The 141,558-nt window shown below is 41.5% G+C and overlaps 3 protein-coding genes and 1 non-coding gene across 9 annotated transcripts in view; 1 reads left to right on the top strand and 3 right to left on the bottom strand.

Annotated features, from left to right (window-relative positions):
• ENTPD4 (ectonucleoside triphosphate diphosphohydrolase 4) overlaps positions 1 to 17,640 on the bottom strand; it is a 21,449-nt gene extending 3,809 nt beyond the window's left edge. The window contains exons 1-12 of one of the 6 annotated variants that reach the window (XM_007426010.4): positions 17,540 to 17,640; positions 15,324 to 15,432; positions 14,562 to 14,683; positions 12,453 to 12,632; positions 11,836 to 12,041; positions 10,759 to 10,909; positions 10,564 to 10,667; positions 8,771 to 8,830; positions 6,765 to 6,919; positions 4,463 to 4,629; positions 3,167 to 3,491; positions 1,429 to 1,514 (exon numbers count right to left, since the gene is read on the bottom strand). In XM_007426010.4, the coding sequence (XP_007426072.2) occupies positions 1,429 to 1,514; positions 3,167 to 3,491; positions 4,463 to 4,629; positions 6,765 to 6,919; positions 8,771 to 8,830; positions 10,564 to 10,667; positions 10,759 to 10,909; positions 11,836 to 12,041; positions 12,453 to 12,632; positions 14,562 to 14,569 (1,442 nt within the window). In that variant the 5' untranslated portion in view covers positions 14,570 to 14,683; positions 15,324 to 15,432; positions 17,540 to 17,640. Of the gene's footprint in view, positions 1 to 1,428; positions 1,515 to 3,066; positions 3,492 to 4,462; positions 4,630 to 6,764; positions 6,920 to 8,770; positions 8,831 to 10,563; positions 10,668 to 10,758; positions 10,910 to 11,835; positions 12,042 to 12,452; positions 12,633 to 14,561; positions 14,684 to 15,194; positions 15,288 to 15,323; positions 15,433 to 17,539 lie in introns of all 6 variants that reach the window. The other 5 variants (XM_007426012.4, XM_088151929.1, XM_088151931.1 and 2 more) reach the window with 5 other exon arrangements.
• Positions 17,641 to 19,087: 1,447 nt separating this feature from the next.
• Positions 19,088 to 19,159, bottom strand: TRNAC-GCA (transfer RNA cysteine (anticodon GCA)). The gene has a single exon. It is a non-coding gene; the product is annotated as a tRNA-Cys (tRNA).
• A 30,367-nt stretch (positions 19,160 to 49,526) lies between these two features.
• On the top strand, positions 49,527 to 91,715 carry SLC25A37 (solute carrier family 25 member 37). Its single transcript, XM_007426016.4, has 4 exons — positions 49,527 to 49,971; positions 79,821 to 80,049; positions 85,957 to 86,013; positions 86,625 to 91,715. The coding sequence occupies exons 1-4, from the start codon at positions 49,705 to 49,707 to the stop codon at positions 87,143 to 87,145; spliced, it is 1,074 nt and encodes a 357-aa protein (XP_007426078.3). The 5' UTR covers positions 49,527 to 49,704; the 3' UTR covers positions 87,146 to 91,715.
• Positions 91,716 to 116,648: 24,933 nt separating this feature from the next.
• On the bottom strand, positions 116,649 to 122,663 carry NKX3-1 (NK3 homeobox 1). Its single transcript, XM_088152021.1, has 2 exons — positions 122,267 to 122,663; positions 116,649 to 118,611 (listed from the first exon to the last, which is right to left on the bottom strand). Exons 1-2 carry the CDS (start codon positions 122,568 to 122,570, stop codon positions 118,202 to 118,204), a joined length of 714 nt encoding a protein of 237 aa, XP_088008147.1. The 5' UTR covers positions 122,571 to 122,663; the 3' UTR covers positions 116,649 to 118,201.
• Between the last annotated feature and the right edge of the window lie 18,895 nt (positions 122,664 to 141,558).

Raw genomic sequence — 141,558 nt, 5'->3', positions numbered from 1 at the left:
AAGCCCTTCTCCACAGGACTTGTACGTTAATGAAAAGGAATGAAAGATGTGGGGTGAAAGCTTAGAAGTCCTGCTCGTGTCAACTTGCTGCAAACAACTGACAAGTGGAGATGGTTTTCAGGAAGGGAAGCATTTCAGCAGGGTTAGCACAGGCAGTTTTTCTGATTATTTCAGTAACCATTCCCTTGGTTATCATTTGTGATAACTATAATAGCCAATTTAGTCTGTGGATAGACAGGATATGTGCATGTATTATCAAAACACCACTGTCTTCCTGAGATGCAAGATATTCATTTCCTATACATTCATCACTTATTTTCTATATTAGTGTTTCTCAACCTCGGCAGCTTGAAGTCCACACATCTTCAAGTTGCTACGGTTGGGAAACACTGTTCTATATAGTGGGAAAGGAAGCCATCTGGTGATATAAAAGAGATGCAGTTTGTACCAAAAGGAAAATAAATACATGTAAGGTCTGTCTGTCTGCCTCTGTCTGTCTGTCTCTGTCATAAGCTTCCCTCACTTTCTTTTAGGATTATATTGCCTGAAAACCTTGCATAAAGTAAGATACTGAACCAGCAGGAAAAAAGAGGGTTTGGGGGTATGGTGCCCAATTTTGTAATCCAACTGCTTTAACAAATGTGTTCATAAATTGTTGAAGCCTTCTTTTTATGCACTGCATTACTCAAAGACATTTTCCTCCTTGTTTCGTTTTCTATGAACAGGGGAGTCATTATCTCCATCTTTTCGATGGGCAGGGATTCTGTCTGATGCCAGACAAAGAGGTAGAAAAATCACAGTACTACAAGTGTTATTTGCATTCTTTGCTATATTGCACCCAGTAGATGGAAGCTCATCGTAGACCTGAGGATCCTGCACCAGCTTCAGCGCAACATAATACGTCCAAGTTTGCTTCTAGTGTTAGAGAGGCCCTTTTCCTTTTAATTTTGGGTAAGAGGGTTGGACAAACGTTGATGCTTCTTTTGACCCCACAGTAACAGGAGTAGCTAATGCAGGTATGGAAGTAAGTGGGAAACAGGATGCACAACTATTACAACAGCACAACGCAATGGCAAATGCGTGAATGAGGGCAGAAAGAAGTCTTGGCATGTTTCTAGACTTGGGTGCAAATTATGCTGAGACAAATGATTAATCACATAATAGTGAATTCGTGTAAATCAAATTCACATAGTGAGGGAAGCCGGTCTCTATCAACTCCCAAATGCAACCCACACATGCACCCTACCCCCAGACATGCAGCACCTTTACATTCTCCTTAAGAAGGCTCCAGAGGTTCAAAGATGTATTTTTTTAAAAAAATCAAATATTTCTTGGGCTTCCTTGAGCAAGTTACTTAAGGAGTTTGGTTTGGGGTCTCTGGCAAGGTTACTTGAGCGTGTTCAGCCACAGAAGAATATGAACGCTTACTTCAGTCGATGGAGGTCTGCGTGCGATGCATAAAGGCCACGATCAAATCTTTCCCGTAGAACAGACCACTTTGTTGCACAATATTCCTGAGAAAAAACATTATGGAAATAAATATACATGCATATTATTTATATAAATGCACATACAGGATGTCCCAGAAGTAATAGGGCAGTCACCCAAAACTGATCAGTTGCCACAATAGTTATTCTTGTTGCTGTTTTTATTATCATTATTATCTCCTACATATACATAGTTGTTATCTTTAATAAAAAAAAAATTGATTTACTGCCAAATTTTAGTGTTACTTCTGGTATACCCTATATAATAAAGAGTATTTTGAAATCCATATTACAATATGAGGGATTTACCAACTAAAATTCTGATATTACAGAATGTGTTAATTTGGGGATTCTATTGTGTGATGTGCTTATACATGATTTCCAACTCGAACTGTGGAAAATCAGGCTAGATTTCCTTATAGCATTGAATTAATTCTTCATTTCTCAGCCAAACCTAAAAACTAAGATTGTTGCACAGGTACAGTGGAGAGGTGGGAAATATACTATATGGATGGGGAAATGAAAACTGGTGTTAACTATCATTTCTATAACAATTTAACATGAACTTCATAAACTTCACTGCCTGTGTAATTTTTGCAGCTACTTTCAAATCCAGCAGGATGTGTTAAGTAAGGACAGTAACAGAAGAAAGCTGAAAAAAATGTGCCTACAGAAGGAATGGATAGAGAGGCAGTATTGCAAAATGGGGGGAAAAAAATACAACAACCAGGGTTTTTTCATGTGCTTTCACATCCCAATTTTACAGACAGATAACCAAGGCCAGGAACCCTCAGCTAAGTTCAAAAAGCTAGAATTTTTAAGCTGTGCTTTGTTGAACAAACTAAATTGAACAATTTCACACACAAACTTAAGTCAAAATGGGTAAATTTGCACATCATGCTAAGCTAGGGATAACCATCACAACTGGTGACACACCTGGTGGGTTTAAAGAAGGGAAGGGTAACTATTTGCCTCCCAGAAGCCACTGACTTTCATCTCTTATCTTTAAAACCCTCCAAAAAAGGGGTTGAAACATTTCAACTATCCAACAGAAAAGAATCTATGTAGCTCAGGGTTGAACTGTGGAGTCCATTTCACCCTTACCGACACCAGCATCGCAAGCGGCTATATATAAACAGGGAGCAAACCCCACATTCACTTGCCCTGATGACGTTACCTAGTTGGGTAATGAAACGTCTGCAAGCAAACACCAAGCTCTGAGAGCACCAAGGATTCCACTATTGCAGATTTATCAACAGATGGTCTCCGCTGGCCTCCAGGTCAGAAGACTGGGTTGTCCACCCTCTTCTCTGCCAAACACAAACCAACCATGTTATGGCTTGGTGTTATACATGATGCAGACTTTGGAAACCTAGGATTAAACCAGACTTTGTATACAGGCCACCTAAATCCAAGGCCAAAATACTTCTCCATCAACCACACATTTCTGGATATGTCTCCAAGGCAACTTTGCTAGACCATAACACTTATTATTTTGATATTTCAACTCTGACCCGCTTCGGGATGGTAAAGCTGAAATTGTACGCAGCGTGCTGTGTCAGTGTTAATTCCCTCTCACCTTTGTGAGGAAGGTGAAACAGAGAGAAAAATGGCTGGCTCAAGTTCATAAGACAAGCCTTGTGGATTGCGGAGATGAAGTGGGAGGGGTGCGCTCTTACTTTTGCAGCTTTGAGGAATTGAGCGGCGTTGTAGTCTCCCCCCATCCTTAAGACGTCCTCAGTACAGTAATAGAACTCCGAGAACCCATAGAATTCACTGTTCTCAAAATGGATGGGCGGCTGATAAACGCCGTTCAAGGATGTTTGCGTTTCGTTGGTCTTGTTCATGAAAGACTGAATGACATCTCGGCACACGTGGAAATCTCCCGTCCCTCGAAGATACAGAGTCTGCCCGTTCTGTTGGATTTCATCCTCGGCGTCTAAAGGTAGGCAAGGGTCTAAGTAGGGAATCTCAGGGGTCACACCAGTCTGTTTACCAAGAAGCCTGCAAGCAAGTTTGATCAGAGGACACCAAAGGACAATCACTGGAACAGCCAAAGGGAACGGTATCGCCATCAGAAATATGGAGCCTGATTCTTCTGTCCTGAGAAAAATATTCTTTTTTGGGAGTGGGGATGAGGGATCATAATCATCTAGCCCAAATCACTGCAGTTCAGCTGTAGTTATATTTGGGAAAGCACCACGCCATGGATTATTTCAACCCTCTTGTTTGAACAAGCCATGCTGGTTTGACTCAGTCATAACTCTAAGCCACAAAGAATCATCTGTAAATGGGCTGGTAGCTACACTACAGCTACACTACTCCAAACCAAGCAACCCGCATTATGGCAGGAGACCCAAAGGTGAGGCTCTGATCCCACCCACTATCCAATTTCCAGCTGTTTTTTTTTTCCCAACTGAACTATAGCCTTTCATTTAAAAAACCTTCCAGCCCCCAATTTAGTTCTTTCTTTTTGGTATCCAGCAAAGAGTTTTATTTTATTTTTCCTGGTCATTTACTTAATTAGAATGAAGATGACCATGTTAGGTTTGATGCAATTTTTTACTCTATTTTACACCTTACTGTTACAATGTCATTGTCATTGTATGACAGTTTTAATTCTGAAATGGGAAGGATCTAGCTGGTAGAAATGTGGCACAGAAAAAGAAACATGTCTGGATCTTTCCTGTAAACACTGCATTATTTTCATAGATGTGATCTGCAATTCCAGAAAACCAGCTGTGTTAAATCAGTTGTGTCAACAGACTTTCCCCTGCTACAGTCTGGCGTGACAACCAACCATCTTAACTCACATAGCCTCAAATCAGTATTAGTCCACTCTTGCTTATACTGCAGTTTAAAACTGGAAATATAATCTCCATGTTTTGACATGTGCCTGTTTCAGAGTGTGAGATTTTATGCTAAGTATATAAGGAAGGCTATAATTTGGAAGCAAATTCATCACCCTACAGCACCTGTTTCTGAATACTGTGCTGGTGAATATGTTGTCTGCGTATCTCTGTCGGGCAGCATTACCGCCAAAGCCCAAAAAAGTTGCCACGTAGACTCGGTACACATGTTCATTCTGGTGAGCGTCACATCCCAAGTTAAACTCTGCCAGTAGGTTCTTGGCCACCTCCTCCTGTGAGACACCAAACAGAGATTAAGAGACAGAGTTCTGCTCTGTGTTTTCATTCCCCAGTTTTTGATTACTCAAGAATACTTTCAGCTCTGTGCTTTTCAAAACCTTTGCACGAGACTGTTCTCTACAACAGTTCTTTACAGTAAACACCTGAGCAGTAATCCAAGGATGGGACAAGGATGACCATCCGGATGTGGTCAGGTACAACTTCCAACAGCTCCAGCCATCACAGCTAATACAAAGGGATGCAAAGCAGCATCTGGAAAGACATTGGTTCCCTGGCCCTGCACAATGGAAGCAACACCAATGGCCAAGTATTTGCCAACTACAGGGACAGCTATGCATATGCCTATATACTGGCCAATCTTACTTCTTTCTTTCCTCTCCAATCATTATTATTAATAATTCATATCCTGCTTTTTAGAATACAGTTGCCCTTCTAAGGCAGGGTTTTCCAATTTTTTTTGGTGCCTTCAAGTCCGTTTTGACTCCTAGTGACTGGCTGTACTAGTCCTACAGTTTTCTTGGCAAGATTTTTCAGAAGTGGTTTGCCATTGCCTGCTTCCTAGGGCTGAAAAAGAGTGACTGGCCCAAGGACACCCACCTGGCGTCATGACTAAGGTGGACTAGAACTCACAGTCTCCCAGTTTCTAGCCTGATGTCTTAACCACTAGACCAAACTGGCTCTCTGCACCAAATAGCACGATGCTAATAAAACATAAGGTTATAGAACTATCCAATTAAAAACCAAAAGCACTTTAAACACATGTCCTTTCACAAGTTGACTTAAATGAGCTGCCTAATTTGTGGCAAGAATATGAAACTAGTATTTAAAGAAACGTTACAGAAATCAATTGAATTATTCTTGGTGCACTTATCCTGGTACCAAGACAAACTTTATTTTTGATCCCAAAGATAGAAACTGAAAAAGCAGATGCTTCACAGATTCAAGCCATAGATTCTGATAAAATCTTAAAAGCTAACAGTATTTAATATTCAAAATCTGTGTATTTCTCCTGCCCTCTCCCCCCAGATCAGGTATGTTCTACAGATATGTAACCCTAAAGCCCTATGATACTTAACCATGATTTTGTTTCTGAACACTGGTTAGATGTGTTTGAATACATAAACCATAGTTAAGGACTGACTCCAATGTTTATAGTGGTTAAATGTTTGACAGATCATGTACAGAACATGTCTTCTGAGAGCAGGACTTTTCTGAGTACTTGTATACAGGTTCTCCTCTATATCTGAGATTTTAGCCAGAGTTAAAGAAACACACCATGCTTACTGCTATTTACAATAAAGCATCATGTCTTCACTCAATTTCAAAACCCCCACAGTGGTGCAGAAGACACAAGTAATATAGAAGAGGAAACCTGGAAAAATAACAGGTTAGAAACATCTGCTGTACTGAAAATGAAAATTCTGGAACTTTTTTTTCTTTTTGAAAAGGCTACTCAGAACAGCAAAAAATAAATATATGTGATCTCCCACACTGTACTGAACTTTGGGCTATTTGACCATGATTCATTCAGTAAGCTATGATGGTTGGAGTCACACATCCAACTAAGCCTACACCACACAAATCATGTTATTGCTAAGCATGATGAGTGAATCCAACCTTTCTTTTTCATCTCAAAAGGATGATTTGGTTCATCGCTGTAGGTCAAAACAGGAGGATTTTCCTTGTATTTGGTGCTATACAGGCAGAGCAAATAAATTTCTATTAGTATATTCCTAACTAGGTTTACATTTAGAACAATAATTTTAAGAAGTCATTCCATGATATGTCAACCATTAAAAAAATGCATCAAATAGTAACCACAAGCTATGTTAACAGTGCATAATTTTAAATCTATTACGAACAGCATAAAAATGTATAATTTAAACAATGAAATGCAGCCACGTAAGTTCTGCATCATAAACATTTCTATTAAACTGACTGGTGAAATGAAAAGTACGTGTATGGATCGCTTAGCTGACGGGACACAGAAGTTCAACTTCTTCTCTTCATGTGGGATGAACTGGTCATGCAATGATGCACAGGACTCATACAGAGCAAAAGAAAATGAACCAATGGATATGGGTTAAAATGCAGGAAAATAAAAAAGGAAAGTTGTACAGATAATAACCTGCTGTGAAGAGGCAAAGCTTACAGTTTTAGGGACTTCATATGCTATCTGAGTTGAAACACCACCCATGTCAAGTATACCCACGGTCCTCTTTCGAATGACTTCTTCTTTGCTTTCGCTGTCAGGAACATGCACTTCTACTATTGCATCATCCTCTGAAAGACAAGAAGGGGAGATGTACTGTTGAAAAAGGGGTATGATTTTAATTTTCGTATCATTGCAACTGTGTTGATTTTATTTTTAATTTTGTTCGCTGCCTAGAGTCACTTGTTGAGATGTGTGGCCATACAAATTGAACAAACAAACTCTTCTCAGTATCTAAACTCTTGTGAGGCATAGCATCTTACAAGGAAGCAATAGGATCCCTGCAATGTCAGGCTAATATTCAGAGGCTAGAATGAATATAACTTGCCCAAGGCGAGCCTTTTCTGGTATAGCAAGCCTTAAAGGTTTGTGATGGGGGGGACATTGCAAGTAGACTTTCTCTCTGAGCAAGGCATGATAAAGTGCTGTCAAAATAAAAGGAAAGCTAAATTTTAGTGAGAGAAATTAAGATCAGAGATTTGTTTATGTTAATTGCATTAACATTTTAAATAATTATTAATCATATTCTTAATCACATTAAGAAAAACCCTTTCCGAGTGTTACATTGGCATTATAAAGAAATGCCAATTTAGATAACCTCAAAAGAATAACAGTGCTAGAAAAGTTACAGAAAAAGCAACTAAATTGAATAAAAAGCAATCAGAGCAATCCAAAATCCCTAAGAGGTCATACCTCTTTTGGGAACAAACAAAATGATATAAAAGAGAATGCAAAATTTTGAGTTCCCAGAACTCTTCTTCTGACATTATGGCTGTTTCAGACTGATTTGGAATTGATTTGAGAGACAGTCACTAAGAGAATGAAACATTTTCCCTACAGGACAGCATATTCTTGATCTGGTATAAGTGGGGTGGTGGTGATGGTGGTTAAAAAGGTAACTAAGGAAATACTGTGTAATTCATAAAACATGAACTGTACAAAGGTAATGCTAAGTTTGCACAAAATATTAAAGTTTGATGCTAAGTCCAGGTACAGAAAGGAACTTCCCCTCCTCTATTATCAAGAGGAAAAATAAGCCAGAATTCAATTTCTTTTTAGTAGATTCCTGGCTTGTATACTAGGAATAGTTTAAAATAAATTATACCATGTAAACAAGCTAGCCAAAGAAACCATGGATTATTGTTGCTCTGTCTAGCAGTTGATTGGAATTTCCTTTAAAATGCTGTTCCTGAATTGGATATATCAGGACAATAAGCTGCTAAAGCAAAATTGAATTCTGACTTAGTTTTATGGCTAGTTGTACAGCAGGAAATGAAAGGACCATGAACAAATATTTGTTCACCTTAATGTTACATGATTTAAGCCATGATTTTAAAAAAATACACCAAAATGAACAATATTTAATTTCTTATACTTGAAAGAACAGAAAAGGATCATCTAGTGAATATAATTGATAAGGTTCATGACAAAGCAAAGTCCTTTTTTGCCCAATTAACTTCATTTCTACACAATCCTAGTAAAGACATTAGATTTCCCTAAAGGGGATACATGAATATCAAGATCTAGAATTGAGGTTGGACTTCTGGTCCAATCCAGAAAAGCAATTTTGTAATATTTCATATTAAGAAAAAAATAGCCCTTAAGCGCCTTCTTACAACCTCTGTACTGAAGATATAAAACACTGTTTTTCAAAATCCATTTTGTGCAGCATAGCATGTTGTGCAAATCCAGCCTCCATGTCCTTACTGAATTCTTGATTTCTGTTCTCTAATGGAGGCCTAAATACAGATTTGAAGAGCCTTTATGGACACAATTTACCAAGTAGTGCTGCTGAACAATTTCCATTTATATGAATAAAGCCAATGCAGGATGGAAATTGTGCATTAACAACATCAGGTGGATTTCTGGTAGTTCTATATACTTTAGCAATTCTTGGAATTAATTAGTGTTAAGGTCCTTACCTTCATCCAAATGTTCAAATCTTCCAAGGACAAAGTTGATGCCAATCCATGCATATACTCCTAAATAAAATTTAGGAGTACCTTTGTAAATATTTTAATATCACTAGGCGATATTTTAAAAAATAACACCTTAACAAAACCAAAACAGTAGCAGAACAGAGATATATCAAATATATTCAAAAAATTCAAACTATGCTTTCTTGAGAACTCAAACATCTATGCATGTGAAGATGCCCTAGCATCCTATAAATGCTGAAGAAGGCAATGCTTCTTCGCTCATCCCTTATGTCTCAAAACCTAATCAAACTGGTTCCTGGTGGTCACACACATAGTGCAAATATGTACAGGGACGATCAAAGTCTTTGCATGTTGAACTTTATCAGTGAATGTTACCATAATCCTGCATAAGCGGGGTTCCAGATCATGTGAAAACCTTTGCACATAATAGTTACATGTGTGAAGGCTCCTTCCCTGCAGATGTTTGTCGTGTATCCCATGTGCCCTTAAATGTCAGGGCAGTTAATAGTGTCTGCTTCTCTTGTACATTTTGATAAAATATACACACAGGTTCAGGCTGGTGCATAAGGCTGAATATAGGCTGTAACAGGCTGCACGGGGCATCTTAATGTAGACATGTTGGCACCATATTCTTGGTTGGACTGGGCAGTTTCACTCTGGCCACAAAAATGAATCAGTGATCAGAAAATACCTGCCTCTCCTAAATTATTCCTGATCTTGCAAAAACTAAAAAGAAGAGCCAGCACTTCCAGGCGCTGCCACCAGGATAAAGCCTTTTGGTTAGGAGCTGTTCATAACCAATAAGAGCAGCTAGAGGGAGTTAGATGAAAGGGTGAAGGTGAAAGTGCAAAGGGGGGGATGAAACACAAGAACCATTAGAAGACCCAGAGAAACAGAGAGATAAAAAAAGATAAAAGAATCAAGAAACAAATGACTGGCTGGGTGCACATGTTTAAGAATGGTCAGATAAGCAGGGGAGGAAATCATGGGGGAAACAAAATTAAGGGGGTTAGAAATAAAAAGAATATAGAAAAGTTGCAGTAAGCAAGTATATACCATGTAATATATTATTTTTAAGAACAGTTTTCGGTAGCTATGTGAGTGGTTATTCTAAGACTTTTAAAAGTGCACTATTCAAGCTCCTATATGTGCCTTCTTCCACAGAGAAGACGTTTGCATTTTCCTCCCCAACAGAGGTATTCTAATTAACCACTATCCACAGACTCTTTCATCCTAATTCCGATCCACCCACCTCCTTTATGTAAAATTCATTCTGCTTTAAAAAAATCAAAAACGCAAGTAGACAAAATCATTGTAGTATGCCTGGAAATAGCCACTAAACATCTTAAATTCCAGCCACAGAAAATATTGCCAAAGACCTTCGTCTCATGGGGTCCTGCCCTGAATGCAGGACAATACCAATTTCAGGTTTTGCAAGAAACAGCATCTACTTATGTGTGGACTCCCAGAATTCTTAGTAACAGCCATGCTAGCACACAGCGTTTATATGCAACTCCAAACACTTGCATACAGAATATGGTGTATGAATGCAGCCACAGAGATCTCTTGTTCAGGTGTTGGAGCAAACTGGTTGCAGGCAGAGATGCAAAAGGGCAAAGTTAAATTCACAAAGTTTAAATTCACAGGTACTCCCAATAGTGAAGCCTCTTTGCTCCAGTTTTTCTGGACATCGGTTATCACTTTTTCCCTGGACACATTTTCCATCAGTCTCCTGACTAAAGTTCCAAGCTATCTTTCTCAGCATGTATTCTTACCTTCCTGCTTTCCTGAAATAACTTCAGCGTGAGAATCCGAAAACAGAAAATCAAAATGCACTGGGATATCAGTAAGAAGATCTTCTAGTATTGCCTTTTGCTGACTGCAAGATTTCAAAGGGTTTAAATTAAGATCTATTTTTGTGTGCAAATCTTTCTATTAAACATGAACGGAAAATAAGATATTCAAGTTACCTCTCTGGCAGGATCCTCATCCCTGCGGTACAGAGAATATACAGAGGGGTTTCTTTGTGTTTTGCACGGGGTATGTGTTCAGCAGCAAAGCTCAGAAGTGGAAAAATATAGTCACTAACTTTTTCAGGAGAGGTAGCAAATTCTGAAATGCCTGGAGAGTAACAGAGGTAAATATGTTCAGCTATACATCAATATGAGAAAGTAGAACAAACTTTTTTTTATAAAGAGAGTATTTTCTCTCTTAACATCTAAGATGGGAATTCAGTCAAAAGCAAAATACTGAAACTTTTAAAAAGCCATGCCTTTCTAAAATACAGCATAGCCCTACCGATGCAGGATGTTATCTTAAAGTTACATACTGTACAGTAATTTCAGTTACTTTAAATGAGATATTGTGAAAAATTGTCCTGAACAAACCCTGGCCTTTAATGTTAGCATACAAGTATTAACAATAAATAAATAAAACGGAAACTTGTTTGTATCTTGGGGCCGTTTTCAAGCATTGTTAAGAATCTTAAGGAATAAATGAAAACCAGGGAGACAACTTCCAAGGAAATATAAGAAGACGTAAGTTGTGCAAATCCCAAATAAAAAGGCAGAAGTGCACTATTTTACAAGAATCTGCTGCATTTTAAGAAACAAATATTTCCAACCTTCAGTGTGACAGAGTTTCATGATAGGCAGACAAGCAGCTAAGGAATAAGTACAGGAAGTCCTCGACTTATGACCATTTGTTTAACGACCGTTTGAAGTTATGATGGTGCTGAAAAAAATGACTTATGACTGGTCCTGTCGCAGCATACCTGGAGTCATGTGATCAAAATTCGGGCGCTTAGCAAGTGACATGTATTTACAAAGGTTGCAGTGTCCTGGGGTCACATGATCACCATTTGTGACCTTCCCAGGGGGCTTCTAAAGCAAAATCAAAGGGGGAAGCCGGATTCACTTAAAAATCGCAGCAAAAACAGTCGTAAAATTGAGTGTGACTCACTTAATGACCGCATCGCTTAGCAATGGAAGTTCAGGTCCCACTGTGGTTGTAAGTCGAGGACTACCTGTATGACTTTCCCCCAATACCTGGCTTAATTTTCATAACTACTGGTTTTCTGTTGTTGTCCCGCATTTGTTTGATGTCAAGTAAATCATGGGGATTGCCGTTGTGCCTTGGCCACCAATACACAAAGATCCGAGATCCACTGCTACCGCAATCCACCATAATGCCATAATTCAACTTTGGGTTGTTTGTATCTGTGGCTTCGGTGTCTGTTACTCGTGCAAGATATCTGGAAGAGAAAAAGAAGAATTGCTCAGGAGCAAGTCCCACTGAACCCAGTAAAACTACAGAGTAAGCAAGGATAGGACAAAGCCTTAATGTCAATCACACTGAATTTTAGAGCTGCAGAAACACATTTGTAAGAGCAATATTGTCAAATTGCACATGTTTGATTCAGAGATTCAACTCTTCAGCTATGATTTTCACTGAGTGACACTGAACTAGCCACAAAGGCTCAGCCCAGCCTACTTTACAAGCTTGTTATTGTACAGATAAAATGAAGGGAGATTTATGCCAATTTAAGTTTACACAGAAAAGGAGGGATATTACCACAATAAATAAGCTTAATGTAAGGTGACCTGTTTTGCTTTGTTAGGAATATAGCTCTGGACTTGTTTTTAGCCCAGCTGATAAAGATTACCTGTGCAGCTTTTTGTCCCGGGAGCTGTATTTTAAAACAGAATAGTATAATATGAAAAATGCAGCAGCAAGGAGCCCAGTGACAATAATCTGCCGTAATGTGGTGTTCAATATCCGCGGACAGCCAACAGGGGAAATGCTGAAGTGCCACGAAGCAGGAAAAAGGCAAGAGAAGCTGATCCTGGAATGAATAAAAACAAAACACCTTCATCTGAAATTCTGTGTTGACACCCCAAAGATACAACTGTTGGAAGCCAAATGTTCCGATATATCATTGTTCATTTAAAAATGAACACTTTTCAAAAAAAAGTTCACTTGGCAACTATTCAATCCAAGGGTTAGAAATCTTTCTTTACAGACATAGGTATGTTCTTATCTGACAATATTTATAGCTTGGCCTTTCCATAACAGATATGGATAGGTCCAAGTTGATGTATCAAGATAATGCTATAGGCACCAAGAAAATATATGAAAATCAAGGATCAACTATTCATTGATGGCTGAATAAATGAACAAGTGCAAGCTAATTTTGCAGATTCCCCTTTTTAAATATCTACATTCACTAAATTAAGGACACTATACTCTTATAATTAACAATGCAAGAACTTTGGGAAGAGAGGAATGACTGAGAAAGAAGTAGCCAGATGGGGAATTGTTGGGAGAGGCAAAAAGGATAACATGGAACATTCAGAAACATCTCTAATGTGGTCTTAAACATTTCAGCTGTTCCAGTGTGAACATCTGAAATACTGTTATTGGCGTTGCATGTTATCTAAAAGAGAACTATGAACCAAGAAGTGTGTTTTTAAAATATTGGCTGGGAGAACTAAAATGTCTAATAACTTGCACCATCATGTTTTATTGAAATAAAATTTATAAAATTAGCAAAAGTGATCTGGATGACACAACATGCTAAGTTATAAATCGTGGCTTATAAACTAGAATAACTGAGTCCACACATTAGATTAAGCTAAAGTCAAGCCAAGCTACACTAAGATCTATTTTTTCCACTTAACCCAAAAACAAATTCTAGCTGAAACAAACCATGACTTAGTGCAATACAAAGTTTCAACCTTCAGATCTGCAACATGGTGACCACTATACTGACTTAAGGATTAAGGGCTTTTTAAGGATTAACAAACTAATCAGGAAAGAGAGTGTTTGGCCAATCAAATATTTTTTTGTGTCTAAACTGATGTCCCTGATTAATTAGGCAGCAGATTTTGGTTCTTTTTAAAACAAAACTATTAAAACCAAGGATCTCAAAAAGGAAGAAGTATTCCTATATTAACCAGTTGATTAGCTACTTTTCATCTTCCATAACACAGTCAGTTATCTAGAATCCCATCCCTTTCTTAACAGTACTACCTTAGAACTTCACAGAACAAGGAGGCAGCAGAGGAGGTATATTAATTGTTGACCGCAGTATTTGCAGGAGTCGAGGGAGGTTAAGAATGTCTACACCTATCCTGAGACCATCATCCAAGATATGTCCCATCTCACTGCTCCAAGCCAATCAGGGATAGTCCAGAACCCAAGGAACAAAGCCATCAGCATTTCAAGAAAGATGACCAAGACTGGTGTCTATAGGCATATCTGGAAGTATGTCAGAGACTAAGTTCTGTTTTTGACAAAAAAGCATGCTCTGGATCTGGACCAAATGAGAAGCCCAAAAGGAACGGGGCAACAGTCATATTGATAAAAGCTACTGTTGCTGAGGAACAACTTTCTTGTTATGCTCATGCTGGCAGCTCTTCTACTGCCCTGAACTTTTCATCCTCAGCCACTCTCAGTAAAACAGGCTTTGTTGTACAGAAGGGGACTGGCAGAAGCAGGAAAGATATGCTCTGAAACAAGAGCTTAGCATACACAATTCAAGTTCATCATTCTTCCTTTTTTAAAGCTACTTTTGTATAGCTCACCTCCCAGCCATACAAACCATATTATAACAAAGAAATGTTGGTCTACCAAATTGCACAGGTTTCGGGAAAAGCAACTGGGGAAACACTGAATTTCTGGCCACTGAAACTTAAAAATCAAACACATTTTGACCACTATTTGAGCCCACCAAGTTTTGTTGCTTTTACTCATCCAACATTTGGATACTCACCTACCCATTTCTGGGACTATCTGATCAGGACAAGCAGGCCACAGGAAAAGCTAGGTTTTTATAGTCAGCCCAGATTCATAAGGCACAAGATTCATCCCCGGAACCAATGGAACAAGTAGGAACTGAAAATTAGATTAAATTATATTAATTAATTTAATTATATTAAAAAGGCAGCATTCTCACTCAGGATCAATAAATGATATGCTATGAAGCCAAATCAATTTATGTTAGCCAACATGTTTCTATTCCACCTTTCCTTCAGGAAGTTCAAGGTGGTATGCATGAAGTTATCCCTTTTTTTTCTCTCTGCCCCTAAGATGCAAGTTAGACTGAGATAATACCTAACCCAAGGTGTCTCTCATCTAATCTCCAATTACTTTATACACATTTAGCATGCAGCAGTCATTGTGTTTCTTCCTTCTATCTGAATAAGAAAGTGATGATCTGCTTTGGCTAAAGGCCACTGTGTACAGGTATGAAGCTTAATCTTTCTTGTAAAAATTTGTCCTCCGAATCCAGATACATGTGAGAATTTTAGAAACAAGCAAACAAACTAAAAAATCCTGGTACTATTGACACTCTTATATAACACTGGATGAGACAAAAAAGAAATGAGATTATCTGTGGCCATACTGTAATTTCCACTTGGCGACAATCTGGCATGAATTGAGATTTTTAGAATTCCCGGAATGAAACTTCAGTTGGTTTTAGAATGTTCTTTCAAACCTATGACAGAACATAAAAAAAGTTATGCAAGCTTACCTTTGAAACACAGTAACCTTTAGGCAGAATATAGCAACTATTTAATGCAAGCTGCATTCCTTAACAGTTCCATGGAAGAAACATCGGAAGAAGCCATACCATTTGGAAACTAAACAGAGATTATGGAACATAATTAAAATGGGATGTGATAAAAATTTTCTCAATAGAAGCTGCACATATCCCTGAAAAGCTGTTATTACATTAAAATGTTGAATACATTTAGTTATTCAAAATGTTTACATACTACCTTTCATGCCATGTATCTTTAGGTACTGTACAATACATACATACCTTTAAAAAAAATCTTTATGTCATTAAAAATTCAATGTACTGCATAAAACATTATGATTGAAATATATAAAAACCTACAAAATGTAAGCCAGTTACTATGAACAGTGCAGCAATACCATTAAGAGATGCCAAATGGCAGGTAATAGTATTTTCAGCATGTATCTGAACTATTGTAAGGTTGGCATCAATCAAAATATATTTACAGTCCAAGACCAAACACAATAAAAGACCAGCATACAATACAATAACTATAAAGGAAAAAAATTTTAAATTGCAAGAAAATCCTAAAGCATTTAGCAGCTAACAGTTAACAGCATGGAGGAGGAACCAGTTTCTAACAGCTATAGTCATTGATACAAATTTTGTAACCTTCTTAGAGGTTTCTGAAGAGTGGTCACCCAGGAGAAGGGTAACAGTTTCCTGGTCACAATTAATAATTAATTAATTAGAATTATTAACAATTGGGAGTATTAAACTTGATCGCAATTGGGTGCACGATGGACATTTTAACAGCTCACGCGTGACAGATCCTACCTCTGAGTCTGAACAGAAACAAATTTGGTTTTCATATGGGACGCATATATATGTACTGGTTGTTGCCCTAATAGGTAGTGCCCAATTTGGGCCAAAGTAAATAGCCTCTTATGTGGAAAAGGTTGGCACATGCTTTAAATGTTTCCCAGAGCGGTTGTCACAACAGAAAAGCTGTACAGCAACTGAATGTCCACAAGATACTCTCCAAATTGTGAAGGAACAATTTGGAGAGCCTTCACAGATAACTGGAGCTGTTAGGTAGGTTTATAAGGCAAACACATTCTCTCAGGTATTCTGTACTCAGTTTTTCAAATCCAGGTGGATTAACCCCTTAAACCTGGACAGCTAATGAAGGGGCCCAGTCCCAATTCTGAGAAGCCTATCAGGAAGACAGTATCCATGAATGCTGCTCTGACAGATGACAGAGCACCATATCTCTATGTGTTGGGTAATAAAAGACCTCTCATATTCTGAAGACCAAAATAACTTCCAGGCTCAGATCAAGCCAAAGCCCACCAAGACCAGGGAGCCTGCGAGATGGCTCTGTTGTGTCTGAGTTTTTAAACACTCTCTCGGGTTATATGCATGTTTCCTGTCTTGATGGTTATTTTAAGAGAGGTTCTGATTGTTCTGTTTTTATTGTACGCCGCCCAGAGTCACATACATGAGATGGGCGGCTATATATACTTGATAAAATAAAAATAAATAAGTCTTAGAAGCTCACACACAGGAGGCGGCCATCTGTGCATGCCAGACTTGTGAGCTGTCCCAGTTGTTGGGAACAAAGGAAAGGAAAGGGAGAAGGGGGAAAGGGGAAGGGGGCTAACTAAGTTAAATCTTTCCCACTGACATCTAGCTTTCTGGGTCGAAGAACATGCTTTGTTCAGTTACACCTATGATTTTCAATCTTGGCCACTATGTGATGGGTGGACTTCAACTCCCAGCATTCCCCAGCCAGCGTTCCCGAGCCAGCCAGGGGGACTCTGGGAGTTGGTCCACCCATCCCAAAGTGGCCAAGGTTGAAGAACACCGAGCTACACCAACTGGGGGACTATGGGAATTGTAGTCTGCGCTCCTCTGGAAGGCAGCGGATGAACCTTTCGTCCCCAGGATGGGTCCAATCCCGGCAACCACAGAGCCCACGGTGCTTGCCTGCGCACGCTCCCCGAGATCTCTTGACAGGCAGGGGCGCGGCTGCGCCTCAGCGACCGGCCCGGTCGCCCAGGCAACGGCCGCAGCAACAGTGGGGACGACCCGCAGGTCCGTGACCGACACCCGGCCCCCTCCTCCTCCTCCTCCTCCTCCTCCTCCACCAGAGCGCCTGGGCCGGCCCCGGAGCCCGAGAGCGAAAGGCAGGCCCAGTCGCAGGCGCCCCTCCGCCCGCTCTTTACCTCCCTCTCCTCCTCGGCGGCTTCGCCGGACCGATCACCGGCCGCCGGGGACATCCCGACACCTCAGCCATCCTCCACTTCCGGCTCTCGGCCGGGCGTGCGCCGGAAATGACGAACAGATGCACCGCCAGCGCGGCGAGGAGAGGCGGGGCCGAGGGAGTCGGCGTCCATAGAGCTGCGAAAAGGGTAGAGAGACGCCCCCACGTAGTTCTTTGGAGTTAGCGAAGGGCCATTGCAAAGGAAGAGTTCGATTCGCACGACAGCCTAACCAGGTTGTAACCTGCATTGCTGCGCCAAAGCAGCCGCGGGCGTAAGGTCAGCTGCCTGGTCAACGGGCCTAATGCCCTGAGACGGGTCCTGATGTATCTTTGGGAAAGAAAGGTTTATTCTGACGGGGTCTGAACGGAAACCCATGGCCGAGGCGTCTTTCCCTGCGTGCTGCACGTGGCTCTCGGTCTTGAGAGACAGGAGAGGCAGGATTATAACGGGGTGTCCTGCAGATCCGAAACCACCAGATGGCAGCAAAGAGACAGGAATCCCTAATTCTAGCTGCCATCTGTTGGCCATTGGGATTTTTGCAGCCCGCGTCTGACAGCTCTAAAGCAGCGTTTCTCAACCTTGGCCACTTCAAAACGTGTGGACTTCAACTCCCAGAATTCCCCAGCCAGCATGCTTTAAAATGCATGGACCTCAACTCCCAGAACTCCCCTGGGCTGCGGAATTCTGGGAATTGGAATCCACACATCCTCAAGCTGTCAAGATTGAGAAACACTGGCTTAGAGACTGGGCTGAAAGTAAGGGTTGAATATGGGAAGAAGCAAACTATGTAATGTAATCTTAACGGGGGTGGAGTGATACTAAGTTTGTCTGTAAAGAGGTTCGGAAATAGCTTCTTTAAGTACCTTTTCTTTTTTTCTTTTTTCTTTTCTGCACTTTTTCTCTATCTTTTCTTTCTTAACCTCATTGCTTGTATTATCTTTTACTCGTGTAAAAATCTCTAATCAAAATAATATTAAAATGAAAAAGGAGAAGGAGAAGAAGAAGAAGAAGAAGTTGGGCTCAAAGTGAAATAAGTCCATTATCTCATGATCCCAGGGAAAGTTTGGGTTGCTAAGGGAATCTGGGGTCCCTATAAATGGCAAATGAGGAAAGGCCCAGCATACACATGGGAGAAAGAGGGAATGTGCTGAGAACTGAAAGGGAGAGAAAATAAGATTGTCCTAAGAAAACATCCAGCAATGCCCCGTGAGCTGAAGAAAGTAACTAAGTAGGAACACCATATATAAACATGCTCATTTATATAGCTTTCTGATTGTGTTCAACAGGCTGAGCTTAAACGAAAGAGGTGAGTATCAGAAAACACTGTTTCCCTGAAGAATGATTCAAAACTCATTGGAAAGAGTCAAAGGACAATGGAAAGAGCTGCTTTGTATTTTATTGGTATGCACTGGCAGCTTTGCCTTTGGGACCAAAATGATTTAGTGGGCACGTTAAGGAAGAGGAAATGTTACTTGCTGTATTTTTGAGGAAGGGGGAGGAAAAAAGGAAAGGGGGCACCCAGATTTGAACTGAGGACCTCTTGATCTGCAGTCAAATGCTCTACCACTGAGCTATACCCCCAGTTGATTATTATCTCCAGCCTAATAAGCTTAGTTGTAGCTGTTTATTCTTTTCTCATTTCCCTTCTGGCTCTTTCCAGGAATGAGCTTATTTCAAGGAGAAGCAACTGTTTTATTTCCCACTAAGGGGATAGAGCTCAGCGGTAAAGCATTTGGCTGCAGATCCTTATTTTAAATCTTTGTTTAGAAAAGGCTGGAGCAGAGAGGTAAAGTTGTGATGCAATAGAGGAGCTGGAGGCAGTCTGCACAGGAAATGCATTTGCCCAATACACTCAGCTTTCCCTTAACTGCGTGTCAGAGAAATAGCTACATAGCAGATGGGCGGCCATACAAGTTGAATGAATTCATACATACATACATAAATATTGCCACAAGAGTATGCCAACCTCTCTTGCCCAACCAGTATCTCAACTACTGTAGTTGTTTAACCGTTCCTGTGGTTTTTTTTAACTCTCTGTGCCAAGATGCCCAGCTAGGTGGCAGTGCCACAATGATCTTGGAAAAAGTAAGCAGGGTTGGATCTAGATAGTAATATGGATGGGAGTCTACTAGGACAGCCTAGGGTGGTGCAGTACGAAGGTACAGGAAGAAGGCAATGGCAAACCATTTTTTCTCTGCTGTCATGTAACTTCATGGATGGGTCACTAGGAGTTCAGCTTGACTTTTACCCCCAAGACATTCAATGACTCCATCAGGATTGGAGCCCTGCTTCTGAGATGGTCAGGGAGCGATCCTTCAGCCAGATGCTCTGTTTTGAATTTGAAAACTCTGCCTGGGTGGAGAGCTGAAAAGCTGTTCCTGCTGCTCACCTCTATGTTGGGAAATCAAAACGTTGAATTAACCATTGGATAGTTCCTCCATCCAGACTCAAATGCAGTGTTTCTCAACCTTGGGAACTTTAAAATGTGTGGACTTCAACTCCCAGAATTCCCCAGCCAGCAAGGGAATTGCTAATGACATGGAGGGGCCATAATTAACATTAGTAAGGTAAGTAAGAAATAAGCAAGTAAGGTGCGGTAATTGATCAAAATGCAAGGTAGAGTTTGCAAATCTCTGGAAGAGCAAATAGCATCGATCTCTCTTTTTACCACCTTTCAGCAATGAAGTTTTTTTTTTTTAAAAAAAGAAAGTCTCCTTTACTAATGCCTGGTGAGGTCAGGGGTATCTCTATACAGTTTTCTTCGTAACAATACAGAAAGTGGTTTGAATTTCTTCCTTTTGAGATGTTTTTTCAACTTCCTAGTCCTGGTGTTTCCTTGAAGTCTCCCATCCAAATACTAACTAGGTCTGTCCTTGATCAGATGTTAAAGATCCATCAGTGTCAGCTAAATGCTCCAATCTACCTGGACAAGGTATCCAGTCCTACCAACAGACATTTTCAAGCACCCTGAGAATGAGGTTGAAAACCAGAAAGCTCTTTCTCTGGGAAGAAATAAAATGTTTGGAAAATTGGAGAAGAGTTTTCAGCACAAGATTTCTAACGGCAAACTTAGGTGGTGTACCTTGGGAAAAATTATACCCAAATGGAGGCACTGAAAGAAAAACAGTAGTATTAAGGATGCTAGAGGAAAGCCCATAATAGTCAAGAAGCTTGCCTTTCCAAAATCCTAAAGGAACAAGAACTTGGTTCAAAAAATAAATAAAATAAAACTCACTAAGAATGGCCAGCAAGCATGGAATATTGACTTTCAGAAAAGAAAAATGAAAAACCGTATTAGGTGAGAAGGAATGTCCTGTGTGAGCTTTTAACCCCTTGAGGTATTCTGTTATTAGGTGAACATCCATCAAAAGGGCTTGTTGGAGGTCTCTCTTAATCCAGAAATGAGGCTGTATGCCTCCACGCATTGGCAGCTGCTCAAAAATAATGTTCTTACATGATGAGCAACAGGAAATGAGTTTTGTTGACAGGAATTGACCTACATCTGAGAGATGTGCCTCCAATGTTGCAGGGCAAGGGAAGAGAACCAAGGTGTCATGTTAAGGGCAGGAAAAACAGAGGGAGGTCACTGTGTCAACCTCTTGTCCCAGGAAGGTGGAGATCCAGCTGAATACACAGATCCCAGGCTGTCATTCCCAAGCAGAAGAGGGAAGCGATTTGAACGGCAGGCTCATTCCTGAGAGAGGAGCCTCCACGTTGGGTCTGAGTGGGAACTGTCTGCAGTGGAGTTTTCCAACACATGTTGCAAAAGATCTTGAGAAGCATCAGTGTGCTTTTCTGGCCCATATTCTTGACAGACTTCCCGCACCTGGCATGGATTAATAACAGTTACACCAACTGAAACACTGTAGGGTACCTCTTAACCTCCAAGTGGAATGTTGTTTGAAGAAGGCTTTTGAGCAATTTCGTTACTTTTATGGATAGGATACAATGTTGCCTTCCTTTTTCTTTAACAAATACATTTATATACACACACATAAACATGTGTATTCCTGCTAATTTGATACAAAGGAATGACTTTAAAAAAATGCTGTTGGGCATCCTAAGACAGGGTTCACCGATTGTGCTAAACCATGGTTGGTTGAGGAAGGCCCGGTTGGCAAGATGAGATAGTTGCTACCCCTTGTCATCGACTCCTGAATACAATAACATAAATGAGACCACCTGTTGCCCATTGTTAATCTATCATAGCAGGTAGCAGCTCCTACCCCAACTTGGCAGATCTCAAAAAGCTAACCAAGTTTGGATCTGGTTAGTAGGTGAATAGGAGACTATCAAGACATCCCAGGGTGGAGGCTACATTGAGAACTTAGAGAAATATTCTGGGAAAAGACAATAGCAATCCACTTCCAGATTGTTGCCAAGAAAAACCCAACAAACATGGATGGGTTCTCCAGGAAGTCAGAAAAAGTTGAGCTCAAATCAAACCACTTCAAGGTCCCTATTCTCCCTTCTTAGAATTTGTTGAGATTTTAGTAGACTTGGACTGGACAGTCCATCAAGAGGAGGATGTTTTCGAATGGAGGATTGGCAGCCCTTCAAATGGAGAACTAGTCTCAATAAAGCAGGTGAGCCTAGCTTCTGATGAAGATGATGATGATGATGATGTTGATGATGAAAGATCTACCATATGCAATAAATGTAAACAAACTTTTGTAACATTCTATGACTTGTATTCAATCATTGCTTGTTTTTGGGGGGGGGTTCTATAAACAGAGGTTCTCTCTCCAACATTTTGCTGGTTGTCTAGAATGTCATGGGTGGTCCTATTCTCAGCAGTCCCACAGGGACTTATCTGTCTGCCAGAAGCTTATATTTCATTCTGGCCCCCAGAGCTCTGATGAATTAACCTGCTAGAGAAACAGAGGCATAGGCTGGCCATCTTTTCTCCCTCTCCCTCTCCCCCTCCCCCCCCCATGAAAAAGGAAAAGGGAAAATGAAAGGAAGAAGCACCAGAAGAGTAAGTTTTCTTATACTAATTAATATTTGTTTTACATTCATGTAAAATTCAAGTCACATTATACAATTATGTTACCAGCAACTCTAGCTTAGTCAATAATAGGAAAAAAACCCATAATAAATTAGGCATATACATTGGTACAAGAAGTCCAGGTTTCTAAATAATCCTTAGTTGGGACTCTTAGCTATAGAACACTTCAAATACAGAAGGAAAGGTAAGTCTTTCAGACTGTTATCTAACTGACAGAGAATAGGTGTCTTTCCAACTTGTAGTATCAGGGCATTTGCAATGACAGAAACCATTGCCATAATTCGAAAGAACACGATCATCCTCAAAACCATCAAGTCTTCAGAATAAATCCACGAAATAATTTGTGACAAGGGAGCCACAACAGCACAGGTTGTTGTCATTTTAGACATTTTCTCTAATGAGTGCTAAGATCTGAAAGCTGTTCTCACTTAAGGCTTGCTTAGGATCACCATCTTTTTTTTCTTTTCTTTATCCTTCCTTGCCCTGCTGTGAATTTCTATGCTAAATGGAGTGGGGTGAACTCAGAGCTCAGAAAGACGTTTACTTTTCCAAGGTCATGCCCAAAGCAGGATGGCTTTGTTTGCAAGGCAAGGCAGTGAAGGATGACTTGAGGGGCCAAGGAATAGATCAGTTTAGATACAGGCTAACACCTCACCAGGAGAATACCCAAGAGTTCCCAGACTTGGTTTTGACTTTACGGCAGCTTTAATACTGAAAGTTCAAATGCCCCTTGGAGGCCAGGGTAGTTACACATTTATATGAATCTAATTCACATCAGTGTTTTTGGGTTGCTAGATAAACAGCAAACTCCAAGAAGTCTTGTGATGAAGTAGTGTGTTGGGGGGGGGGGGGCGGTAGGGAATGGAATGATCCTAATATGATTCAACAGAAATCTCCCATCAGAAGCTTCCATTTGCACTGACAAGAGAAGTTTCAACTGGTGGGAATGGAAGTGGACATTCCACTCAAAGTCAATTCTAAGCAGAGAATGTGGGTAAGTGGAATCAGAGCAAAACGTGGATGTGGTCTCTCTCTCCCTTTCTTTTTAGCCTCTTCTATGTTCTTCTCTGTTTTTGATCCATTCCTTTCCTTCTTCATCAAGATTTGCAGCATATAATCAGAAAAGAATATACCGAATTGTAATTAAATGAGTGACATAGGAATAAACTAAAAATATATCCATAAAGTGTTAATATAGAGGTAGCTCAATCTTTAACATATTATTAAATCCAGCCATATAGGCCATCTGTTGCTTCATCTTCTCAGTTTTAATACAATACATTATTTCAGTACAATGATATTTGTACAATAGATTCTTAATATCCTATTATGTAGGTGCCTTACAGTAATAAATATAGATAAGAGAAAAAAGGTGGATATTCTATCAATATTAATTACAGTTTTGGGCATTAATATTACATGCACTGTGATTATTTGACTTCTTCAAAGCTAAGTATTATGTTGGAAATTAAATGAAAAAATTGCAAGGTGATTTTGACATTTGGTAGACCGACATCTCTGAATCCTCGTTGCTCTAGTTTGGCCTTGTAGGTCACTTGAACTGGAGCATCTCATTGACAGCGTTTTGGTGCAGGGGAGAATGCAACGGTGGGAGAATGACGATAACAAATAACTGATAGCAATTCATGTCTGCCGTCCAAGATACTATTAATGGCACTATTACAGCGGTCACTTGAAAAATTGGCAACCCTGCCAAAAAACCAAGACACCGTTCCTTCACTCTTGGCAAGTGATTGAAGCACTACACAGATCCTATGTCTTTAAATGTTGAATTACATGCGGTGGGGAAATGAAGGCTGATGACAGGCTTTATTTCCTAAAACAGACCTGTAAGAATGCCTGAAGAAAATGCCTTGGACATCCATCTTTTGTCTGGACAGGGTGGCTCGGTATAACAGGATGTTTCTGAAGAATCTGTACAGACCTCAGGCGGTGGCATAGTTTAACTATAATGCTTTGGTGAGACAGTTATAACTGCATAGCTTCCTGGCTGAAACCTGGAGGAGGAGTCCTGAGCAATCCTATAAATAATAGTGGTGGTGATGATGATGATGAAGAAGAAGAAGATGATGCAGCATCAGTATGTCTCTTTAGATTATTCAAAGTGCTTCATATTTAGATAGTTAGAGTTGTTACCACAATCTAATGCAACATGTCAACATTATTGCCTCCCTATTGTGGATTAGGGCACGGAAGTGGGTTCACGTGTCACATTAAGCTATGGCTTGTGTAATAAAGCTTTATAAAGTGACTGGATTCACACAATCGATTGTGGCTATATCAAAGAAACCACATTATGGCTTAGTGGGCTGTGTGAAGTCAACTTGGGAGAGAAAAAATAGTCTCACCCTGCCCCACTGAATTCTTGGGGGAGGCATTTTTGACATACTTCCTGATGCACTAATGCAAACTCTTACACTGACATTCACTGTGTTTCTTAGAGCTTGCTCCCAGTTAAAGTGTGCAGAAGATTGCAGTTACAATGCAGCAGCTACATTAAGCCCGCTCTCAAATAAATAGCTGGGAGGGACTTCTTTCTACCACTATGAGGCAGTACAACTCTTAATTCTAGGAAATACGTTGCAACTAGTGGTGAGTTATACTAATCAAACTGGAAGCGATCAAGTGAGGGAGTGGGCCCCTCAGCCCCTAAACAGAATACACCTCTGTCATAAAATACTATTTACAATCCACAGTTGGTGGGTTCAGTCATCACACTTCAGTCAAAGACGAACAAACTATATTCTGCTGTATTAGAATACTCTTAAAAGATAGTGTTGTAGGAGTCTTTGTTCTGTAGATTAACCTTGCCAAGAGATCCTAGGGATCTGCTTAAAGAAAGATGCTCTCAGTGGCCATTGTGGATCCCTGAGAATTGGGCTATTCCATCCAAAGGAAAAGGCACATTATGCCTTTCTGTTCATGTTCCTCCTTCCACAGACTTCCTGTATATGGCAATGAGAGGTATTTTTACAAGTGTGTAGGATACTGCACACCCTGTAAACTACTAGTATCTCTTTCTGGACAGCTTGTAACTAGAAAAGCCTTTGACTTTGATCTGCCTTTTAAATACACCACACAATGAGTTGGGCAGAATCGATTCTCCTCAAGCCATCTTGGACTGAATTTTCTGTGTTGTTACTGTTTTCTATTGAATCATCATCTATATCAGCCACCCACTCCATCCCCACATGACCAAGAGATTATACTCCAGGTAAGTCTAAGATGGTTGCAGAATCTGTGGCTCTCCAGGTGCTGTGGGCCACCTCTTTCCATTGGCCAGTCAATATGGCCAAGAGTGAGAGATGATCAAAAGTCTTTGGGCTTTAGAAGTAGATACTCTTGGCCTTAAGTGGCTGGATTTATCAGATGATCCTCAACAAGCTAATGTTTCATCTACTTTAGCACCTATAGCAGGATGATTTAAGTGTATTCCATCCATAGGCTGAAAATGAAATGAGGACACTGTTATGGGGACATGATACAAAAAATGTTACAAAGACAATTTTGTGCCAAGTAGTGATCAACCCAAAGTCATCCTGTGTGCCTCCATGGCTGAGGACGGAGTTGAACGTGGGTTTCCCACATCTCACTCAGAGGCTTTAACCTCACTAACCCTAACCCTCACATTCCTCCTTCTCTTTTGGTCTCCCAACCTGGGGTTCTGTAGATATGTTAGATTTCATTTCCCAGAATCTCCTAGCTAGCCAGATAAGTTCTAACCTCTCTGGAGGACATCATCTTGTCCTTAATTAACAAATTAATCAATCAAAACATGCCAGCGAGCTTTGATGAACTCATTGGGACTTATTTCTGAGTAAATGTGTTATATAGGCTGGCTGTTCATTAATCTTTTCTCTTATTTGTTTTTTGAAATACAATTTAATATATAGTTAATATAATATATAATTAAAAATATAATTTTTTGAAATATAATTTAAAAATGGCAAAATTGCAGTGCCATAAAACACTTGCAAATTACTACTGCCTTCAATTCCTGCACCCAAATTACTCTTCAGAGAAAAGGGTTACAAAACATCATTGCCCCGCCCCAAAGCTTTTTGGAAACTTTTTTGAAACTCCATGCTTGAATGGAATATGTTAGGCTTCTTTGAAGTAGGTCCTGCTGCTGTCTAAAAAAAAAAGAAATGTCCATCTTCAATTTTATACTGTGTAAGAATTACACTGTATGGATTACAGCAACTACAGTGATGGCTTTCAGGATGTCATTATTTAGGACTTATTTAGTTACTGCTACCTAAATCAACCATATCATTGTGAGTATAGGATTTAAGAATAGTGGAACGGAAGACTCTGAGCAGTCCCCTGTAAATCAGAGCATGTTTGTAATTGATTAGACTGGATCACTCCATCCTCTGGTTTAGTTAATTTCACTTTAAAGGGAGGGTAGCCAGGGAGAAGGCAAGCCGATTAAATAAGTGACCATTTTTTGAAATACTGGAAATTAGGGCTGTGTACAGTGCTTTGCAAACTCTTTTGTTGTATCTCACAAGTGATTTGGATGCAATCCCTCCAGGACAATCATTTCTCTCTCTCTTTTTTTTTAATCTGCGCTCAGTCATTACCGACTCTGCAGTGACTGCTTGGACGAGTCCTTGCAGTTTTCAAGGCAAGGTGTTTCGGAAGTGGTTTGCCAGAGCCTCCTTCCTAGAGCAGAGCCCAGCTGGCGAGCGCAGGAGGCTGGGTTTCCGTTGCTTTGCGCCCTTTTCGGGCGAGGGTGGTTGCGCTACCCGGCAACTGCTCCCAACTCCTTTTTGCAAGGCGCCGCCAGTATTTTTCCTCCCACTGGAGTGAGAGTACCCATTTATCTACTCACGTGAGTTTTCGACCTGTTGGGTTGACAGGAACTGGGGAGGAAACAGGAGCTCACCCTGTTAACGCGAAGGCTGGACTCGAACCGCTGAAGCGTCGACCATTTCTGGCCGGCAACTTTCAGCGTCATTAAGCCACTGCGCCACCACGCCACCACGTTTCTATTCAGTGCCACTGTAAATGTAAAAAACAAAAACAAAAAAACCCCTGCCTTTTTGGGATGACATCACCAATGTCTATTCTGCAGGTTACGAGACATTTGGACTGAAGTGGTACTGAAAGAAATAGAAAAGAAATAACACCGAATTAAGTTAAAAACTGTGGAAGGGTCCTAACAATACAAGGGGAGCACAACTGCAGGACAAATTCAGGTTAGATGCTTTATAAAAATTAATTCTCGAAGGGCGTGCTCTTCTCCCCCTCCATAGCAAATGCTAAGGAAACGATGACAAAAGGGAGCTGAATTCTATGAGAGTCAAGCTAAACATGCTCAATCCTGCTTTCTTCCAATGCTCTCCACCCCCACCTTCCTTCCTTATTTTATCTTGAATAAGAATTTGTGAACTTGGGTGAGGATTCAAGCCTCTCAGCTACAGTCTCCCTCTGTCTCACTTTTGGAGTGCAGTTCTTCAGGGTGGGGCACAAATCAATTAAGATGTATCCTAAAAAATAACTGTAGTAACACAGAAAACCAAACACTAAGCAAGAGAAAATTAACAGGAAAAGAAAGTAGTAATTGTACATTCAGCATTATAAAACTTGCGAAGAACAGTGTGAAATTCTAAGGAAGCTGCTGATTAGATCTTGCGAGGAAGATCCTAGAGGCCAGGTAGAGAAATAGGGGAAAATATAGTCTTTAAGGAATGCCTTTTACTTCTTATTAATTTATATCCCACCTTTATTTTGTACAATTGAGGGGGGGGGTATATAGTGTTCTTGCCTCCTGCTTTCCAGAGAGCAACATCCTTGTGAGGTGAGCTGGGCTGAGAGAGAGGGACTGGGCCAAGCTCACCCAACTGGCTTCCATGGCTAAGGGAGGACTAGACCTCATGGTCTCCTGGATTCTAGTCCAGCATCTTCACCACTACACACCAGACTGGCTCCTGATTAGACCTTTTTAGTGCTTTATGGTCTGGACTAAGCTTGGGAACAGCCCGGCTGCCAGCGCAGATAGCAAGGTAGTGAAATAATAGAAATGCATGGCCATTCCCAGCTAGGAGGGTACCTGCCCTGTTTGACTGTTGGCTGAGAATCATGAAAATGGGAATTGCATTGCAGCAGATCTGAGGCACAGCTAGTTGCAGAAAGGTGGACTTTAGCTACCAAGGACTTGTTAGCTCTGGACTAACAATTCCCAGCCTTTTGTTCCCTCCCATTTTGTTCTAAAGCAGAACCCTACTTGGCTTCAACTGCAAGTCAAAGGCCACTGAACCTTAGAAAAAAGCTCTTGGAACTAGCTATCCTTGCTTTAAAGTCCAAATTACTGCTTGGCCTGCCTTGGTATGGAGAAATCACAGCCCTAGACTTCTGTGGTGCCTAAAGTACAGCTAGTCAAACTATTTTAATTTATTAGAGCTGCACGATTCTAGTCAATCATCTTTCTGTAACCAACCTCCACTCTTCCACCACATCTTGTTTCTTCTTACTCACCACACACACACACACACACACAAATCAAATTTGGTTCCTGCAGGTGTATACTGGATTTCTCTCTCTCTCATATGTGTATAGTATACCATATCCCTATTTCTCTTTCTCTCTGTCTCACACAAACAAATATATGCACAGCTTGTCTAATTTAAATCCTGTTGGTTTCAACTATTCTTCATGGAAGAAGTTGGGATCATTCATATATATCATTTTACGGCGTGTTTTTCATTCGCCTTCTATTTTTCGTCTGCATATTATTTTGAAAGCCTTCCCTGGAAAAGACGTTGAAAACATAAAGGTATTAAAATTGTTTAATATGTGACATAGCTCTTGAAGGAAAGAATGAGGGGGCAGTTGTGCATATGGACTCTCTTGAAACTTCAAGGTAGTCACCCTCTTGAAGCATTTGATATATCTGGTATTGCTGGTCAATCAATGCTGTGTGTCTTAATAACGATGTTATTTAAAATGTTGCAAGACTTCGTGTGTGTGTGTGTGTTTGCCACAACCAATTAACCCAACCCCTCCTCAGAATGTCCATGATATATTTTTCAAGATAAAATGTTTAATACAATCTCACTAGTGCCAGGGCAAAGGTTTCTACTTGCTGTGTCACTGTGATTTTTTTTTTTTTTTAGCAGAACATCAGTTTTGCAGGTCAGATTAATGATTACTGTCCTTTAATAGCAGAGAAGGAAATTCATTCCTTACTAGCTTAACAAGGGAAAGTCAGATTCCCCAGGGAAGCGTGAACACCGTTCTTGCCTTTTTTCACAGAAATATTTCAAACACCTCCACTCAAATCCATGTCCAACTTCCTTGTGCAAAGAGAAATTCTAGTTAACTTTCAATATGCAGGTTAAAGAATAATCAATTGGCTGACAAGCGTGGAGGTAGGGCAAGGTTAAAGTTGCCAGATAATTGCCCAAAAATGGTGCCAAAATCTTGAAAGCATTTGGAGGCAGAGGCAAGTTTCAGCTAGCTGCTATTAGCTCTTATCTTGCTCCTCCATCAGCAGAGATGGAAGCATATTGAAGCTTATTTCAATTTCCAAAAGTCTTTGGATAACATTCCTCAGCAAACAGAAGCCTTCCTGTGGATCTGAGTCTTTTAGAAGTACAGAAAGCAAGAGTAAGCATTGAAAGTCCTCAGAATGGGAGGATGGATACAGTGGAATATTGAGTTGTGTGTCTTGGTTTTTTTAACAAGGGTGTGCATTCGGGCAGGTCTTTGAAGGAGGGTTTTGATCTGTTGCGTGCTTGAGGGAAAGCACCCTTTGACGTTTCTGTTCAAAGCAATGCAACCCCCTCATTTCTAACACTGAACCAGCTCTGGGATTTGCCTTTGCCTTTCCTCATCCAGCATTTGCAGAAACTGGAAGAGGATAAATGGAATTTTGCAAGCACCCTTTGCCTGGACAAAGAGAGCCCCATCCTCTCCACCAGACAAAGCTCTTCATTCAGTAAATCCAAACCTCCTTACACAGGCCAAGTATTGTATGCATCAAAATCCTCAGTCAAACTGGGCTTCTTCTGTGATTGTCAACTTTGGGTGAGTCCATGTGATATGGCACATGACCCCCTTGGATTCCCAGAAGCCGTGCCTCCCCTGGGCTAAAACCCCATTTTGAGCTTGACGGCTAAGCTGACTGATGTCCCAAACACCCCAATTTGACAAAGTGTGTCCAGGATGTTGAGACCCCCTAGGTCTCTTTCAGTGCTTCTCCTTCTCCTTCTCCTTCTCCTTCTCCTTCTCCTTCTCCTTCTCCTTCTCCTTCTCCTTCTCCTTCTCCTTCTCCTTCTCCTTCTCCTTCTCCTTCTCCTTCTCAGGGAACACTTATTACTGCCTATTACTGTCACCTGCTCCCACTTGGGGAAATGACAAGTTTCCATCCATTGTTGCTTCGGACAAAATCTATAATTATATAAAGCAGTCCTGTTGTGGGATGCTCTTCAGTGTATTGCAGAAGGGCAGACTCTGCAGAATTTAGCATTTCATTTTTTTTAAATTTATTCCACTGAAAACAAAGAGGGAGAAGGAGAAAAGTAATGGACTGGAATGGCTGAGAAATGCAGTTCAGTGTAAGTAAGATGGGTGTTGGATGTTGGGCAAAACATTCCAATTTCAGTGATGGGTTCTGAGATGCCCAAAACAGGAGAGATGTTGAGTTCTAGGGGATGTCCTGATGCCAGCATGGTGGGCATCTAAGAGGCCAAAAATACAAAACTCATCTTGGGGATTAATAGGAAAGGAATGAAGAATAAAACTGCCAATACTAGTACTGTATGCCTTGAACATTCTGAGCAATGTGCCTTGAAACAGATGCTGTAGAACTATTGTATGGAAAAGGTCAACCAAAATGATTGGGGGCTAAAGCAACTTTGGTTTGAAGAAAGTGACAAGAGTTGGGGGCCGTGTTTTGCAGCTTCCTCTCTCATGCTAAAACCTGGAGGTCACCCAAACAACTAAACATTAGGAGAATCAGGACAGATAAAACTACAACTTCATACAGCATGTCAGTGAACTATGGCATTTGTAGCCACAAGATATGTGATTGCCACTAAATTGGGGAATTTCAAAAGGAGATTGCACAAGCAATTTCTCTCATGGGGTATCAATTGCTTTCACTCTTGCTAATCTATGTGGGTATATCTTCATTCATTCAGTCAGTCAGTCAGTCAGTCAGTCAGTCACTCATTCATCACTCACTGAAAACAGTTCTGAGATAAATAGATACTATCAGTGATATAACACTGTGTTCCTTTGCACAGCCCAAATTGCATCATGCACACTTTGCGGGAGGGAAGCCTAAAGTTTGCAGAGGTACAAAAAACCTTCAGGATGAGCACCTTAAAGAGCACCTTCAAGAGGGGGAAAAGAACAGCCTGCTGGCAACTCGGCATAGCTGCCTGGAATTCTCATTTGTGGTTTAGAAAGGTGAGAAAACAAAATGTTTGATTCTGTTTATTTGGTTCCAAGTTATATAGAATTAATTGTTTGTCCTACGGCAGGTGCGTGTTGATTTAACAGTGCTACAAATGCTGTGTTGTCAATTACTGAGAGGGCTCTGCAGGCCTTGTCTTTTGTCACAGGCTGTATGTTTTTGCTCTTGGCGTCTTCCCTGGTACTTGTGCATCTGTCCGCTGAAGATATGTACGCATCCAAGGTTGTGAATCCCAGCACATGAGACTATATGCCACAATAAATGTGCTACTTTCTAAAATGCTAAAACAGAGGTCAGGAGCCCTTTCTGGATATGATTTTTTATTTGCGGTCTCCCAACTTGTTTTCTTTTACTTCTTTTGCATTTTGAGCTAGTCAGTGACAGTAATACAGGAGTACTGCTGAAGCCTTTTCTGGATCCCAGGGGCCAATGAAAATAAAGGGAAAGGTGAAATCTTTTGCCAGATTGTCAGAATGGTATGAGGTCTCAGCACGTTTTGAGGTGTTAGTATTCTGGAATGCAATCTTATGCTGTTTGCCAATCGCCCATGAATCAGCAATTATTTTAATTTGTAACTATCATTTTACTTCACTGGAGGCTAGAGGTGGATTTTGGAGGTAGTAGGATCTGGGGATTATATATAAGCAGGTGACCCAGGTCCTGGTGGAACTGCTGGTCTGCTGGGCATCCAATATGCAGTGGCTATTTCATTTATACTTTCAAAGTAATTCCTAGTTCTCACGTGGTTCTGCCCAAGGCATTTTGGCTAGATCTCTCTTGACTTGGATACATTTCTAAAATATCTTTTCAAAGCAGGGGTGACCAGTACAGACCAGTAGTATGCAGCCTCTGAAGGAACAGCCTAAAACAAGATGGGTAACTTCTGACTTTCCAGATGTGTATATATACATACATATTGTGATGGAATGGAATTATGAAGGCCACGCTCAGGCAGATAAACATTTTCTTAGCTTGCCGGAAGAGCGTGGGAGGAACAAGAGGATGAGACTGGCACCTCCCTGAGGAATTCACACTGTTGTGGCTGGAGGACTTTGGGAACTGGGGTTTTAGTCTGGGAAGATTGATGTCAGCCCTAGCCCAAGGAACTCCAAGAGACAATGCCAATTCAATCCAGCTATGTTTATTAGCTACAACCTCTAGCAAGAATCTTCCCAGACTAAAACCCCAGTTCCCAAAGTCCTCCAGCCACAACAGTGTGAATTCCTCAGGGAGGTGCCAGTCTCATCCTCTTGTTCCTCCCACGCTCTTCCGGCAAGCTAAGAAAATGTTTATCTGCCTGAGCGTGGCCTTCATAATTCCATTCCATCACACATATATACCCATCATACTAGTCCCTTTCAGGATAAAAAGAGTAAGAAATCACCAGATGAACCCATTGATCAGATTGACCTCCACTGCCCATCATGATTTTGGCCCACTGAGCCTTGCACGCGATGCTATTTAGTAAGACAGAGAAGGTAGAAATCAAGTTACCAGGCTTCGTCATACCCATTTTTTGTGCAGCATTCCCTGGTAACCGTAAGGACAATACTGGTCAGTTCTGGCCAGCATGCCATAACTGCAACTAAAACTCCATTTTATCCTGACTATGCTTAGGCTATTCAATGCAGGGTAGAATCTCTAATCTAGAGATTACCTTGCAAGCCAACTCACTGATGTCCACAACCTACCATCTATGTAGTTTATGCGGTGTACTGCACTCAGGATCCCCACATCTGATTGCTACTGGCCAGGTTAAGTAACAAGTGAACAGCTACTAGTTCTTCATCCTTGGTCTAAGAATGGAATTCTATCACCAGCCAAACAGGTGAGAAGACTGCAGATCTACAGAAAATGAGTTCTGGGAATTGGATTCTTTATTATCAATCGGTCTCTACATCCTTCTGCTACATGGAAACAGCCTTCCCCTGCATTATCACCAATCGCCATATGCCAGGAGACATTCATACATATACAATTAATCTGTAATTCCAATGCATATGGCTTTTAACTGTAACATTGTTGGAAAAAAGGCCTATAAAACCAATATATTAGCCCTTCCAACCTGGTGCTTTCCAGATGTGTTAGAATATACATCATTTCCATCCAGCAAGCCTGCAGTATATTAAATAGCAAGTTCATTTACCAAATGCCAAATGATTCTGTAACCATAACAAGGTATGTGACGGTTTGGAAGAATCTTACATTTTGCAACTGAAGTACTAAAACAAACAAATAAATTTAGGGAACATCATTATCATGGGAGAAAACCTACTAAAGCATTCTAATAAGGCTGAGATTGGGTTCATACATCACACTAAGGCATAATGTGATTAGTTTGGTTCAGCTTCAGGTATTGTGTGCATCCACAAATATTGTGGTTTGTAAACTAAGATTTATGGTTTAGTGCAATGTATGATTGGAGCCAATTCTTGCTTGGCGACATTCCATTCCTTAGTGGAATATGAGAATCCAGAAGTATGTATGCTCCGTGGGTGAAGTTGGTCATGGATTACTGGAAGAGGAACAGAGAAATGGAACAGAGAAGTGGAGCATCTTGGAAAACAGTATAGCATTCCACCTTGCAATGGGGCAGTGTGGTTCACATTTGTATAAATAGCCTGTTCTTCTCCTGATGCCTTGGACATTACTCAGTTCGGTGAGTGAGCTTAAAGTCCTAAACATCTACAAGATGCTAGGTTGCCTATCATGGATAGTCTGAATTCCTGGCCTTCACTCAAGTAACCCCTCTTCCTGTTTGGGTTTGAAATTATGAGGCATTTTGAAGAGGTACCTTTCTGCCCACATCGTTCTTCTGAGCCAGGGATCTGCAGACTTCATATAGCCCTCCAGGTCTGAAGGTGTTTCAGTGCCAAAAGGGGTCCCTTAGCCTTCCCTGTGTGGGTATTAACACCTGCTTTTGGACTGCAATATGTCATGTAAGATGTGGTGTGGTTCTTATGTGCCAAGAAACTGATAATCAAGAAAGGGGATGTGGCCTTCAGAACCAGGGAGCTCATATCTGGAGAAAAACATCTGTGGCTACTCCCCTCTTTTGCATGTCAACATGCAAAGGCTACAATTGGCAGATATATAATTCATGAGAACACAGGCAATTATTTCAATATTTCCCTACACTGCCTACATTAACCTTCCCCCATCTGGTGCCCTTCAAAAAATTAGAAGAAACCAATTCCCAGGAACCCTGAACAGCAAGGCCATAGTGGCTAGGCATTCTGGCCATTGAAGTCCATTTACATCTAGCAGGCATTGGTTGGGGAGTCTTATTTTACAAGTTTAAGCTAACTTTCTCTTTTTGGTACCTTTGAGTCAGTCTTGACTCCTGGAGACTGCCTGGACTAGTCCCTGCAGGTTTTTTTGGCAACATTTTCAGAAGTCATTTGCCACTGTCTTCTTTTGAGGACAGAGAGAGAGGTACTGGCTCAAGGTCACCCAGCTAGTTTCTGTGTCTAAGGCTGGACTAGAACTCACAGTCTCCTGGTTTTTAGGCCAGTGCCCTAACCACTATGCCAGTCTAACTCTCGGACTAACATTAGGTCACATTATTATTACCAATATTTCTTTCCCCATGTACTCATCTGTATTTTAATATAGGTCTTACAGGACCTAAACTGCTGTCCTTTAATTATTTAAATGATCTAATTACTAACAATGAAAAATGATGATATTTTAGAACAGCCGAAGGTGCTACTCTGTAAATGGGTAGTATATTTGGAACCAGCAAATTCCCAGTCCCAGGCTTTGGTTGGCTTTATACAAACTCTAAGTCATATATCCTTCCACTGTAATGCGCAAACCATGGTTTACGATGTACAGGTTTAAAGGAACCTAGCTACCCTGAGTCATACATTGAATGGGTGGCTTCATGAATTGACTAAATAAATAGCTTATTTATTTATTTGTTTGTTTGTTTATTTATTTTATTTAAGCAATTTATATGGCCGCCCAACTCACTCACAGTGACTCCAGGCAGCTTACAGGAATAAAAATCCCAAATACAAAACCCACTACACCCCCCGCAACCCCTGGGTGACAACAATACATTTACACTAGCCATTTGATGGGTTCCGGGTCGACCTGTAATTGTTTAATTAATTGCTTAATAAACCATGATAAAACCATGGTTTAGTGAGATGCATCACTAACTGAATTCTACATCAGATATACAGAGTAATTCTGGATATCGAAGCATGCTCCTACAACTTGGTGAACCATTCTTCCAAGGGTGGAATCGAACAGCTTTTCCAGTAAGAAGCATATAATATCCTTGTGGCTGGTTCATTATACTTCGTAGGAATGTATCATTTAGTAAAAAACATAGTTTAGTGTGATGCATCAGCCTAGTGGTGACATCTCATTGCTACTCTCCCCATTATACATGCAATACTCTGAAACAGTAGTGGTTTTTATGCCCCTGTCACTGGGGTCAGGTCATGTGAAGAATCCTTGCCAGAATGGGACAAAACAGTATGGTGGGAGAAGGAGAACACATGCAAGTCCCTGGGACAGCAGCCTCTTCTTTGTGACCTTCTGTAGGTTTCCCACCTACCAGGAGGCTGCAGGACCCTGGCAGTGGTTTTCAAAGCCACAGCTTCATCTATGTTACCCGAGGGCCTGCAACCTGGAAAGACAAGTTGTTGAAGAGAGTGGGTCAACACAGGAACACAAAAGGTGGCATAATCACTCTGCTAAATGCAGCCTCTCCCTGTTCCATGAACAACAGGAAAGAGAAGACTAAAGTGGAATGCCTCCCTAGGGAAATCTGGGGCAAAATCTATAGGAAGTTGTTCAAGGTGGTGTCCACATGTAAAATGACCAATGAATCTTAATGCATAGAGCTTCAGATTAGTTGTCTGGTAGTCTGTTATGGTCCAGCATACCCAAATATATCTTCTTAATCTCAATGAATCCAAATTGTTCACCAACTGACTGACTCTAGTTTAGCTCCAGGAGCACGATGATAATTCCAAATATGACAATGCAAATTATTTTCACCATTGAGATGCTTTTTGCTCACTCCCACTTCTTTGACTGGCAATCTCTCTCTCTCTCTCATCTATCTACTCTCTCATCTATCTACTCTCCCATCCATCCATCCATCCATCCATCCATCCATCCATCCATCCATCCATCCATCCATCTATCTATCTATCTATCTATCTATCTATCTATCTATCTATCTATCTATCTATCTATCTATCTATCTATCTATCTATCATCTACCATCTACCATTAAAAGGCTTGGGCTTTACTAATGGTTTTTCTTTTTCTTCCCATCCTGGCATATAGTTTCCCTTTACTTTCACTCTTTTCTATAGTTGGCAGCAGAATTGTCATCATTATTCCTTCCTTCAGTGGGAAGAGACAAGACATGATGCCTGCTATTATATGTACATGTACGTGGGTCTGTTAGGCATTAGACTTGTACCCAATTGGCCTGCCTTGATTGTAACTGGCTAGTTCTGCTGGAGTTACCATGATAGTACAGTACAATGTGATGGATTGGATTGTGGTAAATGAGATTGTCAGATGTCCTTCATTTATACTGACTTCCAGAGCACCACTGTCCCAATAAATAAAACAGAACATTCCTCCACAATTCTCCTTTGGAATTAAACCATCCATTCCATAGTCAGAATTTACCAGGTCTTCATTAACAGATACGTACAAAAGGCTCCCTTTCATTTGCCAGATGTAGGATCATCATTCCCAAGATTGATACTTTTGCAATAAAAATATATGAACTCTGCTTCTCTAGTTTTCATACATGGTACAAGAAATAGGTGACTTCATTTCTAGTGCATATTGCTTTTAAAAGCAAGTGTCAGAGGATGTCACTTTTGGTGCAAAAAGAGAACATTAATTTCTTCCCTTCAGTTCTTGGGGGCTAATGTATCCTTTTGGTATAATAAACATATTATTTTGACTCTGCTCTCCTGAGTATTTTTGTGACTGGCTAATAAAAACGGGGTCCATGATGGTGAATATTTTAAGGGTGTTGATTGGTTGAGGAGCTTCCTTCATGCTGGTGTCACCTGGGGTGGTCACAAGAACACACCTCAAAAATAAGGAAGGTGGCACGCTGTGAACATGATGCATCATGATATTGTGGTGGTGTAGCAACCTAAGGAAGAAGGTTGATTATATTTATGGCTGAGACTACACATGGGACTAAGCCATCATTGATTTGAATGTTATCTGAACCTCTCTATCAAGTAATGGAGGCTCTTCTCCAAAAATTGTCCTTTGGAAGGGAACACATAGCAATTATAATAAAATTATACGCAGATCTGATGCTAATTATACTGGGCATTCCCTTTCTCTGCCTTGAAACAAACATGATATGTGATTGCATATTCCTTGCATTTGGCTGAATAGTACAATGGTCCATCCTTGATGTGGAACCTTTGGTGGCCACCTGAAGATCTACTATGGCTGATGAACAAGCATGCAAGGAACTCTTTAGAAGATTCTGGAATGTAGAGGAACAATCTTCAGCCCTACTCGGAAGGAGAAACAACTGGTCTACAAATGGTGGTCTGGGCCACAAGCCAGGTGAATTATCTTCCTTTTCTTTCTTTGCTTAAAGAATCATTTCAGTGGTTTCATAAGATAATGTTCGATGCTAGTGTCTCAGCATACATGTATTTTGGCTAGGTTCACACTGTATTAAGCCAAATAATGATTTGTTGATTGGTTGGCTTATTGTGTTTTGTGATACTGTGGTTGGCAAACCATAGTTGATGACTTAGTATAATTTGTGAAGCCAGCCAATGGTGGCTTAATGGACAAACCATGGTTAAGTCAATGATGGCTTAGAGTGATGTGTGAAACAGGCTTTAAACAACAATGTGTATTATTATTTTACTTACCTGAACATGTGGAAAGTCAGCTGTTTTGTTCCTGCTCATTCTGCTGAGTTTAATCCTGGACTTGTGCTCCAAAGATTTCTGCTGATGGGACCATTGACTTCTACTTTTAAAGAAAGATGGAAATATCTTGGTGGGGCTTGATCTAATAAACTTTTCATTCTGCTCTTAACTCTGAATTTGTAACATGACATTTGTGCATACACAGACATGAGAGGCAACAACATGCTAAGCCATAAGAGGGTTGTCTTGGTTTGGCTTAGCAAGTTATGTGAACCCAACCATTGTTGTCTATTTAGCACAACCCGGTATAGCAGGAGAGATTAAATTGCAGATTTTACTGAACTCAGAAGAAGAGTTGCACGATCATGTTCCACTGTGGGGGTAGGGCAGGAGAGATGTCTGCTGGTTGATCAGGAGAGATGAAAATGGACCACACCCATCTCCTCTAGGGAATGTCCCTTGGTGAATCCAACTGGATCTGCAAGATAAAGAGGGCAGGTCTTATTTCTCAGAAAAAGTGTCTTCCCACTGGGCTGCTTCAAACCAGCCGCACCTCCTTTATCAGACCTAGTACACGGCCTGCTTTAAGAACTAGCAACTCACCAGTCTCCTGTCCATTTAGAAAGTAGCTTAAGATAACTTTGGCTTTATTTTTTTAATCAACTGAAAAGAAACTGCCATTGGGGGCTGTGGGGAGCTGCAAACCGGGTTTGCAGCCTGCTTGGGGCCCTGCTTGGGACAGAATGTTGAACAGAGGAGAGAGTTGGTTGGACACATATTATCTAGTAAAAGTGTCTAGAATTACAGCCTTGCTTCTAAGAGACATTTTGGTTGTGTCATTTCCTCTCTATGTACAATGATTACTGTATAAAATTTCATCAACGGGCAGGGGGGACTTTTCCCCTCCACTTATTGAGGAGGTAATCTGTTGGGGCAAAGGCAAGTGACCTCACCCATCCTACCTCTTTCTGCCTTTTCTCTCTCTTTTTCTGACATTCTTTTCTCCCTCCTTGTCTAACACCACCTTTCCCTTTTCAGCCTAGCAGTTGGGAGACAAATTTACTTATACTAGAAGTTTAAACTTGGCAGATCTTTAAAAGCTAAGCAAGCTTGGTGCTGGTTAATATTTGGAGGGAGGACAACCTAGTCATCCCAGGTGTGTATGCTAGACTAGGAAGAACGCAAAACAAAACTTGGAAGAAAGCAACGGCAGATCATGTTGCCAAGAAAACAACATCAACAGCTATCAGGTTCACCTTAAGAGAGTCTTCACTTTATGTCACCTTAGGGGTGCAACTAATTCTCCACCTCTGATTCAAATGTGAAAAGCTGCCTTATATCAGACAGAAAATTGGCTCCTCTCACCTATCTTCTACTCAGACTGGCACTGGCTCTCCAAGATCTCAGTCTGGCAGGGGTATTTCCTAGCTCAGCTATCCCAGAACTTTTATCACCTAGACATACACAGGTTAGCAGACAGTATCTTTAGGAAGCTGCCGGGCACAAACTCTCCAGCAAGGTCCACCATGGCTCTAATGCTTCTTAAGTACTCTGCTTTTGCAGAGAAGGTTGGAATCTCCTTTAAATCACCATGCCCCAAACATAACGTTGCTCCAGGCTATTATGGAAAAAGGAAGATACCTTGTGTCTAAATGCCAGGTAGGAAAACAGCCTCAGACATGCACCTGGTACTAATGGAAGGTACCACAATGAAGTTCCTTACCCAACCAATTTGAATTTGTAGCAGTGGCACCTGACTTATTGGTTTGCTACTGCTGGCTGCAAATAGGTTGTATTGGGTAATGTATTGTTATTGCCAAATAACCACTACATTCATTCTCTTCTGGACATCCATTATGGTGGATAATTAGAGCCACTGGCAAGTTAGGTTAACTTTAAAGAAGTCAGCAAGAACCTTGTTGCTGACCTTATTTGAACCTCTAGTTTCCTAGCATCCTAGAGTTTTTTAAATCAATTAATTAATTAATTTATTTTATTTTATTTTATTTTATTTTATTTGTATGGCCACCCATCTCATCTAAGTGACACTGGGAGGCTCCCAACAGGTAAAAACAATCCAATAAAAACAAGTTAAAAACCAACATACAAAGATATAAAAACCATCCATAATCAATTTGAAACAGAAGATCATGATCCATGGCAGAATTTTTCTTACATCAGCTCAACAGAGCCACCGTGAGAGCATCCCACCATTGCCAGGTCCCCGGGGGCAGAGCCATGTTTTCGGGGCCTTCTTAAAGGCCGGGAGGGTTGGGGCCAATCTAAGGTCTGGGGAGAATGATATTATTGCACAACACAGGTGCTATGGCAGAAAAGGCTCTCTTCCTGGGTCTTGCCAGGTGACATACTTTCGTGGATGGGATCCATAACATGTCTTTCCTGATGGGACGGGTAGATGTAACTAGGAAGAGGCAGTCCCTCGAATAACCTGGTCCCATGCCATATAGGGTTTTATAAGTCATAACCAGCACCTTGAATTGAACCTGGAAGCAGACAGGCAACCAGTGCAGCTCGTAGAGCAGAGGTGTAACATGCACCGTTTGAGGAGTGTGCATAATTGCTTGCACTGCTGCATTTTGTACCAGCTGCAGCTTTTGGATGCTCCTCAAGGGCAGCCCTGTGTCAGTCCAACGGTCCTGCAGGAGGAATTTATCCATCCTCTTCGGCACTGCTGTTTGATTATAACTGAAGACCAAATTCACATGGCTCTGGAGATCTGTGACAGTTCTCCAGAAAAGGGATGGGGATATAGGAATTCCACTGTTTATCTTGTTTTCATAATCTAAACCACTTGGCCCAGATTATTTGAATATCTGAATGTAGAGGTGTGTTAGGGAGGAAAGGAATGCAATTATCCACATCAACTTATAGGAAGAAGGTGGGCAACTTGTTTTAGAGTCAGCTAACATGCTGAGAGCAAGGGATTGTAAGAATTTAGTCACTTTCAGACATCTGGCAAGAATTAGGTCACCTCTCCTGCAACATGGTGTGTTCTGGCTCCACACAGCCACTGGTCTCAAACTTCATACCCTCTTCTGCAATATTGTCCCAAAGTATGAGTCTTCATAAAGCCAGCAAGCATGCCGTCCAGTTGGCTGGGAAGATGCAAAGAATGGATGCCAACTGAAGCACCCTCACTGCCCTCTTTCAACCCCACACTGTGGTTATTAGGGGGAAATAGTTTAAAGACCCCTCCCCATCTTCTCACAGTAGAGGAGAAGCAGCAAAGCCAACCCTTGGACCATTTGGAGAATTGGTAATGGTGCCATGATAGCTGGGCTGTAGGTATCCTTCCAGGAGTCAGAAAGTGGGATGAGGCAGGAATTGGCCAGTGTGAATCCATCGTCCCCACCCTGCATCTCCAAAGGAAGACTCAGAAGCCAGTCCATAGTTAATTGGCTTGACTTCTCAAGGCTCGTGCAAGTCTTACAACTTCATCATGAGACAGAGGAGGTGTATGTGGGACAGATACAGACTGCACAGATCAGTGGGCCTAAGTCCTTTGTTGTCCTACCCCAGTGATATATAAATTCTCTCTCCATTGAAGAGGAAGGAAGTCATGAATATTGACTTACATAAGTATTACATGAACATTTTACCAGGGAAAGGATTCTGCAGGTGATATTAGGCAACTTGTGTGACCACATTCCAGAGAGCAGTAGCAATTGCATGTACTTTGTGAGAAATTAACACATTTCTCTGGCACCAAATATTGGCCTTGCTCCAGCTCTACTTACATTTAAGTGAGGGCACCTGGAAAGACAGTGTAGTATCAAGCTTACATTGTAGGAAGAGAACCGTGTAAATCAACAACAGTAAAAAATCAGAAGTCGGAGAGCACCTTTTTCAACTAACAAATTTAATTGAAGGCCTAAGCTTCGTGGCATCGTGTGCATCTGATGAAGTGAGCTGCAGTTCACAAAAACTTATGCCTTTTAATAAAATTTGCTAGTTGGATAAAATGCTACCAGACTTCTAAGACAGTGCTTACAGTGTTGGACCAAAACTGGAGATACCCAGCTTGAAGTTCAAGTTGACTGCCAGAAATTAATTGGGAGAAATTGGGCCAGTCACCCTCCCTCTCAGCCCAGCCTTAGGGGGTTGTTGTTCTGGAGATAAAATGAAAGGAATTCCTTATCCTAATCCTTGATATTATGGAGAAAAGGTAGAATATAAATCTAACAAAAGAGAAATGGAGAAGGAAATAATCTGAGGGATTTGAGAAACATGTTGCTATATAAATGTATCTGCAGTGTATGCACATCCAGGATGCACATTAATAGAAATGCTTGTGTGATGGAATGGAATTGTGAAGGCCAGGCTCAGGGAGATAAGCATTTTCTTAGCTCGCCGCAGGAGCATGGGAACTACAAGAGGATGAGACTGGCGCCTCCCTGAGGAATTCACACTATTGTGGCTGGCTGGCTTGGGAGCTGGGGTTTCAGTCTGGGAAGATTCTTGCTAGAGGTTGTAGCTAATAAACATAGCTGAACTGATTTTGCATTGTCTCTTGGAGTTCCTTGGGCTAGGCCTGACATCAGTCTTCCCAGACTCAAATGATGTCAGGCCTAGCCCAAGGAACTCCAAGAGACAATGCAAAATCAGTTCAGCTATGTTTATTAGCTACAACCTCTAGCAAGAATCTTCCCAGACTGAAACCCCAGCTCCCAAAGTCCTCCAGCCACAACAGTATGAATTCCTCAGGGAGGCGCCAGTCTCATCCTCTTGTAGTTCCCATGCTCCTGTGGCGAGCTAAGAAAATGCTTATCTCCCTGAGCCTGGCCTTCATAATTCCATTCCATCACAGCTTGTCTTTAAAGGGGGAGGTCATTGTGTGCATAAAATCACATACAGTCATTTAGCAACAGGGTGGTTTGGTAGCACCATATGTGTGGGTTTCAGGGTGTTCCCCAGCCCCCACATGGTGCCTAAAAATTAAGTATAACTGTAGGTTCAAATTAAAATAATTGCTGAATTTCAGATGGCCAAATCTCATAAAACTTTATGCCAAAGTGCAATCTGGTATAAGATTGCTAAAATTTACACCCTGTGGCAGTTCAACAAGAACTTCAATATATACGAAATAACCTTAGCGGTCATTCAATCATTGGCCATAACACATTTGCAGCTTTGTTAAATAAGCAAACCCCTGCCATGTGACCCCACCCCCAAAAAACCAACTTCAAATGCTTCCAACTCAGAATCAAACGAACAACTCAGAATCAAACCCACTGAGTGAAACATGTTTTCTTTCCTGACAGTAAGTCAGGATTCCATGCATCTAAAAATGATTAATTGCCACTTAAATGTTTTCCGCTCTACTTTTGAGAACGTTCTTTCCTGAATATATTTTTTTACGCCTCTGCAATGCTTAGCCTTCCCACAAACACACAAATATACAGATTCTTCTCTCATGTGCATGCATGATGAGTCTACAAGGCACCACCTCCGTTTTAGCAAATAGTACGTTGTTTGTATGTATGCATATGACTGATATACTGTCCTTCATTGTATTTATCCCGGAACTATTTCTAATAAATGACAACTGCTGAACTTAATGAATCAAATGCAGACGAAGAGCCACAGGGCCAGAATCACCACCTGCAAGCCCCAAAGCGTAATCTGTAGCTCCAAATCCAGCTTCTGTCTGCCTCTAGAAGTCTTTTAAGTCTCTCCTCAGTGCTCATGTTGTGACCCTGTGGAATGTGGTCCCACAAGTGCCATAAACATCTACTGGATATTCCCTTCCTGCTGTCATTAACAACACCCCTACTCTCAAGTTCCTGCCCTGGAGATTGTGAAAGTGCTTTATTTTACATGTTTAACTCCTCAGTTGCACAACTGCAGTGCCAAAGAGCATTGGCCTAACCACGTGGAATTATGATAAGGGGTGGCAGCATGATGCTGAAGATTTTGGCCAGCCAATTCCACTTCCCTTCTCCATTTGTTTTCCATTTTCCCTACAAACAGTCAAACAGCATCTGTGAGATGATTAAGCATACTCAGTTCTGATCAGGCTAGGTGAGAAGTTGCCCTAATTACTGTATTATTTTTTTTTCTATTGGGTTATGGGTAGGGGTGGTGGTGGCTCTTTTTCCTTACGTTTTTCCACTTATTTTTTTCGTCTTCCCTCTCTCGAAGGTGCCCCTTCAAATCCAAATTAACGAGGCCATCTTTCTTGTGTGTAAGGGCTTTCTGTATTCAAAGCTAGCTCTTAGGAGCACTGAATTTGCCAGCAAGATAGGTGACTTTTGGAAAAAACAATGAGAAAAAATAACCAGACTTCCCATGTCCTCCTCCACTACACCATTCCACTATTTGACGAATCTTCATTTTGATTTCATTCTTCCAAGTCTGGCGAGGCTGCCTATTACACAAAACAGTTTATTGAAATTGCAGCCTTGGAAAGAGAGGGAGATCCAGGCCCGTAGCACATAGGAGAATAGATTAATTTTCTTCTCTATCCCCCCCACCCCGCTCGCCCCTTGCCTCAATCCTTATGAAAGCTGCCTGCTGCATAGTAAAAGAGGTGTAGTACTTCTACTGAAATTATACTAACCGTTTCTAAATTTACATTTCTAATCTGCATTATTATACGGAATGATGATATGTGTATTTCGGAGGGGGGGTAAAAAGTATGTGGTCATCATACATCATTTTAGTTAGGCCTAGGCCTAAGGCGGAGAAGAGATGGCAATGACAGAATCCTTGCTTGTTTGAACTACATTTGCTGTTTAAAATCCCATCTTCACTACCCTCACCATGAGAGAATGGAGAAGTGATAACCCGAAAACCCTGCTCTGCCATAGCACCGTAATTCACCTGGCATGATGTTTATTCATTGGTGCCAACGAACAACTTTCTAAAACTTTTCTAAGGCACAGATCTAAGGCTGTGCATTTGATCTAACGTTGGACTTATTTTTGTCACATTTTAGTATTCTTGTCTTTAACCTTACCTTTTTTATTGCAAGGTATTGTGAAAGCTTCTTTTTTAATGTGGTGCCGAGAGTGTAGGACTTTGGAATAAAAATCCCCAAACTCTGATACAACATCTTCTACTTTCTGTAGCTGCTCATTGATTAAGCCCTAGTGAAGAATGTCCTCTTGAATGCACTTAACCATGCACAAAGATATCCTGGATACATATTTTTTCTGCCATGTTCTCATGATGTTGCCTTGGCCTCATTCCCAGCCCATAAACAAGATAATCTTCATATGATCCTCAGCTGGACTGGTAGTCCTTAGTAATACATTATCCTGCATGAACATTCACGCATAAGATCCTGAACAGAACTGCAAGTAACAATGCTTTGCTCCATCAACAATTGTCTGGACTGCTATCTTTGTGTCTACCTTAAATAGATACACAGCCACACATCTAAACTCTTGCAGAATTCTAGTGTTACTTCGGGATTGGGTTTCTCCAGTGGGGAGAGAAACAGATTTTGAGCTATCAAGGAGGTCATTATGGATTATGGCCTAGAGTGTCCCATAGTTGTCCACAGTGATCAACAGCAACAAAAGAATTTGTGAGACATAAACCATAATTCCAAACCATTCTAAGGTCATATCAGCCAAAGTTCTTACGAGTAACCAATACTTAAAGGCAGCATAATCTTAACCAGGCAGTTTTTTTTTTAAACAAATCATTCTTTTTTCAAGTCTTTTTCATTGATCATATATTTAAAAAATAATGTCCCCTGCTTTGGGCTTTGTTTTTAATGATGAAAATTATTAGTCCAAACTGTTGCTCAGAGAATGAGAAAGATGGCTTTTCCCAATCTGTGGCCAGAAAATAATACAGATTCACCATCCGGCATTAAATCCATTTTTAGAAAAGACCTAACTGCTGTACTGTTCTTTATTTTTAAAGGGCAGCATATAAATTCACAAAGAAATAAATAGCATAATGGAAAGAAACAGCCTCAGCCAGCCTTCAGATATACGTTGAACTATCTTTCCTATCATTCCTGAGCTGCAAGGTCAAAGAGATTTGTAGTTCGATGCAGCTGAAGGTCATGAACATAAATTGCGTTTGGTGGAAAACTAACGAAATAAATTGTATTTGGTTGAAAACTAACTCAGGATCTGTTAAAAGCACAAACAGATGGAGGTCCTTCTGAAGCCCTGGTGGGGTAGCAGCCATGTAGCTGTGGATTTTCTGTTGGGTCTTGATCATTCAGCAAGTCATGCTGAGTTGCCTCTTGGCTTATCTTGGGCAGAGAATGAGTTGAAGGTGAAGTTTACTTCTCTGGCAGCACACCATGCCGGAGAAGTATGGAAGGGGGTGAGAGAGAACATCTCCTCAATCCATTTTCCTAACCACAATTTACTTGCAAAAGTAAAATTTAGAATCCAGACAATTTGAACTGGATGCTCTTTTCAGGGCTCCTCCCCCCAATCAGTAATAGTGATGCCTTTCAGATGATCTTGACTCCCATTTCCATTAGCCCCAGTTGGCATGACAAGAGAGACAGTGGGACTTCGAAAGGTCTTTTGAAGGGAAGAAGATACTGTTATTATTATTGAATACACAGCAATGTGAGATCACAGCTGCCAGGTTTTTAGCTGGTGTTGGCCTTCATTTCCATCGAGTTCTTCGCAAGAACCTAGGATGTCGTAATGTATCGGTGTAGTGTGCGGATCCAAGCCGTGTGGTCTTTTGTAGTTGACAGATGGGAATTTTATCAATGCGCAGATTTTCTAAGTGCCATCCAAGGTTTTTTGGAATGGCACCTAGTGTGCTGATAACCACTGCCACCACTGCTGGTTTATGTCTTAAATTATTATTTTGCTATAAGAATTGAGATTAGAGTCAACATTATGTCCCGTAAGTTTGTTTACAGTATTAATATAGGAAATTTTGAAGGACCTTTTTTAGGGCTAAAGATGGGTGAACATATGTAAAATAGAATGGAGGTACAAATAAGTGAATTCACACCAACGGAAGTAAGACTGACTTAAGGGCCAGTCTGGGTTCTGGCCGTCGCCGTTAGACAATACGGCAGATAGGAATGTGGTCTCCTGCACTCAGGGATTAGAAGTGTGGGTTGGGTCTCAGTGGCCCCTTCTCACTTGGAAGTCTACACTAAGAAGACTTAGATCTTTCCTACATTTGGGTTCCTTGCAGCATGTGCTGCAGTGATACAATCTCCATCCAATGAATCTGGAAGTCAGACATGATGGACAGGGCCTTTTTCACTGCTGGCACCAAGATGACGGAACTGTCCAACGTGGGAGTTTTCCAATTCTTCTTTTAACACAATCATTTCTCCTTGCAATGATCTTTTGAAGTTCGGCCACCTTCCAAACGTTGTTGGAATCCACATGATTTCCGATCATACTAGCTGAAGACTGGCCAGAGCTGGAGTTCAACATTTAGGAGGGTTACTGGTGGCCCACCCATTTTAAAGCAGCCTTGTGGGCACCATCCAGATATGTTGAACGTTCCCATCACTCTTGGCCAAGGTGGGTGGTGATTAAGCTGACTGGGAAGTTATGGTGCTTCCCAAACGGTCTTAGTTGTGGCTGGTAGCTTTTAATTGGATTCACACATCAGCAACCATAGTTTGTTGGACAAACCACCACTGACCGAGTTCACACAACATGCAAAGTTATAAAACACAAAGAACAATTTTAACATTTTAGTCCCCAACAAGCCACCTTATGGCATGTAAACAATAAATTGCTGTATTCCAAAATGCTTTGGGGGCAGAAGATGGGCCCAGCCTGCTTTTGTCATTTTTATTGTATCTGTTCTGTGTATGTTGCCTTGAGTGGTGAAAAGTGAAAGCAGAATAGGAATGTTGCAACGCATAAATAAATGGTCAGATCCTAAACAACACCGTAGTCGTTTGGTCCCGGCTTGGTCCTTTATGAAAACCCAGCCTCTGTCATTTGCCAGCCATGGTTCCTAGTGCCAGGCGTGATGCAAAAGCTACCCAGGGGTGGTTCGTTCAACAAACCGGGATCCAATTGCCCTGACGCCTGCCTGTGAGCGGGATCTGTGCGCACGATTATTTCAGTGCCTCCGTTCCATCGTTCGCCCTCCAATTCGATTTGGACTGAAACGCCTCTTTATTTTATCTTGCTTGGCCAGGCTAACCCACGGTAGAAAAGCAGAGCGGGACCTAGTGGTTCCCGACGGTGCAGCCGCCAGGGAAATTCCCGGCCCCGTAATCCCAACCGGGCGTTGCAGGCCGGCAGGACGTGTGCATGCCTCGACTCCCCCGCCCGCCGCCTCCCCCCCGCTCATCCGCTGAGACCTCCGTGGCGCTTCCTTTGCGCCAAGCGTGATGCCACCGCGCCCCGACCCGCCGCCGCCCTCGGCCGCCCACTCGCCCGGTCCCTCACTCCCCCCCCGCCCCGCTCGTCCGGCGCTCGCGCGGGGCCGCCTCCCCGGCGGGTGGAAGCGAGGGCAAGGCGCAGGCCCGGACCCCGCCTCGCGGGCGCAAGCACGGCCCTTTGCCTCGCCCGGGATTTGCTGGCAGGACTGTAAGTCACCTCCACCTCCAGCCCAAGCGCCACCCGCGGCTGCCAGGAAGGTGGCGCGCCTGTGCCAATGGCGCGCCGGGCGCTGCGCTCTTGCGCCCCGCCATTGGCCGGCGGCTGGCGAGCGGGGAGGGCGTGCCGGGGGCGGGGGGAGCGTTACTTTCCGAAGTGAACTTTCTCCCCCCGTCTCCTCCTTCCCTCCCTCCCCCTCCCTCTTCCCTCCCTCCCCTCCCGCAGCGGCCGCACTCCTTGTTTGCGCGCGGATGGAACTGAGCTGCGGCGTCGCGGGCAGGAACGGCGGCGGCGGCGGCACCGGCGGCAGCGGCGGCCAGGCGGCGGCGGCGGCGACAGCGACGCCGGGCAGCCCCGCGTCGTCCGCCGCGGCGGGGCTCCTGATGGACGTCGAGGGTCTCGGCGAGGAGGACTACGAGAGCCTGCCCACGAGCGCCTCCCTCTACACGCACATGACGGCCGGGGCGGTGGCCGGCATCTTGGAGCACACGGTCATGTATCCCGTGGACTCCGTCAAGGTGGGTCGGCGGCCGGCGGAGGGGAGGTCGGGCGCGCGGGCCGGCCGGCCGTCCCCGCCTGGCGCAGGGGAGCCTCCCCTGCTTCGGGCTCCCTGCCCCCGGATCCTGCGGGACCACCACTCCCATCGCTCCAGCCGGAGGAGGCCACCTTGCCCGGCGCGGCCAGGAGCCGCTGCGTTTGGCTGGGGAGAGGGACGCGTCCCTGGGCACTCCCCCCTCCGCCCCCCCCCCCAGTTCTTGCACCAGTCCTGTGCTTCCCCTTTTGCATTCCTGCCAGGGTGCAAGAACGAAGTTCAAGAGTGTGGGTTGCTGTAAAATATAACTTTAAAAAACCGGGGTCTGTGCAACGGCTTTCTTCAAACCCTTGCAGCTAGCGGTTGCAAAACCACCACGGCAACTTGTTTTGGGACAAGCCATCTTTGGGTAATTTCCGATCTGCTTCAGGCCGGGTCCGGAGAAGAGACCTTTTGAGCTACTTCCCTGGCGTTTGTTACTGTCAGCAAAGCAGCTTCGCCTTGGGGGTCTGCTCACAGGTGCCTCTGTCCTTGGACAAGGTACCCAGGTTGGCCCTGTACCTTGGAATGGTATGATAGTTACACTTATTGCTCATTATGGGCTTGGGATTTGGGGTATTTCCAGATGTGGCAGGTACTCTGCAGCCCTCCAGGGTTTTGCGTGATGCGTTGCTGGCCTTTCTTGGTCAGAGGGAGGAAGAGTTGGATCATAATCTGGAGGAGCCCTTCGTCTGGATAGAAACACACTTGAGATGCTGGCTGGTCACACAGTAAATCCTTGACCAGCGTGTGGAGGAGGAGCATCAGAATCAGCCTAATTAATTGGGCATCATTAATCCCCTGAATTAAGAATTAACCTCATTAAAAGGCTAGCAAATACTCCCACTTTAACCTGCAGCTGTAGTAGATTTGTAAAGAGCTGGGACAGTACCTAGAACACCTCATATAGATGTCACTGAGTAGTAAGTACATGTTGAACAGAGTCTAAAATCTGGAATAATAGTGTGTGATCATAGATTCCTGACCATCCTCCTCCTCTTAATTGGAGGTGATCTCCTTTCTGGTGGCACAAAGTGTTTACTCATCTTTCCTACCTTGTCAGTTCCAATAAGGATGTGGCCACACACACACATGTCCCCCCCCCCCCGTATTTCTACATACAGGTAGCCCCCAGTTTAAGAACAAGTTCCGTTCCCAAGGTCTGTCCTTAAGCTGAATTTGTATGTAAGCTGGAACAGTATTATAAGTAATAAGTAGTATTGTATAAGTAGTATTGTGTAATTAACTTGAATATTGTGTATTTAACTTGGATTATTGTGTATTTAGCTCACATTTTGCTACAAAAGGCTCCTTTCTTAGCTATGGGTCATCCTTAAACCGGGCATTCTTAACCCAGGGACTAGCTGTAGACCATTTTACTCATCTGGTACCAAGTCTTTTTTCAAAATATTGCTGAAGGTTGTGGGCTGTGTTATTTTATTTCTTGACCCCGTACACTTATGTGTGTGTGTTTTAGGATAATCTTGAGCAGGTTGATTCACTGAGGCTTATTCCCAAGCAAGCGTTTATGGCTCTACACCCCACAAAGGTATTTTCTTTTTGAATAAAACGCAGATGGGCTGAGAATACAACTCCAAGTTGCTGCATGGTGAATTCTGTTAAGTGCAGTCCCAACCCGTCTGTAGAGCATCAGGTTGGGGAAAGGTGATGTGATACAGTCAGATATCTTTCAGGACTCTCAGCCCAAACATGTGAAAAGATACCCCACAGAGTAAGTAAATAACTTTACTGTTTGCAACCAGCCAACTCCAGCTGAGCAAAATTGGGTAGATTTCTGTATTGCTTAACTTAAGCTGAGTTGCTTAGCATCAAAGAAAAGGAAGCTCGTGTTTCCTAAAAATCCATTTTTTCTTCACCTAGTTGAACTTTTGCGACAGTGACGGTTAACTGCCATAACTCCTCCAGTAAACTTTAGCGTGAGAAGCAGCGTGGCTTCTGCTACGGAATTACCCTGTATTGATGGGCAAAAGCTCTGAGTCTGATAAGGCCGTGGGTGTGGGTCTGGTACTACAACTTTCATTAAGAAAAATGTGGCAATGTGCTGCTAAGTTGCATCAGGAAATGCCCTGAGCTTTGCAGCTGGATTTCACCTGCAGTTCAGGACAGGGATAAAAGCAGGAAACAGATGTCTTCTTTCTTCCCCCCCCCCTTCCCTTGGCTGTGCTGTGTGAGTGCGTGATGAATCCAGTGGTGTGAATTTCAACTCTGGCTTCAAGAATTCTTTTATCGTACCACCTAATTCTAATTCTGGAGAAGCTGTTAAAGCACGTTGTTACTGGGTTGTCTTTTGCAACAGGGTGAATTCCCTATACCAGTGTGTTTCAACCTTGGCAACTTTAAGATGTGTGGACTTCGACTTCCAGAATTGGAGTCCACATGAAGCTGGCTGGGGAATTCTGGGAGTTGAAGTCCACATGTCTTAAAGTTGCCAAGGTTGAAAAACACTGCCCTACACATTAGCCACATTAGTCACTGTGCTACAAGACACATGGATGTGCCTGAAGCAGTTGTGCCCTCCATATAAAAACAGGTTACATGACTTTGGTGTGGTTGAATTCTGCATTCACAATGCTTTCCTTGGAATCCTATCTGGATTCTTCCTGCTGTTGATTCAAACTGGGGACATATTTCCAAGGGTTGGGCTCAGCTGCAAAGGTTTAGGACTCTTTGGCATGTTTTAATGACATGACCCCAGATACCTCTTGGAGTTTGTTCCTGATTTGGGGGGGGGCAGTAATTCTGTGCTCTGCCCTCCCTTCTCAATTTGGAGAAGCAGGTGGCATATTAAATGTGCAGTCTTGCTTGGAGGTCAGAGTCCCTTTCTATCCTCACTGCAGTTTCTCCTGTTAACAGGAAGAGCCTGTTTCTCTCTTCTCGTATCACATTAAAAAGGAAGCTTGTTCAGCTGGGTAGTGAACCTGCTGGAACCCTGTTTGCAAGGTGGATTAAGCCTGTGGAACTCCTTTTGTGGTGAGAGGGGCATATTGGCGAACAAGTGAGGGTTCTGCTTTGTTGTTGAAATTGTTGGCACCATTACAGTCTTTTCAGGGTGACCAGCTGAACAGGAAGTGAGAGAGCCCTGGAGTGCCACCACGAACTTGGGGCAGCAGCGTGAGTAGAAAAAGTGATTTTGTGCATCAACTGTACTGTTGAGCATGTGCTGAGGGTCTTTTTTTCACCGCCGAGTGGCTGAAGTCTTGTCCCCCTATGAGCTAAGTCATGCTTGGTTGGTTTGGGATCAAGTGTATTGTGTGAACCCTCCTAATTGTGGTGTATGGTTAGCCTTGCGAGGTAGTCTTAAACAAACAGCATACCCAGATGTACTAGCTCTAATGTTATTGTATGGTTACGTTAATGGAATCTTGCAAGTCTGAAAGCCCATCTCTCCCCACCACCACCATCTTTACAGTCCAAGAAACAAGGAAGCTTCTGAGATGTTTACCATGTCCCCATTGCATCTTTGGGCTCACCTGCCTCTTATCGGACTGTTGTCTGTGGCTCTTCTGTCTGTCTCCCAAGGTCATTCCCACATACCATTACATTAATAAACTATTATGGAACAACCCATGCTTTGCACTGTACAAACCAGATTGCTGCATTAGGTAAAAGAATTTCGTGTTAGTTGTCACAGGCAAGTCTGAAAAAACTGAATGATGATAGAGCATGAGATTTGGTGTTGGCATAACCCCGGAATTAGCTTAACTGACTTCCTGGCCCTTTGTTGAGATTTTGAAATTTTGCTCCCATTTTTGATTCCCTCCCAGGCCAGCATAATTTTAACCATGACTGGTTTGAAACCAGCTAACTCTAGATTATGGGTAGAAGATGGGCTTATTCTGGAAAACCATTGGGAGGATTAATCACACTTTAGGGGTCAGATGATGCAGTAACTGGTAAATCCAGAATGGAGAATAAAATTGTATGTAGCTGCGCAAATGAAATTGTATGTAGCTGTGCAAAAGAAGAAAGGTAGACCAAAGTGTGTAAGAGTGTGGGGTGGCTAGGAGTTTTGCTCTCACAATAAATCCCCTCCTGTTTTAATAAAATAATTATGTTATTATTTTAATTATTAATAATAATAATTTATTAATAAAATTATTAATAAAATAAATACATAAAAACAACTATGTATAAAAAACAGTAAAAACATGTCCCCTCCTGTTTTGTGTATTGTTACTGTTTTTTATATGTAGTTGTTTCTATGTGTTTATTTTTTTAAATTGTTGTACGCTGCCCAGTCACCTTGTGTGAGACAGGCGACTATATAAATACGATCGATAGATAGATAGATCGATCAGTGTGCCATCTAATTCTAGCCAAGTATATGTCCTAAAGGGAGGTGAAATAGGTAAATGAACCAGAATACTGTAAACAACGTTTGCAAAATTGGGCAACTTTCAAAGATTGATAGTATTCGCTTTCTCCCCTACTAACAAATTTAAATGGTTTTCTTGAAAACTAAATCCTTTGCTTTGAGGGAGCATTGCCAAATGGCTCACAAAACAACATAAACCATTTTAAGCATACCCTTTAATTTTTCCAATATGGTGATTAGGCAGGCTTAACAGATTAGAGATCTGTAAAACGTAGAAAAGCGACCTGAGCTTGGGGAAATTCTCTTTCTGTCTACGTGCATTACAATTTCCAGCTGCATATTTGCACAGATATTTGCAAACGTTTGATGGCGGTTTGAATGGTTGTTTGGTAGGTAGAAAAAAAATTGTCAGTGGAACTGGGGCAAAAAATATTTGTATAACATTAACTTTATTACAGTGACTAACCCAATAAGTACCTTAATTGTCAACAGGCACGACCCATTTGCAAATTTATTTATTCTGTTCAGTTTTATAATAAACGCAATTGTAAAAACAACTATTTAACTCTTATTGCAAAACAATAATATTTAAAATTGCAACAAATTTTAACAACGCTTAGGTCAGGTTTCGGTAGACAGCTCTGGCCTTTATCTGTGGCCATCTAGAATCGATCCAAGAAAATAGTTATTCTAAATAATAAACACAAGCTAATCGTCTAAAAATGATGTATCTGCTAATTTGGAACACAGAAATCTATCTGTCAAGAGCGGAGACACTGTTTTCCAAAAAATAGTGTTTGACGTGATTTTATTTGCCTTCATTTCTATATATCATTTTAAGAATATGGGGTGGGTTGGAATAAAGTTGGTTTACATGTTTTCTTTCTAGTATGCTGGTCTTACATCTTGTGGCTACTTAAGAACATTTTGTTTGTTCTTTCAGGTTTGACAACAATAAAATTAAAGCAAAATAATAGCACCCCCCTTTAAAAAGTTAGTATGGCTATAGTTTGACTAGCCTTCCAACTGCAGTTGATGTCTTTGGGCCTTCTTTACATGCTAGCTTATGTTTTTCTTCTCTTCTCTGGGCATCGCTTGTTGTCCTTTTATTTATATATTTATATATTTTATTCAGTTTATATCGTCGCCCATCTCACCTAAGTGACTCTGGGTGGCTACATAATTAAAACAACAATAATTAGAAATAAAAATAAAATAAGAACTATTAAAATAATTAAAACAATACAACTAATTTGTGGGAGAGTACAATAAATTATTAACAATGCAACCAGCCAGCAGGCTTGATACCACCACCAGACCCCCAGGCACGATGAAAAGACCATGAATTAAGAGTCTTCCAGAAGGCCAACAGGGTTGGAGCTAATCTAACCTGGGGTGGGGGGATGATGTTCCAAAGGCCGGGTGCCACAGCAGAAAAGGCTCTCCTCCTGGGTCCCATCAGATGACATTCCTTAACGGATGGACCCTTAACATGCTTCTCCTGCCAGACCTGATGGGGCAGGTAGATGCAACCTTATACAGATAGTCCTCGCTTAATGACCACCTTGTTTAGTGACCGTTTGCAGTTACAGTGGTGATGGAAAAGTAACTTCACAACTAATGCCAACATTTACAATCTTTGCAGGTCTGTAAAGCAAAGGAAAGCTGAAGTAAGATTGTAAGCATAATGGTGTTCATGCGATTTTTCACTTACTGACTGCTTTGCTTAACAACCGAGTTACCGGCCCCAATTGTGGTCCCTAAATGAGGAATATATATATATATATATATATATATATGTATGTATGTATGTATGTATGTGTATATATATATATATGTATGTATGTATGTATGTTAGCGTACTTCATGTATTTCCCAGTTAGTGGGTTGCGGAAGATAGTGTTTATATTAGAGATCCTACTTTGCACAGGATGAAGGAAACTTGGGCTTCAGTTTCACATGTGACATGCTGGTCAAAGTGTGGCAAAACTGGCCAGCACTGTCTTTAACATCAGCAAGAAATGCTGCATGTGGCACAGATATGGTTAAGGTCCATCACCTGGTCTACCTTTTTCCTATCTTACTCAACCGTGTTATGTGAAAATCTCTGTTGAAGAAGCCACGATGGGTGGTGGAAGGTTGGCTGATGACCATTGGATATGGAAGATTGCGACCTGGGAAGAGGAGTGAATGGTAAAGAGCAGGAATTAACAAAGGAAAGGAAGGGAAGAAAAATGGATATGTAGTGTGTCTGTAAAACGAAGTGACATGGGAAGGATATAAGAAGGTGGTCAGATCTTATGGAGTAGGATTGATGAATTCTACTCCATAAGTAGAAGAAGTAAATGTTCCCTACATAAGTAGGGAAGTAAGAATAATTTAACTATGAATGAATTTAAGTATGAATGAAAGCGCTAAAATGAATGTTGGAAAGTTTGAATTAATATCAGTTAGCTTGTTACTGGGTATGAAAGTAGGAGTCCTTAGATTGACGATAGTTATATGTTATGCTCTAGTGCAGTGTTTCTCAATCTTGGCAGCTTTCAGGTGTGTGGATTCCAGCTCCCAGAATTCCCCAGCCAGCTAGCTAGCTGGCTGGGGAATTCTGGGAGTTGGAGTCCACACATCTGAAAGCTGCCAAGATTGAGAAACACTGCTCTGGTGAATGATGATACTGGAAGAACCAGGGATGATTCTGAATGAATGTGAACCGGGCAATTTCTGTTAAGTGACCTGAATGGATTGGTACAGAAACAGTGACAAGGTGATTCATAGAACCAAGTATGAATGAGCATACGATTGTTTGGTGAGTATTTGCTTAGGAAAAAGACTGTTTTGATGCATGATTTAAGCTTAAGTCTGTTAATGAGTACACATCCAAAAAGAATTGGTGAAAAACCATGACTGATTTGATCATTCATGGTGCAAGATTGAGAGAACTTGTGAGAGCCACAAGGATAAGAAGAGATTCTCTGTAGGGGGCTGACGTTATTGAGTAGTCAAGATGGATCTTGGTAAAAAATGGACATGGAAGAAAAGAAAGAACCTGGAGTGAAAGTAGAACAGCTCCTGTATGAAAAAATTGTTAGAAAATAGATTAATTCCCCCCCGCCCCCTGAACGTGAGAGGATGTGGAAGCTGTTTAGAAGCAAGTAAAAACAATACAGTGGTATGAAAAATGATGATAGAAAGGAAGTATGGATGAGAAAACATGCATATAAGAGAACGATTTCTGTGAAAAATAATGGTATTGGATAATGTGTATAGAGAAAAGAAAACATCTCCAAAGAATAAGTCAAAGAGCAGAAATGGTAAAGATGGAAGAGAAAATACACAATTTTGATGAAGATAAAGCATGAAAGTGGGCAAAGAGGGCTAAAAGTGGATCTTCCAGCAGAGTGAAAGGAATTAAAAATCAAAGCGATTAAATGATTTGGAGCTAACAAAGATGTTAAAGAGCTGGATGGAGTAAGTTAGAGATTGGTGTGGAAACAAGAGTATGTCAGACAGGGCGATTGAAACAAATGCTGTAAGTGTAAGCATCCAAGAACGAGGCCATGAAAACGAAGCGCTTTGGGAATGTTGAAAGACGTTGAGGCTGCAGGAGTATTTATTTATTTATTTGTCACATTTATAGAGCTGCCCATCTCACACAGAGAGACTCTTTCCGACAGGCCTAACTGGAGAAATGTTAAAATAAGGATGCAGGTTGTTCATGGAGCGGTTGTGTGACTTGTTTAACATCCTTGTGAAGACTGCATCTGTGCCTGCCAAATGGAAAAATGCTGTTATTGGTGTCCTATAGAAAGGGAAAGTAACGTGACTGGAGGCAAAAATTACAAGGGGATTAATTTACTAAGTGGGAATATGATAGGCTAGATCAGTATTTCTCAACCTTGGCCACGTTAAGATGTGCGGACTTCAACTCCCAGAATTCCCCAGCCAGCAAGCAAGGCTGGCTGGGGAATTCTGGGAGTTGAAGTCCACACATCTTAATGTGGCCAAGGTTGAGGAACATTGGTCTAGATTCCGATCAGAAGACTATATGAGGTGACAATGACAAAAATGTAGGAAGTTCAGTGAAGCTTTGGCCTGATCACAGGGTATACAACCTAGATTTTTGCTCTTCAGTAGGTCATTGAGAAGGGCACGAATGTGAAATGTGAAAAAAGTATACTGTTTGTTGATTTAGAAAAAGCATGTGGTAAACTGAATCGGCTTGTACAGTAGTCTGAAATGTTTTTCACGTGAGTATGGAGTCAAAGTCTGCTTTCTAAGCGTGATAAGAATCGTGTCTGATGGATGCAAAACAGGTATGAGTCTACCGTAAATGGAATGTGTAGCAAATGGTTCTTGTTAAATAAGGAATAAGACCGGGCTGTGTAATGTCTGTATAGTTGTTTAAGTATTTTTGCATAAATCTATAGGAATGCTTGGGGTGACATTAGGAATATGTGGATTGGGGATGGGAATCTAGGCACATTTTTGTACGCAGATAATTCCCTGTTGTTGAACGTTTTGTGGGGAATATTAGTTGGATTGTATGATACCGTAAGGAGGGAATTTGAAAATTAACATATCGAAGACCAAGGTGGTTGTGTTTGACAGCAAAATGGAGTGAATGGATTGTAAGTTAAATGTAGAAACTAGAGGCAAGGGGATGGTTTAGTTTAGTTGGGAAAAAAAGATGGAGAACTTTTAAGACGTGCCAGGGCTGGTAGAAAGGTTTGCGAGAAGCATGGGATCTGTTGTCAGGATTTAATATTGGTTGAAATAAGTGAAAATGGTTTTAGCTCATGTTACTTTAATTTATTTGGCTTACTGATTTTTTCCTCGTGTTCACTTTGCATAATATTGCTTATTCCAAAAGGAAATACCTTGATGTGTCAGTATGTATTTTTAAATTTTATCGTATATGCAAATGTATATGCTGTGCGCTTAAATGAACCTGGGCAGCTTACGAAAGGTATTTCTCTCTCTGCACCTGAACCTCAAAATCTCTGAGAGATGAAGTGCTATATTGGTGTGTCTGGCTGAGCATTTTCTGTGGCTGCCCTCAGCTTGGGATGTGGTTTGGCCCTACAGTGATCTAGAGATTTTTTGGAGAATAGCTGCATAGAAATATTTTCAGATAATTAAAATGTACTTGGGCATGTTTGCAAGATGAGACAAGTAGAAATGGTTGGGCAGTGCACAATAGCATGCTTATTTATTCCTTATTTATTCCTGAGTGTTATGTTTGAATACAACTACACTATTGGCATGAGTTCCAGAGGGATCAGCCCTTTGAGTTAGGGCAGGTCAGGAAATAGACAGTGCAAGGGTGACTGAAATTCTACTTTATTAATGCAGGCATTAATATAGTAACACAATCTTGAAACCCTGTCAAAACTTTCCTTTGGATACTCGGATAAGCAACAGACTCAAGATGGGGCAGAAAAATTAGAAAATAGGGCAGGGTTATCTTGAGTTTCTTTCTCACCCGCTCTTCCTTCCCAGGGGGAAGTGAACATTTACTTAACAGTTCTAGCATTCCTGCTTCAAGGCTACCTCCATACTCCTTTACAAGAGGTAAGAACCCCTGGTTCTCCAGATGCTGCTGAAGTACAACCCCCAGCAGCCTTAGGCAGCGTGACCAGTATTGAGGGATACTGGGAGGGGTAGTTTAGGAGATATTTGTTCTCCACTGGGCCTTAGGTTGGATGTTGTGGCAGGGTGAGGTCTGCAAGTAAAAATAAAAAGATCTATATCTGCAAGGTGTCCATAAATCCAGATGTTCTACAGAAGAAGACAACAGAATGTGAGAAGGGGTGATCTATATGTTGCACTAGTTTTGCCTAAGGTGGTGGTTATTGTTGTGGGGGAGGCCTGGAGTAGCATGTAGGGAACAAGGCTAGGCTGAAAAATACCTTGCACACATTACTTTTACATAAGGTTATGTTGAATCCACCTTTCTTCTCTGTCCTCTCCTCCACCCATAAGAAGCCGTGTCTTTAGTTTTATGAAGCCAGAGGTCCTTGATTTGACGTGGTGAACTGGGGCCTGGTCTCTCCTGTTTTCATCACTGATGACCTACCCTGCCATTCACTTAAAATGATAAAGCTGCTTGGGTGGTTTTTCCAATCAGTTTCCACCATAGAATTTCTCTGTGGTCAAATAAGTGTAATTGGCAATTCATATTTTCTGTATGGTGTGTCTTCTAAACAACATTTTAACACCGCATTCTGCAGGCATTCATTATGTATGTATGTATGTATGTTCATCACGTACCATCACCCTTGACCTCTGCCTTTCCTGTAGTTTTTGTACCTAACATTTTCTACCTGAACTTACTTTCTAGTTGGAATTGAGTTCGGTGTGCTGTTTGCTTTGGCAACTGATTTGCTTATGTTGTAAAAAAGATCACTGTTACTAGATCAGCTTTCTCTGACTTAGTTCATTCTGGGTGAGTTGAGCATCAACTCCCATTATCCCCAACCAGCATGGCAAAGTATTGGGGTTGAAGTAGAACTTATCTGGAGGATACCTGGTGTGGGAAGATTAGATTAATGGAATTTGCTCAGAACCAGTGACGATTACAGCTCAGTGTTCTTGAAACAGGACTGTTCCTTCTAAGAGCTTGGAGAGATATATCGAATCGTCTTCCATTTTATCTTTATGGTTAACCCACAAGGCAGATTAGGCTGGGTCCACGTGGACAGCGCTAAGCCATAATGCTGTGTATTTGGTTTTGGTTTTGGAGCCCAGCCACTGTGTTTGGTAAGCCATGGTTTACAGCTTAGCCCAGTGTTTCTCAACCTTGGCAACTTTAAGAGGTGTGGACTTCAACTCCCAGAATTGAAGATGGCTTAGCACATCAATGATCCAACTTTTATGACTTATTCCAAAAAAAAAAAAATTGTCCAAAACATGGACACAACCATAGGGATCTCACTGTGACCTTCAAGCAATTATAGCAGGGATTCTTGCAACAATCTTTTTATTAGCCTGTGGTCCTCCTGCGATAGCTTACATATGAGAAATGACTGTTTAGCTTTATTTTATTTATTTATTTTACGACTGCAGCTGTATCTGCAATGTCTATCAGTTAGAGGCCAACTACAATGTTTTATAGTCACTATTATACTATTTATAATAACGGCAGTATTTGATGATAACGATTGCCATTTCAGCCTGGTTTTAGATCTGAGGCTAGATAACCAACCTCCAGGCTTCAGCTCAGTAATTTTTACTAACCTTGCAATGTACTTACTCGGACTGGGTACAAACTAATACTTTGAGAACAGTGTATTTAAAGTAAAGTTCCAGCTGCTTCTAAGCACATCCTCAATACATTTTTTGTTTACCAGAATTTGAAATTGCAGTTTTTCAAATCAGCATCCACAGGTTTTCTTTTAAGATCTTAAAATGTCAGCTATCCTGCTTTGGAAACTTTTTTTTAACAACCACAAACCATCTTGTTGCTGTTCAACACTCGGTTAGCAGGGTCCTGTGAAATTAATTGTAAATCACCCCAAGTAGACCAGTTTACCTACCCATCTTAGCAGCTCTTGAAAAGCTAAGCAGGGTCAGACCTAGCTAGTATTGGGATAGGAAAGCACCAGAAGAATTCCAGGGCTGAAGACCAGACCAGAAAGTTTTGGAAAAAAGCCACAAGGAATTATAAACCAGTTCTGTCTCATAATTAAAGTACATGGAGGAGAAGTTGAGCTTGACGTGGAGATTTTACTTTATGAAAATCCCTTGTGATTTATTGTGTGCAACTCCAAGTAGACCAGAAACTCTAATAAATAATGAGCTGATTTGGCACTGGGAATAGCCCAGGTTACCTGTGCGATCAGTGTTAGCATGCCATGCGTCTGTGACTTAGGCAAGAGATGTCCTAATCTTCTAAGTGTGGGGCCTGAAGGCCTGGCTTAAATGACACCCTTGTACCTGGAATGCAACCTGGGTGGGGTTTGTTTTGTTTCCTAGGTTATATTAAAAGTGTGGCTTAATGTATTCCCTGGCTATTTAGTAGAGACTGCTAAAACACTCACAGGGTGAACACTCACAGTGCTGCTTGGCTTCAGGATGCACGTGTCCATCTGTTATATCACCAAAGGAGGGAAGTGAACTTTCGTTTCATGCTTCGCTCATTTTCCAGTAAAGTTTACTTCACCGTGACTTGCTAAATAGTCTGGATGCTTCAATAAGGCAACTTAAAATGCTTTTTCAAAAAGCAGGAAGGTCAAACTTGCACAGTTGCCTTGCATAAATTATTAGCGTTTTTATTTCAGCGAAAACAGGGTGCTTAGGTTGAATCTTGCAGAAAAAAGAGCTGCTGACATAAATATTGACTGTAGCGTTTGGAATCTCCTACTAAAAGGCAGTTGGGAAAACTATATATAATAATGCTGTTTCAGATAGTTTTCCTAAGATTAAAGCAGTAATTGCCTATACTATGAGTCAGGAAATGTCTGCAACGCGTCTTTATTTTGCTATAAACTTGTTAAGCCAGTTCTCCTTCCTCATTAAGAGAGTAATGCTGGAGAATATTACATCACAGTAATATAATGTGTGTCAGGAATCATCAGCCTTTTAGATGTGGTAGGCACTTTTGGAATACTGAGAACTTATTTACCTATGATGACAATGGAAAATTGCTTTGTTCTGCAGTATGCTAACTTCCCAATTCTTAAAAATACACATACATATATATATATGTATATATTTAAGATGTGAAAAATCTGGTGGGGCAGGAAATCTGATAGGCACCAGGCTAGACTTTACATTCCAGTATGGACAGTCTAGCATGTCTGAAGAGTGTTTTAGCACCCCTGGGAATGGTGCAGGAGACTCTTGGATATGGCCAGGGCTTTGAACACTTGGGCGTGCAATGCAGATGCTTAGTGATATGTCCTGAACACACTCTGGGTGCATCTGCTAAAGTATTGCTTTTTTGAAACTCTGTTCCGTGGTTGGGGTCAGTGTTTTAGATGAGATGAACTCCTGGTCAATTTCCCCCCAAAGCGAAGTACACACCATTACCATTTTCCCTTGGCAATGAAGAATTACAGGGCAGAATTTGGTATATTCCTTCTATTTCTGATTTCCAAGTATGGATGCTGACACTTAGGCAGCCTGATCAATATCTCCATGTCTTAAGAGATATCAGCAGAACCCCAAATTTGCTAAAGCTCTCAAAATTAGGGGAAATGGGAAATGACATGGTGGACCTTCAGCATTTGGCTGACTTTGAGTTCATAAGCTAAGCAGGTTTGGCCTAGCTTAATACTTGGATGGTTTCCACCAGTGAATCCAAGAACTGTAAGTTAGACAGATAAGACATTGGCAAAACATCTTGGTATTGTTGCTTGGAATCTACATGGGTATGTCCGTAGAGTTACCATTCAACTCGAAGGAGATTATATATCCTAAAGGAGTGACTAATTGATTGGCTTGAATACAGGTAGTCCCTGGGTTAAGAATGCCCGATTTATGGACAACCCATAGTTAAGAACGGAACCTCTTGTAGCAAAATTTGAGTTAAATACAAAATGGCTCGAGTTCATTACACAATACTACTTACTCAGTATTATGCAATAATACTGTTCTGACTTACGTACAGATTCGACTTAAGGACAGACCTTGGGAATGGAGCTTGTTTTACACTGGGGACTATCTGTATAGCAACATGCTACTGTACTTTGACCCCTGTTGGCCAGATCCACACTTCATGCTAAACCACAGTTAAGGAAGATGTATGCAGGATTTCCATACCAGGTAGATCCCAGCTGCTGTTTTTTAAAGAAATCTATCCGCTTTGAAAAAAAAAATAAAACACCAGGTATTTGGAAGCTTGATATTCTTTCACTTATTCTCCGAGATCCCCTGGTAATACTGTGCAAACCACTGAATGTAAACCTGATCCTTATTATGAAACACAACGTTTGAACTGCATAGTTTGGTTTGAAACTTCCCAAGGGTATTTCTTCAAGGTCCAGGATGAGAGATGAAAGTAGCATATCCGGTTTCATCTCTCTGTTGTCTTCCCTCCCGCTCCCTTTCTGGAATTAAATAAACTGTAAGAGGAAAAAGTCTTGACTTGCATCCGAAGGCCTGCCTCGGCAGCCATCATCTTCCTGGTAAAAATGCTTTATAATCACGGTAGCAAAGAAAGTCATTCATTTGAGGCCACCCCAGCTGTAATCGAGGGTGGCGTTTTGTAACTGGAATACCTGAAGTGGAATTTCTCAGCGTCCGTCTTTATCATTCAGTGTGATGGATTTTTTTTCCATCTCAGTGTATCCACCCTTTGGGGGAAATCCAACTTGGTTGCGCTTTGGAATTGAATCTTTTCCCCCCTCCCTTTGAAGATTATGCAAACATGTCTCCACTCTACCACCCCTCCAGGGCAGACTGTTGAGGTCTACAGACGTAACTCGTAAAAAATGAGAAGTGTAAACCAACAGCCACAGCGCTCTAGACGTGCCCCAATTCAGAGGCGAGCATCGTTCAGCAGAGGGAGCCACGAGGGCGGGAGCAGATTGGGTTAATTTCGTTAAGGAAAACATTCACTTTTTGCTGCATGAGTTGCCAGCGGCTTGCACAATTTGTGGCGTGTGTGTCTGTGTGAGTGGATCCAGAAATGCTGAGTATGTGCAATGTAATGTTTGCTGGCAAGCCTCTTTGGAATGATTATGTGCAATTCCCATCACTGGTTGCGGGGAAAAAAATTGGGACTAGGAAGTCAAAAGACATCCTTTGCCCAGTTATATGATTACTCCAAACTCATTATCAGTTCTGTGTTTTTGCTTCTGCTTGTTGGTTGTGGTCGTTTTGTTTCCCGGATGAGATTTCCTATCACGGAGCATTTAATGAACTCTCCCTCTTCTCAGTCTTGGAGTAGTGGGGGTGGAGGGGGGCCGTACCTTGTGTCCTGGCTGCCAGGAGAGCTGCGTGAGAAAGGTGACAAGGTCTGTACTAAAACGTAGTGATTAAAATCCAGACACGTGTGAAATCAGATGGTGTAAGAGCTCCCAACTTGCTTTTTATTTAGAAGACCAAGAGGCAAATGAAAGAAGAGAGACATGGTAAATGGTCTTTGTTGGGTTGAGGGTTGCAGCTAAGCCTCTTGACCTCCCATGATGCTGTGATGTCAGCAGAAGGGTCATATTTCCAATTTTTCCAGAGTGGGAGTAGGAGACCTTTCAGAGGCAAACTGCTTCCACTTGCAACCATAACATCGTTGCAAAATTGCACAACCAGGATTTAGCCCGTTTGCTAAATATAGATATTGGGGGAACCACAGATGGGGTCTTGGGGGCACCTGGGGTCAGCAGGTTATGCATGTTTGTAACAGTTCGCTTTGGGCAGCGAAGAGGAGAATTTCTTTGTGCCCCCGTGCCCCCCCCCCCCCCAATATTGTATGGCTTGTATGGGATTGAAAGCACTTGCCATCTTTCAGGATAAATATTTTGTGAAGATGGGGTACCCTTTTTTGGGGTGATACTTTTAATTTTGTTCTCTAGTTCCATCAACACTGCAATATGTTGGTGTAAAAATAAATGTAACTTTCAGAATTCTCTTTTGAATTTTTTTCCCTTTATTTCGAATTACTCTCCTGGAGTAATCAGAGGGGAGGTGTTTGATTTCCATTTGTGTTTGGCTCTGCCAAACGTTAGACAGCCCACATTTTCAAACCAAATGAAGATGTAAAAACGATCTTAATCCTTCTTCCTTGCTGACCAGTTTTGGAATTCTTCACCTCTTGGAGGCTTCTCTGATTTAACACTTGGGCTGAAGTTTGTTGTGTTTTTTGGGAACAAAACCATCATTGCCACCTACTTGGGTTTTAGTTATTAAAGCGGGAGCCATTTTAGAGTGAAGCGTGGTGGGGAGAGGGGGGAAGATGAAACATCCTGCATTGCCAAGCCATTATGTACTCTTAATTTAGGTGCTGCTATCAAGAACAGTGTGAGTGTGGTATTGTCTTCAAGCGGTACCTAAATGGTTATGAGTAGGCATCATAGATGGAGGGGAGATGTTACTGATAAACCGAGAGCTGTGGATCGCAGCTGTTTGGGGCAGTTCTTCTTTGAAATGGCAATACTGTTCAGATAAAAATGGCAAAAAGCCAAATATAGTTGATAAAGTCACAAGAAAAGTGATATAAAATCATTTGGTCCATAAAAAAAATTCAGTAAACTAACATGTAGTACTGCTCTTTTGAATACCCTCTAAAGCAGTGTTTCTCAACTGTGGCCACTTGAAGATGTGTGGACTTCAACTCCCAGAATCCCCCAGCCAGCCATGCTGGCTGGGGGATTCTGGAAGTTGAAGTCCACACATCTTCAAGTGTGTGGATTTTCAAATCGTAAGTCCCATCCATCACTCTGTTCACACATCTTCAAATGTGTGGGCTTTGAAATCGTAAGTCCCAACCATCACTCTGTTCACGAACTGGGTCCCTGTATGATTAAAGTAAAATGCCCATTTTTTAGAAGAAGGACATTTATACGATTACGGGCATTTTCCCTGGAGTCCATAGCAGAATGCAGACAAGTCAGAATGTCAACCCACAGTAGTGACACCATTGTGCAAACGCTACTAGTATGTATTTATGTCCTGAAATCTGATGCAAATATATAAGTCATGGCCTTTGCATGACAATGTCATATACGTCTTGTCATTCCACCCCTCTCCCTGCAGTTCTGTTGTTTATCATTTATGGTAAGTTTTAAAGCATAAATTAATATTTCAGTGACTTTCTCTGTGTCCCACTTAGTCTACTCCTGAATCCGACCTGTGATATGCATCACATCAATTAAGAATCACTGTTTTATAGGTCAGAATCCAGACCATTGGCTTGTTACTCCAGAGTTTGTATGTGGGAGTCCTTCAGGTTTGAAGAAGAAACACTGTTGTGCAGTTCATCTGTGGACACGGAGGTGGCTCTGCTGTCCCAGTCTGGAAACGCAGAGTCTAGCACAATGGGGCACTGGAAGTCCATTGTTGTAATAACTGTGGGTGTTGTTCTGTGACACCACTCACAGTTTTCTGTCAGTTTTTGATGGCACCTGTCTTCAAAGCTGGTGGAGGCTTCATAGCACAGGACTCTGTCAGCAGCTGCAGCTTTTAGTTCTCTTGGCTGGATGTCACGGTGGCGTAGGGTTTCTTTCACAGTGTCATTGTAACGCTTGTGTGGTTGACCTCGAGGTCTCTTCCCAGACTCCAGTACACTATAGAGCAACGGGTGAGGCATATGGTGGTCATCCATTCTGACAACGTGTCCCACCACTGCATCTGGGCTCTGATAATTAGGGACTCAATGCTGGTGGACTCCATGCAATAATGTTGGCTTAAATGTACACGGTACCAAATTGCTTTTTTTAAAATCTTGCAAGATGTGCCTCGGCCATGATGTCTTGCAGCCTGATTTTTAAAAGATCTGTGCGGCTGGTGTGTGAGATGTTTCAAATGTGAACCATCTTGCATATAAAACACCCCTTGTTTTCATTTTGAAGCATTGTCAAGAGTGAAACACATGTCTTGCATTTGAATTGGCTGGATTGTTCTGGAAGAATTTCAAGCTCAAAATGGATCTTATAGAGCTGTTCCAAATTTGAAATAAGTGATGAGAGTTGGCATCTAATAATTTTGCAAAGGAAAAATGTTTTGATGCAAGTTGACTTCTTTCTGATGGAAATTATCCTTTGCGTATTTGCATAAGGAAACATTCCAGTTGAAATTTTTCTGGGAATCTTCCATCGCTACTTTCGGGGTATTTTTTCTACCTTGCTAATAGCAGAAATCTCTTGGTTTTGTCAAATGCTCTTTTGATATTTTTTTGAGCAGTAAATCAGCTATTAATTCCACACTGTGTTACTAGTGTTTAATTCGGAACAGAACAATTTAATTTAATTTATTCAATTTAGGCACTGCCTGACTCCAAACTGACTCTGGGCAGTGTGCAATAAAACCAAACGAAATAGAAAAAAACAATACGGTATAATAAGTATAAAAAAAGGAATACAGTAATGGAAAAAAGGTCCAATAGACTTTACCAGGATTCTATAAATCTACTCACCAGTTGTGTCTCTTTAAAGGGCAAGAAAACAGATTTTAGTGCATTATAGTATCATTGAATTTTCTTGTATTCTATTGACAAACTGTTATGAGATTTTTGTTGGTGTAAATTAAGAAGTAGGTGTGTTGCTCATGTGTAAATTCAGGACTAATTTGTGCCTTTTAGGTGTTACATTTATCTTTCTAAGAGGATAGCCATGTCCTCATTGCTATTTTTTTTTTTCATTTTAAACAGTGAATTCATATTCCCGAAGAGATGTTTATCTCTTGGTTGAACAAGATCTTCTTGCTTTGCCTTAACCTTCCGACTTTACATTGTAGTGTGTTTTGAAATGTCCCTTTGAGGTGCCAGGAAACAAAAATCAGAAACAAAACTCCAAACCCCATTGAAAAAAAGACCCAGCCAGATGAATAGACTCTAAAGTCGTGTCAAAAATAGGATTAAGTGTATGTAACTTGAATAGCTTTGAGTGGACTATTTGCACAAACTGGCACCTTGGAATTATCTTTCATAAGTACCCCCAGTTACATATATTTTGCTTATGTAATGTGGATTGTTGATTTTGCTTTGGTTAAATAACCTTTCTTGAGCATAATGCCAGAACAGCTATTTGAAAACTGGATGGCCTCGACGGAGAGGCATTTTTGAACTTGTCTAATGTACAGATCTTTTGATAATATAAAAAGGCCTTGGCCCCTAGAATTTATTGTGACGTCATCTGTACACAGCTATCACATTGCGGAGCAGCTGTTTGGAATTGTATGGCATCTCGGATATCCAATTCTTCCCAGTTGGATGGGCCCCTCTAGTTCTAATTTACAACTTTTCTTCACCTTGGAAGCAGGCGGTAGACCCTGAGTTGACTTCATGTGGGCTCTCTCCCCTATTCTTAATATCATTAGGATATGATCAAGCCAAGCAATTAATTATTCAAAGAATAAGGGAGTTCCAGATTGCAGTTAATAGGCTGCCCCAGCGTGATAAAATCTGGATAAATAGGGTGTATGGGAACCAGCAAGTTGCCTGCAAAGCATGTGGTGTGCATGGGGATATTCAGAGGATATCCATTTATTTTCAGCAAAGGTGAACACATCTATGGACTTCTAGATATTGCTAAACTACAACTTTCAGTAACTCTAGACAACATGGCCACTGAGATGTATCATTCAGCAATATCTGGAGGGTTGCAGGATCTTCCCAGGAGCCAAGAATTCTGAGTCTTCTCCAAACAAAACAGAATCTTACACAAGACTGTAGCTTCTGACTAGCTTTGTGCAGAGGGGAACAAACCAAAGTTCCTGGTTTGTAAATAGTGATCAACAAACCAGGGGTAGTATGGAGTTATTTGCATTTGTTTATATGTTCCTGCCATGTAGCAAATCAAGCTTGAATGTCCTACCTAGGATGGCAACTTCCACCTGAAACCAATCTTGGAGATCTCCCTCTTCTCAGAATAAATATATACAGGTGACACATTTATTAATGCATATGTATATGCATATGTGTGTGTGTGTGTGTGTGTGTATGTGTATGTATATGTATATGTATGTGTATGCAGGGCTGGGCAGGGCTGTGATAAATATTGTACTAAAAACTACTAATTAAAATTAATTGCCTGTAAAATAAGGTACTCAGTGTATAAAATCAATTGATCTCTCATCTGCATATACTAACTATCCTTATGTTCATAAACCATCTGCACAATACAGAAGGACACTACACATGTACGAACACACACCCATTCCTCTTTCCTGCAGGAGCAATGAAGAAGAAGGAAAAAATGGATTAAGGTGAGTTACAGGGTAGGAGGGGCAAACAGTGGAGATGATAGGAGGAGAAGGGGTAACTGAACAGGGGAGGAAAGAAAAGGGAGAAGACATCTGTTTAGTCTTTACAGAAAGGGTCAACCTTCACCAGGTGAACAGTCATTTGCATTTCTACCCTTTCCCCCCTCCCTCATCCACAATTATCTGGGGAGAATATACTTGTCTTCCTGTTGGGTTAATATGATGTAATTGTTTAGTATCCAGTGCCTAGCAGCAAAGTAGACTTCCATTATTTGCAGTCTTTGGGATGTAGTTCAGAAGAGCAGTGAAGACCTGGCTCTTCCCCCAGATCTTTGCTGAGGGAAAGTGAGATCCCTCACTTCATCCGTCTGGTCTGTCACGCTTGCCATCTTTTATTGATTTTATTGTGATTTCTTTGTTGTGAACTGCCCAGAGTCATTGGGAGCTGGGTGGCATACAAGTTTAATAAATTATTAGTTGCGCTCTCGGCCAGACTCCTTCCAAATGAGAAAGGAGGTAATATGTTGATGAGAACAATAGCAAAGAAAGTTTTGTACCTTATTGGCCTGGCAGTGCTTTGGTTTCATCTCTTAGCAAAGGCATCTAAATCCATCCAGGGCTACTGGTTTTGTTGGTTGTAGTTTACCACCAGTATGCACCTAACCAGTCTTGGTGGATCTCAAAAGTCTAAGCAGGTTTGGTTCCAGTTAGTAGCTGAATGGGAAATCCCAAGGCTGTAGATGAGACCGTGAAGTTGAAGAAACATCTCAAAGGAAAGCAGTGGCAATCAAGAAAATGATGTGGCCTCATCTGGGAAGTCTATGGGAGTTGAGTTCTCTTGAAGTTGAGTTCCCTTGAAAGACGCTTTATCTACATTAGTGTTTTTCAACCTGAGCCATTTAAGATGTGTGGACTTGAAGTCCACACATCTTCAAACTGCCAAAGTTGAGAAACACTGGTATAGTCTGTAGAAGAGAATCAACAGCCTTGCCCATCTTTAATCATTGCTTCACCCACTGTCATTTTCACTTCTTTTCTGCAAAAAGGTTATCACTAAGGGTTTAAAAACCTAACACATGGGCACGTGCATGCACGCACACACACACATACAAATGCCATTTTTCTAGAGGGTCAGGTACTACTAATATGTACAGAGTTTTAAAGTGTTGGTGAAGGGGTTGTAGATAACTTCTTAAGCTTGCCTGCAAAGCTTATCATCACTGGGCAGATTCAGAGTGGACAGCAACAACCAAGTGTGTTATGTGAGATGACTGGGTTTCCCTTTCCCACCCCCAATTCGAGAAGCAGATTCCTTTGCTGAGGCTTGAGTACTACATGCTTACATGCTTTCTTTCTTTCTTTCTTTCTTTCTTTCTTTCTTTCTTTCTTTCTTTCTTTCTTTCTTTCTTTCTTTCTTTCTTTCTTTCTTTCTTTCTTTCTTTCTTTCTTTCTTTCTTTCTTTCTTTCTTTCCAGCCAAAAGGTCCCAAAACTACATGCTTTATTCTCCTTGCTGTTTCCCTCAAAGCCAGTTCACTAGCTAACCCTGTCCCACAAAGGCAGCTCCATTTCCAGGGGCAGCCTGTTGGCAGAGATGAAAATGAAGAGGAAATGGATTGATTTTTTGGGTTTTTTTTTTTTTATATTTGAGTACCACGCCTAGGTTAGTCACCAGGAGCTTTATGTAAAATAAGCTCTTCAGTTTGTTTACACTGTTAGGGAACATTTCTGTGTTTGAAGAGAGATGTAAAGTTCAACTAACATCAAGAGCTAATAAAGAAAATTTTCCTTCCTTCCTTCCTTCCTTCCTTCCTTCCTTCCTTCCTTCCTTCCTTCCTTCCTTCCTTCCTTCCTTCCCTCCCTCCCTCCCTCCATTAGTAACTACCATATTCCAATTTGCTGGATGACCATTCCCATAATTATCAACATTGCTTATAGCCATGCTTGCTTGGAATTTTGAGAGCAAGCAAAAAAGTGCATCTGGAGGGCTTTAGGTGGCAACTGCTGATGAGGTTGACCTTGCTGTAATCCAACTCCCTTCCCTTCCCTTCCCTTCCCTTCCCTTCCCTTCCCTTCCCTTCCCTTCCCTTCCCTTCCCAACCCAACCCAACCCAACCCAACCCAACCCAACCCAACCCAACCCTGGCAGAAGTCCTAGAGCAGACCTTTAAAAGTTGGCCCAGTGTTCCAAGTGGAAGTTAGATAGAGACAGATAATATTAGTTGAATTTTGAAAGCTACCATTTGGAAGTTCTTGGATTCAGATGCTAGCTCAGACATGACTTTGATCAATTAGGTCAAATGGTTGGTCTCTGTAAGGAGAATAGAAGGCATACCTGAATTATATATGAAACACTGCATTAATGACATACTTAGTTTAAACAAGCAGTTCAGTTCTCTCTTTCTTAGCTTTATTATCTCATCTCTGTGATCCAGTAATACCAAGCCATGACCTCCTTCATAGGATCAGAAAGCTCCTGCTGGGCATGTGGTAAAGGTGGTGCTCATCCAATGTCAGTATCAATTCTTACTGAGCATTTTAAGTGGGTTGCCCCCTTGCTTTTTTCCAGCTTGCCCCAAATCATAAGGACCAGAAATTTAAGGAAGTGAGGTTTTTTAAAGTGTCTATTGAGATATTTACCAAGTTGTTCATCTTTCGCTAGAATAAATTAGATCAGAAATGTTTGAAAAACAGACTGTATACTGCCTTTGATGTGGTTCTTTAATTTGCTTTACATTAACGATTTGAAACTTACATTATCACTCACTCAGTTGTGGGTGTGGGTGTGTACACAAATACATAGGCATGAGCTCTTTTTAATGGGATTTGCCAAGCCAAGAATTTTGGCAGCTGGCAAATTGGCATTTATTCGCTGTAATGCCTCCACTGCGCTTTCTGAGGATTTAGAGCCAACCAAATGATTTTTGGGATTAGATTTGCATGTTTTTTAGGCTTTTAAAATAGCTGGTTACGTTGCAGTGGGATTTGCTATACTTGGGTAAGTGAGAAGCCTCAGATTTACACCTCGCTGTTTCACTTAGCAAAGCATTATGAGACAAGAGAAGAACTTTTACTTCTGGAGCAGAGCTTGAAATTGCCCAGGGAGGGTGCTTGGCTGCGAGGTGGATTGTAAACTGGAGGGCAGTCCATCCACAGAGAGGCTTGAGGAGACCTCTTGGACTTCACTTGAATTTTACAAGTTCAGCAGCCCAAGCCTGAACCAGTAAACAGATAACTGACCTGATTATTGAACAGCCATCTAAGAAAGGGGTAGGATTAGGAAACGGAGATTTGGAACTAGCTAAGCAGCTGTTCCTTTCTCGCATTGTTACCTAAGAGCTGCAATACCCAGGATAATAGGCTGTCTTGGCTATAGCTAATGGTCCAAGAATTTGGTTAGATCTTCTGTTAATGCTCGGAGAGTGGAAGACTTTCAGAGCTGTACGTTTTCAGACATGTATAATGAGCAGAGAAGTGGCAATTAGTTTACTTGATTTTTTTACTGAATTACAGTCATCCTGCATTAGTCAGATTGATATTAGGCTGTTGGGACATGTCCAGTCAGACATCTGGAGTTTTTCAGGCATCCAGTTTGGATTTAAATCATGCCAGTCATTAGTCCGGTATTGTCCCATGCTCTGATGTTTTTGAATCAATAAAGAGGTGGAAAAGGGATTGCCTTAAATCTGGTAAGCTAATCTCTGCTTGATGCAGGAAGCTTAGGGCAACAGCATCTATCATGGATGATGGTTCTGTCTCTGCTTGAAAAAAAATATTAGTCATTGTGTTACTATTAAAACTATTAAAAAGTCCTGTTAAACTTTCTCCTGACATCCAGCTGAAATCTACACTTTCTGTTTAAGCCTTTTAGAATGCATCTTGCATTTGGGGGCAGCAGAAGACACAACTAGGTCGTATGGTAAAGGATAACCCTTGTCTGAAGTTGTCTTACTCCCCACCCCCATTCTTGTTCCCCAGGATAAATATATCCAGTTCCATCAAGTCCTTGAAATACTTGTTTTCTATACTTTCCATAACAAAACTCTTTGTTGGTACTTTCTGCATTTCTGCAATGAAGACTTGACAACCAAGGCACAGGAACCTAAGAAGAGCAAGATTGGATCAGGCCAAAACCTGTCTTAGTTCTTAGTTCCTCTGTGGTGTTTATAAGCAGGAGATGGGGGCATGCTCTCCTCCTTCTCCCATCGTTCCCTTGGAGGCATGCTGTCTCCAACTTAGAGGCAACATTGATTCTTAGGACAAATAGTATTTGAACCATTTGTCCTCCATAAAGTTGTATAGTCCAGTTTTAAAGATGTCCACATTAGTATCTCTGTTACCATGTCTTGTGGTAAGGACTTCCATGGATTAATTATGTGCTGTGTGAAGCATTTTCTTTTGTCTTATCTTAAATCTTCTTCCTTTCCAAGTTTGGTGCTCAGAAGTGAACAGACCACATCAGAGAACATGTCTGTAAGAAACCATGTAAGCTTGGAGTCAGTTATGTTAGAGATGGATTTTTCTAGGTTGTTGGCTGGATTCATACACAAAGTTGGCTTGGCTTGCCCAATGTGACAGGAGTCCTTAGGGAGTGTAACAGTCTGGTAAGATGCTACATAAATAAACAACTGTCATCACCATGATGTATAAACCTCAGTGGCTACATGCACATATCATGTAAAGCAGGGGTCCTCAAACTTTTTAAACAGGAGGCCAGTTCACAGTCCCTCAGAATGTTGGGGGGGGCGGACTGTTTGTTTGTTTATTTATTTATTTATTTTTAAGCTTGCATGCTGCCTATCTCCCCCAACGGGTGACTCTAGGTGGCTCACAGTAATAGTTTGAAAAAAACATGAATGAATTCTTATGCACACTGCACATATTTTATTTGTAGTACAAAAAAAAAAAACAGGAAAAAAACAATACAATAATTAAAATAAAGAACAATTTTAACCAACATAAACCCCACCCTGCATTGGTGGTCAGTGTCAGTAAATGTTATCCTCCCCCCATCCTATCCTCCCCGCCCCCTGCCCCCCGCATTATTGGTCAGTGCCAGTGGCTATTCTCCTACTTGAGAGGCAACCACACAGCCCAAATGGAGAAAGTAATAGGGCGCCCTGGACCCCCACCCTGCACAGAGGATCCCTCCCACAGAGTATGAGGAAGTATGAGTTGAAGTGCCCCTGTGGTTGTAAGTGTGGATGGGCTGCCAAGTGCCTGAATTTTGATCATGTGACTGCAGGGGTGCTGCAACAGCTGTAACTTTGGGGACTGAGCATAACTACTAAATGAATGGTTGTTAAGCGATGACTACCTGTACAAAGAATTTGAGATGATGAAACAGGTCTGGGCAAGGAAGAGGAGTTTGGATATAAATGCAAGGAACAGAAGAGAAGAGAAAGTGAAACAGAAACTGAGTACAATGCTTTCTGCAGTCCTGATAATTTGCAAAGTAGGCTGACCTGATTTCTAAAAATAAAAACTTGGATATACAAATATTAAAAAATGCATACATGTATACAAATCTACAAGTCAATTTCTCCAAAGTCACAGGCAAAAATTACCAGAAAAAAAAGAACACAAAGATGTTTAGAAGAGCTGCTCTGGAATGAAGCAACTTTTAAGTAGTTCCAAACATTCCTGTTCCCTGATGTGCTTTTACACTCTGTGAAAAATTATTTCCAGGCCAAATTAATTTAATAAATGACTAACAATCAATTGACCACTCTCTCCATCATAAGGCTATCAGACCTGATCTGCAAAAATCCATTAGTTGTCAGCAAAGAGATACAGGAAACACTAACTTTGCTTCTTATTCTGGATTTCTGCAGACTAGTACTAATCAATCAGCCAGTAAAATGGATAATGGAATAGCTTCATTCCCATGTTCCCTTCCACCAAAAGGTACCCCAAGACTTGATGAGTAATGGAAAGACATCATTTCTTTGGCTACTTGTTCCCATACTGTTCTGTCTGCTCTGCCTTGAGCCCTCCCATTAGTTCGAGGATGCCTTCCCCAAAATCAGGACTGTCCCTGTAAAACTGGAATTTAATCTTGGAAATAAGTTTCAGGCACTGATAGTGCCTTCTGTTGACTAAAACCTAGTCATGGCAGCAGGTTATTGGGAATACTTTAATGACATTCCCAATGAAATCCATTGTGTGGGTAAAACAGGAAGGAACATAAAATGCAAACGTGAAGCACCATGAGAACGGGACTCCTGCTGTTCTCCAAATAGGGCGCCTGTACTCATGAGAGCTGGGGAAGACCAGATGGTTTCCAAGGGATTGCAAGAACGGGGTGGGCAATTGGGAGAGAGAATGACACAAGCAGCTTGGAGAATGACACACCAATCACCCTGCACGGAGGATCCCTCCCGCGGACGACCTGGTATACCTGTAATGTAGAAGAGTCCAGCTCTGCGATCTCCCTCCTCGTGCCTCGCCTGCAACTCCCGATACAGCCCCGACACTTCCACTTCTGACAGACAGCAGTGGCGGCCAATCAGGCGGGCGGGCCAGATAAATGACCCTGGCGGGCCGTATCCGGCCCGTGGGCCGTAGTTTGAGAACCCCTGATGTAAAGCCATGTTTTAACACAGCTTATGTGTAATGCACAACCGAATTAGCACAATTGAATCAGCACAGCATGCTGTCATAAACCACGGTCTGTATATTGTAGTGGCAATCCTCACATAACATGCTAAGCCGAAAGCAAGTTTAGTGCAAACTTACTGTAATATCATTTAGCTCTAACATCTGTTCTGCTCTTCTCCTCTTCCTTCCTCTCCTTTTTTTTTTTTGGCACTTAGCAATTTTTTAAAATAATTCTCCCAGATATTTTTTATAGCGTATAATTCTACACTCCAATTTATATGACTGAAATATTGAAAAAAGAATACTCTATAATGGGGCATCTGGTTTTTTTGAGATATTAATTGAAATTGGTATGCACTTTTGGTGCTGCTTTTAGTTATTTTTATATCTATTGTCAAAATATGTCCATTGGTTTGTGTTCTGATTGTGTTTCATGGTTTGTTCTGAACATCTTTTTCTTACAGAGCGACTCGTAAATAAACACTTCCTGTGGCTTGTAAACTGTGGTTTTTGTAATGTAGCCTAGCATTGCTGTAGACTTTTACTGCTACACTGCGTTGCTTACTCATGGTAGACTAACCTGTTCATTCTATTTTTTTTCTGCATAAATGGAAAAAAAAATCCATTTGATTCTCAGTTGCATTTTGTTTCCGTCCAAATTTCCTTTCTGCCAAAGAGATTTTGAATGTTCTTCTTGACTTCTGTGTTGTTCAATGGTCCCTTCCAATTTTAGGTCATCTACAGACTGGGGATAGGTGCCCTTCATCCTCATCCTTGACCTAAACAGTGATATCTACTAGGCGAGGCCAGGCTCCATGACATCCCATTTGGAATCTTTCTCCATTTTGGGGAGGAGCTGTTAATGAATATTTCTTGAATAGTTTGTTGTCTGGCACCACACTTGTCTAATCATTTCAGTCATCCTTGTGAGTTTTCTTGGCTACCATATAGAAGTGGTTTGCTGTTGTCTTCTAGATTTGACTTTGGAGTTTCTTCTCCCAGGTAGATTGGTTTCCCTTATGCTTATAGGGTTTCACCTGCCCTTCCTCTTGCAATGAATTAGGTTCCCCCTCCCTTTTCAGCCTTAGCAGCAAAAGTGGCCCTGTCAGGAGCTCGTGATCCTCTTAACATTTAATCTCAGGCTCTCTGAAGCTGCTGAGCTCTTCCAGCATGTCAAGGTGGTAATGCTTTGCTGCCCATTCATACCTTGTGGAGGCCCAGCTCAAATGAAGGCTTGCTGTTTATTTTAATGTAGAGGGACTACATTCATGGATATAAAGATTTATTTTTACTGTACCAGAAGATCTCTTTTTCTGGTTAGTGAGTGCCAGTTTGCGTAATTACGTGTGTCTGGGTCTCAGTTCTCCAAAGGGCATCATTTTATATTTTAAATTTTAAGCTGATTTTCTTTTATTTCTTGCCAAGCTGAGTGGCATTTTGGAATGACTTAGGTTTGATTATTGTGAAGTATTTACTAACCTCATATCTCCACTCTGATTGTACAGTAGGTAACTTTCGTCATCCTATGGGTAGTTCAGTAATTGCTGGATAAAACATTAATTATCCCAGAGTAGAGGCCACATTGACTGGGGAGGATGGATGCTAGGGTCAAATACATCTGGATGATTCCATGTTTGGGTTACATATCAAATGATCTTAATATTGTAGGACTGTTTATATCCTTTCATTTTGAAAAATGTCTGCTCTCCCACTTGGCTTCCTCTTCTTTAGCAGAGGTTGCTACTCTGCTTCTTCAAAAGCCCTCGGTAATGAATTCTGGGGAAAGCTCTTTGTGTTTATCCAAGTGTGCTTTGACATCCTTAAAGAATAAAAACATTGGTAAAGTACAGTTTTCCTTTCAAAACCCATACTGATTCTCCCTCAGGAGGGCATCTTTCTCACTATGGTAGATGGACTTATTTTTACCCTTATTATAATTTATTATTTTTATTATAAAAAATTAAATTAGGTAGGTAGACTCCTGGTCACCCCTGCTCCAACGTTTCTAGATTTACATCTTTCATCTGTTGGAGAAGTGGCTGATTTGAATAAAGGTTGCCTATTTTGCTGCTGCTGCTTTTGTTAAAAAAGTGGTATTTGCACATTCCTCTTTGTTAACCATTCATGATTAAGGGGCATCTGAGTTCCACTGCTTTGCTTAGTTTGTGGTTGGTCATTTATCTCTTTCTTGCTACTCCTGGGATTCAGCTTCCTAGATATACTCCCATCTAAGAAGTGTGAGTAGTATTTCATGTGTTGCACTAGGACCAGGAGAGTCAGGTTCAGCTCCATCCTTAACCATGGAAACTCATTGGTGAGTTTTGGCCAATGGCTATCTTTCAACTCAACGTTTCTCATGTGGTGGTGGTTGGGGGAAAAAGTTGGAGGAGGGAATGCTTCTGGAGGAGCTCCTGGTGGAAAGGCACAATGGAAATCCTACCTACCTACCAGTAGTAGTAACCAGTGGCTATCTAACAGAGCTTCTCAGGTTACAGGTTTGTATTAGAGCTATAACAATTTCTGGCCATTATATATTGGCTTAAGATGGGTATCCCCTGCTGAGATCTGCCCCAAAAGCGTGCGCTGTTCTCTTCTGTGGTTTCCAGTGAAGTAGGTACACATTGACTGTAAAGGGCCTTGGAAGCAGTGTGCTGGAGAGGGCACTGCCATGTTGGGCAGGCTTGTAGCACCCCCTTCTGGCATTTTATAGAAGTACGTGCTTAAATGCTTGGCTTTTTAGAGGCTTTTTTTCCTACTGCATTGAGGGAAATAATCATATTCCTTATATTTAATTCATGATTTTTTTGATGTTCCGCTTAACTCTACATTCAGTTAAATGACATTTAGCTTTGTCTGGGCTCCACCCGCTTTCCCCCCCTCTCCCTGCCTACTTTTTCTGTGCCAGTGGGCTGTTCCAAGACTAAGTGTGCCCCCCCAAGTTGTGCCCCCAGCATAGGGCCTTTTTCTTCTCCTGTACATCATCCCTCTTTTTTTTCCCTTGCAGACTCGGATGCAGAGCTTACAACCTGATCCCAAAGCTCAGTACCGAACTGTCTTTGAGGCCTTGAGGAAGATCGTCCGTACGGAGGGCATCTGGCGGCCTCTGCGAGGAATCAACGTCACTGTCCTTGGAGCTGGCCCGGCCCACGCGTTGTACTTTGCCTGCTATGAAAAAATGAAACGCACTTTAAGTGACATTATTCAACATGGAGGGAACAGCCACCTGGCCAACGGTATATTGACATAACCCAATGGGTGCCATCTTGGTCCTTTGACTCAACTTGCGTACTTTTTCATTTGGCCTGACATCTTCAGCATGCAATTTCTGCTTCTGGAGAGAAAAAAACAAGACGCTTGGAAGACTCCATGTTTGGCCACCTAGGCGTTCTTGCTACCTACAACCTCTTGTCTATTTCCTACAGGCATCTGCTCAGTGTTAGAGGCACATGTGTGAAGAATACTGAAGATACGTAGTGCTCCAATTCCTCTAAAAGTTAGATGTTAAAGTGTTTTGATCATAAGCACCTCTGATGGGGCTCTGGGAAGGAGATGTTCGAAACAGTCTAACCTGGGCAGCTTTCTAGGAAAATTTGGTTCTTAGATTTTGGGTTTTGCTTTCCCCCAGAAAATCTATTTTATCACTACTAAATCTTACCAAATTTGGCTGTGTTCTAAAGAATGTAAGTACAAGCTGGCGGATCACTCGAATCTCCATCTCTAGTCCAACATTTTTATTTCCCATAATAATCAGCCAGCTGTCTCTAAACACTTACCAGTCTTTCTCTCCAGCATATGACACTCAGAGGCATACTGGTTCTTTAATTGGAATTTCTGCTTTTAGGATCCATGTTGACGCTTATGTGCTTTATAGCAAGCTATGTGCTAGAATCAGCAATTCACCAATTTGCATCTAACTGCGTTTCTGTTATCTGCCGATTAACGCCAATAGCTTTCCACTGAATTTTTTTTTTGGTTTTGTTTTATTTAGATCTTCTTTGCAATGAATGAAATAAGTATGTAGCATGGTGCTAACATTTAAGTGTATGTCTCTAAACTCTTGTTTGCTTGTGGACACTGCAATTGAAAATGGTGCACCTGTCTCCGTATAAGAGATACAGATTTGTAATCTCTTTAAATATGCAGTGAAAGAGATCAATCATGGCAGTTTCAGAGAAACATTGGCATATTCCCACTGCATGGCCAGTCTAAAACTAGATTTGTGATGCAAACCTTCAAAATTGATGATGAAAGTTAGATTTGCATTCCAGCTTCTCAAGGCATATTCATTCTCTTTCTGCTTTATCAACTATTAATACTTTTTAACGTTCTTTTAATTCCCTGTAAGGGTTGTTGGAAGAAAAGCGTGGGTAGCCAGTGGGTTGCATTTTGCCATGAACCGTGCTGTGATTGTCTCGCCAAATTATTACAGCAAATTTGTTCCCCCTTTCCTTGAAAAGTAAGCAGTGAAATAGGAGGGTTAAGGCTTAACACACTTTTATAAAAGGGGGGGGGGAGAAAACTCCCAAAACCTGAATTCTGTCCCTGTTCCCTGGACTGGCATAGCCAAGTGCTTTACAAATTTTGCAGCTTAAAAACTCCGGATCTGCCTTTCCTGGTGGGAAAATGTGTTTCCCCTCCTCCGTTGTAAGGGGACAAGAGTTGGCATATTTATTCACAATTGCTAGACTGAGGCAGTGTTAATGCCCTTGTGAGGTTCGATTTTAAGGATTTTTTCTGATCATGTCTGCGGTCAGATTCTACGAGTACACTGTTGAAGCCTTGCCCTTAAATGTTGGGTGTAGTTTTTGATTCAGAGCGGTACTTAATGGAAGGAAGCAATATGGAGAGGGCCTTTGGAGTTTTGCTTTTACTATCATCTCAGCCTGTGGTAGTAGCAAGGAAAATCACTAATTCATGTGGACTTCCAAGAGTCTCTCCTAAACTAACATGGTTCGATGGGGTATGCTGGAGTGAAGGAAGAATCGATGATGATTGCTATCTTATCCTCTTCCTCTTTTTGGATCCAGCTTCCTGCATGTTCTGTGAAGAAAACCAACCTTGCCAGTTCCAGAAGGGTTATTCAACATTCAGCCCTGTGTGTTGGAAGGGCTCCAGTTTGACAGGGATGACAAACATATCTGCAATTTTGAGAACGTGTTGATGGCCCTCTCACGAGATGGCTTCTGAGGGGGCTTGCCCGTTCATCAAATGGCTGGCAAGGGGGACTTAACCAATTACAGAGCATCCATTTGCCAGAACGTTCCTTGCCATCTCCTCTAGCTGCACCGTGCTCGTGGCTTCCTCTTATAATGCACAGATGAGGATCCTTCCACAGGAAGTGCTGGGCTGCCACTTTGTCGTAGTGTTCTGCCAAGAGTCTTTTTTGGAATTAAGGATAGCGCTGGAGGTTGTCACTTTGATTTGCAACATGCTAACTGCCCAACTTTATCATTAAGCCAGATGGGATAAAGAGAGTGGTGGCGTCAAGATGTCCATGAATACACCCAGCAGCCTCTGGGCATCATGTTGAATAACCCGGTGGTAACATGTTAGCGTCTAAAGTTTGAATTATGTGTCTGGATCAGATTATACTTGATGCATTGGGCCTATTAAAAAAATTGGAGTGTGAGCAATCTTCAGTTTAGGGGAATCACTCCCATTTTTTGAAGGTGTTCTTTTTGGGGGCAAGGGAGTGCTGATCTTCACAACAGTTGCCTCACTGGCAAAGGCCCTCGGAGCTCAGCATGGATTAGTGATTTTTCTGGAGATTATTTGAGGCTGAGATGGTAGTAAACAAGGCGTACATTAAGATACACCAAGCTTTCTTCAGTGTTATTGGTTTAAACTGGAATTATAATTATGGTTTAAACTTGCATAGTTATAATAAGTCGCTTATGGTTTTCTTAGCATAAGTAAATGTTAATAATGTGTATTTTTCAAGATGATGCCTGTTTCTCTTCGTTTAAGAACAGTGAATGCCACACAATAATGTGATATTCCTGAAGCTTTCATTGCATAAGGACTTGTCTAAAAGTTTCAAGCTGGCAAGTTGTCTGAATGCTTCTTTTGCAGTGTTTGTGTGTGGATAAGAGAGAAAACATTCTAACCGATTAGAATAGAGATTCAGATTGGCAACCTTTTTTGATTTTGCCCTCCAAGAAGCAGGTCGAGATAGCACTAATCAAGGGGTGATCCAAGACTATGAAAGGGACAGGGCCAAGACCAATACATAAATAAATAAATAACCCAGTGTTTAATTTAAACTAACATTAACTTTAACTTTAATTACCATTGATATGATTACTCTCCATGTATTTAATCATTGGCCCCTTCTGCAACATCTGGGAATAGCAGCAATTTTTGTAGGGATCATCCATGGGGGGGTTCAAAAAAAAAAAAATCAAGATGGCATCTGGAACCATACAATTCAGCTGCCATCTGGACATTTTTGACCCCCCTCCCCAATGGACATTCTTGGCTACATCTATGGTTTTGGGGAACCATATGTGACCCTGGGGGTTCAGGTTTTACTCCCCTACATTAGAAGTATTACCTGTAGTCTCTGCTATCAAAGTTCATACCTCTGTTCCATACATGAGGTCGTAGCTTGTAGCATTCCAACTAGCGAGTCCAGCATCTCTATGAACCATGGCTGATAGTGAGGGATGCAGAGAGTTCTAATTATTATTATTATTATTATTATTATTATTATTATTATTATTATTCATTTTTATTGAAGAATGATATACAATATACAATACAAATTTAAGAAACAGAAGAGTAAAGAAAAGTGAATAAAGAAAAGAGAAAAAGAAAAAGTATAAAGTAGCAGCTTCTGATCTTCTTTGTAGCAGTTACAAACAAATTCATCATCTGTTCTCTCTCTTTATGGTTATATCATGATTTCCTTCTTCCCATATTTTAACCTTTCTAAGCAACAAAACCATAAATCATCAGTTCATTTTTTTTCCATTTTCAGCAAAAAGTCCATAAGGGGTTTCCAGTCATTAATAAATGTACTTATTGTCTTTTCCCTAATCAAACAAGTCAATTTTGTCATTTCTGCAAATTCTGTCATCACCAACCATTCCTCTGTTGTAGGTAAGGGACACAGGGAGTTCTTGTTTATGGTTGAGGTTGTTTGAGGTTCTCCTATGGATTTTCACTGATGATTCTGGATTATCCATCAGTGAGAACAGGAAATACAGACTGAATTGTTTGGAGGGGACACGATTATGGAATAAGTTAATTTATGTGGTCATTGAAACTACTGAAAGAACGATGTTAGGGTTTTGGTCTTCTGAAAGACCACGGAGCTGACTATTGGGGCCTGTTCCCCCCCACCCCCCAAGAATAAGTTTGGAGCTATTTTTGCCAAGTCTGTTATAGGCTGCTATGCTTGAAATAGCCACTGAAAGTTTAATTGTTGGAGATTTTCCAAAGCAGGTTAGGTTAATGTAGGTCTTCAAGGCAAGAATGAATGTTTGAATAATCTTGGTGATGGCTGATTCAATTTTGGTTGCCCAAGCAATGACATCCCCTTGGAATATTGGAAAGAGAGGGAAGGAGATGATTGTTTTATTCCCCAAGAGAAATAATTTCAGGTAAAAGTTTTTTTCTGGCTGAGGTAGAAAATTTTTAGATTTTGTCATTTGCCCTTCCCATCAGTGCAGTAATGCAGGATTTGGAGTTATGCAAGATTAATAATTTGAAGTTGAATACAATTTTAATGATGGGGACGGAGTACTGTTCTCATGCTCAGTATGATTGAAAGGTACATGAATGAGATTATGTATTTTAAAAGACATGGATAATTGAAATTTTGATTGAATGATCACTCAGTTTTTTCCATGTATAGGGTGGTGTTTCTCAACCTTGGGAACTTTAAGATGGGTGGACTTCAACTCCCAGAATTCCCCAGCCAGCCATGCTGGCTGGGGAATTCTGGGAGTTGAAATCCACCCATCTTAAAGTTCCCAAGGTTGAGAAACACTGGTATAGAGTATTAGTTAGATCCAAAAAAAGGATGCAGCATAATTCTTCCCTGACCTTGCAGAGGAGGGTCTCAATTACCCATTGAGTCTTTGAGATGCACACGAAAATTATTTTCCATTAGTTAACATTATATTAGCATTTCTTAATTATTCCTCAGTGCATTAAGCTAACAGTAATAGATTAGGGAATTTAAGATCTTACTTCCAGTATGGTTTTGCTATCATTACTAAAGCAACTCGGAATGCTCTCTGCATCCCATAAAGGATTTTTTTCTTTTCTTTTTGGTCATCTGTTATGATTAGACATTGAGTTCAAATGGTTATATTTCTAGTTATATATAGCAAACTTTTTCTAGCTGTCTGTGTCCTTGGAATAAGATGCTGAGGGCTGCTCTCCTGGATGAAAAGTTGGTGAGGTTAGGAAAAAAAATAATGTTCATTTAATGCCAGCTAACTTTCTTTCTATCACACTGGAAGTTCTAATTCGATGGCGACTTTTGAAGGAGTTCTGAATGGCCACCAGCAATAATGTAGCTCCAGGTTGTATATCTCTAACATCTGTAAATCTAGGCAGAATATTCTTTTTAAAAAATTAGAAACAAAACCTTTCATTCTTCCCAGCCGTACTCTTGGTAAGTTCATGGAAGTTTTAGATTTTTTTTTTTAAAAAATCTGTTATCGTGGAGTGTTTCATTTGGTACCTTCAGATTAATAGTTTTTTTTAAAAAAAATATTTGCTTCACCATTGTTAAACCCAATTTATATTCCTTTTGGATGTGACTCTTAGCATGTGTATCTTATTTTTTTTATATGAACTTTATTAAGTTATGAAAAAGCATAAAGGTAAAAGACAACAAGGACTAATAAGGAAAAAAGTGGAAAACAAGAGAGTTAGAGGAAGAATACAAAAGTGGCAAGGAAAGAAAAGGAAAAGAAAAAGAATTACAAAAAGTATGTGTATATTTGTGATGCTCTGTGTTCTTGATTTGCAACACGTTAGGTTGATTTCCAAAATGTATAATAGGCCTGGAGGCTGGTGTGAGGTGTGCTGTCCATTAAGGGTGTGCTGTTCTGTGCACAGCACCCAGGATGGCTTGTCAAAGCTTGGTTTGTGAAAGGGGTCTGTCTCCATTTCTTCTTTTGCAGGCATGGCTGGAAGTATGGCGACGCTCCTCCACGATGGTGTCATGAATCCAGCAGAAGGTAATGCGGTTTGGGGCAAGTGGTCCAGTGAGGCTGAGAGGAGGGAAGGATAATTAAAAGTGATCTGAGATAGGCATGATATTGCTCATCAGGGACCCATGTCAGAGGTCAGAAGATACAAAGATAATCGATGGACAGAATATACTTTAAGATCACAGGATTATAAGAAGAGTATAGCAGAAGAAGTCCCTTCTGGAGATCTCTGATATAATTAAGGAGAGAACGTTTTAGTCAAAGTTTCTCCTCTTCCTTTCCAAGGACAACTCTTTGCTCTGTGAAAGGAGGTGTATAATGTCCTTGCGATATGGCAGTGGGGAAAGCATTCCTGCTAATCAGGCTGCAGCCCTAAAGATAGGTAACGTTCTCTGTCTTCTGCTTGGAAAAAACTTGGCTGGGTGCAGAGTGAGTAAGCAAGTGATGAATCACATTGCTGCAACTTCCTTGCCTGCCCTGCTCCCATTGCCGTTGATGAATGGGTACCTTCCACTCAAGTGTGTGACCTTGACCTAACTTGGATTTCTTTTGCTGTTTGTTGTCTCTTTGTTATTCCTTTGCTCTGCTTTCCTTTTCCATCCGGGGACGTGCCCAATGTCTGACCGCCCTGGTGCCAGTGGTGAAGCAGCGCATGCAGATGTACAATTCTCCACATAAGACAGTCATGGAGTGCATCAGGACAGTGCATCGGACTGAAGGCTTGGGCGCCTTTTACCGTAGCTACACCACCCAGCTCACCATGAATGTCCCTTTCCAAGCCATCCACTTTATCACCTATGAGTTCATGCAGGAGCAGATTAATCCCCAGCGACAATACAACCCTCGCTCGCACATTGTTTCGGGGGCTGTGGCAGGAGCAGTGGCAGCAGCAGCTACGACCCCCTTAGACGTCTGCAAGACCTTGCTCAACACTCAGGAGAACATGGTGTTGAGTTCTGTGAATATTAGTGGGCACCTCTCTGGCATGGCCAACGCCTTTAGAACAGTGTATCAACTGGGAGGTGTCCCTGGGTATTTTAAGGGAGTCCAAGCCCGCGTGATATACCAGATGCCTTCAACTGCCATCGCGTGGTCTGTCTACGAATTTTTCAAGTATATCCTTACCAAGCGCCAGTTGGAGAAAGGAGCTCCTTGTTGATGGATCATCTGTAGCAACCGCAGTCTGGAATCTCTGAGAAAGCTCTTGGCCTCTCTCTGTATAAACTTCACCAGGTTCCTTCTGACAATTTGTAAAAAATGGCTGGTGGATTCCTGACTGGATTATGTGTGTGTGTGTTTGTGTGTGCGCGCAAAACTCTCTGCTTTTGAGATACTAGAGGAGGTGGTTCTCTACCCTTCCTTCCCCTGCTTTTGCTAAATCAAAATGTTTATTCTTTTAGACACGTATTTATAGTTTTCTAGGGTGTGGATAGCTGCGATAAGATTTGTACAAGTTTGTACTTACTTCCTCACTGGAACACTTAGGGGGTCTAACCTGGAGGGGGGTTGCATAGGGGGAAGACGAATGCTTGTGGCTTGGACTGCTCTTCCTTTTATAAGCAAAAGGCAAGGCCTTTAAACTGAACAGAGTTCTATATAGAGACATTATGTGATGGGTAAAATAGATGGATAATGTTTATCCTTTATTTTTATATTTTTTTTAAAGAAAAAATTGTGCCAGGATGAATGTTTTGTGAAATTGAAAGGGCTTTACTGTTTTGTTCTGTTGCGAGAAGCATTTTCCTTCTAAAGTAGATTGGCTCCAAGCACATCTGGTCTGGTATTATAGTGGCTGTTAATATATTTTTTTTTTCCTCCCAGTGTACTTGAAGGGATTTCAGACCAGGGGTGTCTGTGTGGGCGGGGTGGGGGGGTGGGATGGGGGTCACAAAAATCCAGATTGTGGCTCTGCGATGAAAGCCCTGTCTCTTTGTACATGCATATAATATTGAAATACAAAAAAGGAGCTTGGTTTTGTTTGTGTGGTCACAGCTATGGGTATCACCTTGACTTTTGTGACACACACACACACACACACACACACACACACACCCCTCCCGATGCCCCTATTTCAGACTAAGGAGATCCTTAGAATTTGTCATGTCTCTTCTTTCTTAAGCATGTCTGAATCAGGGGCTGCTTCTGACAATAACCAAATTTCCCCACTACCCAACAACCTATTCCTTTGGCCATATTTAGCACATGTTTAAACTTCTGACGGTACTTCAACAAATTGCATCTCGTTTTTGGATTCTCATTGTGGTCTTTAATTTATTTCTACTTCTCACCAAACCTCTGCTTCCTTTCAGCTTCTACTCTCTCCACCCCTAGACCAGACTTACTATTGTATACAAATATATTGCACTCATGTGTGTAAATCAGTGTTGTCCAAACTTGGCCACTTTAAGTTGAGTGGACTTCAACTCCCAGAATTCCCCAGCCAGCATGGGTGAGGAATTTTGGGAGTTGAAGTCCACTCATCTTAAAGTGGCCAAGTTTGGACAACACTGGTGTAAATGAACACTCACAAACATGCTCAGGAATGGGGGCATCAAGTTTACATTTCCATAATAAAACTTGCCTCAAATCGCTTATATAAAAATACTGACAGAAGAACGCAGCCATTCACTGGTGTTCAATTTTGGCACTGAGAAACCTTCTAAAGAAGGCTTTCAAGTCCAACTTAACTCCAAAGTTAAGGAAAAGAAAAGTGAGGGTGAAACATTGTCTATGTGAGTGTTACTTCCAGGTACTTGGTCTATTAAAATGAAGATGCATGGGGTCATTTTAGCACTTGGGACAGATTTGGGTGTACGACTATGAACACTTGTGGTGTCCTAAAAGCCTTTTTTTCTTCTTATCTAAAGAGTATTTTTTGGAAAGAGAGATTGCAGCTGGACATCATGTTCCTAGTTGACTCCTCAGCTATACCTTTGTCTTGGTACCCCTAACCTTCTAAGACAAAGGCCTTTACAAATCATCTGCCCTTGCAGATCCCATGTATTTAATGGGATTGCTGTAAAGGGTTATATGTGGTGAGTTGCTGATCTTTTGTGTATAAAGCAGAAAGTTGGTCTTAAAGCTTTAATTATAAATATTGACTACTAGATCCAGATGCTTCCAAATAATGTTCTTTCCCAGCCATGATGGAAATGAAACAGAAAGTAACTCAAGAAATATTTCTTTGATGACTTGAGGAAATATAGACTGCTGGTTTTACATCAAACTGTCCCAACTGGGCTCCTTCCACATGTGCTAGGATTGCCATGGAGAATTCCCAGCCAGCCTTGAGAGGAAAAAGAAGTCTGAAAACACCTGAAAAGAGTTTGCTTTAAAAAAAAAAAGATTTGTTGGGGTGGCTTTGGAAAAAGAACTCCCAGTGGGCTCTCTTTTGAGTTGTCTTCAGGAAACTTTATGTAGCCTTTCCCCACCATCCTCCTTTTCAGGTCTGGTGTTTGTCTGGAGCTGCCATCCACAAAGTAATGCCCTTCTAATGGGTTTAGGCTGTTTCTCCCGGAATGTGGAGGACTTGAAGCCCATTGCATCAGGAGTAACTGGCTGAAGGAAACCAGTCTGGAATGTAGTCTTGCTCCAGTCCTCCAAGAAAGCTCCTGTTCCTGATAAATAGCAACGTTAGCAAGGTTGACTTGAATTCACAAAATGCCTTTTGAATTGCCACTCAAAACAGTTTAAAGTCTTGGGTGTCTCACTAGACTAGGGTTTTTCAACCTTGGGAACTTTAAGATGTGTGGATTTCAACTCCCAGAATTCCCCATGGCTGGCTGGGGAATTCTGGGAGTTGAAGTCCACACATCTTAAAGTCCCCAAGGTTGAGAAACCCTGCACTAGGCAATTGTGAAAAAGAAAGATGTTCTGTTGTAAGCTTGCAGCAGCCATTAAAGGCAGTTGCATTGTACTTCTCCATGATTTTCACAACACTGAAGATTCTGCTTGTGGCCACAATTAGATGCTCAGCTGCAAAAGACAAGTTGGCTTTCCTGTAACATGGCCTTTGGGCTGGGAGTGCTGAGTTTTCGTAGCTATAAATGCAGAGTGCTAGCCTCAGGCAAAACAACTCCAGTATTTTTGCAATGCCTTGTCTTGATTTGTACCATTTAATAACTTCCTATTCATGGGGAGTAACCCTTATTGTTCCCTTTCGATATGTGCAAGGGGGCCAAAAGCATATTGGCTAAGAGGATATTTAAAGAATGTCATTCCAGTTTTAAAAATTAGCTTACTTGGCTGGAGGAACAAAAAGATTAAAGTAGCATTTTCTGCATGGAGGTGTATGTCTATGTGGCATAGCCAGCTATTTCTGTTCCAAATAGAGAACTTACAATGCCAATAGATTAGTTTTCAGTTGTTACATTATATTTGGAGGCTTTGAAGGGTTAAAAAAAAGTATAATACAAACCAGGTTAGAGTTTAAATCCATGTTTTTCAAACTTGGCAACTTTAAGATGTGTGGACTTCAACTCCCATAATTCCCCTGGGAATTCTGGATGTTGGAGTCCACACATCTTGAAGTTGCCAAGTTTGAAAAACACTGGTTTAAATGTACGTTGTACTTAAGGACTGATTTCCAATTTGTTTAAGAAAAACAAAAGTAGGTTTAACTGCTAGCTCATTTTTCTGAAGGCCAAACTACACATGGCTATAGCAAACCTGGGTTGTTAAATAGAACTGTTCCTCAACCATGTCAGGTTGGAGGGTCTGACTTCAAAATGCAAAAGAGTCATGGAGGTGGGCTTCTGAATCAATTCCTTTCCCCCCTGCATGCTGCTTTTTGGCTCTATATACTCCCCCAAATAATGTGCCCACTGAGATTCTTACGTGGAGTTCTCATCCTAGAAGTGGACCTGATTGAAGGAGAATGTATATGGTGGTATGCATGAGAGTGAATGTGAGTTAGTGGTGGAAGGGACAGGACAGTTCAACTACCCTCCATCTGTGGGACCCATTTTTATTTTCTAAATCTTTCTCATCATATCCTGCCTCAGTGGGACAAAACTTTAAAGTCAGATTTAGCACAGTCGTTCAACCTGCTGAGAATGCAACCTTTCCGTGTGTTCCTCACCAAAGGATCTCATTTGGAATCACTGTTTTGAAATGAATTTCCTATATTTGAAAAAATACGTACCTGCTTATAAGCTAAATCTGAATGTGAGAGTCACCATAAAGTAAGTTGGACCTGAACTATTTGGAGAGAAAATTCTCTCCAATGGGTGACAGCAAGCCCTGCCTGAATTCTGGGTAGGTTGATTATTTCTTTTTAACGAAAAATGCATAGCTGAATACACAATTCTTAAAATGGCTGGATCACCAGTCGGCATCACCCTCCTTGGATACATTGAGTCCCACTGTGTATTGGGCTAGAATTCTCTACTAACGCTCTACTAAGTCATGGAAGTACATTAGCAGTTCAAACAAAAGGCCTTTAAAAAATATGAAGCAAAACTCTGCAATTGTGGAAGTAGAAACATTGCTGCTTTGTATGCTAAGACGCACATTTTTAAAGTGATTTTTTAAAGCTGATATTTGCTGTTTGGAAATTGCCTTTTTATGAATTTGCCAATGTAGACTTTTATGAGGAATGTTTGTATGTGTATATACACTCATGCTCGTGTCCACACACACACATATATCAGGCGAAAGAAAATGTGTTTTGAAATGCTGCTACAGTTAAAACACTGGGGCTCAAGTAATAAAAATAAGTTTTGATTTAATAGCAAGATCTTTTTTTTTAAAAAAGCTGGCTTATTTGGTGCTAAAATGCTCATTGAGATGGACCAAAGCTGTTTCTTGGGGCAATTATTGTGGTTCTAGATCTTCTTTTCTTCCAGTAGCTGATGGTATCTGCATAATTTTCTCCATTTCATTTACAAAACCACCCCATGAGGAAGGAGGACCTTTGAGAATGACCGAACATACTTATGGTCTTGTAGAGAACAAGGAAGATGACCTTGACAGAGACAGACAAGGGAGCCTGCATATCTGTCAACTTCCTTACTCTCTCATGTCTTCAGCGGGGCTTAGTTCTCAGAAGACATTGGTCGATTAGAAAAACACAGGAAGCACATTTTCCCTTTGACTTGGCACAGCATTTCATACTTTATGGTAAGGATGGGGAATCTTATCAATTTGGGACTCAACATTTTTAGAGAGTCCAAGAGCCCCTGTAAAGAGGCACGGAGGACAGTCTGAGATGTTCTGTTTTCTCCTGCATATTTTTGGAAAGTCTCCAAAAAGTTGCTGCTTGTGCCTGTTGCATTGTATTCACAACACTGTATTTTCTGCCTTAGAATGGCAAGAAATTGTGCCATCAATTTTTAGCTATCCCAGAGGGGGCTCCAGGAATGGCCAAAGGGGGGGTATAGCTGAGTCAGATTGTCAATCTCATTGAAGGAATACTCTAGATTCCCATAGAAAATATCTGTAGCTCAGGGTTGAACTCTGGAGTTCTTGATGCTCTCTGAGCTTGGTTGTTTGCTTGCACCCATTTCATTACCCAACTAAAGTACAGTGGGGCAAAAAAGTATTTAGTCAGCCACCAATTGTGTAAGTTCTCCCACTTAAAAAGATGAGAGAGGCCTGTAATTTTCATCTCATCAACTATGAGAGACAAAATGGGGGAAAAAATCCAGAAAATCACATTGTCTGATTTTTAAAGAATTTATTTGCAAATCATGGTGGAAAATAAGTATTTGGTCAATATCAAAAGTTCATCTCAATACTTTGTTATATATCCTTTGTTGGCAATGACAGAGGTCAAACGTTTTCTGTAAGTCTTCACAAGGTTTTCACACACTGTTGCTGGTATTTTGGCCCATTCCTCCATGCAGATCTCCTCTAGAGCAGTGATGTTTTGGGGCTGTTGCTGGGCAACACGGACTTTCAACTCCCTCCAAAGGTTTTCCATGGGGTTGAGATCTGGAGACTGGCTAGGCCACTCCAGGACCTTGAAATGCTTCTTACAAAGCCACTCCTTCGTTGCCCGGGCAGTGTGTTTGGGATCATTGTCATGCTGAAAGACCCAGCCACGTTTCATCTTCAATGCCCTTGCTGATGGAAGGAGGTGTTCACTCAAAATCTCACGATACATGGCCCCATTCATTCTTTCCTTCACGGATCAGTCGTCCTGGTCCCTTTGCAAAAAAACAGCCCCAAAGCATGATGTGTCCACCCCCATGCTTCACAGTAGGTATGGGGTTCTTTGGATGCAACCCAGCATTCTCTCTCCTCCAAACACAACGAGTTGAGTTTAGACCAAAACGTTCTACTTTGGTTTCATCTGACCATATGACATTCTCCCAATCCTCTTCTGGATCATCCAAATGCACTCTAGCAAACTTCAGACAGGCCCGGACATGTACTGGCTTAAGCAGGGGGACACGTCTGGCACTGCAGGATTTGAGTCCCTGGTGGCATAGTGTGTTACTGATGGTAGCCTTCGTTACTTTGGTCCCAGCTCTCTGCAGGTCATTCACTCAATCCCCCCCGTGTGGTTCTGGGATTTTTGCTCACCATTCTTGTGATCATTTTGACCCCACGGGGTGAGATCTTGCATGGAGCCCCAGATTGAGGGAGATTATCAGTGGTCTTGTATGTCTTCCATTTTCTAATTATTGCTCCCACAGTTGATTTCTTCACACCAAGCTGCTTGCCTATTGCAGATTCAGTCTTCCCAGCCTGGTGCAGGTCTACAATTTTCTTTCTGGTGTCCTTCAACAGCTCTTTGGTCTTGGCCATAGTGGAGTTTGGAGTGTGACTGTTTGAGGTTGTAGACAGGTGTCTTTTATACTGATAACAGGTCAAACAGGTGGCATTACTACAGGTAACGAGTGGAGGACAGAGGAGCCTCTTAAAGAAGTAGTTACAGGTCTGTGAGAGCCAGACATCTTGCTTGTTTGTAGGTGACCAAATACTTATTTTCCACCATGATTTGCAAATAAATTCTTTAAAAATCAGACAATGTGATTTTCTGGATTTTCCCCCCCATTTTGTCTCTCATAGTTGAGGTATACCTATGATGAAAATTACAGGCCTCTCTCATCTTTTTAAGTGGGAGAACTTGCACAATTGGTGGCTGACTAAATACTTTTTTGCCCCACTGTACATCATTGCCCAACTAGATAACATTGTGTTACCTAGTTGGGTAATGATGTACCTAGTTGGGTAATGAAATGCCCGCAAGTGAGCAACCAAGCTCAGAGAGCACCAAGAACTCCATGCTAAATCGTTATATCACCAAGGTTTGGAATCTTAACAGTGCTTATCTACCTATATCCTGCAAGGGCTTATCCTTCTGGTATCAAAGGAACCATGGCAATGTTGGCAGGATTGTTCTTTTAACATATTCTGGGGCAATAGCAGTTGAATCTAGGATAATAGAACCTGTTTCTTAACTGCAGAGGGAGAGTGATTGATTCATTCAGCTATTCAGTTTCTATTCCACCAAATAGTGGAGAACTTCAGATGGTTGACACGTACAGGTTAATAAAAAAACATCCACAGTAAGAATTTTTCAAAACTCAATGTATCCACAGTAAAGATAAATTTCAAAGTTTAATAGCAGATCCCAGTAAAAGACACCTCAACAGTACATTCAACCTAGAGGTATCCAGTCAATCTGCATATGCTCTGCTGAAAAGCTGTGCTCTGTCCATTTTCTTAAATGGAATCAAGATGAGGCCAGCCTGATTTCAGCTGGGGGGCTATTCCAAAAGGTGGGCACTGCCACCGAAAAGCATGTCCCTGCCTTGGTTCCTTTCACAAGCAAGAGTTTTTCCCAGGACAACTAGGTCGGTCGTGATTGGAAAGGGCCATCCTGCAAGTCAGCAATTGTCAAGCTATATAGGTTTTCTTAGTTCAAAACCACCACTTTGAATTTGTAAAGATTTTTATTAAATTTTTACAGAATAAAAACAATACAAATTTAAAGAAAAGTAAAAGAAAAGTGATAAATAAAAAGATATAAAGAAGTGGCTTCTGATCTTTACAGCAGTTATAAAAGTATATTTTATCCTTTCTAAGGTTACATCGTGGCTCCCTTCTTTCCATATTCTATCCTTTCTAATCATCAAACCCTAAATCCCAAGTTCATTTTTTTTCTCATTTTCAGCAGAAAAATCCATAAAGGGTTTCCAGTCACTGACGAATGTAGTTAGTTTTTTCTCTAATCAAACAAGTCACTTTTGCCATCTCTGCAAATTCTGTCACCTTAACCAACCATTCCTCCATTGTGGGTATTTCAGAGTCTCCATCTTTGTGCATTTAATAATCTCGCTGCAGTGACCACATACAAAATCAATCTTCCATAAGTCTTTTCTACGGGTCTGACCATTAGTTCTAACAAGAAAAGTGTTGCTTTCAAAAACCAGCACTTTGAATTGTGCCCAGAAGCCTATTTTTGCACAGCTGTAACGTAACTGAGTGCCAGTGAGTAAATGGGCCACTGCATTTTGTACAACAGCTTCTGGATCGTCTTCAGAGGCAGCTTCCTAGAGAGATCTGGAAAGATGGGTGGATCATGAATTGATGCAAGAGGAGCGAGGCAAAGAGTCTGGTGCTGAATATTACACTTTCAGCAATTTTTGAAGCAAGCTTCCAGTCTTAAAGTCCAATCCTACAAAGGAGATTTGGAAATGGCTCATGCTGCGGCTTGGAAGCATGGTTCTAAAGGCAAACGTTCTATGAGAAGTTGGGTGAAGATTTCTTGGAACTTTCCTTTCTGCGTACACATACATACATACAAACGTGCACAAAGAGAAGTGGGCTGGCTTTCATGTGGAGTTTCTCTTACCTTTATTCTGCCAAAAGGTGGCAGGGTGTGATCATGGTTTCTACTGTGTCTACTTTTTGTTCACTATGATCGGAAGCCTAGCATTTTGCCGTCGTCATAACAGGCTGAAGAAGTGTTTTTTTTTTTTAAGTGAATAAACGACTGGCACATTTTGCAGTTTCAACCCTAATATCTAACTATGGCGCAGAATTTTCAGATGACAGCCCTCTGGAGTAAAACCAGAGTGGCATTTTCTAACAGAGGGGTACATTTTCTAATAATAGATGTATTATTTAAGCAGGAAGCGAAGTGACCAAGTGCCTGAAGCCCCTCTCATGCACGTACATCTTGTGGTTGAATTATTTTGACAATTGTGGTTTGGAAACCATGGTTTATTACTGTTGCGTGTACCTAGCAAATTGTGGGTTTTTCAGTGAACCTTGGTTCAGCAAATTGTAGCTTGATGTGATATATGAACCCAGCCAAAGAGATACAGAGATAATTGAATATAACAGCTATAGTTTAAACCTTCCAAACTCTGGATTTGCTTTTAATCTTAGTCTGCTATATGAGAAACCAGCTTTGGGAGATCAAAAATCTTGAAATTTTAATATTTGAGGCCAGATGTATGACTTTTCTTGAGTAATAATAATTCAGATTATAGGCAGTGGATTGCCTGATTCCAAACTTTTGGAAAACCAGCATGCTGAAAAAGAATGTGGACTATTTTTCTAAAATGTTACTTTGCAATGTGCAGAGAAAACGAAACCTTGGTTTTTTTCAAGGAAGCAGACAGCCCACCTCTGGAACTGTGCAGCCCAGAAAAATGTCTACCACTTTATTATCTTGTATAAAGTTATAGGAGAGAATATGTAGAATGAGTGTAATGCAATTGGGTTTACTAGCCAATTTTCCCCCCTCCCTCCTTAATAGACTTTGGAGTTTTGCTTGCTTTGTATTGTTTTATAACAATTGAGAGAAGACACACTAGGGACGCTGCTGACAACTCTTGTGCTGATAAATATTTGTATATGTAAAGGTTAAGGGCAGAGGATGGCAACAAAGAGAATATAGCAAGTCCATTATGTTAACTCCACTGGTATATACAAATAGAACCATATCTCTTCTCAAACATAGTATTCACTTTTCTAATTGCAATGTAGCTTGGAAGGTCTGAAAGTGGAACACAATGATTATCTTAAGGACATAACTGCTTAAGAAGAGCCCTGCTAGGTTAAGGCAAGGCTTACTCTTCTAGCATTCTGGAACAGAGGTAGATACCCCAAAGTCACAAATTGGGCAGGGGCACCCCTCTTGCAGAAATGCTTCTTAGCAACTGGAAATAGGCAAGATGACTTGAATGCTGGAAATGGTTTGCAATTGCTAAGTCAACGTAGGGGTAAAGCAGGGTTCCAGGAGGCCCTGTTGAGAACTTTTTTGTTGAATGAATGTAAGTTGGAGCTTAATTAGTAGACTGTGGTTAAAAGGGGTGGCTTTGTGTAATGGTTGAGCACAGCCATACCAAACCCCGAAATCTGAGGATGGGGCAACCAATGGCCTTGGAATCCCACTCCAAGCAAAAGTAAAAAGGGGAAGCATGGTTGCCTGCCACACCTGAGGACTGAAGTGGAAACCCTAAAATGGCCTGAAAGTAATTGGAAAATAAAGATAAAATCATTCTCCATCTCCCTTAAAAAAAAATCCAAAAGGAAAATCCTTGAGATGTAACTTGTAGTGTCAGTGTGGTAATGTAGGTACGGTGTTGGACTAAGGGTGGGGAGATGTAGGTTCAAGTCCCTCCACAGCTCTGTAGCCTTAGAGAGTTATTTGAAGAATATAATGAGAGAGAAATATAATTATAAATATAATGAGGGATATATCCATGCCTGCTACCTTAAGCTTTCAAGGAAAAGGAGAAGTATAAATGCCTAGCTCAGTGTTTCTCAACCTTGACATCTTTAATATATGTGGACTTCAACTCCCAGAATTCCCCAGCCAACATGCTGGCTAGGGAATTCTGGGAGTTGAAGTCCACATATCTTACAGGTTTTTTACCTAGGTCTTTCCCCCTCCAAATGTTAACTGAAGCCCCAGCCATGCCTAAGTTCCCAACCCTCCAAGAGATTCTGGTTTATCTTGAAATGCCTTTGCACTTCTTGTCCATCAAATGCCTTGCAGAGTGATCTCTCTTGACATGTAGAAAATCCAGAGCCCTACTGCTCTACCCTCCATGCATTGTGTAAAACTGGGGTGGGCCATTGCCAAGTGGTGGTTGAGCACAGTTTGCATCTCTGCTTTAACCAACATTGGGTGGTGAGTAGGGCAAGACAAGAGGCTGAGGAATCCAAAGTTCATCTGACGATGAAAACCAAAACATACTCTTGTTCAGAGCATTTCATCAAGCACAAGTAACATTTTATTATCCTACTTTTTCCTGGATAAATGTATTAACGTCAGGCAAATCGGTTAATAAAGGAAGTTTTTTAGTATTGCCCAGTCAAGATTACAGTGACCTGCAGAACCCCTCCAAGCATTGATGCTGAATTGTAATGTTTTTTGTGATTCAAGGAGAACATTACTTCATTTAATTTTAATCTAAATGCAATGAGTCTCACTTTCACCCAGCTTTTACTCAATGGTTTGCTAATCCTCTTCCAGTCCCTCTTGTTCCCAAATTTCACTGACAGTCACTCAAAATGTGTGTAACATTTAAATTCATTAGGCCAGGAGTTAGGATAGTTTTTTCCAATCTGGTTGGGGATAATGGGAATTATAATCCAGCATACCTGGAGAGGATCCAATGAGGACGGTTAAGACAAAAAAGCAAAGGGAGAGCAAAATCCAGATCCTAGTCTTCCATATTCTATTTCTGTTTCATCTTATTCTGATTTTACACAATGCAAACTTTTCCTTTGGAAAGACCCTGGGAGACCTGTTGGTTCACTACATTTTGTAGCAATTCTCTCTCCCTTTCCTTCCTCAGCAAGTTTTCTGTAATAAGTCAAAATCATAAAGTGATGGAATCAGAAGAGACCTCAGAGATTGTCACCCTTTGCTCGATGCAGGATCTTCCAAATATTTCTAGCTTCTCTTTCAAGACTGTGAGAAGGAAATATCACTTCTGGATGCAACCAATTCCACTGGTTAACAGCTTTTACTATTAGGAAGTATTTCCATTATCTAACCTGAATCTACTTTCTCTTCTTCCTCAAAGATGGAAGAAGCAAGGATGGTTCTTCCATGAAAACACCTAGCTTCCTGGTAAAAATCTGTAGCCAAGGAATGGCAATTGGTACAATAAAAAGCTCATTTGCAATGCATCCTCCAGTATTTTCTACTAAATAATAAAGCATTACTAAACGTTTTTGTGAGCTGTATCACTGCAAATTGGCAATCAGTTGTGGTATAGAAAACGCATCTGTAAAGATGCAGAAAAGTTGCTAGTAAGAATGAATTTAGCCATGTTAGTTTCTTTCCATTTTGCAAGCGTGCTTGGTCTATTTTCAAAATTAGTTTTAAAAGTTTCCACTAAAAGTTGCATGTAATGTGGGACACACTTCACCAAAAAAAAAAAAAAGGATTTCTTTTTGCCATTTTGCCTCATGTGAATAATTTTTGCAACCAACAGTATGCAATTTTTATCCTTTGTTTTTAGGAACAAACATGTTCTCCTTAATGTGTTTTTATTGACAAACTACAATTCAAATTTTAGAGGATTAAGGATTTCAGACAATAACTAAATTTTGGTTGGTGGATTGGTTCAAAAATGGAAAATTAGGCTATCAGCAATGAAAGCTTGCTTCTCCCATGTATATCTTCTCTCCACGTTGGGCTTGTTTTCTGAAGTCTGCAAACGACTTAACTGAAATATATGTAAGTTTGCAACTAGTGTCTAATGCCAGTGTTTCTCAAACTTGGCAGCTTTAAGATGTGTGGACTTTAACTCCTAGAATTCCCCAGCCAGCATGTCAAGTTGCCAAGTATGAGAAACACTGGTTCACTCTAACCTAAGCAGGACCCAATTGATAAGTATTTTAACATCGACAATTAGTGATGTACTTGGGAACTTCTGTAGAGCACATGGAAACATCTGTAGCTTCCTTTGTATTTGACAGAGGAAGGGGTGATTCCATTAGGAATCACAGTTACAATCTCAGATGCCACCTGTATTAAAAAGTTAAACAAGATAGGGAGAACATACAGAGCATAGCTTCTGGAATGCTTTCCAACTTTTTAATAGGAGCTCTTTTTTTAACCGCACCCCCCACCCCGCCCTGCAATTCCTGGCTGGATCCAGCCCATTTTCAAACTTTTTGCCAACGTCTCCCTCCACACCAAGTTTGGTCCCATTCCGTTCTGTTTGTTGGAGAGTTTTGCTGATGATGGAAAGACAGACCATCAGAGTCCCTTTGCATGATTTCATTCTTTCCAACGTTCTCTTGGGTTGGAAAGAATGAAAAAGAAAAGAATACCTACTGGAAATAACAGCCCACTGTCTTCCCACTGAAAATAACAGCCCACTTCGTTATCCTCCCTAGAGAGTCCTCTCTTGGAATGGCAATGGGTTCAACCCACCCATTCATCTCCCTTTCCCCATTATGAACTTTACTTTGGGTCCTAACGATTCTCCTGAATTAAACTTGAACTTCTTAGGCAATGAGGAAACAACTTGCTTGCCGTTCTTGTGCACATATATTCATTTCAACAAGTATTGTTCATGAAAACTTTCTTTTGGTTTCTGCCTTTTGTCTTCAGCCACTTGTCAACAGTCCTTGACAGGTTAAATAATTCTCTGTTATGCCAGTTTCCAAAAACACCCTATCGGACAGTCTTTTGTGTACAACTCTTACTGCCAACGTTCTAGCGCTTGGACTTTTGATTACTTTTGTCACGTCGCTTTAATCCAGGATCCGGACGTTATTTGTTCACCGTGTGTGATTATCATCTAGTTTACTTAATTCTTTGTTTCTTGTCAAATACTATTAATGCTTTGGAGAGAATAAAATATCTCACTCTCTTTCTCTTGTAATGTCATGAAAGCCTCCATTGGCTTTGGATGACAAGATACTTGATAAAAGTAGGAGGTTTTTCTGGTCCCAACTGTGGAAAAAAAATGGAGTGCAACAGTACGCCTATTTTTCTGAAAAGCTCTGCCGTTCATGGCTACAAAATGCTAATCAGAATAATAGAAATGTTATAATAATGGGAGTAATGGGGGTTAAGAAGTTATATTCATATGTATCTTTGACCTTGTGGTCAGTTGTCTTGGCTATTGTTTTATTATTGTAATGTTTGATATTTCTTGCTTTGTTATATATTGCTGAGAGTCAGTATGATTTGGGGTGGTTTATTTTGTAAAAAAAGAAGAAGAAAAAAAGATTCCCAATCAGATTGTTAGTAATCAGATCGTTAGCAAGCTAGCCTGGGCCTGTTCTTTGCAGATGCACTGTATATTTAACTGTATGATAGCATATAGTTTGATAGAGTCACTGTAAATGAGAGTAAAGCCATTTCAGTCAGTTAATTGTATGATTTGGTAGGTTAACCAGATGTTTAAGGCAACATATGAAGAAAAGTAGGTTTTTGGGGGGATTACATCCATGATTAGTCATGCTTTCATAGGGCTGTTGATGGTTTGGGGTTACTTCACTGATTTTAGCAATTCTCTCTCCAAGGGTTGCTGATCTCTAATTTAATAATACACATAAACAGAGATGCTTAGCTCTCTTTATTATGTCTTCTAAGATGTTGGGCAAAACAAATCATTTGGGGGACCTCATTGGTACATCTCATTCTACATGATATACATCAATCTACTTTGCAAAAACAAATAGACCAAGATCTGAGACCGTGTGGATTGTCAATACCAGCCCTACTTGCTTTAAGCCTAGCAAAAACCCTGGTAGAATTTAAAACAGAGGGTTTGGGATTCAGACATTCATGCAAACAGAGCCAGATGTTCCCACCTCTCAAATAGACAGATTGCTTTTTCCCCTTGGACACTCCCTGATTACTTTTCTAAGATTCAGCATATGCCCCATATAGAAGGCTCTTCTCCCTATCCTGTGTAGATGCTCTCCCCACTAGGATAATAGCTGGTTGATATGCCAACCTCCCATATGATGATTGAATATATGTCTGCTCAAATAAAGTGGTTGAATCTGTTTTGCACATCCTTTTAAAGTACCCACTGTACACACACTGGCAGTTAGAACGAATACATCCACTCTTTAGTTTGATAAACTGCACTCATGATGAGGAGATTGAAGTATTCTTTTTAAATGACCAATACCCAGGTGTTTCAAAGGCAGTAGTGAAACTTTTATTTATAGCCTTAGCTTATAGGAACAGGTTAGTCCCTTTAATGTAATGTTAATTTTATAGGGTTTCTCAGATAGAGATAGAGACAGCGACAGAGACAGAGACAGACTGACTTGGTCTGCAGTAAATGACCAGAATTTCAGTAGCAAAAGTCTATCTCATATGAATTTTGTTGGGTACAAATTATTCTTTAATGAGCTCTACTTCCAATAGAAGAGAATATATATCACTCAGGGTTGAACTGTGGAGTACTTGGTGCTCTCTGAGCATGGTTGTTTGCTTGCAGACATTTAATTGCCTGACTAGGTAACCACATCAGTGCTAGGGAGTGTGGGGTTTGCTCCCTGTTTATATGCAGTAGCTTGCCCTGCCAGTGTTGGTGGAGCTGTGGTTTTCTCCTTGGTGGTTCCTTGATTAGGCTATTGTTTTTTGCTTGATTGTTTGTCAGGTGTTAATCCCTGCTTATTACTGCTCATGACCTCTGCTTATGAGCTCATCCCTGCTTATGAGCTCTACTTTTCTTAATACTACCATTTTGTGGTTCCCTCTTCCTTCTGTGGGTGTGTGTTTTAATTTAATTATTTACTTCTGAAATGGATATGCTGCCCTTCAAAAACATTTTTCTGGCTACAATTTAAAGTGCTGTTGTGACCTATGAAGCCTGGGTTACCTACAAGACTGCATTTCTCCACTAGAGTTGGCCCGACCAAGTGTGCTAGGAGAAGCAGCTGGTTATCTCCCACTTCCAGGGGTGTATTGTTTTTCAGTGATGGGGCTGGACCTCTGGAATGGACTCCTGTTGGAGTTTCATTTGTCTCCAACATTATCCAACTTCTGGAAAAAGTTGAAGCCAGAGTTTTTCTGGAGGGTTTTGGGGACCTGATATCATGTATTGTGTTGAGGTTTTTAATTGTGTCATGATCTTATATTTTCATTGGGTTATTGTATGCTTATTTTGGGGAGCCACTGATTAAGAAATAAAATAAATAGAAGACATTGAAGATGGTACAGGAATAATAATAATTTATTAAACTCGTATGCCACCTGACTCTCAACGACTCTGGAAGGCTCACAACAATCAAACAAAGAAATTTCAATAAAATCAATAAAAGAAAGATACTTTGGAGAAAGCGCTTCCAGATCTTGGGTTTTCCACTGAAAAAGTGTGCTTCATGCCTCTACTTCTGCATGTAGCTTAGGAAGGCAGGACCTCTGAAGATGATATTCAAGAATGGAAAAACCCAACCAGAGAGAGATGTTCCTCCAGATACCATGGTACCACCACATATCTGGAAATTGAGGGGAACAGCAGTTCTTATTTTATTGATGAACAGTTCTTCCATTGGGCTTAGAAGAGGCTAATTAAATTTGATCTGCAAAATACTTCCTTTTACACCTTAAGCTACATGGCCAAACATCCTAAGTACTTTTTCCAACAAGCCTGCTATTCACTGCTTGCATGCACCCTTGCAGAACTTCAATCTCCTTTGATTACAGCTCCAGCTGATACTTCCTTATCTATGTATCATTTTTAATAAGGTGTGTGTAGAGGACCTAGGGCGGATCTGTACCTCCAACCCTGCTTGGCAAACAAGGAGAAACAATCACCTGATGAGAGAGGATTTTATTAGACAAATGTTTCTGGTAATTCTTCTTTTCACCCGCACAAATACAGGACAAGAAAGGTTTGACATTCTCATGTCAATACTCAGCCAAAGGCCATTCAAAAGGGAGGGGAAGAATCCTGTTAGTCGATTAAACAAAGACAGAGGTTCTGCAGGGATGTGCAGGAAAGGGAGCAGAATCTGGCCACAGCTCTGGGATTTCAGCATGCTGGCTGCAATGGGAGTCTCTGGCAGGGCATAAGCTTGGATAGTCACTTTTTCTTTTCAGCAAGAAGGCTACGAAATAGGACTGGGGTCTGGCATATTGAAATGCAGATGCCTCAGCATAGTCCACTAGCACGGATACCCCCATTCCACTCTGCCACTGCACATTTCTCATAGTGCCCTGGGGCATTCAATATAGCATGGCAGAAAACGTAAGAAAAGAAGCCTCTTAGCCGTTTCTTGCTGCCGCTATCATCAAGGAACGTTGTTGTTGGAATGGAAAGAGTATTGGGCCAGGAAGAGCCTCTTCACCCTGTGAACATTTCCACCATGAAAATGGGAAAAGGGAAAGGCTGGATGGGATTGGTATGGATGAGAGAGGGCCCAAGTAATTCATGCTAAATCTCATTTCATTTCATTTCATTTCATTTCATTTCATTTCATTTCAGCAGCTGACAGAAGCAGAGTGTGGTCCCACCCTGCTATCTGGCTGATGTGCTTTGGATCATGGTGTCAATTTAATGTGGAGAGAGAGAGATGATGATAATAATAATAATAATAATAATAATAATAATAATAACAACAACAACAACAACAACAACAACAACCCAGACTAGAAATAACAGTTTTGTTCAACCACACACCCCTGTAATAGCAACTGGATCAGAGGGTGAGCTGCAGTTTTGGAAGATGGTTGAACAAAGACAGCCCTGGGAGGGCCATTCTTCTAACAGAGAGATCCTCTTAGACGTATCTGACAATAATGATGGAAGCAGTTTTGATGAATAGCTGGAAATTGCATTTCATTTTGCCTAGAATGTCTTGTCTAGTGTTGCTCCAGGGTGTTCTAGGAAATTTAAAAGGAAGCTCAGTCATCTGATCTACTGAAGGATGGAGGAGGTGCTTTAATAACACACAATTGCGAAAGGTAAGTCTTTTCTCTGATTAACGTACTACTTGGATTTATGCAGAGGAGACATGTGTCTGATGTGAACTATTATGGCAGGGCATAGATGATTGACAATGAAGACCAAGGAATTAAACCAAAGACCTTAAGGAAGAACTACGTTTAGGAACAAAATGGCTTACTTTATAACAAGCATGTAGAAACCATCTGACTGGCTTCAAAGCTGGTCCAAAATTCCAGAAAGGATCCGCTGCACTCTGGGAGAAGTCTAATCTAACTGTTCCCCAGTTCTGCACAATGATGAAAAGAACAGAATTTTGCTTTCTTATTGTCTAGCGTGAGAAAACTTGAAACAGATTTTATATATATATAAAACTTCTACCAGAACTGGATGAAATCTGCCAGAAAGCTAGATTATTAAGAGTGTTATTTTTGATTTCACAGAAGTGGGTGCAGGGATTTTTGGGCAATGCTCCTTTAAAATCTATTTCTTAAAAAAATGTGTAAGTCCCCCCACGACTAACACAGATTTTTAGCTGGCTGCCATGACGTCTCTGTGTCCAGCATGCTGGAATGACAGAGCTCCATGCAGTTCTTCACCTCAGGTACAGGTGAGATCTATCCACTGTACTTCGGATGAAGGAGAAGCTTATTTACTCTGGACTTGGTCTCCAGCTGCACATCCCTCTTTATGTCAGCTCACTGCTCATCTAATACAGTATTCTGTGTGAAGGTTTCAAGCAGAAAAGCCAACGAGCTCCATTGTCAGACTGTTACCCTGCCCTTAAAATATTTCTAATATTCTTTTGAAATCCATCTTCCTATAATTTAGCCAATTAGCTCTGACCCTGCACTCTGGGATAGCAGAAAATAAGTATTTGGTCTCTGCCATGTAATCATCTCCTAGGTATATCTTATTTTCCATGTTGAAAATGCTCAGTCCCTTCCATTTGTGGGCCTTTCACTGAATATGTTCCACTGTGTCTCCATCCTTCTTAAGGAGTGGTGCCCACAACTTCCAGCGGGGTGCCAGGGGGCACCTGGAGGACACTGGAGCATTGTAACCAATCTTATCCTGTTAGAGCTACTAGATAAGTTGATTATGTCATCTGAGACTAAGCTGTCCTAAAAGAAAACGTTACATAGAACTGAAGTACATTTTTCATCCAGCGCAATTTTGTATATATTTTTCATGGCTCTTGGGTTCTTATCAGCTGGTAGGGTTTTGGTTAGGCAGATAGCATTGTTGGAGATTTGTAACACTTTTTGTTCTTGCTCATGTTTAAAGGGTCTGTTCTGAGAGACAAAAAGCAAGCAGCTTTCTCAGATCAGCAGAATCCTGGGCAAAATGTGTTAAGCAAAATGAAGTAAAATGGCAGTGTTTTGGGGTGGGGAGTACAGTGGGAAAGGTCTGAAAACGTAATGACATTATATGAAGACTCTAGCTTGAGTTCCTCTTTGTACTGAGCCAAAATGTGCTGTTTGACTGAGGCACAGAGAGTTATGTGAGCCCCACCAATTATGATTTATTCAGTAAACTACATTTAAGCAAATTGCCTTAGAATGATGTCTAATCTAAGCCATTTTGTCTCGACAATGTTAGACTTAAATATGAGAAGAGAAACTGTGACCGCTGTCATACAGCATGCTTAGTTGTAAGATGGCTCATTCAGTGGGTTGTTTGACTCAGCCAATGGTACTTTATCTATCAAACTTCGAATAAAGAAAATTCAGCTTAGAATGATAATGCCAGCCCAAGCTCTAGGCCAGATTGTATCAGCATAATTAGACAGCCTCAACAAACATAATGCAAGTTGACAGCTTCATTTGGTTAAAAGTATAAATATAAATGCTTGGCCCATTGCACTCTATTAGGTGTTGGCCTATAAAATTCCTAGCCAGCACATATTGGTCATATTGTGATTTCTCTCTCCACCCCCCCCCCCAGGTTTTCAGAAGTCGAACAAATGGTGAGGAGCATCTCTAATGCTTCTGGTGGGACATTTGGACTCCAGATAGCCTCTTAATATAAGTGTTTTTGTTTTTTGGGTACTACAGCTGACAGCGGTACACCTGGCCGACCTTGGGTGACTGGAAAAAAGCTAAGCAGGATTGGACCTGGCTAGTAACTTGCAGGGAAGAGCACCAGGAAATCATAAGGCTAGACTAGAAAACCTGCTGGAAGAAGTCAAGGGCAAACCACTTCTGCACCATCTCTAAAAAAGCTATTATACACCTATCTACGAAGTCATTAGGGTTGTGTGGTAGTTCCTTAAAGCAGCTATGTCTTTTCCCAGGACTGCATGGTTGACCTTTGCAATTGCAGCTCAACCCAGAGAAAGACCCATTTAAGTTTAAGACACTGTCAACATGCAACCCACTCATATTCTAAAGCATTTCCCCCCCTTTACCTCTGAACATTGCATAGCCCTACCCCACAGGACAAAAGCTTCTATTTTTCATTATTTAAATGATGGTCACAGTAATTCCATTTTTCCATTTCCATTTCCAACATTCAACGCAGCATCCAGTTATTCCAGGGATTCTAGGAATGCTCTTTATCGTTGTAAGGTAGAATAACCAAATCTTGAAAGCCTGTCAGAGCTTCATCTTATACCAAACAAAATCAGGGTAGGCTTATTTTGAGTTTCTTTCTCACACTTTCCTCTTTCTCAGGGCTGCATCATCTTTTTGAAAGTCCCCCCGAATGGCTTGCTCATTCCTTCCCCATTCCTAAAGCCAGATCGATATTCCTTCACAGTTACTGAGCAGTTTAATTCACTCATTTTGCCTCACAAGTCATTATTCAAGCTATTGGTTGAACTACTGTGATGTCACAGAAGGGCTTAAATCTTGATACAAAGGGTCAAGCCTGGAGCAATTTTCCATTATGCAGGAAGTCATCATTTCCCCTGAGGTGAGAGGGGTCCCATCCCTGCCTGCCTTCCGAAAAGCCCTCAAAATGTGGTTTTTCCATCAACCCTGGAAGTCCCGAGGGGAGCTAGGAAGGTGGTTATGTGATGTCAAGTGATGGTTGTTCTCTAGCTAACTTGGGTTTTTATGTTTTATGTTTTTCTGGTTTGTTTATGTTTGAGTGTTTTATGGTTCTTATTGTTTTTATGTATTGTATGCCGCCCAGAGCCATTTTGTGAGATGGGCAGCTATATACATTTGCTGAATGAATGAATGAATGAATGAAAGTTGTGCTTGGCTGGAGAAGAAGGTCTTGCACTAGAAACACTGTACTGATATCAATTTAAGAGCATCAAGGAGGCAATATAGGACTGGCACTAACATCTTCGTGCATTTGCCAGGACCCCAGAACTGAAGCATAGCACTATTACTAATATCTGCATTGGATCAGACAGTTCCTCCAGAAAACACTGTTTGAAATTTCCTGTACGGCCCTAAATAAGGACATTGTAGATAAGCACTAGACAACCCATAAACTCTTGCTATAAATCATAGAGCTGCTATCATTACCAATATTATATGTTGGGGGTGGGTGATGGTGGAGCGCTGAAGTCAAGATGGTCTATCTTACTGTAAGGCTGCTGGGGCAGCCGCTAAACCTGGGAATGGTCTTGAAGCTAAGGAACCATATTAGCCTGTTGACATCATTCCCGCCCCTCCATCGTTTCTTCTCCTGTAAGTGTTCTTTAGTAAAGCACAAGCTTTCCCTTGGCACGGTGGCTTGATGCTCCTGCCAAGTTTGTGGTTGAATGCATGCAAATGTTTGTCCAACGCTAGCCAAAAGCCGACCTTTTTTCTGTAGCTTGAAATAAACTGGCAGGAGCAACTGTCAATGTTATGTCAGCCTCTTGATGGAGATGTTAGCAATGAAGCGTGGGGCACTTTGACAGATGTTTAACGATGGCCTCAAATTTTCTAATGGTGCCCCAATATGGCTGTACTTTGTTAAAGCCAGAAAATGCTTCTATGCCTTTGTGGTTGAATGGTTTCCTTCATTCTCATTCATCGAGAGGAAGTGCATCATTTGCATACCTCATTGCTGTGAGTTTAATGGAGTAATTAACATCTTGGAGTTATTTGCTTATTAAAACATCACACTCCTTTTTTCACATTTCCCCTCTCTGCAATTATGTTCAGCTTGGCTGCTTCCTTGATGTTTAAAATGTGGCTTCATTTATCCCCACTAACTAGTTAATTTCCATTAGGGCAAGAGTGGACGACATGAGATCCCAAGGGCCTTTTCACCATGCTATGTTCAAGTACTACCCGTCCATCTTTGGAGTTGCCACAAACAGAGCAGGCCTATCCTTTGCCGTCCCCGTCACTACTTCCTATTCTGTTTCTATTATATCTTTTCCCAGTTGTTGTTGTGTCCTGATTACTAATGGCACCAGGTGGTGTAGGTAAACTTACTTTCATCTCCTGTTTTTTGGGGGTTCTTGGTGTTCTCTGAGCTTCTTTTCTTCCTGCAGATCCTTCATTACCAGCCTAGGTAATATCATCAGTGCATGAGTGAGTAGGGGGCACACTGAGCTCCATATAATCCCCTTTAAGGATGGCAGACCCAATAGAGAAAATACCCACCAATCAGGGTATTGCAGCAGGAATGGGGAAGCTCTCACTACAGGACTCCACATGGACTTCTCTGGACTTATTGTCTGCCCTCCTTCCCAACTCCATTTGGGGGCATCTCTCAAGGTAAAATACTCTGAAATCATGAAACATGAGAGAAGACATTAGCATCGTAGCTGCCCCTCAAAGGAAGAAGACAGTGTATTGTTGAAGGCTTTCACGGCCGGCATACGATGGCTGGTGTGGGTCTTCCGGGCTGTGTGGCCGTGTTCTTAAAGTTTTGTCCTATAGGAAACAAAACTTCAAGAACACGGCCACACAGCCCGGAAGACCCACACCAGCCATCGAAGAAGACAGTCATTGTCATGGAAGAAGACAGCTAGGTGTCTATGTGGAGGGAGGGGGTGGGGGGAGAGCTGACACTGACTAACTGCTAATCAAACAATAAGTGAGGCAGATTCCAAGTACCTTATCAATTAACAATTGCAGTGTCTTAAAACCTCACCATGTTTGCCGAGACCTTCTGAGATCGCCTGAAACTTTTTGATGTATGGGAAATCAACAATTTCTCATTCAATGGTGCTGTTAAAATCCCACTTTTCCAAGACGGTCTCTTTGAGGTCTGCCACAGCATGTCCTGGGAGGTTGAAAGTCTCTGATATTATTTTGTCCTTATTTTGAGTTTTGATGTCAAATTTGTTTCATCCTGTACCTCACCCCAATTTAAATCCTACATCAGTCTAGCTGCTCTATGCATCTGATGAAGTGAATTGCAGCTCATGAAAGCTTCTGCCTTTTAATAAAATGTGTTAATTGCGAAAGGCGCTACCAGACTCCTTCTGAATTTTTGCCACCATACCCGTACACAGCTCTCCTCCTACAATGCTAGACAAACAATTCTTTCTCTTTTTTCGGGGTGGGGGAGGGAAGTAACTGAAATGGACAAATACAGGGAAACTGGCAAGAAAGCAACATTATTTCCTGGGCAGAAATGGAGACGGGTACTTCCCAGTGCTCCCCAAGCCATTCCTATTCATACCCTTTACCTGAACACTTTGCACCAATGGGAGATGAAGCAGAACTGATTTTATATCAGGTTTTGCCATATGATACTGGAATAAGGGAGAAAATGCTACTTTTATGCTGATTCAGCTAATGATGATTTAAGGCTGCCTTATTCCTAGGCTGGGGGCAAGATAAGGGCAATATTGGGGGTCCAAGTGGGAAAACTGGTGTTGTCTGGGCTCAGGAAGCAGGAATGAGAACAATGCATGTAGTTGCATGAATTAATCTCATGCAGTTTTTGATTCAGTCTCAAAAAATCTCTGGAAATAATCAGTTCAGAACTTGAGGAGGTCTCCAGTCTAAGAATGTGGGGTTAGAAAATAGAAATCCAGTCCATTTTACATGAGGGCAGTACTTAAGTTTGTCTTCCAATTTACACAGTTGCTGTGCAAATTTGTCTTGCATTCATTTTGAATTTCTCTGATTAAAGTTTTTTTTTTAATGATTACATTATATGAACACCATTTTTAAAATACCGTGTTATGGGATTGTCAAAGGCAGCCTCCCTTAATCTGGTACTTCCCAGCTATATTGGGATAGCAATCCCAGAATTTCAAGGCGGTACATATAAACTGAAGAAGGCTGGACATTTGAGGGCAATACTTTGTATGATCCATGACAATATAGTTAAAGAAATCATTGCACTATTGGTGGAACCAAGGAACTCTCTCCTTCTGATTCTCTTTAAATGAACAATGCCAGAAATTAATGAATAGAACAAAAGAACAGGCAACGAGATAGAATTACATTTTCTTTTAAAATGTAACAGTCCATTTGCCCTGATGCCTTTCAAGAATGAAAATTCTCAACGAAGCATAGTAAGTTACCCAAACCAAGAATAAACAGACAAAAGAGTTTTGGGCTGTTAATGTGCTACCTCACAGCAAAAAATAATTGAGAGTTAATGTAAGAAATAATAAGATATATATTTGCAAACGTGGTTAAGAGTGTCTTTCTCAGCAAGTGATCTTACCTGTCTGGGCTTAAAAGCTAAGCAGGGGCAAATTTGATTAGTACTTGGAAGGGAGACTGTCATACAATGCCTGAGCTGTCAGCTACAATGAGAAGTTGAAAAATATTTTGGAAAAAGGCAATGGGAAACCACTCCTATGTTGTCGCCAAGAAAATTAGGTGGATGTATCTATGTAATCATCAGGAACTGAGCTTAAAAGGAGTATACATTTATTTATTTTGGTTTAGTCATTGCCCAACTCCAAACGGACTCTTTACCTCTATTCATCTTCTATCCTCTATCTGTCTATCCTCTATCTATATCTATCTATCTATCTATCTATCTATCTATCTATCTATCTATCTATCTATCTATCTATCTATAACATGTTTTAGGATGCTGGAACTGGTCAACTTGGAAGATGATATCTGTGAAAAATCATTATGAATAAAGGACCATAGTTCAGTTTTCCCGATTTTAAGATGCTGCAATTTTAATATTTTCCACAACTGTAGTTTTATATGATTTGTAATTTGGTTGCAATATGGCACTGCAAATTTATGACTTTTAATCTTCATCTGTATGCCACTCTGGGGCACATACATGCTAGCTGTAATGAAAAGCAAATGCCCATATTATAAACCAGTAAAATCAGATCCCTGCCTGCTTGTCTATGTAGTCCAGCTTTCCTCAACCTGGAGTGCTTTCAGTTGTATTTCACTAAGTTCCATCATATACACCCTGCCCAACCAGGAGTAACTGGTGTGACGTAGTTCAATGCAGCTACATACATTCTTAAGAGTATTGGCCCTGTAACCCAAGAGAGTTTGACACAACTGTGATAGGAGATGTAATGTGGCTGATGTAAATCTTCAGCTTGGTAGATTTATGCTCAAAGAGCATAAACCATTCCTCCTTGTGTTTAAAAGAGCTTCTTGTTTGGTGAAAGACAGAGAGACTGGAAAGTAATCTTTGGCTCTGTTTTGCATGATCACATTTTAGAAAGTGGATAAGCAGCAAGCTTGGCTTTGAAACATTGTTCTCAATGTTTGGTGGTGACCTTCTGCTCTTAATGCTGGTGAAGAGCTGAGGCTGGATCTTCCAAGGTGCACTGGCTTTAAATAACAAGATAAAAGAAGGGGTGGGTGGGGAAAGAAACTTTATCTGAAGATTAGATGTGCTACATTCTGGATTGTTAGAAAATAGGCAATTGTTAGTTCATAAGCTGGGTTCACACAAAGATTCTTCTCTAAGAGTGCTGGGACACATCCCAAGCATATGTCTTGTTCCAAATATGCAGGACTGTAATTGTTCTAAATTGTTGTTTGAGGGTTTCCCAAGGTGTCCTTCCATTCTGTAACTCCATGGTAGTTTCACAAAACTGGAAATGCTCATTGTAAGAATTACTGTGCTGCGTGAAATGAAAAGTCTATCTAACTCAAGGTTCCCTTTCTAACGACAGGCAGCCAATAAACTCACAAGCAAAAAGGCACAACTGTTGCAGCATACGTGGTTTGGAACAAGTAGTTACAGGTTTAATCTTTCACACCTCCAAGAAAGGCTAGAGAAACTTAGGTTTAAAATCCTGGGGAAATGGCTTCCAATGAGTTTACACGTTACTAAGCTAATCAGACCCAAAGTCAGCCTCTGTTATATCCACACAACCCAGCATACTAGATCAGCTGAAGATTTAGCAGTTGCAACTGCACAGCGTGCCAAGTTTGGATATTGCTAATCTTGATTAATATGTGTATGGGTGATGTGTGTGTTTGTGTCTGTCTTAGCGTATGCACACTTACCTTGGTTGACTGGTTGACAGTCCAGTGTGTTGGGCAAACCCAGAAAATGGAAGGAAGGAAGGAAGGATTTATTTATTTATTTATTTTACTTATAAGACATATATGGCTGCCTATCTTATACAATACTCATGGGGGGCTCACAACAAAATCAACAACACAACAACATAAATGCATTTCATGAAGCAACTATGTTAAGCACATGTTGTGAACGTAGGCAATAGGAAGTCATTTGGGTCCATATTTCTATAAGTCTCCACATTGTTTGTCCTGGATGGACATCTCATTCTCGGGCTATGCTATGCTGCATTTGAGTGGTGATTCTGGTGGTTATGTTTGAATGGTTCCCATCATCCCCATCACATGGATTTTAGCTGCCATGGGAGTTTGTGGTCCATTTACACTTGTTGAGGCTCCCGTGGTCAAACTACACAAATCCCTAAGTGAACAGAAGCCAGCACAATTTTTACAGGGGGCAAAGTGAAGCACATCTTTCAGCAGATTTAAATGCATATTGTAGACATTATTTATGTGTCGTTATTTACTTTATTCAATTTTTAAAAAAAATCCAATTGAACGTTAGAGAAACCTTAATAAGAACAGTAGGTATAGTTGGACAGTGGAATCAGTTATGTTGGAAGTGGGGGGCTCCCCTTTACTAAATATCTCAAAGCAGAGGCTGAATATCAATTCCTACAGTGAGCAGAGAAGTTACTTCATAGCTTCAATGGCCCCCTTCTTCCCTTATGATTCTAAGCTTTCAAGGAACCTAAAATCTGAATTTAAGAAACTCTCACAATCAGCTGGGGAGGGGTTAATTATTGAGAACAAGAACTGAGCCTCCCTTACTTTTGTTAGTATCATGAGAAAGAAGATGGAAAAAATATTAACAATTGCATTTCCATCCAGAAGGGAACAATAGCCTTCATGCAAACATTAACTACTGTTACCCATCCTTCAATAGCTCAAGAAGGCACATCTTGACCTGCTGAATTTTTAAAAGTATGCACATTAATTTAAATTGTTTGGTTAAAACAAAAGACAAATTAGTAATCCAGTAAAGAACTTGTAATGCACTTGAATTAATTGGCAACACTTGAAGAAATGTTTGTACAACAGCCAAATTAAGTGGCTTCTTGTAATAGTATGATCTAAAGGATAATAACTTTGTTTTCTCGGAGGCTGGATTGCCTGCATCAAATTTTGGTAGTTTGACATGAGAAGGAGGTTGGGATGGGGTTGACTGACAGTGGTGGAGGGAAGGGAGGAACTTTTCATTGGTTCAAAAATCAGGTTTCAATTCAATTCCATTCAATGTATTTATAGTCATGGACTGGTAAATATTGATACAGACAAATACAAAAAAGAATAAGATCGTGCGAATATGATTTAAATAAACCAAAGAGAACAAGTTGTCTTATGTTAAAAGACACCAATCTGTGACTACCTTATTTGTAATACCTGAACATGAATCCAGTGTTTGGAAAGTTTTCTAAACTGGGAGAGATCAAATCTGCCTCCAGACGTTGTAAGGACGACCATATGATAAGCCATCAGTAATGTCTTTGCACCTCAGGAACAGTGACATTCTGTACTTTCCTTCCATTATTGTGGAAAATCGGGCATCACCATGAGCAACTATAAATGCCCTACAATATTTAGCTACTGGCATGGAAAATGACAAGAATGGGCTGGTCTAGTGGAACTAGAGACGGTCAGTTTCTAATATTTTGTGAGGCTGCCTTCAACTTCCTCTGCAGGGACAAATACACTTCTAATACAAGTACCTTTCAAGGGGAGAGTCTCCCTACACCGCCCCCCGCCCAACTTTTGGCAGAAGAGCTGCAGAAAGAAAGAAAACCCTCTCCTATGAATTCATTGGGTCCTCCTGCCCTAACAATTCATGGATTAACAGTCCAGTAGAAAGCTGGCGTTCAGTTTCCAGATCCTGGTGGGTTACCAGCTCCCTTTTGGGTAGGGGGTAGGATTTCTAATCTCCAACCCATCTCTTTTTTTCTGTTAGGGTTGTGCTGTTTGGGATTGCTGCACCTTTTCTCAGGCTCGTGCAACAGGGCCAGCCTGGGAAAATCTCTGTTTAAGACTCGTGCAGGAGATGTGTTTAAAACTTCCTGCACCTTTTTCCTTTGGACTTCGAAGTGCTTCAGAATCTTCCTTTCTTTAGTCCTCCTTGAGGTGTGTAACTAGGAGGAGGAGATTAGTCTCACTATTTTGGCTTCCTGAGTGGCAGTGATGGGTGAATCTGTCACCTTGGGCATCTCATTCATCCGTTTGGTTCACTACATCCCTATACTAGTTGATGTGGGTTTTTTTCCAGTTTACACTTACATTTGGGTCTGTATTTGTACCCGTTTCTTCACTCACACTGTGCTGGCCTATGACCATAATCAAGATTTGATTTGATTTGAGCTTCACCCGCGCACATTTTTTGTTGCGACTTTGCCTTATGTTTGCTGCTGTTGTGACTACTGCCCCTAATCTCATTTTTGTCAATTATTTCTGGCAGTACAGTATATGCATTTTTTGCAGACTTTCTAATATACCTGCTTTTAAACTTGGCCAGCTGCACAGCAAAACTCAGAGAAGTGACTTTCAAAGGAGAGTTGAATGTTGGTTTGTATATTGGTTCAAAAACACAACATGAGCAGCTTGTATTGCAGTTCTTCCTTCCTCCCCCCCCTCCCCATTCCTCATAGAGATAGTTTCATCCAGTGACTTCCACCCAGAGTTACTGGTTTGAGATGGGTGGATATATAAATCAAATCAATCAATCAATCAATCAAAAGTTTCATGTAGATGAATCCACGTGCCTCTAAAGAAAAACTACTGAGTTTTTCTGAATGGATTGTTGTTTTGTTTGTATGGAAAGAAAGAAAGAAAAAAAAGCACAGTGGAGACATGACAGTTCCAAGTGGAATATATTATCATCTGGATCTGCTATAAAATCCATGAATGAGATAAAGTGGTTGCGTTTGGCAGCGTCTTAAGGCAAAGCATGGAATGATGGTCTTTAAGTTTCAGGAAGGAAGATTCTAGTTAAGTATGAGGAAAAACTTCCTAATAAGAGTAATTTGGCAGTAGACATGATAATTAGGGTTATGTTCCTGGCTGGGTTCAAGGAGAGTCTGGTAGCTCAATCATGGATGCTTGAATTTGAGCCAAGAGTTGGATTTGATGGTCTCAGTGCCCCCACCCAGATCAATGATTCTATGTGGCTTTTGAATCTCTTTTTGCCAGTCCCTGAAGCACCTTGAAATTGAATACAAATCCCCTCCATGTTCCTGGAAGAAAAAATTAAAAATGCACACAGAGGACTTCCTTAATCTTCTTCCAACCCCCTCCCCCCAATAATTACTGTAGCAGTGCTATTCAGCCTGGGAAAATTATACCTGAGTCGTTGAACTCCCAGTAGGAAGACCGCTCACCTTAATCCAGCCAACAGAGGGAAGCGCTCCTCTCAGCATGTCCACCCACCTTCTAAACGCCAAATCCCATTTCTTCCTGCTTGGAATTAAAATGAGAGGCACGCTCTCTCTTGCACCCCAAAAGATGTTTATTTTTAGGGACAGAAAGAGTAACAATTTCTTCTGCTTTCAGAGAAGGGAACCTGCCCACTCTGCTGAGGTGTCATCGTCCTGGACCCCTTCGATAGGCAAGCAAGGTCAGGTGGCAGTTTATTCAAAAAAAATGAACCATGACGATGCTCTATTTGCATGGAAGCAGTTAAATGAATCTTCAGGCTAGAGGGATACTACATTAAGTCTGTACAGGAAAAGTTCACCCTGTATTGATAGAATCGGCCTAGAAGCCATGAATTGGGAGGAAGCACATCTCATTGTGCCTTTGCTGAAAGCACAGAGGAAGGGGTCATATCTCTGGCAGGTATTGAGGTGGCTGATTCACATAGCCCTCTAAATCTTTTCCAGGGTCTTTTGATACATGGGAAATTTCAGCACATGCAACCTCTCCACTGTCATTATCTGCTTATATAAGAGACTCTCTGGAAGCTGCCAAAACCTAGATTAATTTAGACTATAAAGCAGCAAAATGGAAACTTGTCTTCAACCAAATCAGATTAGCCCCAAATTTTCCACTCTGCCTGGCAGCAATTCATGAAGTTTCAGACATACAGTACAATGACTGGGTTCACACCTTAAGCTTGAACCATGGTTGTTTTGTGCATGGTTTGTTGAATACATCATGATTGACTGGGTTCATGCTTTACAAGAGGCTATAAATCATGGCTTGTACACCACGGTGGTTGGGTTCATCCAACACGTGAAATCAGGGACGCACCATCTGAGTTCCCAGATGATTGAAATGGATGCCACAATGGGAGGATGGCCTATAGACTGAAAAATACCTACACATGAACCCCATGTTGAAACCAAACCAGCTACATGGTGATTTAGTGCCCCATGAGAATCCAGCCAGTATTTTCCAAGCCATCACGTTACTCTTTCAGATGGCTCACAAGGAAAGCATAAGCACTGTACAAAGATTCAGTTAAAAAGGAAGGGGGTCCTTAAATGTCAAATTGCATTTAAGGTGGAAGTTCCAGGTCTGAAAAGATTGATCATTGCTATGCTGTCTGGCCTGCCTAACTAACTAGGTTTGAACCTGGCTTCTTTGGCACTCTCTCCAGAGCTGTCAGCTTGTTTTGAAAAGTGGTGCTTCAGGCTTTCACATTTTAATGTATTTCTCAGGATACCATAATTCTTTCACTGTATGTTAACGGGTGTATGGTGTAGCCTGGCATTGAGGAAATAGAGAGATAGCTAAATTATTGTATTAATGTTGTTGTCTGGATAATCCCTCAACATGCATACTGAGAAGAGGACGCCCAGCAGGGCCCCTGGAAGTGGAGGACACAGGTTGACCAAGTCTCTCTGCAAAATCTACCTGGGCAATCGATTCCATGGTTGCAAAGCTAGTGGGGGGTGGTAGTGGATGAAGACATGCAAATCCCTGAGAGACTTGGGTCACTCACAGCATTAGTTACCAAAAGACTGGGCTCCAGCTATTCAGATAACATAAATATGGATTATACTGATAGCTGTGGTATACAGAAAGTGCTAGGGTAGCCCTAGAGAAATTGTTTTCTCTGAAGACTGGGAGAGGCGAGTTCTTCTCATGTCCTCCAAGTTCAGAGGCCAGTTGCTTCCTCTTGGTCTTATATCTTCTGTTCTGGAACCAGATCTTCACTTGGGTTTCGGTGAGCTTCAGGTTCTTGGCAAGGTGGGCTCGTTCAGGAGCAGAGAGGTATTTCTGGTGACTGAACTTCCTTTCAAGCTCAATGACCTGGGTGTGAGAAAAGGCTGCCCGTGAACGCTTCAGCTGTTTCGGGGCTCTCAGGAAGGACTTGGCAGAGGGCTCACCGTTTGGCTGACAGACTTCTGCAGGTGGATCTGGTGGGCAGGAAAAATATTGATACAACTTCAGCCACTGCACTTCAAAAGAGGGCAGACAATTTCCCACGACATCAGTCAAGAGGAAAAGATGAAATAACCACATGAAGACAGGATTTGCCCCTTGCACACCATACCATAATACTGTTGATTTAATTCAGCATGTTGGGCAACCCATTCAAAGGGGTTTTATTGAGTAAACCATGGCTAAGCTATGGCCTAGTGCAAAATGTAAAGCCAGCTAGCCACACTAAGCCATGAATGAACACAATTGTTTGGTTCACATAGCAAGCTGTCATAAACCATCGTTACCAAACCATAATGGCGGACGTCACACCTTGTACCAAGCCAAAATTAAATAAACCATATGACAGCCTTGTGCAATTTGTGAAGCTAACCACTCCCTTTGTATTGGGAATATCAGAAACCCTCTCTTTGGAAATGCCCTAAAGATAGTCTGAGTGGAGACACTCTCTTCTGCTCTTTTTCAAAACACAAGCCTGCGCTGGATATCAAAGAAGCTCCATTAGATCTCGGTCTCCCTGGTCCTGCAATCCAATGCACCTTTCCCATTGGGCTAGTCTGGGAGTCAACTTAAGTGTAAGCATTCAAAATAATCAGCTGCACTTTTAGGCTCGAGTAACACGGGTCACTTGCACACCGGCTTAGGCTTACATTCCAACAGGAAGATCTTTCTGGGGCAATTCCAACTCTCAGATTTAGAAGCGTCTCATTGCTAAGCTTTGCCCAGGGGAGTGGGGTGCGGGGGGACACTTCATTTATATACTGTTTATCTCATTCAGAGTAATAGTGCAGTAGAAGGACATGGAGTCAAAACGGAGACAAATTGCTATGTGGATATCATATATCCTTGTTCCTTTTTAGTCCATATTCATACATTAAAAACACCCCACAATCTAATATTCCTCAGACCTTCCATGGACATTAAACAGAAATAGGTACTGAGAAGAAGGAAGTTGATACTTGTATCTGGCTGAATAAAAGATAATAGATACAAGATAATAAGGAGGAACAGAGCTGATATAATCTACTGGCTTATATATTCCAGTGCAATGCTATTTATTCCCAAGCATGGCTTGTACAATGAAAAATGTATATTTGTTGCATCTTTAGTGCAGATCTCACCAGAATCGCTCTCTATGGACCGAACGTCAACGTTCGCACAACATGCTTACTCGGGTCAACTGAAGAGTTCAGGCAATGACAACACACGAAAAGCAAAACTCGTTAGGTTTGTTTGGGGACTGTGTTACAATTAGGGCTTGGTTGTGTTTTTTTCTTGGCTTAGTGAGTTGTGCAAATTCACATTTTTCCTGTCTGATTAGTTACTAGTCCAATATATTGCATGAACTCAGAAAATAAGTCAGTTCTGTAACCAGGTTAAGAGAGGTTGTATAAGCGCTGCCAGTTCAGTGTTTCTCAACCTTAGCAACTTTAAGATGTGTGGACTTCAACTCCCAGAATTCCCCAGCCAGCCAGGCTGGCTGGGGAATTCTGGGAGTTGAAGTCCACACATCTTAGAGTTGCCAAGGTTGAGAAACACTGCAGTAGATAACCACAGGCAGATAACAAGCAACCTCTGGATAGGTTGGTCTTTAATGACCATAATCTGGGATATGGAAGGCTCTGCTCCCTTGCTTTCACACAACACTCTTAACCTGGTTAATGAATTCACCCATGTTGGGACTTGCACAATACACCGAATCATAAACTAGCCAGATGAGCTGAGTTTGCACAGCATCCCAACCGAAAAAACGGACTGTGTTCTACAAATACAGCCTACGACTCTCAAGGTTTCCTATTGGGGTTATTCCCAGACCTGCCTAGATACAATGAAACCCACTTTTTTTTTTAATGCAAACTTTCTGTGTGCTTTATCACTAAACCACGACTCACACGCACAATTATAAGGTTGGCCGGGATCTTGCAAATCTTGTCTGGGGCTCAGCAGCTAAATGGGGCTGGGCCAGGTTGATGCTTGGATGGGTAACCATCAGAACATCTCAGGTCTGTTGGCTAGTTTGCAAAGTGAAAAAGAAAAAGAAAAGATGGTCCTGCAGAGAAAACTACATGGTGGTGCCCATGAATTTGACAAGAGTTGCACTCACTACACCACAGCGTTTTTATCTTTTATCTTATAGGATTGTTGCAAAGGTTCGTGCAATTTCAGATGTAAAATGCTTTGAACTCATGCACTTTTCTATAGTAGTTTTAAAAGAAAAATGACACAGTTACTGGCCAGATCCTTGTTAAAGGATTTCACTAGTTATTCTATGAGCTTCTTCCAGGAGCAATGTACTGTTGCACCCTTTGCCATAATTAAAGTATTTCTGGAAAAGCCACCACGAACAAGGCACGGAGGTAAGAGTCCTCCTTCCCTGTCTGCCCACAGCACCTGTTATTGACAGATAGGCTGCTTCTAGACGTGGAAGTTCATTTAAACCATTACAATTAATTTTCTTGGATAGACCCGTCTTCCAGGACTTGAGCAACTTCATCTTATGCAATCACAACAGGTAGTAAGGAAGGGCGACTATCATTCCAACTGCAAATGGGGAAAAATATTTCTTACGGATACACACATTCTTGTTCTTATTCTCACACTTTCCTAGGGCTTTCTTCCTGAGATTTTCTTTTTTTTTTCATGCCGAACAATTTGGTAAACAGGAACTGCTTCCACAAATGCAGTTTGAAGTGGTACCGTTTACCAGCACCGGCTTCTTCCCCGTCACCTCCACATGTAGGTAAACGGGTTCAGTCATAGCAACAATTACAGGAATATGAAAGTTCCACAATTTTTGACCCAGAGGATTGTTTAGATTTGCGCATGAGTCTTCTAAGCCAGGGTTCCTCAACCTTGGACACTTTAAGACGGGTGGACTTCAACTCCCAGAATTCCCCAGCCTGGCTGGGGAATTCTGGGAGTTGAAGTCCACCCGTCTTAAAGTGCCCAAGGTTGAGGAACCCTGTTCTAAGCGCATCACTTCATAAGGGGGCCCCTTTCCCCCAAACATGGAGAACAAACCTCTCCCAGACCGACTGATCATCCCCACATGCAAACCCTACAAGATATGCTGAGAAATACGAAGGGGCTTAACTTTGCCCAGCAACTTAGAAAGCAAAGGAGGAGTGTTGAACTCAGCTTCCCTTATTTCTAATCTGATGCTCTACCCAACACAGGAGCCATATTTGCACAGGGCACTGAGTTTTGGGAACCCAGGTTCTCTGGATGTCATGCTAGTTGCTGATTTAGGGCTCCTGGCTGTGTGAACTCAGCCAATACAGTCAGTTCCACCCTCATCTGAGATCCCGAAGGAGGACAGTGTTGGAATATGGTGGAAAAGAAATCAGAAGGTAAAGCAGGTTATACCTTTTTTTAAAAAAGATTTTTTATCCAGCCTTTATCATCTTTATAAATAACTCAAGGGGGCGAACATACTTAATATTCCTTCCTCCTCCTATTTTGATCAGAAGGATTCGTCAGAAAAGATGCTCTCAGGCTCCGGATTTTTTGCACTGATTTGACAGGCCACGGAAGAACTAGAGGCGGGGATCCAGAGTGGAAGATTCGTGCTCAGGAGGTCGTGAGAACACACCAGCTTGCAGTAGCCGCAGAGTCCCCCGCCCCCCTTACCTGTTGCATCCGTCTCGGCGGCTCGGGTGGCCCCAAGAGGCAGAAGATCGCTCGGGGTGGCCTCCTTGGGAGACGCTCCGTTGGGGCGATGCGGCCGCGGCGCCTTTTCCGCCCTCGGCTCCGCGCTGGAAGCCTCCCCCGCGTCGCTCTGGCGCAGAATGTCCTGGATGAGAAACGAAGTCAACTGCTTGGGGCGGGGGGCGACGCCGCCGCCGCCGCCGCCGGCCCCGCCGCCCCCATCCGCGGGCAGCGGCCGCCGCGGCGGGCGAGCGCTGGAGGAAAGGCGCTGCTGGGCGCTCTGCATCAGCCGCTGGTGGCGCGCAAGGGGGCGCCCGGGCGCTCCGCGCAAACTTTGGCACTCTCGCCCGCCGAGCTTCCCCGCGCGTGGGGAGGGTCGTTTATGTAGCTTGGCGGAGGGGCGGCGAGCCCTCCTGGCCGGGGATTGGTGCCTCCGGCCCGAGAAACGCCTCGTGGGCTTCTCCTCCCAACAAGCCGGGCTCTCGGTGACCTTCGCCATGCACTTTAGACCAGCGCGTCCCTCCCTCCTCTTTTCTTGCACGAGATGCTTTGCCAGAAACGATCCTACGAGGACTTGTAGTAAACGCGCTCGGGATTTCTTGGATGCGCGCTTCCCTTCGCATTGAAAGAGTAAAGCACTCCAACCTCTCGGTTGCCCACTCCAGCCTTCCGCAAGCGGGTGCCCTCCACTTGAGTGGGACTTCAAGACCGCGCTGGAGGGGGACGGAAGGAGTTAAAGTTCCGCCTAACCAGCCTCGGGGAAGGCTGTCCTCTGCTCCGGAGTCAGGCCCGTTGACCTCGATGGGCTTCCTCCGGTACGGTTAGGCAGATTTTATCCTGGCTGGAGAGAACGACTTTGCTGCCTTGCAGGGAGTTCACAGAGGACTTTCCATATCAGCATCTTCAGCAGTGTTTCTCAACCTTGGCCACTTGTAGTTGTGTGGACTTCAACTCCCAGAATTCCCCAGCCAGCCTGGCTGGCTGGGGAATTCTGGGAGTTGAAGTCCACACATCTACAAGTGGCCAAGGTTGAGAAACACTGGTGTACACATTTGCAGCTTCTCTTGGGCTAAGGACAAGGAACATCGGACTGTCAAATCTGACTTTTGCTCAGATTTTCTTCGGCCAGAGTGTTTTCAGCATTCGCTCCCAACCCAGAAATAAAGAGGAGCAAGTGCTTAGAAGGATCTACTACAAGAATGCCTTGGAGTCTGCCATTAGGGGCCCCAAAGAGTCTCAAGCTGTTTAAATGCTGGCACTTTGCGTAAGGGTTTAGCAAATGGCACTCCTTGTCCAGAGGAACTCTGACAAGCAACAGTTGGCTTAATTCTACTGATGTCCATAAAAAGTAGTGCAGATTGACATCTGCTGGGACTCAAGCTTGAAAGCCTGGGGGTATTAAGCAAATAATTTCTCCTATGCTTTTAGCTGAACGGGTTGGCTCTGTAGCAACATCTCCACCCCCTACCCCAGTACCTTTCTATTCTATGCAACGTTTTTAGGAAATGTCAGGACCTGATAATAAGTCCACCTTGTGATCCCTTTAACAGCTGCAGAGGAAAGATTTATGCAGCAATAGGAAACCAACAGTATAATAGGGGCAGCGTTTTGCCATCACTCTGCCCTGCGGTGGGCTGTACCCCCCTCTCCATCCCCCAGCTTCTGGAGAGGAAATTAAGACCTGTGTCTGGCTGTTGAAATGCTTAGATGGTGCGCAGGCTGGGTGGCCTGTGGGACAATGCTTTTGTAATATGTTCAACCACTTAGCTGAAGCTTTTCACCTGCAACGCACATTGGAAATGTTTGCTCTAGGCCTGTGGGAAGTGACCCAACAGAAGAGGTTCAGTTTAGGGGAGTGAAAAGATCAACCGGAGACCTCCAGCAATGGTTGCTGACTGTTCATCTTGCCAAGCTGTTTGGTTGGGGTGATACAAGGATGCTAGAATTACTGGTTTCTCTGGTGGAGTTGTCGATGAGCCACCCATTCATTAGCAAGCCCCCTAAGATATTCTGGTCAGACTTAGAAGAGCTGTACAGTCAACACACGTTGCCCCTATTTAAACAACAAACTTAACCCTCAGCCCAGCTCAACAAAGCACAGTGGTAATATTCACATAATACTATGCCCAGACCAGTGTTTATTGGTCTGGGTCAGTGTTTCTCAGCCTTGGCAACTTGAAGATGGGTGGACTTCAACTCCCAGAATTCCCCAGCCGGCATGGCTGGCTGGGGAATTCTGGGAGTTGAAGTCCACTCATCTTCAAGTTGCCAAGGTTGAGAAACACTGGCCCAGACCAATAAACCATATTCACTCAGCCTTCATTCAGGCTCCTATACTGAGCCTCAATAGAGGTGTCTTCAGTGGTGGGATTCAAGATGTTGGCTATAGCATCAAGTTTGACTCCTGGGAACTGAATAGACCATCTGTGTGGTTTTCTTAGCTTGGTTCAGTTTGTAACTATCTGTTTCTAGGTGCTTTTTTCAACTAGTCATTTGGGTTTAATACAGTGTTTCTCAATTTCAGCAACTTTAAGATGGGTGGTCTTCAACTCCCAGAATTCCCCAGCCAGCATGAGATTGCTGAGATTGAGAAGTATGGTCTAGTAGGTTGTGGAAAGCCAGCTAAAGAAGGTTTTGCTATCTGACATCCGTCTGGACCAAACACAGCCATTTTCAAAATAAGCCCTAAAGATTAATTCTCTTCTTTAGGCTGGATAAGTTTTATTGGTCTGGTTTTAGCTCTGATATTTTACTAGGCATCTGGTACAAACTGTGATGTTCAAATAGGTTAAAACATGCATTGCAATGTCATAATGCTGTACTTGTACCCTGACCAGGGTTGTCTGTACAGCATGATCAAAACAGTCAAAATGGCAGCCATGATGGTGCAATTTTTAGGGGTAGAGCTTCTTGACTTTTTGACCATGCCTTGCAGACCCCTCTTTTATCCTGAAATGAATGCCAATCTACAAGTCACATGATTGGCATTGTGACATCCCAACACACATTTTGCTATTCTCCTTAAGTGCCCCCCTCCATGGATGCTAATACTCCCCTGGAGTGTGATCTGGGAGGATTTTATTACTGTTTGCAGTTCTTGAAATGCATGATCTTCCAGTACTCCTGTAAGCTGCCTTGGAAAGCAGTCTAGCCTTAAAGGTAGCTCTAAAATATTAAATATATGAATAAATAATAAGGAAAGTGATTGCTTGAAAGATGAGGCAGTTTGCTTCAGAAATGCTCAGAGATGTGGCTTTCACGGCCCACTTTGTTGTTCTCTACATTGTTTGATACTGGGACTCAAGCATCCCATCTGGAGAAAGGAGACACAAAAATTGGGAGGTTGCTGGGAACAGGAATAATTCCCTAAAGCAGTGTTTCTGAACCTTGGCAACTTGAAGATGGATGGACTTCAACTCCAATGCTGGCTGGGGAATTCTGGGAGTTGAAGTCCATCCATCTTCAAGTTGCCAAGGTTCAGAAACACTGCCCTAAAGGCCTGCAATGGTGTATTTGTGTGTGTGAGAGAAAGAGAAAATATAACTGTTTATGCATTTTCTCCATTGGTTGTGTTAACAAATATTATGTTTTTCAGAAAGGGAATTTCTCCCCCGGAAACAGTTGAATTTACCTGCAAACTTTCCCCTCTTGGCAGGATCTAGACATCATCTCTACATTCTGACCACTACTGTGATAAATATTTTTTTGCAAGTTTTTTTTCAAGTCTGCCTCTTTGTGGCTTACATGGGTACTGCACTATTCAAACATGACTAGTACTGTATTTGGAGAAAAAAGAAAGTTACTTCTCAGAGTTCCACTTGGTGGATGTCTTATGAAGAGATGGCTTTGAAGAAGATTTAATAGATGATCTCCCCAGGTGCCTTAAAGGTAAATGCTGGGGTTTTTTTGGTGTCTTTGGGTCATTGTTGACTCCTGGCAACTGTCTAGACAAGTCCTTGCTGTTTTCTGGGCAAGGTTTTTCGGAAGTGGTTTGCCATTGCCTGCTTCCTAGGGCTGAGAAAGAGTGACTGGCTCAAGGTCACCTTCATGCTTGAAACAGGACTAGAATTCAGAGTCTCCTGGTTTCTAGACTGATGCCTTAACCACTACACCAAAATGCTGTTACTCAACCTATTCTCGTCACCATCATTTTGACAACCCTTGCCAATCATTTATTTAGGACTTCTGGGTATTCAGTCTGGCCAAGTTGTGGAATGCTCTTAAGGAAAGTGGGAATCCCAGATGATCTCTTTGTCCTTATGCAAACTCCACACACTGGACAGGAAACCACAGTCTGGACAGAACATGGCAAAACAGGCTGGTTCCAGGTTGTCGTCAAAAGCTGTATACTCTCTCCATATTTATTCAACTTATATTCACACACACTATTAACAACAGATACAGCAACCAGCCTTAGAATTGACAAGAAAGATACTGAAGTGATGAATAGCTTCTGCCTTTTAGGATCAACAGTCAACAATAAAGGAACAGGTAGTCAGAAATACGCCACAGACTAGCACTTGGTAGGGCAGTCATGAAAGCCTTGGGAAAAGATATTCAGGTGCCATGATGCATCTGCACTTAAAAAAATCAGAATAGTGCAAGCCATGGTCTTCCCTGTGACACTCTATGGAAGTTAAAGTTGGACTTTGAAGAAGCAGGAGAGGAAGAGTATTGGCGCTTTTCAATTTTAGCGTTGGAGAAGATTCTTGAGAATACCATGGATAACCAAGAAGATAATGGATTAGAGAACAAATCAATCCACAGTTCTCATCTGAAACATGAATGACCAGGTTCAAATTATCCTATTTTGGATTTATTATAAGATGACCCAGCTTCTCCGAGAAGTCCATAATGAGAGAAAGGTGGAAGGAAAGAGAAAAAGAGGATATCAGCAGCAGGTGGATAGACTCAATTACAGTGGGGCACTGTTGGAAGACCTGAAAGGCCAGGTTGGGGACAGATTGTCCCAAATAAGGTTTATCTTTGTGGTCACTAAGAGTCAACATCAACTTGATGGCATGTAATCAATGCATTTTGCCCACCCCTGCATTGTTTTCTGTCAGAGGGTGGGGGTGGATGCCAAACATTAAATATTTCTGCACCTTTCCTTTATGTGTTGCTAAACTTCCAGTTCTGAAAAGCTGTTTGTGACTCCCCTTTCCAGCCAGTTTAATTCAGAGCAGCTGCTCTGAGGCTCAAGAGACCAAAGACCGGACTTTTCCTGGAATGAAGTGAGTCTCAAAAGTGACCAGAAGTGAAACTCAGAATGGAAGTAGAACGTGAAAGATCGGGGTTGGCCCCTCTCTCTAAAAAGTTCTCACTTCCTCTGCCTCTTTCACCTGAATTTGCCTTGCTGGCACTTCTCAAGCACTTTGAAGCAGCAACAGATATGCAAAGCACGTGCAAACGGGAGTGGAGAGCTGCAAGCTTAGAGGGTCCACAGGCAGGCTAATGGCTACATGGGAAGTTTTTATGCTCTGACTTCAAAATATGCTTGATCGAGAAGGGGGGTCCAGGAGGTGACAACATTCAGGGACATCATATTTAAATGGCAGAGGAGGAAGAAAAGTAGAAAAAGTACTCATGCACACACGTATGTACTGACACACACATGAGCAGCAACTTCCAGTGAAAATGGAGAGGTGCTGTATCCAGGGATTTGAACCTGGAATTGTCAGCCATAGAGATCAACTTTCCTGAAGTTGCAATGCATGAGAAGAGATGCTCTCACCCTGGGATTGTACCACGCCAGGCTCTGTCACTCACGACCTGGGGCGGGGGGGCGGGCGGGGGGGGGGCTTCTAGTCAGCCATCCTTTCCTTAACTTGGTGCTCTCCATAGCCAGAATCCTCACCCTGAAATATGGCTGGGAATTCCATGGATTGTAGCCAAAACATCTGGAGGGTTGGGGACATTTTTGATGCTATGTGTAAATATGGCTGGTATGGCTGTGAGTGAGTCTTCTCATTGTGGTTTGTAAGCTATGGTTTATGGCTCAGCGTTTTGGCTGAACCTAGACACTTGTGAATTATGCAACAAATAAGGGTAAAGGGAGCTACAGTATAGAATTTTAAACATTTTGGGAAGTGAGAAGGAGGGTAGGGTTCAACATTAGCATAGCTAAGTAACATAGGTTGTTCACCCCCATCCCAAGTGTGTGTGTGTGAGTGTGTGTGTTTGGGCATTCCATTGCTGCTATGAATAGCAGCAGTAGATTCTCTTGGCCCATCAAGCATCCTTCTCAACGCTCCAGACTGATGGTGGTGGTGGGGAGAATCTTGCTCATTTTGCTACCTAGTTCCCTGGACCTCTGTCTCAAAGTTTTGCTTTGACAGCACTATGGACCTGAGACTTTCAGTATATGGGGCAGAACATATAGAAAACGGTTATATTTGTTGCAAACAAACTGGTGGCCTTTCACCTATCCCAACACTGTCCGACCTTGCCTAATTCCATTCCTTCTCAATGTGATGGACCACAGTTCCCACCATTCCAGCCCAATGGTGTGGTCCTATCACTTTTCCAGCAGCTGTTGCATGCGATGGAAAGGTCTCCTCTACAGGACCAACTGAAGTAGACTGGGGCAACTCATGGTCCAAAATATTCATGATGAATTGTGAAGGCATGGGAGACCAAATGAGTATTAGAAGATCTGCAGTCTTCTTCCTCTTCTGAACTCTCACCTTCTGACTGTCAGTAATTAATATGAGTAATTGTCTGTTGTTATGTGCTGGTGCAACTGAGTGTTTTCTCAGTTGCATTTAAGATTCTCTTTTCATTGATGATACTCAGCTATACATCTCCATCCCGGTTAAGTAAGTGATGCTGTGGCCACCCTTTCGTGCTGCCTGGAGGCTGTAAGGGTCTGGATGGGGAGCAACAGGCTTCGGCTGAACCCTGGTAAGACGGAGTGGCTGTGGGTTAATGGCTCCTCTGTTTCTGGGATTTTGTCATCTTTGGTGCTGGATGGGGTGGCGCTGCCCCAGACAGACCCAGTGCGTAATCTGGGGGTCCTCCTAGACTCACGGCTCCTGCTTGAAGAGCAGGTGGCAGCCGTGGCAAGGAGGGCCTTTGCACAACTTCGGGTTGTGCATCAGTTACGCCCTTTCCTGGATCGGGATGCCCTTCGAACAGTCACTCACACCCTTGTTATCTCCCAGATAGACTACTGCAATGGGGCTCTACATGGGGCTACCCTTGAAGAGTATCTGGAAGCTACAGCATTTAAGATTCTCTTTTCATTGTGTTATCAATATATAAAAAAAGGTTTCCCTCTACAAGGTAAGCATTCATTTTAAAGCTTCAGCATATATCTTTTCACTATAATTTTTTTTTCGGAATAGTTCTATGATTTCATTTTTACTTTAAAGAATATTCTAGCAAGACCTTCTGAAAAGGGAGGCAGCATATTAATTCAACAACTAAGCCAGGAAGCATGCAATTAGTAAATACATTGTGTCAATCATCAGTTTCAATAAAAAAAACACCACCTCCTAAGTTAGGTATGGTATGCCTTTCTTCATCCTTGTCAACCTTGGATCAAAATGGGGTCATTCTGCCCACAACTGATCAAGAAAGCTGGAATGGATAGGATACAGAGTTTTACACCACTCTGAACTTTGTGTGGAATGGATTGTTTGTATCCTGATGTGTGTATTGGGTCATAGTGAAAGCATTTTTTGATAGATGGTGCTACTTTAGTTACAGAGCAGAGTAGGCAATCTGGTATCCTCCCTATATACTAGAATCACCATCATTCCTGATCATGTTGGTGGGACTGAAGAAGTGCAAAACATGTACAGGGAACTGGTGTGCTTATTCATGTAACAAAGACTGGCCAGTTTTGGCAGGCATAAGATAAAGGGTATTCCACCATGATCAAATAATCTACCATCTTGGTACCCTCTATTTTATGCTTGACATGATCATGGATCTGATTTGCATTCCTTCCTTGACCCAAAGGCTTAAGTTGTTGGCTGGGAGAACTACTGATTCTCCTTCTGTCACAGGTTGGAGTCACTGTCACATGAGGGGGGCGGGGGGAGAGAGAGAGAAAACCATACAGATGGCAGCTGACAACAAAGTGGTAACGTTACACTCTGGGTTTGTTGGTGGCAAGAGGTGGTTGGTGCCAACAAGAAATGTTTGACCGCTACTGAAACAAGCAGGAAGGGCTTGGGGTAGTCACTTCTATCCATGTTTAATGGCTACGGAGATTAATGGTTTTCATCACAATGGGCTTTTCAGCTTTAAAAGTATCTTAATTGGAATTGGGGAAAAGTATCTGAGCTAAAGGATTTTGGAAGCAGAGATCACCTTCTTCTGCTTAGGACCAGCGTTTGTAAAGTTGCATGCTTATGTACGCTCAACCAGAAATCCTTTGCACAACCCTTTGGCCAGCCTTCTCATGCATACGTAGTTGAAAGTAAGCCAGAAAGCGGAGGGGAAATTTCTAAGTAGTTTTTCAATCAATGTAGTTAATGATACATTATCAAGATGTCACTACTAAGCCTCTGAACACTTTTATCCGGTTTGATCATTGAATATAGTGGAATGCATGTCCAAGAGAAATATACATAAAACTGGGTGGTTGAGACACTGCCTCCAGACAGAGCAGAGACCAGATCTTCCTCCTTTTCCTTAGTGGACTTCTACTAGGGACAAAGAGAGAGGTAAAATATAGTAGAGTTGCAAATGGAAAATATAGGTGCCTGCCTTATTTTCTTGCTCCCTGCCCCTCTAAAATTCCATGAATGAAGGAGGCAAGAACTTGTAAAGGAAAATATGGTCGTCCTTCAGGTTCGAAGAAGACCCACTGTTGTGCAGTTCATCTGTGAATGTGGAGGTGGCCCTGCAGTCCCAGCCTGGAAGCGCAGAGTCTAGCACGCTGGGAGTCTATTGTTGTAGTAAGTGTGGGTGTTACTCTGTGAAAAGGAAAATATCCTTCAATGAAATGCCCAAAGTTGGCCACCAGATGGAGACAGGAAGCTGTATATCTTGAGCTCCCTGCTTTTTCTTTGTGGGAGACTGGGATTTTTCCCATGGGGTGAACGGAATATTAAAAAAAAAAACCAAAAAAAAAAAAAAACCAGTGGGACATTGCAAACTTGGACACAACAATTACATCTTAAACCTGGATTCACAAAACACACAGAACCAAACCAGTATTCTGGTTGATCGCAATGCCGTGTCTTCTACGATGCTTGGTTTTCTGCCACATGTGGGCCTGCACATTACTCAACCCCATTTTTAACCTAGTGTGTGGTTTGAGTGAGCTGTTGGAGTGACCAGATGCTTCCTGGATGCCATTTGTGTTTTTATGTGTGAGAAGGTGCATATATTTATATTTAATCAACGGCTTTCCTGGAGCAATTCAAAGCAGCACATGTGGTTTTCTCCCCTTATTTTGTCCACATAGCAATCCTGTGAGGTAGAGTGGGCTGAATGTCAATGACTGCCCCCAAGTCACCCAGGGAGCTTTGTGGATGAGTGAGAATTTGACTCCGACTCTCGTTAGTTCTAGTTTGGAATTCAGATTCTTACGCCACATGCTTCCTCACTGGGTGAACTCAACTTTGTGCAATTATGTGGGTGTGCCTGTGGTTGTATACCCGGGGAACCTTGTAGGAAATTCCTCAGCAAATACAACTGGGCTCATGCCACCGAATTGTCATGTATGATGGTTGGACAGTGTGCTTCAGCATATAGCCAAACAGGGTAGGCAAATCTCCTTTTCAGTGCCTCCATCCTGGTCCCACTTTTGAAGCAATCTAGCATGGCCTGAAAGAGAGTTAGCCTTTAAATGCACTTCTATAGCCAATTCCCGCCCCCCCTCCTTCCCACATCCCCCACCTCCAAGTGATGGATTAAAACATGACTACTGGACTTCACACACTTTGGTTGGTTTCACACATCACTTGAAGTCATGGTTTGTTTAACCATGTCTGTGCAAGATGCTACTGTGGCTGGATTTCCATACAATGCTTTGCCCAAAGCTGTGGTACTAAATATACATCAAAGGTTGTCAAACCAAACATATCACATTAAAACCTAGAAGGATGTGCGAAGCCCATCTTTGCATTCTGGATTCTGTGAGATTCTCCCAGAACCCAACAGGGTAGGTACTTCCGCATGGCCAAAATGGAGAACAAGACATCACTGGGGGAAAAAAATACAAAAGAACCAACAGCTTTGGGTAACATTTGTGTTTCCTCCTATATATGTATGGATGCAAACTGAAATATAATTGTAATTGAAATAGGAAAACTATACTGTATATCTTGAACTTGAACTATATATCTCATCATAGATTGTGGTGGCCACCAATGGAAGATCAAGTGGGTCACTGTGAAGAGCAGAAGGGCAAAATTAGAGGTTTTGCTATGCTTTCCTTTAGATGTCATGCAGAAATATTCAAATTTCCCTTGGATCAGCTTCTATATTTCAGATGGAAACCATTGTATTCTTTATTTCAGGCAGCATAAAAGCTTGGGCTAGTTTTGATCCAAGAAATGCCATCAAGGAAGAAAATGTGTCTCATAAGAAGGGGAACATTTCTCTGGCATTTTTATTTACAATTTCTGGTTCTGAGTTTTGAAAAGATTAAGTCTTGTACTGGTTTTTGTTTTTTGGGGGAGCGGTAATCTGACTATAATTATGAATGTCAGAATCTGACATCCTTTTTAAGAACATAATCCTGGCTGTGTAATTTTATTTTTATGTTTTTCTCCGGGAAATTGTTTTGCCCCCTCCTCATGGAAGTGATTTGGGAGATCTATTCTGACCTATGGACTGTGGTGTGATGGTTTTGGGAAAAGGAATCACTGACTGGACTTACACTGGCTGCCATCTATTTTATTTTCCTATAAAAAAGCAAAACTGAAACTTTGGTTAATAGCCAAAGTGCAGGTTAGCATCTTCTTGACATTCCCGGTTTGTTCCTCTAGAACATCTCCCCCTCTTCTCTGAAACATTAGAAATGTCATATTACACCAGGGTATCTAAGACATGGAACTCCACAGACTGGTGGTGATAACAGTTGGTTCCTTTTCTATGTTTTCGTGTTCCCCCCGAGAGATTTCTCTGACTTCATTGGAAATGTGGGATACTGTTTATTACTAGCTTGCTTTCGATAAAACGTCTGTGGATGAAGGATGGCATTTTTCCTCTCCTTAAAAAAATAAAATGAAAACCCTTCTGCAGAACATCAGGAATATATAACATGTGTTTGTGCCTTGCTGTGTTTTCCTTCGTTCCTTTTGTTTTTTAATTAGAGGCATTTATTTAATTTTGAACAAAAATGACTTGGTGAGGAATGATGACCTAAACTATGCGGACTCCAAAGAGCAAGGAAATTGCTTAATTTCTCCCTGACGTCCTTTGTGGGGTGCGTGAGCTGTGATTCTCAACATGATAGGATCTAAATAAAACACAACTTTGAAGAATTAACAGGGCTGGAGGAAAGGCATAATTCATTAGGAATGATTAGATTCCACGGATCTCCGTGGGTTAGCCCTCCCGGCCTTTCCCCCCACCGCTTTCTACTGTGCACATGTTGAGAATCAGCTGCGTTCTCCATCTCAGCCTAGTACCCTATGTAAATATGTAAGGCACGAGCAAATGATTTGGAATTGGCATTCCACAAGAAACAACTTAGGGGCATTGATGACATTATGGAAGAATTTGGCGGGGTGGCTAATTCCAAATGTTTGTGAGTTTGATAAAAATACTGCTAAAATGGGAACATTTTCTAAGTATGTGTATTGTTGTAATGGAGTTTAAAAAAAGAAGGGGAGAGGAGAGAGAAAAGGAAGAAGAAAAAAAGAAAGAAGAAAGAAGAAAGAAGAAAAGAAGACACGAAAAGAGCGTCTGTGGGCTATATATAGCTTTGCTGGATGGGCGGCCAAGGTTAAGTGTATGGTCACCTGTAGTTCATCACCAGTGTTGCAAAGTCGTAGGGTGATCCCATGAGCAAAAATTCCACCCTGAAGAGAAGGATATTTCATTGTAGGAGCCCTCAGAAAAGTGTGAGCATTTAGGCAAATATTCTTGCTACTCTGCTGTGTGCGACTTTAATGGCCCAAAATTAAATCATTTTTTTTTTAAAATTCAACAACTTGGCATCACATGTGGAAGATGGCGGTTGCCATTTTACAGCCATTTTAAAACAGGCAAAAAGCAGGATGTTCTTCCCAGAGTGTTGGATTCACTGGGAGCAACTGTGATCTCCCCAAAATAATGATGGGAGGGGAGGAAAGCAAGTCTAAAGCCTAGTGAATCCTCTTGTGGGCAACCCTCTCCTTTAGCCTTGCAACTATAATTATAGCCAGGGAGGACCATACGCTTCTGTAAAAAGTAGCTTCTGTATTAGGCGCATTGCATGGCTATAGAGCATTGCATGGCTATACAGCATTGCTTGCTGCTTCCTATGCACCCAAGACACTAGTTTTAGGGAAGGTTGTGGCTTAGTAGCACTATAGCACTATTCAGGTACTTCTGTCTGAAATTTTGGATCACTGCTGACGCTCAGCATAGACTAGCTATCCCACACTTAATACCTCCAGATGTAATCTAGCTACCCTAACTTCTACAGCACTGTCTGAAATGCCAGTACATAGAAAAGACATCTGGTTGGGAAAACTAATGTAATTGGTACCAAGCTAGAGCAATGTTTCTCAACCATGGGAACTTAAAGATGTGTGGACTTCAACAAGGCTGGCTGGGGAATTCTGGGAGTTGAAGTCCACACATCTTAAAATCCACACATCTTAAAGTCCACACATCTTAAAGTTCCCAAGGTTGAGAAACACTGAGCTAGAGGGTTCAAGTCATTGTCTCAGTAGAACCAGCTTCATCTACTGGTTGATTATTTGGGCTCCAAATTTTACTCTGTTATGACTTCTGCATTTTATGACAATTAGCAATTAACATTTCTTTGAGTGTGATGTATCTGCAAAGAAGGGAAATGCAGTTTTAGGTGGCATCAAGAGAGGTATAATTTCCAAATCACAGGAAGTAATTATTCCATTTTATTCTGCTTTGGCTAGACCCCACTTCCAAGTCCTGTGTCCAGTTCTGGGCACCGAACTTTGAGGAAGATTCTGAGAAACTGCAACAGGTTCAGAAAACATCAACTATAATCAGGGATCTAGCAACTAAGTCCTATGGAGGGAGTTTGAAAGAGCTGAGAATGATTAGCCTTCAGAAACAATGAATGCGGGTGATACTACAGCACTCTTCAAATACCTGAAGGTTCTCTATGGATTCAAAGTGCAGGATGAAGAATAATGGATTTAAGTTAAAGGAAGGCAGATTCCAATGGAATCTTAGAAAAAGATTCTTAACACTTCTTCTTAACTTAAGAGCAGTTCACTGGTGGATCAAACCCAACAGGCTCCCTTCACTGGTGTGTTATGGTGGAAGCTAGATAGCTCTCTGGGGTACATTAATTTGGATTCCTGCACTGAGCAGAGAGTTGGACTCTGTCCTAAATGGCTCCTCCCAATTCTATGATAGAATATCATTGAACTCACTTTCAAGCTTGTTTTTCAGAATACCACAAACCTTTGGCTGGCAAAGATGCCTAGGATATAAGGTGAAATGCCCCATCCTTCAGATCTTAGAATCTCTGTTTGCTCATTGAGTGCTTGGTTATAAAAGCCTGAGAAAGACCAGTTAGACTGATCTTGATGGACTAAGAGTCTAATATCAGACAAAGGATATCTATCTATCTATCTATCTATCTATCTATCTATCTATCTATCTATCTATCTATCTATCTATCTATCTATCTATCTATCTATCCATCCATCCATCCATCCATCCATCCATCCATCCATCCATCCATCCATCCATCCATCCATCCATCCATCTATCTATCTATCTATCTATCTATCTATCTATCTATCTATCTCCAAAGCTTTATTTAAGCTTCTATTATCACCTTCCCTTCAAACAGCAGTTTTCATGTGCCTTGTGCGGTCTACCCATACCTCCTCCAGAGTAATAAAAATCTCCACTAATCACTTTTCCTCAGCTTCATTAACAAATGCCTTAACCAAATGTTTATAATTTTCCGTGTTTGTATTTTCCATGTTTTGTATTTTTCCATGTTTTGGCAATATTGCATTTTTGATGGTCAAGAACTATTGCACTGTAATTATGGGGTAGGGAGGCATGCAACAAAAAAGACAGAAAAAGAAAAGTCATCTGCCTATGGATAAAAATAAAGCATTCAGAATTCTATTTCTTTATTACTAATATTGCTCTGTTGCCTTTCTGCAAGCAACCACCAAGGTCGTTCACAATAGATAAAAGCAATAAAATAGGACTATTAAAAACATAAACACAAGTAATAAAACCATCCTAAAATATTAAAGGTCTGTGTTTCATAATTTGGGAGCAACATGGAAGGCAACATTTCCCACATGCTTGTTATACAAAATCCTGATTTTCCTGGGCTCTAAAGGACTACCGTGGGTAGACAATCTCCATCCACAGAATGCTATGAGAACGAGAGTCTTCCTCCTTGCTCCATCTTCTGCTTATAGAGGCTTCATGCAATTATAATAGTCGGCTTCATGTATCAAGTGAAATGGCAGTATAGGTAACGTCTCTTGCCTTGAGGGCCAACTTGGGCTCGGGTGTCACACTGAGGGCCACACTCCCAAAGGGAACAACGAGTTGATTTTTAGGGGAGAAGTTGGGATTTTTAAGGCATTAGCTGGGAACCTTAAGTCTATGTAAGGCTTACAATATACATTTTGCCCCTTATATTTTTATGCAGACATAAAATAATGGATGGATTTGAAGGTCCTACCCCCTGTGGAGATGTTGGAGGCCACAACAAGGATGCTGCTGGGCCCTACTTTCCGTACCCTTATGTTAAGCAGTGGTGTGGTATGCTTGGTTTTGGCATAGTGTGATATATTGAACTTGCTCTTTATGGCTTAGTATTGTGTGCAAACCAGGGCATTGTGACTTGTTCAACCAAATGAGGTTTTTAAGAAATCCTGACTGAATGTTTTGTGTCAACAAAGCCTGCAAACAAAATAGGTTGCTGGTTGCTGAAGAAACACTTGTGCCTGTCAGACAGTTGTTCTGAGAGCTGTCCAAGGTTCTGCCCGGACCTGAGTTTACTCAGGAGCACCATCTGGCCATGGGAATGCTGGTTGGAACTGCAACGTGGAGGTGGGAAGTATATCAATGTTGCCTGTGAGTCAGTTTAAAAGGTGGGTTAGGCAGGCTTGACACAGATCCTGCTGGGCTTCAGCTGTCGAGTAGAGGGCAAGTAACTATCACTTCTTTTTCTTTTCCCCCTTCACAATGGCAGTTGTTATCAATGTCCTGCTTCTCCTTTCCTTTTGATCACAAACAGCTTAGAAGACAATGTGATGAAGCTTCTTTGAGACTTCTTTCCCCCCCAATATCATTATCTCCAAACAGAGCCCACAGCTTGGAGTTTTTGGATTGCCAACCTGAAGATTTGACCTTGGGGCCTTGGACCCAACTTGGACATCAAAGTACTCTAGGAGAATGGGAGGCAATTAGGATACCATTGATGTTTCATTATAGCATGGAGGGCAGATTAAGTGGATAGGCCAAATATCTTCTTGGACATTAACCACCGTGAATATGGAGAGGTTTTCTTCCCAAGGATGCTTGCAAAACTCATGGCTGCTGCACAGGCTTGTCCCTCTGTTGTGATGGACCCTCTGAGCCAGGTCCCCAGAAGTGGATGAGAAGTTAAGCTATAGCTGTTACTGCCAGTAGGTGGGGCTCTTTCTGTCACTTACCCTTTTTCTTCCTCCAAACCTTGGTGCTGGTGTTTAGAAACAGCATAGGATGTCAGCAAGATGGGCTAAAAATACAGCTCTTTATAGCTGAAATGAATTTAAAATGATCTTAACTGGACATGGAGGAGTTATCATTTCTTCTGTTATACAGTGAGAATGTGAAAGACCTTTGTGCTTCTTTTTTGCAATTAATCCCTCTAAATCTAAACTCGTGCAAGACAGTGGCTGGGCGCACAGAACATGTTTCACTGGGTTACTGAATTTATTTTCTGGTTTTGCAAAATACAAATGGAATCGCAGACTAGAAATGGAGAACAGAGAAGTGCACTACGGTTAAAACAAACCAAACTTAGAATGTCATGTGAATACATTTGCTAGTTCTGCAACAGACCTGATTAGGCAGGCTGCACTTCAGTGCAGTGTTGCCAGGAAATAGAGAATTCTTCAAAAATTTAATAAATGAAATATTTTACACACACACACACAACTGTTTCACTGTCTCTTCCCCTTCTTCTAAGGAAATGGTGTGCCAGTTCCTTAAGGGCTGTAATTCTGCAATGGAGCTCATGTTTTCCATGCAAAAATTCTCAGTGCCTACTATCTCCAAATAGGATTCAGAAAGAACCCTATCTAAAAATTTGGAAAAACTGCTACATTAACTGATTGTCTGACTTGGAACAAAGTGGATTATTCTCTGACTTGGAATTACGCCCATCAATGATCTAACTTGGAACTACATGGACTAACATTTGGTTTGAACTTCATGAACTATTCATCTGATTCCGATCTTCATGGACCAATTGCCCCTGTTAATATAAGGCAGCCTCTTTTGTTCCTAACCTACTGCCTTCATCAGTCTCTGTTTTCATCATTATGATAAAAGCCATCTTTCTTTTTGGGAAGACTTCACCTGGAAAGAGTCATAGATTGCCACATGCCTTTACTTTTTAAAAACACAAAATAAATTTTAAAAAACCCTCCTCTTTTTATGAACACATGAAACTAAAAATGGCAAGTCCCTTGCAATTTCCTACATCTGGAGGGAGTGTATCAATTGGAAGAAGAAACAGAAAAAGGACGGATGCAATCATGGTTTACAGATAAATGACTTGTGCTTTGCGTGGGACATTTCTGAACTGGGGAACCTTATTTCAATCACTTCTTCAGAGCTTTTTGATTTAAAAAAAAAAGAGGCTTAAAGCATTCACCGTTTTACTACCTTGATTGATTATTTGAAAGACTGCCTCCTCTCCTATGCGGGGGTCTGGAAATGCCCTGATATGGAAAGGTCTGTGATCACAGGAAGTGTTTCTACTTGCAGCTGATTGCAAGTAGAAACGTCTTCCACTTTTTCGCACTGAATGGTGCAGTCTCAAATGGAGAGGATTGAGCTGCTATACAACGAATATCCAGCCCCTGTCCCCTCCCTACTGTAGCGTTTGTATATTATAAGGAATGCAAGAAGGGTATATCTCTGTCTAAATGCCTATAGTTGGGCTCAAGTTCTGGAAACAGCATCATCTTCAAAAAAGCTGGCATCTGTTGCTTGGAAAAGCAATAGTCAGAACTCCGTAAGAACATCAGATGAGCTGTCCTGAATCAGCCAAGATTGATCCATTCCAGCCTTCTGTTTTGCACAGGAGCCAATCATGGTGTGTGGGTTTATGACTGTCATGGTTATTCCATGAGTGTTGTTCCCCTGCTGCTGGTGTCCAAAAAGTTCCTCTGGGAGGAGCTACAGTGCCTCCATAAGAAGTCACCCTTGATAGCCTCATTGTCTTCTGTGTTCTCTTTTTCTGAGTTTAGTTAATGCAAAAAGAAATTTTGCTAAAAGGAGGAGGAGGAGGAGGAGGAGGAGGAGGAGGGGATGGCAGCATTTAAAGAAGTATGGGTTTGGAGGAGTCGTGGGAGAATTGCCTTTCTGAGAGCAAGACCTTTCTTTCTCCCTGATTGACAGTTGGGTTGGTCACAATCCTAATTCCCAATTACGAAAGCACTTGAGCCAACAGTATGATTTTCCAGGCTGCTTGGACAGTTCATTGCAGCTGAGTCCAAGCCTTTAAAAGAGCCTTTCCCAGAGACTGGAGCAATTGAAGATCTATATATGCATTTCAGTAGTGGAAAGCAACCTTTGGTGTGGACATAAAAATGGGTGTGTCTATTTCTGCACTTACAATGCAATCTGATACATGTCTATTCAAGAGTCAGCTCCACTGAACTCAATGGGGCTTTTTCTCAGAGAGGCACAGCTAGGATTTACTGAACTATATTTACAGAGGCCACCCAACAATATTGCTGTTTGGGCGATAATCAACCCAGAATGGTGAAATACCCTCTTAAAATATACCAGCCTAACATGATGAATGGCAGCATAGCATTTCCAGCGGGGAAAGTAAAGACAGATCACTAAAAACAAACAGCATATAAATAGTGGTTTATTTGGAGTCTGAAATTACTCAGCAAGGGATGTGCAGCTGTCTCCATCCCCCCAAAAATAGGATCATTTATTTATTTACAGCATTTTAATACTGATTAACAACATGCTCTCTTGGCAGTGTCAAGAATAAGAACCTTGAAAGCTGATTTTACCAAATCAGAGTCTTGGTTCTTCTAGCCCAGTGATTCAGCCATGAGATCTTTTCCATCACCTGCTTTCTGATTTTTAAGTGGAGGTGCAGAGTTGAACCAGGGACTTTCTGCATACAAAACCTTTGCTTTACCACCCAGCTAGGGCTACCAGATCTGCGCCACAAAAATCTGCAAAACCACCAGATGGCAACAGAGAGATACAGAAAATTCTAACTCTTTGCTGCCTTCTAGCAGTTATCTGGATTTTTGCAGCCCTGAACTGGTAGCTGTATATTCAGCCATGGTTCCTCTCAATGGCTGGGTTCACATAACACACTAAACATGACAACTGCATTAACAAAACATGGTTACTATATGCACAGAATGACAAAGGACCTAACCCCTTCTTAGCCAAATTTAATGCAGTCTGCCACTTCCTTTTCAGAGATAGGAACAGGACAGGACTGGAGAAGGGAAGAAAGGGGGGGGGGAGTAATTGGCCCCAGATGTGGAGGTTTCCCCCCTCCCAAAGTATTTGGCATTCTTTGAAGGATTTATCTTTATTTTTTGCAAAAATCATTTTGTTCCATTGGATGTTCACCATTTTACTGGGCCACTGACTTCAGTGGATTAGAAATCGTGGAGGAAAACATTACATTAATATTAAATGCTATGATTAAAAAAAGGGGGGGCTTATTTGAACATTCTATCTCTGAGCATCTGAGAATTTTTAAAAGTCAGCGAAAACAAGGGCACTGCAGTGCTCTGCTCTGACATATCATTACTGCAGAAAAATTCAGGGATGGCCCAAAGGATGATCCATTGCCAAAGACAGAATGAGGACCCGCTCTTCTCCTCTTCTTCATTGGTAGAATGACCACTTGCTCAATACCCAGCCTGGCTGGGCGG

Source organism: Python bivittatus, unplaced genomic scaffold, assembly GCF_059951505.1.
Source record: "Python bivittatus isolate LINGU-HERP-01145 unplaced genomic scaffold, Pbiv_v1 ctg000680_np1212, whole genome shotgun sequence".
Taxonomy (NCBI): Eukaryota; Metazoa; Chordata; class Lepidosauria; order Squamata; family Pythonidae; genus Python; species Python bivittatus.
The sequence above is the reverse complement of the archived record's forward strand: the minus strand, read 5'-3'. Positions and strand labels throughout refer to the sequence as shown.

What these genes read in the sequence shown, in the direction of transcription:
- NKX3-1 (XM_088152021.1), bottom strand. Translation starts at nt 122,570, where the DNA reads ATGCAGAGCGCCCAGCAGCGCCTTTCCTCCAGCGCTCGCCCGCCGCGG. An exon ending in CGCCGAGACGGATGCAACAG is followed by an intron (nt 118,612 to 122,266) that starts GTAAGGGGGGCG and finishes CCTGCCCACCAG; the next exon opens with ATCCACCTGCAGAAGTCTGT.
- SLC25A37 (XM_007426016.4), top strand. Translation starts at nt 49,705, where the DNA reads ATGGAACTGAGCTGCGGCGTCGCGGGCAGGAACGGCGGCGGCGGCGGC. An exon ending in ATCCCGTGGACTCCGTCAAG is followed by an intron (nt 49,972 to 79,820) that starts GTGGGTCGGCGG and finishes TTTCCCTTGCAG; the next exon opens with ACTCGGATGCAGAGCTTACA. An exon ending in GAACAGCCACCTGGCCAACG is followed by an intron (nt 80,050 to 85,956) that starts GTATATTGACAT and finishes CTTCTTTTGCAG; the next exon opens with GCATGGCTGGAAGTATGGCG.